The sequence below is a fragment of the Armigeres subalbatus genome, chromosome 1 (assembly GCF_024139115.2).
Source record: "Armigeres subalbatus isolate Guangzhou_Male chromosome 1, GZ_Asu_2, whole genome shotgun sequence".
Classification (NCBI taxonomy): Eukaryota; Metazoa; Arthropoda; class Insecta; order Diptera; family Culicidae; genus Armigeres; species Armigeres subalbatus.
In genome coordinates, this window is record NC_085139.1 from 155626912 (window position 1) to 155728007 (window position 101096).

A 101096-nucleotide genomic window follows, 5' to 3' on the forward strand; every position below is an offset into this window, starting at 1 on the left:
GAGGTATGGGGGGCCTGCTTGGGGCACTGCCCTGCGTATTAACTGCTACAGAACGAAGTTAGAAAGTACGTATAGGCTCATGTGCCTAAGAGTTGCGAGCGCGTACCGTACAGTGTCGCGCGATGCGTCATCACCGGTATGATGCCTATTGACATCGTTATTGGTGAAGACATAGAGTGCTTCGAAATGCGCGGCACGAGAGGCATCCGTAGGACTGTCAGGTTGGCCTCAATGGTCAAATGGCAGCGTGCGTGGGACAGTTCCACTAAGGGTAGATGGACACATCAGAGTCTATTATATAGAGTTGCGCAAAGAGGATCTTCTTACTCTTGTTCTGAATGAAGCTCTTGTTATTATGTTGAAAACTTTCATTTTTGTTCAACCCTTCAAGTGACTTCACGGGAGTGATCACTTCTAAAGCTTTTTAATTCGATAACCAAAGTCACCACAGGGTGCAAACACGTGAGATTCTTGTTGCAACTTTATTGGGGGTGTATTGAAGTTTTTTGAAGCTGTTTCTAGAATAAATCTAATACATTTCAATTCATGAGTTTTAATTCGCCATAATAATCATCAGGCGATAACAATACTTCCGCCTTACCAACAATCATTTGTTTACTTTGCTCGATAGGTAGACGGTTTGACAGTTCAATAGGTAGATTTGGCTTCACTCTTTGCGTAACTCTATATATAATAGACTCTGGGACACATAGGTTGATACCGGAGATAGGTACGTGGGTCAAGAGGCGCCATGGGGAAATCACTTTCCACCTGACCCAGGTCCTAACAGGCCATGGTTGCTTCAGACAGTACCTACACCGGTTCGGACACTCGGCCTCGCCCGACTGTCCGGTGTGCGCAGGCTTAGAGGAAATGGCGGAACACGTGTTGTTCGTGTGCCCGCGTTTTCGCACAATGCGTGACCACATGCTTGCCACATGTGGTCTGGACACTACCCCGGACAACCTAGTCCGGAGGATGTGTAAAGATGAAGTTGGCTGGAACGCCGTTTTATCGGCTATCGTCCAAATCGACTCGGAGCTAAACAGAAGGTGGCGCGTGGACTCGAGGAATGGCTAGTTCAGGCGCAAATAAGAGGTGGTCCAAGGGTTCGGAGTCGGCTTCATGGGTCATACCGGTGCCCTGTGGTCGAACTCGATCCTTTTATCGAACAAGTGGCCGCGTGAAGAACAACATGGTATCGTCGCTTTCGCTTCGTCGGTCAACCGGGCGGGTTCCGAGCCCGAGGGCGGAAAGGGATCCTCGTCAAGGCTGGGGCAGGCGTAGGCACCGCGTCGGCAAGTCCCTCTGTGTGCTGGCGAATAGGCCCTATCGCAGAAAAGTCAATTTGGGGTGCACGCGGCATCATCATTCTTGATACCAGTCGTGCAGAGGGAAGCAGGCGCGAAGTCGACCCTTCCTACATATAATATATAATATTACCTTCCGAGGACATAGAACGTGATAAGGCCACCTGGAAAGCCGGCAATGCGCTGACACGATACCATGGTCTTCTTCTAAAAAAGCAAGTCACGATGTTCGATGCTGCAAGGACACGCAGCTAACCTCGAGGGTGCGTTATGCACTGGCCCCCCTCTGAAGCATTACTTTCTGGTTGTACCGAAGGGACGATGGGCTTGGCGGCAATTGAAACGGTTTAGCGGGTCGGGGATGCAGTCCTGCCTCCCTCGTTTGCTGTTGGAGGTGGCCCCTAACCCCGCACTTCCTGGACAACCCAGGATGTCTGTTGAGCAGATTCCCCCTCCATTGCCCAGGAAGAAAAAAAAGACCATTATCGTTGGTAGCGGAATGAAGGCTCTCCGTACCAACGACAGGGCGAAAGAAACTTTATCATCCGATCTGCACATTTGCATCCGCTATGACAATCTTTACATCGTGTGTTGGACACTCTCCGTAGGCTCCTATAAACCTTGTGAGATGGTAGTTGGTAACCCTATCGTAGGTTGAAGCGGACGATAGAAACGTCACATAACTCATCCTTCACGTCATCAGGCTTATCGTTCGTTGGGGCATAAATGCTGATCAGACTATACTTGAAGAATGTGCCCTTCATTCTCAACACTCAGCAAAAATTGAACGCTCCTGAGAGGCCGCACCCACAACGTTGAATCAATCCGTTTGCTCTACTTTTGCATTTCGTGGTAACTGTAGAATCTTCGGTAGACTACCTTACCGCGTTGAAGAGGCAGCATTCTCGATGCTGACACGATGCAGCATGGTGTGCACAGTTTTGCTTAGAGTTCCTCGCTTGCACTCGGACGATGATCAGCCGCCCCTAACATGGAGAACAGACGCTGTTGTGAGCCTCTCCTAACATGGAGAACAGACCTTTGATCAGATTTGCACCTCCGGAGAGGAGCAAATCCTCCCTTCCTTGTCAGCATACGACCATAGTTCCCACCGGGGTTGGTTACCCGATCTTCGAGGAGGTAGGGATAGGAGTTGCTGGTTAAGAGGCTAAGGACCGCAAAATGGGGTCTATTTTATTCCTTCAGGTACACGGTACCAATGGTACGCTTTACCCAGCATTTGCCATGCAAATTTCAGAGTGTACTTTGATTGATTGGTAACAAAGAGTAATGCATTACAAACCAATAGCTCTTGGGTGACAGTGATAATGAGTAAAGTTAACTCTATTGGCGAATAAACGCTGCATGAAGAAGAAGAAACAGAAAGATAATAGGGACACGGCAGGTATTTCCGTTTATCGTCGTAGGGGCTAAAACCAACAAAAGCAACGTACATTTGCTAGAGCTCCATTATAGCAGAACGTTTGTCCTGAGCTTACCAATTGGTACGGATGAGTTTGTGAAAAAGTGTATCTTATATTGGTTTTCGAGACTATGACGAACAGACGAAAATACCTGCCGCGTCCCTACCCGAAAAAATGTTCCGGGAAGAATACGAAAAAAAATTCCAGAAGCAATTTTATTAAAAATAGTTTGCAGTTCGGGGTCGGCAATTTCTATTAAGTGCAATATCACTGAATGAAATTTTAAATCGAAATGGTGTAGTTGTTATACAATATAGGAAATTTCCGACCCCGTACTTCTAACCGTTTTTAATTAAGTTTTTGTCTGAATTTTTGAAATAAGTTCCACAATTTTTTACTTATGCTTTCCCGTGCATTTTTTTTGAATATCATCCTTTCTGTTTCTTCTTCACCATACAACATTAAACTGCCAAATGCTTGTAATTTTCAATAGGGGAAGTGCACCGGTTTTGGCCAACTTAGGGCCTAATTTGGCCAACCCTGGAAAATACATATTTTTCCAAAATAATCGATCAGTTAAAAGCAGCGTTGAACCGTGAGGGATATATCTTATGATGGAACTAATAAAACCCTCGTGAATTGCTTTATTTTTGGAGTTATTCACAAAATTGGCCAAATTAGGAACATGGTCAAAACCGGTACAGTTCCCCTATGTTAACAATAAAACATTACATTTCATCGCCACAAATTCAACGAAAAAGTCGTAGGGGAACGGTTCGCCACTTCATCTCATAGCTCCTATTTCCATCCCATCAAAAACAAAGCAATGGAAAGGAATTGTGTTTGTTTATTATTGCGCTTTTTGCACTTTATAAGAGTTTTGCGAGATTTTTTTCTCACAGTCATCTTTTTCTCACACTCAATACACTCAAAAAAGTTTGATTTTCCGTGTATAATATTTGTGTGTGATTGCTCAATCTGAAAACAAATAGATGTCAAATCATGGCGGGAATCGATTTAGTGTACACGCTTACATGTGACTAACCAGTAATGGGTTATAATTGGGTAAATTTCAGTAACAAAAATCGATCAACCCGAAATGAGAGTGAGTGTGAGAAAAAGAAGCGGGCAAATCACAATCTACACATAACTCTTCAAATTGGTGAAATCGGCAATATTTTTGTGATTTTTTTCAGCAGTGAGCACGCATGTTGACAAAAAGAAGCGACGAATTTGGTGCCGTATTTCTTTGTTTAGCGATGAGATGGATATATGTACAGTGAGATGGAGATCGGAACAGTTCCCCTACATGCTCTGTGATTTTCCCTTCTATTAAATTCGCGATGCATCTCATTGTTCACTAATTAATCTACTCTACCATGCTGCCGGCATCCCGAAGCGTGCGTTAACGTTGTCGACGGAGAAAAAATCCATCCTATGACCCTGGGTACTGCGGATAGAGCCGCTTTTCTACGCTCAAGCGAGCAGAGGGATATTTTGAAATCACTCCCATAAACAAAATTATTTTGCAGTTACTTGGCTGTCAAACATTTCCCGCTCTTCGAATTTCTCTTTCCACGCTGCATGAGAGCGCACAAATGCGCTAGACTCTACATGACTTCACTATTATTTACATACATTCATGCTCCAATCAGCTACTGAATCTCGTGAAATTTCGTAACGAGTGCTTTTTAGTTGCATTCCCACTATGTTTCCACTCGAAATATTTATAATGTGAGAATATTTGTTACAAAGAATACAAAACTCAAACAAAGTTAATTTTTATTTTTTCCCAAAATAATAACAATACTTCTCAATATTACATCAGAAACGAACATAACCACAATCTTCAATGTTTGGCTCCGGCACAATAGAAAATTTTGGCTTCAGTTTGACAACTAAATCGATTCTATCCGCACCACCCAGCTATGACCTACCACCGCACATAGAGGGAATTGGAAACATTTTTTTAGCGAAAAGCAATTTTCAATTGCTGTTTGATGAACCAATAGCACGTCGGAGCCGGTGAGTATCTTAATTGAATTCAAAAACATTCAGTCCCGTCAATATTGACTTTGTAAACGACGATGATGGCGGTAAGAGAAAAATTCAGTACAGACAGAGAGGTTCAGCTACAAGTCAATCGATACAGAATTACCACTAACTTGAAGCTCTTTTATGGCTGAAATTTGTAGGGCATGAAGGATTAACTTAATACTTTAGGCTAAAGTGACCATCAGAAATCATTTCTTTTATTTTCAATTAATTTCCCACAGAATATAAAATCTATGAAGAAAAAACTCTTGGGGTTGTATACAAGACATGACCGCTCGACGTAAACTACGTAAAACCAAATATATAGTAGGGGTAACTGGGGTAAAATGCACCCCCGAGGCAAAACGACCTTTTGACATTTTTAGCGATATTCCAGGCATATTTTGAAGAGTGTTTGCTACTGGATTGGTAGTTTGAGATTTGAACTACATGCGCTATATTAAATAGTCTAGAAAAACGGCCGAAAATGTTATCAAAAATGCCAAAAGGTCGCTTTGCCTCGGAGGTGCATATTACCCCATTTTCCCCATATTGAACCACCCGGATAAAAATTTACAGTACCTTGTATGGCTTAACCCATTAAAATACCATAGGTTGTATGTCAAACAATACAATCTATGGTGCCTTTAATGTAGAATTCCCACGGTTGTAGAGAACCTTTATTGTACTTACTTAAAAATCACAATAATTTTAAACGTTAACAATACATTTTATAATATATTTATTGTTTCTTGTGTTTTGTTTTGCGCATCAAAAAACGAAACAAACGATGCATTTTTCCTGACTTGTTAATGATATAATCTTGCCTTGAGTTCAAAAAAATACAATTTAAGAATATTCTATTGATTTATTATAATGATAAAATAACAATTGAAAACAATAAAACAACAATAGTTGAATTTTTTTTTTATAAATTGGTTTTAAATATTACAAGTTTTGAAATGATCACCCACTTCTACAGCACATTGCCACCCTTCAACACATTTCAACATTTCGTTCAAATTAATTCAAATTATTCTGGCAACACTATCGTTTGGAACGGTGTTTTTATTTTTCTTTCTTGTTTATATTTATTTCTTGATTAAATGTTTTTTACAAAATATTTAAAATCCACTAAATATTAAGATCTAAAATCAATAAAATAGAGGTGTATTGTCGCATGTGATTGTCCCGTTATGATAAAAACCCCGTTTTGTTCACTTTTGTTAGATAGGTAAGAAAGAAAAGTTGTGCTTGATGTTTAGACATTTAGCTGTGCGTCTATCTGGTGTCCGACAAGTACATATGAGCAGCTATGTTTGGAAGGAGGCAGACATTACTGCTGTACAAGAAACTGGTAAGTTTTGCGCGAAGAACTAGTTTAACCCTTGTAAAGGCTCCTCCAAACCTATAGACGATTTCATCGCTGCGACGTTTCATTTAAGCTTCCATACCAACGGCGATACAATTGCAGTCGCCAAGTGAAGAACTGTTGCGTCGCGTGCGTTTGGGGGAACCTTAATAACAATCGCAATACGGGATGGCGTATGCCGTAGACGGCGTGCGCTGGTCGCAAATCATAGGAATTTTCAAGCTCTAATTTTTAACTTAATTCATTTTCAGTTGCCAACATAGCAAGTCACTGTTCAAAGCTCGATCACCTTGCTGTTTGAAAACAACAACAAATCATCTTCCGGGGCAGCAAAGTTGGCTGGATTTGGCCAACCAGTGGCTCAGGCTTCGCTGTTCGGCCAGTCAAGTCCGGTGGTGGAATCGACACACCTAGAAGGTCCGAGCAACAACAGAAGTGGATTGGTTACCAGTCTGCCACAAGGAATGACCAGCAAAAGCCAATTTCGCTGCTGTTAAATAGTAGGACTATCTTCAGAAGCAGCGGTAATCTACATTCGAATGGATTCTGGCGGATTGATCCTCAGTAAGTCTTTTATTTACAATGGTTTACGAATCAAATTATTTCGCAATTTAATTCGCTATAAACATTTTTTTTTAAATCAGTTTGTTATATATGCAATTTACTTAATAAATTCTTCTTGGCGTTTCAGAGATGCTCAGATGCTCAGAGCCGGAGGACGGTCTATCGATTGGCAAAGTATCATGACAAGATACTTCAGACACACTAGCGTATACAACCGATCGGGCCAATTCCCTGTAGTTCACTTGCAGATAACCGAAATCAAGTCTTCGGGATTCGGATGGTTCGGATCGCTCCGCCAAAAAAATTTCTCCCTTAAGGCTCGATCCAACATCTTGAGAGCTGGGTGTTGATTCCAGCGACCCTCATTTCAAATTGCCCAAAGGTTCCAAACCGGAGGATGAAATCTTCGCACAGAATTGAGTTTAGTTATGACGGCTGAACTGGATGCCCAGAACTAAATTTAACATCAGAGAACCAGTCTAGCACCGATATTTGATGCCCCAAGCCCACCTGCGTTCGGTGCATCCGTTGCCGGCGCGATATCTACGGCTAGTGCCTTCGGAGCATAATCAATTTTGGTGCCGATCCTGGATCCGATCGTTGCCGCTATTTCAAGGTAAATTTTCCATATTGACACATTATTTTATTAAACACAAGCAGTGGCTGGTCTGCCATTGCCAGCGACCAGGCGCTAACGTTTATGCATAAACCGCAGCATGAAGTTACCCAATGGAATGAATGGATTCATTAATACGTTATACCATTCATTTAGATTTGCTTTCCACATGTTCATACGTTTTAATTTTTAAATTTTTCTTCTCTATTCCAGCGCGCTATTTATTAGATCTTCCAGCCTTTTCGGTGGAGTCAATTTAACACCGGCAGCATAAGTACATGAGATTCAAAGACGCATCATAGCAGGAAATCGCACACACTTTGGACCGCTCCGATTAAATATAATTTGCGCCATAACAAACAACTATCTACAAAACGCTGATTAGATTATTAAATTTATTTTAAATTTATATTTAATTTACAATATATTTTGTTTCGCAATATATTTCATTAACAAGAAAAAATCTACATTTCTTGTGAGATACAAAAAAAGATTTTTATCATTACAAAATATCATCACACTTTGTAATATCAATTCAATATTACAAATTATAATGGTGTTTTGTAAAGAAGAAAACTTTTTTTTTGCATCCCACAAGAAATGTGATTTTTTTCTATGTTAATGAAATAAATTGTAAAACACTAAATTTTATTGTGTTTGTATAGTATTTTTGGAGTGAAAGTTATTCTAAACCCTATTGGAATTGAATGGTGAAACAATAAAAAAAATAAGGAAAAACATTTAAAACACAATGTTTTCTATTGTTTCGGCCCTAGAAATCGTCCCATTGAAGAACCGTAAAATCAATTGTTTTGCTCTAAATTTTGTATGAAAAATTTTCAAATTTTTTATTGTAAAGATACATAACAACCCCTATTTTTTATTGTAAAAGTCCCATTTACCATTCGTTTTATCGTGCAAAACCATAAATTCTTATGCAATTGTATTGTCACATTTCCATTACGTTCAATGGTAACTAATATGTACTAAATGGTGATGTAACAGTAAAATTTATGATTTTTCAATGATATTTTTTATCCGGGCAATAACTACCCAGTTTTGGTAGGCTTTCCCATTCTGTGAGGGAGTAGGAATCCCACTGTCTAGCAGCAAGACCACCCCATTCATACACCTCAGTTCCAGTTCAATAATTGATAAAACCCAAAAAGTAGGCAATTACCAATAATGATTGGAACACGCTGTATAGGAGATGCATGATGCATGAAAGAACTAAAATAAATGTTCAATAGTTTAGCGTTGGTTGTCATAAGTTTCAATACTACTGGCAAATTGCTGGCGAGTTTGTGAATCGATTGATATATAAATCTTCAAAATTCATTGAAAGATAAAGGACCTATTAATGTAACAAATCTAACATGATTTCGTGACGGTCCCCAAGTTGCATTCGACGCAGAATCATATCCCATTGTTTCCTATTGAAAATTAGCCAGCTAGGGTTTAGTAGTTACTGCCAAAATACAATTTTTACACCAAAAAATCGTTTAAAAAACCTAATTATTTTTTGAGCACTTGTCTTTAACCGATATTCTCGCAAAAAGTTGCATCTGAAGCGAAATTCTGTCTCATTGAACGAGAAAGGCATCATCACCGCTAGGTGGATTAATCTGAGTTTTTTATACGTGTTTTAAGTCCTTCTAAATCAACCCGGAGTAGCAAACCACAGTTAAAAATGTAGTCACGATCGAGGTTGCTGCGGCTTTGGACCGTTGCAAAGTTAGTAACCGATATATATATTTTTTTAATTTCGCCTATCGCTAAATCCTTGGGACAAGACGTTTCGACATTATAGTTGAACAAAGAGTCTGTCAGAAAATCAAGAAAAGAAATTCGTGTACAAAAACAAATCAAACTGAAAGCCACATTCAAGCCCCAAGCAAACCTAACAGTTCACTGGGTTAAGAAAATTATTTTGAGCTTTTTAGTGGAATGTCTTCACTTGTCATAAGACGAGTTTGTACAATCCCATTGAATTCCACCACTTGTAAGGTGGCCTTTAAAATGCACAGGGATCAAAATCCAGCAGAAAATTTTCCCGAGGTGTAAGGTAGCTTTTAAGGATTTAAGGTATGTCTTCCCCATGTATTTTTACATATGCGATGTTTTCGGGATTAGGGCACGGAAAATCAAAATCCCGGCCCCATTTAAAATGCACGGGGATCAAAATCCGGCGGAAAATTTTCCCGAGGTGTAAGGTAGCCTTTAAAGGATCAAATTCCCGAGGTGTGAGGCTACCTCACACCTCGGGAATTTGGTCCGCGGGTTTTTTCCCCATGTGTTTTTACATATGCGATGTTTTCGGGATTTGGGCACGGAAAATCAAAATCCCGGCCCTATTTAAAGGCTACCTTACACCTCAGGAAAATTTTCCGCCGGATTTTGGTCCCCGTGCATTTTAAATGGGGCCGGGATTTTGATTTTCCGTGCCCAAATCCCGAAAACATCGCATATGCTAAAATACATGGGGAAAAAATCCGCGGATCAAATTCCCGAAGTGTGAGGCTACCTTAAAATGCACGGGGACCAAAATCCGGCGGAAAATTTTCCCGAGGTGTAAGGTAGCCTTTAAGGCGCTGAAGAAGTCTGAACGTTTGGCCATAACTGTCTCTGGTAAAAGCATTCGAAAATTATTAGCTGTTCCGCCAATCCAAAATTCAAAAGGGATAGAACAAGCCACAGTGGTTTTTTTACACGGTTTTGGTGACTCCTTCCAGTTTTATAGTAGCCGGGCAACCAGTGGAGAATGTTGAAAGCTTCAAATATCTTGGTAGCCAAATGGCGTCAGACGGCGTTACCAAGATCGACATAGGCGCACGGATCAGGAAATCAAGGGCTGCCTTTGCGAATTTAAGAAATATCTGGAAAAACAGGCAGATAAGTTAACGCACCAAAATACGAATTTTCAACTCTAACGTAAAATCTATGCTGTTATACGCTAGCGAAACATGGTGTGTATCAGTGGAGAACACTCAACGGCTGCAGGTGTTCATCAGCAGATGCCTGCGGTATATAATTCGGGCCTGGTGGCCTCACAACTGGATCTCAAACAACGAGCTTCATCATCGTTGTCACCAGAGCCGGATAGTAACAGAAATTCGGGATCGGAAGCGGAGCTGGGTCGGCCACACTCTACGTAGGGGCGGAAATGAAATCTGTAAACAAGCATTAGACTGGAACCCAGCGGGACATCGCAGCAGAGGCAGACCCAGAGGCTCATGGCGGCGAAGCATCAATTAAGAAATAAAAGAAGTCGACCAAAATCTAACCTGGCAACAGGTTAAAGTGATAGCCGGACAGCTCTCAGGATGGAGCTTGAAAGATCTTGAAAGAGCTTTTTGCACCACCGGAGGTGTACAGGAGGTGTAGGCAATTTATCGGTGAAACGTTGGGCGGAACAACACATGCAGGTAGCAGGACTAATTTCTATGGCGTATTTCCAGTGAGACTTTGATTTTGGGCGTAGTGCATGTAGTTTCCATTTCTGAAGCCAATATACACTTAGTTGCATATTTTGGTACAGCAAATCGAAAAGAAAATTGGTTGTCATCTATAATATGAAAAAAATAAATTTTTACTAAATATCAACTAAATAGGAATTGATTTACAAGCTTAAAACTTGACAAGCAAATTTATCGGTTTTCTTCTTCTTATTGGCATTACATCCCCACACTGGGACAGAGCCACCTCGCAGCTTATTGTTCATTAAGCACTTCCACAGTTATTAACTGCGAGGTTTCTAAGCCAAGTTACCATTTTTGCATTCGTATATCATGAGGCTAACACGATGATACTTTTATGCCCTGGGAAGTCGAGACAATTTCCAATCCGAAAATTGCCTAGACCGGCACCGGGAATCGAACCCAGCCACCCTCAGCATGGTCTTGCTTTGTAGCCGCGCGTCTTACCGCACGGCTAAGGAGGGCCCCTTTATCGGTTTAATGTTAATGGAATTCCGCCCTTTTCGAATAAAAAATAAAAATTTTAAAAAAATGAAATAAAAATCAGTGCACAAAGGCTTTTTAACCCATTTACAGTACATATTTGGATAACACCCTCATCGGACTATACATTTTTGATGAGAACTTAGATCCAGAGTACAAACAAAAAGTAATTCAAGCCATTCGTTCACCATGAAAATATTTTGAACTTAAATATATTCAAACTAGGGGAAAATACCTATTCTTGGCAGTCTAAGACATTCGCCAAATTGAATTATAAAAATAATGAATAATTACACTAAAACACAGGTACAGTTTAACTGGTATACATTTGTATGCTGTTTCTTTTATGATTGGTATTCACTAAATATAGCAGCTTTTACCACAAACTCAGTATATTTAATATAAAGTAACAGGTCAACGTTTCTTCTATTGGCATAGCAATTTCTATTATCAGCAATGAGTTTGCTCCCTTTAGCAACTAGACATGGAAGTAGAAAACTGGTAATGTATTGGTGCCAAATGCTGGTTGTTTATATCCTCCAGTAGTAAAATTCATTCATATTAATCGGCCGCACGCTCATCTCGCTTCACTCAATTTTAGAACAAACTTTATTATTTATTAAAACTGGCTTAAAACAAAACATGAATTTTTAGCCTTGGCATCAATTTTATGTCATGTAGATAGATAGGCAAAAGCATTTAAACACATTGTAAAACAAATTTAACCCTTATGCGGCCAACAAAAAACAGACGTGAATGGCAGATAGGGTACTAGTGTATTCAGATATTGACATTTTCATAACTTTTACCATTTTCCACTTATTTGAATAATGTTGGCCATTTTGGAGAAGGGATGTTATATGCTTTTTGTCCGCTGCCAAGATTTACATCTTTTGTCTTTTGTAATGCCTTAGAGTCGTAAGCAAAAGTCTATCAACCAGTTTCAAATATACAACTTGCTCTTTGCGGTCCTTACGTGATATGTTTGTTTCATAAAAAAAAAATCATGGTGGTTGTGTACAAGACACGACCGCTCGACGTAAACTACGTAAAACCAAATCTATACACATAAGAATTAATTTTTGTCTGTCTGCCCTTATCGAAAATTAATCTAAAAAATGGAATCTCAATTTGCAAATTTCGAATACTTCTTTTAAATAATGTAAAAAATATATAATTAATCAATTTTAGGTGAAACGAAGCTCGTCGGTTCTGGTAGTATAGTATATTAACAATATATTCCACCTCGTAAGTCTTCATATGTTGAATAATGGGAAGCACTGTCCTATCCAGCCGCTGGAGCCACCCCATTCTTACACTACGCTTCACATTTGAATAATAGATAATACCCTAAAAGTAGGCAATTATTTATGGTTGAAATGCGCTATGTAGGAACGGGAATGGTTATGATTTTTTTGTTGAGCTTGGAATGTATTGTAGTTGCAAAAGGAAAACGGTCCTGTCAGCCACATAAGGGTTAAAATACCACGGTGTTACTATCACTTTTGATATAACGCGTGGTCTGCGTAAAAATATGAAGCATTTGTATTTTAACACTTTTTCTTTAAATAAATGCCATCGCCGAATATTTTGTTCGTATTTTTGCTAAAATCAACTCACATAGAATTGTGCGTGGTCTCCTTAGCGTGTGTTTGATATGCTCACAAACACATTCTCTCGCTCTATTCCGAAGTGTGCTGCTGTCAAAGAAAACGAACAGTCCCGATTTTATTTAGTGAAACATAGAGCAAATATTGCTTTTATAGCCTATTCAGATTGGGCTATTTATGACTTTGTTAAGTGAGAGGGTATCCAATTATTACGAAGTGTTCAGACTGCAGCAAGATAATATATCTTGACGTTTCCATGTTTGCTCATTTGCACGCTAATACAGGGTTGAATTCAAGGAGAGTTTTTAAATTTAATTTGCGAAATCAAGCATTTGTGTGGCGACAATCGAACATTTTTTTCTGAACAAAGTTTCTACGAAAAAAAAATATAAAAAAAATATGAAAAGGGATTTTCGAAGAATATTTGAAGCTCTCATTAAGGATAATGATAATTCATTAGTTGGGTGCGCCGTTCTTCGGGGAATCAGACTATTCCTCAATTTATTTTTAAGTTTAAAAAGTATTTTGATTCTGTACTATGATCGAACGGAGATTTGATAGAAAAATTTAGATACTTTTGGGAATTCTCACAAATAAATAAAAAAAAGGACGATTGGACCAATTTTCAAGAAATATTATCGAACTAAAATGTATTTCCACCAGTATCTCCATGTATAAAGGGCAACTCAGCAATTTAATTTTTTTTCAAAAATGGAAACTGAACCATTGCGTTCTACTCGACAATCTATGATACAGCTTCTAACAAAATCGAATCGTGTGAATGTGATATAATTTAAACTGGATTTTGGATGAATTAATGCATTACCAATCCATGTTTTATTTAAGGTTATTCTACTTCATATATACATCCCATTCAAATCGTACAGTTGTCCCACATGTAAAATGTTGAAATCCAAAGTATATTAAGCCATTCAAGGAGCAGAATTGATACAATTTATGAAATCATGTTTATTCATCAAATATATTCGTTTTACAACCATTCCTACGTTTTAAATTGTCTTCCGCATTAGCCCTTGAACTTTGAAAATTTATTCGATTTGTTCTATTAAATCTAGGTTTAAGTTAAAATCTTCATGTTAATTCTAGAGAGCATCTGTTTTTTAAACAATTCATGTTGAATAAGTGGAGAATAAATAATTATCATCATTATTTTTCATCATATAAAATGCTTTCCTCAAAACCATCACAATCCGAGTTATTCTTCAGCGCTCAGAAGATTTCCATCTAACATGCATTCGACCCTGCTGCGACAGAAAGAGCATGACTGTCAACTACGAAACGAAATGAAAACAGAGAGAATTTTCTCTCTGGCAAAGAGAGCGTGACGCTTGTCAGTTTTGTTTTGTTGAATTTCTCCCTGCACCCCAGTTAGAACGAAAGCTCTCTCGTAATAATTGTTCGTAATAAATTCTTCATGACTCTTTTTAGCGGTTATCTTTTGACAGCGCAAAATGTATGGAATATTACGTAAATAATGACATCATAAAGCGTATTTACCCTGAAACGCCAATTATTATGTCATTAATGGCGTAATCTGAACAGGCTATTAAATTTGCTCTTTGTGGTGATAATCAAGTAGTGATAAAGTGTAAAAAGTAGTTTACGTACTTAATTTGTCGTGTCATACGCAATTAAGAGGAGAAACAGGCGATCCAAAAAAGTAAGTAACAGTTTGCTTCTCGTGCGCTGCTTTCTTTGGCAATGCAATAATGGCAAGGATTTCGTAGGTGCAAATTTGTTTCGGTGATTAACACATCAAATCTTGCTACTTTTACACAAACAACTTATTCAAATGAAAGCTTAGACTTGAAATTGTGTGATTGAATCAAAATTATGTTCATAAATAGTGTATGTTTGCTGGAAAACGCAAATATTGTTGAGGGTGCCAACAACTGTCGCACCCTGCCAATGCCGTATTCTACCCTATGAGTTTCTAATTATCTTATCATTTACAGAGGCATAGGAAATTGATTCTGCAAAATCTATTGTTGAGGGAGGCGCATGAAATTTCAACGATCGAGTTGCACTACAAATATGTTTGTGGCTCGCGCTAACGTAGGAACGACTCGACACTCCTAAGAAACGCGACGCGAGACAAGAAGTGCATCGTCCGGTGTTAAAATTTGATGAAAACAATTTTCATCTGTAAAAAATTTTCATCATCTGAAACAATTTTTCATCATCTGAAAAAAATTCTAAGTCTCAAAAATGTTCTAAGAGAAACAAACGATTCCTTTCAATTTTTTTTGCCTTTCTCGTACAACAAAGTTGGACCGGAAGGCTAGCATTTCACTCCGAAAACGAACTTTTTGTAGATGCTTCGGAGACCCATAGTGTTATACACCAATCGACTCAGCTCGTCGAGCTGAGCAAATGTCTGTCTGTCCGTGTGTATGTGTGTGTGTGTGTGTGCACACGAAAACCGAAAAACATTAGCCAACTTTTCGTATAGTAATTTTTAACCGATTTCCTTGCAACAAGTTGCATTCGACAGGCAACAAACTCTAGTTGATCACTATTGAATTTCATAACGATCGACCGTTGCGCTTAAAAGTTATAAAGAAAATGGTACATGGACCCATATTAGCACCATATAAGGTTGGTGTCTTGGCTAAATGCGAGAAAGGCAGTATCACTACTCGGTGAATTAAGTTGGGTTTTTAAATAACATCAGATCTCGACGTTTCATGCATTTTTAAGTCATTCCTTTGGTCCCCCCTTGGACAAATGTTCATGGGTAAAAATTTCAAACAATCCATTTCCAATTGTAGCAATGCTTGCGCTGCCTCGCAGTGGTTGCCTCACTAATGAATCTAATTTCGCGACCCTTCAATGATCAGCCCCCTGAAGTGGGAACCTATGGCCTATTATAGTAATGCATGCGAAATTACGAAGAAACCTCAGCTTGTCAAGTGTAAATTTCATGGAAATGTATTTCTTTTTTCAACGAATTAAGCATAGAAACATAGTTTTGTTTGACTCTTTATTGCTAAATCTTTACCATTTAGATTCTATAGATCAATAATAGTTTCACACGATTGAGTAAAAAATATTAGAATTCATTCTCAAAGGACCAGTCTAAAATTTTACCGCGCGCTCGATCAGACCAACGAAGATGAGGTCAATACATCTTGCGTGTGCAATTTAGTAGCGAAAGGTTGTTCCGCATTTTATCCATGGGCTTGGTTCTTCTATCAACCATCAATTGTTACAATTGGGGAAAGGTTAGGAGAGGTAAACACACTCTGGCTGGTTGGTTTTTCAGTTGCTATAAAAGTAGAAACCGCGATAGTGTTCCTACATTCCGCGGCCACAATGGGTTTATTTTTGGAACGTTGTTTAAGCTGACGATTACAATTTATCTTATTCGATTGTTATTTTAGCTCGGGCTCAGTGAAACAAAAAAAAATGCATTAGATTGTACAGTTTTGTGGCATTCTTCGACTTGGTTGTCTTTCCTTCATCTTCGTGTGAAGTTGTGTGTAATACAATTCCGAATAATGTGAGAATGTTAAACAATTAGGGAACAGAAATAAGAAGCTAATTGAGTTAATTTTAAAGGAAAAAAACGAAAGAATAATGTATTATGACTTTATGAAGGTAAAAATTTACAGTTGACCACAGTTGGCAACGACGATTTGCTTCGAGGTCTTGCCGGACTGGTTGCCGAAGGATTCGACCTTCCGGATGACATCCATGCCTTCGACGACGCTGCCGAAGACCACGTGGCGGTCATCGAGCCAGGACGTCTTCACGGTGGTGATGAAGAACTGGGATCCGTTGGTATTGGGTCCGGCGTTGGCCATGGACATGATACCGGGACCGGTGTGCCGCAGGATGAAGTTCTCATCCTCGAACTTGTTGCCGTAGATGGACTTGCCTCCGGTGCCGTTGTGGTTCTGGAAATCGCCACCCTGGCACATGAAGTTCGGAATCACACGGTGGAAGGTGGAATTCTTGTAGCCGAAGCCCTTCTCTCCGGTGCAGAGAGCACGGAAGTTTTCGCATGTCTTTGGAGTTACATCTGTGCGCAGCTGAAACGGTAATGGGAAAAATGTTATTTCAAGCATAATTTTTCATAACGACGTATGTAACAAATATGAGGATTCGAGAAATCCTTTGCTGAAAGTTGGCAAAACTTTTTCTAAAACTGTTTTAAAACTAAATCTTTTTTCAATACTTTTTTCCGCTGGCATGCATCATTACAAGACACGTAATAAGCGTGCTTCACAGTAAAGCTCAGTTCATTCAAATTCATTGTGATAAACGATAAAATTATACATACACCGGTATGCTACACGTACGTCGGTGTACATTGGTCGGTTTTCCATAGTGCACGATTGACGCAACTGCAGTTTTGTTTTGTTTTGATTTTTTTGTTACATAGGTCGCTCTTAGTTCCCATATGTTAAAGCGACGTATGTAACAGTGAGACTTCAAAAATAGAAATTTTTACATACGTCGATTCGCAAAAAGATTGAATTAAAGAATTTTAAGATCTGAAATCAGTAAAATCGATGCGTATTATATAAAGCCGCATGTGATTGTCACGTTGTATTAAAAACCCCGTTTTGTTTACTTTTGTTACATACGTCGTTATGAAAAATTATGCTTGATTTGAATAAAATGCTGGTTTGAACATATGTTCTATTCTATTCTATACGAGTTCTATTCTTCGAAAATCTTAAGAATGTAAAGTATGATAGGTGATCTATTAAACCGCAAATAATTTTCTTTATCCTTCTTTGAAAATCTTTATCTAGAATGCTATCAGAAATCATGAATCTTATTCCGTAACATTTCCAAATGATTTTTTTTTCTTCGCCAAAGAAGTCTACTTGAATTCCCAATCATTTGAACGACTGGAAGGGATGAATGTGATTAATTGAACCACTTCAAAAATACTAAATTATTGTGAGCTCTCATTAAATTTTAAATATAATTCAAATACATTTTATAGATTTCTATGATCTCTGTTCTTAAAGGTGGAGGCGGCAGCCAGAGTAAATACGGCCAAGTTCCAAGTTGAAAAACACTAGCCATGTCACTATTTTTTCTGGAAAGTAATTGCCAGCAACAGTCGTAATTAACACCATTTCGAACCACCAAGAGATTGGAATTTTTAGTACTGTTAAATATTCCTAAGACTTTGCTACCAACATTGTTTTAAAAATCTACATTTTAAATCAGTTGCCGACAAGCGAATGGAAATATGCATTAGCTAGGTCGAATGATTATTACAGAGGTATCTATAGACATATATTTTTCCATTCAACACAATCATAACCACAGAAGACTTCTAGTTCAGCAAAAATCTCTCCCAATCCAATATTGTGTTAGTTATACATTCCAAATGCACCACGCGCAAATACGCTCAAATTATAAAATTCTCTATTGTATGAGTAGAAGCAGGGGAGACTGCATTTTGTCATATGATGTTGGATGCCTGCAACATCACCACCATGGCAAACAAAATAGAGTTCGAAGCCGTGAACTCACATCCCTTAATAGGAACATGAAGGTCAGCATTGATTAACCACTTCCACAGTTATTATCTGTGGGCGTTGTTATAGACCTCAGTGCCTCCTAACAAAAGTTTATTTCAGGTCTTTACTTACGCTTTAATGTGAATGTAATTCAGTCATAAAATTTGAAAACTGTATATTGAGAAACGGAAATGAACGTTTATTAGTCAAATATTTTTTGGGGCCCTCCTTAGCCGTGCGGTAAGACGCGCGGCTACAAAGCAAGACCATGCTGAGGGTAGCTGGGTTCGATTCCCGGTGCCGGTCTAGGCAAATTTTCGGATTGGAAATTGTCTCGACTACCCTGGGCATAAAAGTATCATCGTGCTAGCCTCATGATATACGAATGCAAAAATGGTAACCCGGCTTAGAAACCTCGCAGTTAATAACTGTGGAAGTGCTTAATGAACACTAAACTGCGAGGCGGCTCTGTCCCAGTGTAGGGATGTAATGCCAATAAGAAGAAGAAGAAGAAGATTTTTTTCAAATATGAGAAAGTATTCAAGTACTAGCAGACCCGACGAACTTTGTTTCGCCTAAAATTGATTTATTCTCTGTTTAGTTCTCGGGTTAAGCAGAAATGTGTGTTCCATTTGTATGGGAGCCCCCCTTTCCAAAAGGGGGAGGGGTCTCAAACCATCTTAAGAACCTTCCCCGAGCCCTAAAACCTCTGCATGTAAATTTTCACGCCGATCGGTTCAGTAGTTTCCGAGTCTATAAGGGTCAGACAGACAGAAATTCATTTTTATGTATATAGATTCAGTTTTTCAGCCAGGTAAGCCAGCCCAGAGCTGCAAGCCTCTCTAATAAAGACAAAACAAAAGTTATCCTGCCGTACAAGCCATTTAGCGTTCTCAGTAGATTAGTTCTCCAGCCATTAGGACACTGTTAAACTGGCTCAAAAGACATAATACAGTAATATCCCGATTTCATCACCCTCCTGATGAATTCTGGGGGGATAAAATAGAAAATTTGTCAAAATCGGAGATTTATTTAAAAACAAAAATTGGGGTGGCAAAATCGGATCGAAAACGTTATATAATAGGGAGTGACAAAATAGGGTGAATTAAAGTTTGATAGATATACTCTCCCATTATCATTCTTCCATTATCTTATTCTTAATCATTGATCTGTATGATGACACTTTTGTCTTTATCTTCAGAAAATATGAAGTATGTGTTCATTAAATTACTTTGTTTGCCTAAGTTATTGGTTCTTTTTTGCTTTGTTCTGTAATTCTCCAACTCAATGTAAGTTATGTCTAGTAAAAAGTAGAAACTGTTAAGAGCCCCGCACATAGGATACGTTTGCGTTGCGTTTGACACATTTTCCATGGGAAAACTGTCACACGCAACGCAAACGTATGCTATGTGCGGGGCTTTTAAGAGCAACACCGATCAGCAGCACAAACACTGTCAAAAAATACGTGGTTATTGGTTGCCAATTTTATTTCCTCCTTAAGGTTCAAGAAAAATTGGACGAAGGAAAGAGGTATGATTTACCACCAACGGTATGCCGTCTATCTCTTTTTGTCCTTCGGAAAAAAGTAATTTTGGTAGTGCAACACCGAGCAATACCACAAACACTCTTTCAGAAAATATGGATTTATGTAGGGTAGCTGTACCAGTTTTGGCCGTGTTCCTAATTTGACCAGTTTCTCGCATAACTTCGACAATAAAGCAATTTTTAAGGGTTTTATTAGCTCTAATAGCAGATATATTTCTTATACTTCTTCGCTGTTGGAACTGATAGATTTTTATTTTCGTAAAATATGTATTTTAGGCCAAATTAGGGACATATAAATATATCGGTTCAGAAGTCTGTTATAAAAATATACTATAGAAAATTACCGGTCCCAACGAACACACACATGCATGATTCTCTGCACGCACATCTACATCTCAATAAAAAAAAATATCTACAATGTACGAACCGGCTCGAATGATGATGAAACGGAATTCAACAAACTAACACAATCGAATGCAGCAGAATACGTGTAAAAAATGATTCAACTGCATGACCGGCGACCTGCTTGAGTGCCTACTTAGCGTTTTCGTGTATTCCGCGGGGAGCAATTCCGGTCATCTGATATGTAAATCAATAAGCAATTCAACGGTAAAAACTGTATCCTCGGTAATTGCATCGCAGCAAACACTGCATTATTTAGAGGAAATTCAAGCAGGCGGTCCACCAACATCAAAATAGACCGGCACTACGACAACGATTACTAGATTGCCACCCCGATTACTAGATCGTCTGTGGAACGCGTTGCCTAGAGGGCCTTCCTATCTAATCACGCGAGCCGTACCCCTATGAGAACCACAGGAGAAAAAAAAAACCAACAGCATATGAATTGTTGTTGCCTTTTTACAGCAGACACAAAGTGCCACGATTGATGATTTCATCGTACCGGGGGATCAGCCCACATATGCAAGAATAAAAAATCTGATGTCTCATGTACATATCGATTTTTCTTTGCACCCGAATAAGGCCACTTCTCCAGTACGATAGAAATGACCTTCAAAAATGTCCAACGGTAACTGTAATCAGAACGATGACATTGCTATTTCTGGCGGGGAAGCCGACCAGAACGTCCGATTTTCGGCAACCAAACGGAACCACTTGCAGCTGCAGCCTACTGCTGCTTGAGGCAATCAAATTGTTCCGACACTGACGAACATAGAAATTTTCCATGGAGGAAGAAGCACAAAATTTTCCACTCACCTCGATAACGACCCGTCCCAGCGGGGCATTGTCGGCAGTTAGGTCGAAAAAGCAACGCGGCAAACCCATGGCTTTTTTGGCGTAATTACACACTTGCTGCACTAGCAGAGAACCTCCAGAAACACCAGCAGAAAACGACGATTTACTACGTCCAAGTCCCACAAACGCTCCGGTCCGAGTGATGAAGGCGACTGCCATGGCGACGGCGGAAGTGGCTTGCCGTTGACTCGAAAACGCAAACTCTGCCAAATGAAAACGGAGAAACGGATGAATTCACGTATACGGGTGAACTAGAAAGAGGAGAATGGGGTGAAATGAAGATCGGCGTGAAAAAATGTCCAAATGAAATGGGATTCTGGCGCGATACATTATTAATTATTTGAATTCAAGTCCAAAATAAACCTTTTACGGTATAATGTCCAATGTCCAATGATTTTTTTTTACAATTTTGAAACTAAATAAACACAAGAGTGTCCATTATAAGAATATTTTGAGGGGTCCACATTAGGAAAGAAGAACATCCCGAAATGGAACATGAAAATAAAATGAAGTGTCGGCTATTGGCGAATTAAAGTTATGCATGATAGGGGAACTGCTCCTGGAATTCATCTCATGGCTCCGATATTCATCCCATTAAAAGCAAAGCAATGCAAAGCCTCGTGGAAAGCAATTTGATTTGTTTCTTATTTTTGTGATATGTTCAGCAGTGAGCACGCATGTTTACAAAAAAGAAGCGACAAAATTAGTGCGATGAGATGAATATATGTTCAATGAGATGGGGATCGGGACAGTTCCTATAAGCAAAGAAAAACAAAAGAAAGAATGGAAACTCTACCAGATTCTGGGTAAATTGAAGTTCAATAGAATTACAATATAAATTATTGTAGCAATATGAAATTTAATTGTAATTACAACCATGCTAAAAATAACTATATATAGTGTATGTGTCGCGATTATACATTTTTGCAATAGCGTCTCCCTAATATAATCGATACACACTTAAAATAAATCGCCGAATTCGGTAAAATTTTACCGAACTCTCAACAGCAGAACTGTTCGGTAAATAATTTTACTGATTTTCGGTGATTTTGACTGTTGAGCAATGGAAAAAATTACAAAAAATCTGTAAAAAAATTACCGAACAGTTCTGCTGTTGAGCTTTCGGTAAAATTTACCGAATACTATAAAATGAGTTAAGTGTGTACATCCCCTGCTGAGCCAACTTGTGGTTTATTTCAGGCAGTCCTTCAGTGGGAAGGTTGCCACTGTCGAGGCTAATATTCCGTGACCGGACAGATACTTCCTGAATTGTTTTTGATGATTCTTGTTCGAGGTAGATTTGATTTCTGTGTCGGTTTGATGAGAAGATTTTGCCAAGGAATGGTATGCAACTCCGATTATTTATCCAAAATAGGTGAGTGGAGAAATTTGGACATATTATGTATCTTAAAGGCATGGTCAAGTCAAGTCCTACGTCCACTTAGCGGTTATGTCACAGACATTACCCACTGTTCGTTTTTCTTAATGTTTAATGTCTTAACTCGTTTTGTTCACAATTGTTTTAACATGTATGTGAATCGTGGCATATAGATTTCCTACACGTAAAAAAAAGTAATTATTGCCCGTTGCATCAATTTTTAGACTCTGGCGCAACTTCGCTTTGCTTTGAATTTTCAGCGTGCACACCAATACATTCAAGCTATCTTTGTAATTGTTTTTAAGTGGTTGTATTCATCGGACACACTTGTTTTTGTTTACTCAAACAAACAGCAAACAGTGTTAATTCATTTGTGTGTCTGACACGGGGAAAATATTCACGCAAATAATTTCCGCGCAGGAGTCTAATAAGGCGGAATATTTTATTTATTTTATTTGAGCGTGTGTTTAGCGTGTTCATATATTATATTTCGCTTCGCTAATAGAAAGTATAAGTTTTGCCTAATAGCAAAAATGTATTAGGCTAAACTTATACCTTTGATTAGAATCGTAGATAAAAAAGCAGCATGGCGCTGGAGCAACTTATGGGGTTTTCGATAGGGTTTTATTTTGCCATTAAACGTTATTGAAGTAATTCAGCGGAGTGAAAAGTTTTATTTTCCATCTTTAGTGACTGGTTGCTTACCACGGAGCCGATCTAGAATGTTTTCTCGTTCTGACAATTAGCTGTTAACAGTTATCGTAACAAGGATATTGGTTTGAAGTTTGATTAGCGAAACATAGTTGTCCATTATGGAATCATCGCAAACAAAAACAAACAGCGCGAGCGAAAAGCAGGTACGTAACATAATAATTATCGCGGATAAAGGATTCATTAATGTTTATGCAAAAACAATGTTCATGTTCCAGTGATTTGAAGACACCGAGCCAATCCGTGTATAATAAAGGAAGCACAATAAACGGCATAATGCTCAATGTAAACGCCGGATCTACCACTTGAACGATGGGATGGGAGCTGCGTCTGCCTGCAGGTTGTTCTGAACGAAGAAGGAAGAAATAAGTGTATATAAAAACTTTCTATAGTTGAAGTTATTATAATAAAGGGGATATATTTATACCATGCATTTAAAAAAATGCCTTAAAAATTCGAAGCCTCAAATGAAAGAAAACAACGAGACATTTATCTGATATGAAATCAATTAATGGACCAAATAAGTTTGTTATTGTTTTCCAAATGACGATCATTACTTTATCTTATACAGGTTATTTGTCATCCTTTATCATGCATATGCACATTTGACATGAAATGTATAAGTTTCATGTTATGAATATCTTATGCAGTGTCGCATAGTCTTTATTTCAATCGGGTATATGTTTTATTACAAAATCGCAATGGCAAAAATGTATGTGTTTTGCAGAATACATTCATTATGAAAATTTCTTTTCGTGTAGAGTATATAAACTTAACGTTTTAATTTGTTTACAATTTCTTTTAGTTTACTTTTAACACACTAACCAGATAATATTATTCTTCACATTAATTGCTAACATTTGATTTTAACAAATTTATGCCAACTTGATCCTGAATTTAAAGAGAAAACACAAAATTATAAAAATTATCACCATCATGAGGTTAAACTTTCACAACCTCGAATTGCTAATATTAGGCCCGCGCACACTTTTAGGTCTTTCGAGGATTTTGTGACCAAAGAGTTCCTTGATTGGCCGGAACCCCGTTTTTATAGAAAATCGCTGTCCCATCATAGTGATGACAGATATGTTTTTATTTTTCCGTTTGGACACCCTGATATCTACAATCTACTCCAAACTAACGACATCTGTGGACTAGCGTTGATTAGTCAGGGCTGTGTACATATGTTTGCCTATCGTTCTAACTGCTTGATTTTGGTCTGTTATTCATGTGCCCAGTTCATGTGAAAGTGGAACGGCTCACACACTTGCAAGACAACAGTGAGTACAACTGTTAACATATTTTCAGGGGTGCATTCGGTATGGGAATGTAAATGGAACTTGTGGAGCCAACAACAGTTACCATTTTTGCATTTGTATATCATGAGGCTAACACGATGATACTGTTGTACCCAGGGAAGTCGAGATAATTTCCTATATCGAAAATTTCCTACATCGGATCGGGAATCGAATACAGCCACTCTCAGCATGGCCTTGCTTTGTAGCCGCGCATCTTACCGCACGGCCAAGAAGGGCCAACAAATTGTGCAATCCAGGAGCCTCATTGCGCATTTCCTTTCGACAGCTCTTTCGTATGACGGTTTGCATGGTTTGCTCGTGTTGAGTCGAGGTGCGCAATTCCACCCCAGTTTTCCGCGAGTGGTAACGGCCGCTAGCTTGCATGAGGGTCAGTTTCTGATTTGACGTTTGTGGAGGTCAGCTGCACCCACCATTCCGAGCATTTTGATCAGTGTGGTAAATAAGAAGGTGCTTGGGAAGCGCTTTTACGCCTTTTTATTTACCACATTGATCAAAATGCTCGGAACGGTGGGTGGAGTTGACTCCATAAACATCAAATAAGAGACTGACCCTCATGCAAACTGGACGGCCATTACTGCTTGCGGAAAACTGGATACAATTACAATATTAATTTGAATGTTTCCTATAAATTATATTGATTTTATCCAGTTTTTCTTGAGCGGCAATGGCCGCCAGCTTGCCTGTGGGTTCTTCTCTGATTTGACGTTTCTGGAGGTCAATTGCACCCATCATTCGAGCATTTCGATCAATGTGGTATATAAGAAGGCTTGAATTCACTGAATCAGCACCTTCTTATATGCCATATTGGTCAGAATGCTCGGAGCGGTGGGTGCAGTTGACCTCCACAAACGCCAAATCAGAGAATAACCCGCAGGCAAGCTGATGGCCATTACCGCACGCGGAAAACTGGATACAGTTCACACTGTAATAAATTTTTCTTAAGACCGAGTCTTAAGTCGAGTCAAGTACGAGGCACTGAAGGCGACCACACAGTTGCGGACGAAATACGTATCTGCAAAGATAACAAAACGTAGTGGAATTAAATGGAGAGTACTAAACTCGTCTTAGACGGTTGAATACATTCCACTAAAAAGAGCTTAAAATATTTTTTCGTTTTCTTAAGGTTTTTTTCTTTTCGGGAAGGCTTCCCGAATGGAAAATACAATAGAATTACAATAAAATATCATAAAATTAAAATACATTTCATTGATGAACATTCAATTCTATTGTTCTTCTTTTGTACCAATTAAGTTACCTTATATGGGGCACACACTTGTGGTATTCGTACAATGGTACAAGGCGCCAAGAAAATAATTTCAAGGCTATCTTTAATGAAGACAATAATTGGTATGGCACTCATTTCAAGATTTTTGTACCATGGTACGAATACCACAAGTGTGTCCCCCATATTATTGTTGTTCCAATAAACGTACAATAAAATCTATTGACAGAAAACGGTTGACAATAGAATTACTAAAGACACTATAAACAAAGACGGGAAATGTTCCAATTGGAATTCCAAATTTACCGTCAGTGTCATTCCAATCGAGCGAGAGACCTGTCATTCCAAAATATCGCGCGCAACATTTGGCTAGTGTTCACCTGCACGAATAAATATGTTTGTATTATTATTTGAATATTTTTTTATGGATTTAGGTAAAAACGTGTTCGTATGTGGTTGAAAATCAATTAAACATGTTTATAGTGAATTGTGGCTTTTTATTGGGGTGTTGAACACGATACAAATCAAATATTTTTGAATTATGAAATTCGTATAGACCAATGTGGAAAGTATCCAGCATCAGCAGTGTTGCGCACGCAGAGTTGCCTGGTGATTTATTTGTTCAGGGGTCAGACTTCCAGTCTTTGTATATAGTGTCTTTAAGAATTGAAATGGTAAAAATTTAAGAATATATATAGAAATACTTTAAGAATATGTAATGGTAAAAATTTGTTCGATATTTTTTTTATTGTTACTATAACTAACCCATATTTTCTATTGTAAGACTGCCATTACCAACAGCATTTATGGTGGAAAACATTCCTAATTATTATTCTGTTGTGAGCAACAATGAAGTTTATTCACTACCAACAATCCACACATTTTTATTAGCAAAAATCCATAGATTTAAGTTATGATGTGTCTAAGCGCACACATAACCATTCATCACGCAAATCACGTATAAAAAATATATAGACATAAACTTTATGTGTGATCACGAATAAGCAATAATTGGATTTATGGGTGGATCCATATCTACACACTTAACTCATTTTATAGTATTCAGTAAATTTTACCGAAAGCTCAACAGCAGAACTGTTCGGTAATTTTTTTTACAGATTTTTTGTAATTTTTTCCATTGCTCAACAGTCAAAATCACCGAAAATCAGTAAAATTATTTACCGAACAGTTCTGCTGTTGAGAGTTCGGTAAAATTTTACCGAACTCGGCGATTTATTTTAAGTGTGTAGGGCCTTCTAATCCGTGCGATAGCGACTGAAGGAGAACATTATTTTTAACTCTTAGAGCCTTGAAAAAAGCTGTTTGCTTCGGCCAAGTCCAAAAAGTAAGAAATCGATCTTTTCAAATAACCGCGAATTTCTAGTGGTGGTATAGAAAAGACTGAATGCTCTGCGAGCGAATGCACTTTTCTTTTATACCTTATTTTGAATCTTCTCTGCTTCCCAATTGGTGGGCCAATTAGCCAGTGTCTTGTATCCCGCTTCTTTGTCAGCCAAAGCGTCGTCATCATCAACGCGTTCGAGAAGGGCTTCTTCTGTTTTTACGCTTGTTGCTCGCTGCTGGCGTCTAGTTCCTAACGGGACTTTTCGCTTGATACAGGCCAATAAGCCGGGCAAGCGAGCTTAGAATTGCAGTTCAGGTGAGAAGTACGCGTTCTTTTCTGAGACAACATTGTTAGTAGTAGATGGAAGGAAACACCCGGACATGGGATTTCGGGTGATAAGATTTAGAATTGGTAACATGGGACGATCATTCAGTCACGTTCGCTTTGTGTGCGGTCAGTATCAAGCAATGTTTATCTAGATATTTCTTGATCAATGCCAAAAAATCCAACATTTAATGAAAAATCGATTGATAGTTTATTAATGTTTGAGCTATTATCGGTGTTTTTTTAATCCAAATATCCAAATATTATTTTAGAGATTTGGACATCTTATGTTTTTTTAGGCATGGTCAAGCGAAGTCCTCCGTCCACTTCGCGGTTAAATCAGAAAAATTATCCACTGTTAGTTGTGGCGCTATTTATGAAAATCACGCATAAAATTTTATCACTAGAATATTGGATTTGGCACCCAAGTACAATTTCTATCCCGAAGGGTATTGAAAGCTTTGATATTGATCTCTGGCTCTCTGAAGAACCGTTTGTTTTTTGGACATACATGTTGCATCATGTGGCTTTTCTTCAGCCTGTCTCGGCTCATCACCGATGCCGGCCGGTCTCGGCTCGACTCTGCTGCTGCTGCCGGTATCTGCTCAGCATTGCTGCTTTGTCAGGTCTGTAGGGTGGACTGCTGCTGTACTGGCTAGGTTTCGGCTGATGATGGTGGCTTCGATGGTGTCGAGCCGAAAAAGCGGTCGGTGCAGACTTCATTCCCTGCTAAAAGGTGTGAGTGTTGTTCAATCGATGATGCGGTTGCTTCGCTTGTCCCGGTTAGAATGAAAGGAAAAAAATCGCGTTGCGCTATTTTATGGCTTCTCGGCAGACCCAGCGGCTACTCATTCGCTGGTGTCTGCACCAATCAGAACGTGGTAATGGAATGATGCAAGAATTATGCGGTACCCATATTTATAGGTTCCCTTGATCTCAATGTTTTTCATTGAAAACAGTTTCATGCCTATTGAAACAAGTTTTTCGGGTCTTATCAAGCATGGACATGAAAGGCATACTTGAAATCTGTCGATTGAGGGGCTTACTGCAGAAATTCGTCCATTGGTGGTGCGCCGACCAACAATTGATGTTTGGTAGTAGCAGAACTTAGGGGTAACTAGTTCCTTCTCAGTGTGGAAGGCTTTTTTACCCTGTGGTAGCAACTACTTTCCAAAGCGTGAGTTCGGATGAAGGTAACGAGACCAACGCAAGTTGAATAGTGGCATAATGTATTTGGTCTTAGAGGGTATATATACAAAACATCTTACAACTAACATAAATCATTATCCTGAAACGACCTATTTCGGTTCCTACCAACACCAACACAAAACATTTCTTATCGCAACGACATCTCCTGGGTAGCAATAAACAAATCAACGATCAGCAACGGATAGCAACCAAAATCCTGTTGCAGGCAGCAATGATCGGCTTCACTTGCCGCCAGTGGTAAACATCGTCCTAATCTGTATTCGTCCTTGTTTACTTTGCCCAAATATTCGTAACGGCGTAGTGGACGAGGAACAAAACGAAAACTGATAATAAACCATGATGGTCGTGCCGATAAAACGAATGCAGTTGCACGCAATGATGTCCGTATGGGTTTGTTACTCCTTTCCTGCTTCTCGCATCGTTGCGACGGGTAAATCTCGCTTAACTTTTCAAAAGGTCCTAAGTAACATTTTTTTCATGAATTAATTTGAATAGCGCAATCAACAGAAAAACATGAAAGCTTTTGATTGCAGTACTCAAATTAAATCATGAACAAATGTTACTTAGGTCCTTTTGAAAAGTTAAGCGAGAAATATTATGCTAATGATTGCATTCGTTCTTGAGTCTAGTTTTGGCAAATTACTCTATATTTATTGACGGAACCATATCTTGCCCGCCGTCGATGTTATTGTCTAATGGATTTGGGTTTTCGAACCAAATCGTAAGATTTATTGCCCTAACATAATTTTGAGCCGCACCATCCATTGAGACGAACGCTATTAACGTTTAAAATCTTTCAACACAGCGTAACGCGGTCGATTTGAATATTTTGGAATGACACCCGGTATAGTAAAGAGAGACGTAAGTCCTACGTCAAAAGGTAAATATAAAGTGATTAAAGGGGAAGAGGAAGTGAGATTAGGTTTGAGACGTCACTGGTACTAATTCCTGGTGAATAGGTCCAAGGACCTTTTTCTTTTGTATTGTTTATCTAAGTGCAACAGGTTAGGCCGGAAAAGTGAACGTGTGTGAGTGTCGTTTGAGGGACAATCCAGCGAGTTGATGGCCGAGAATCGTGCCACCAGGGCTCCGTTGTTATAAAGCCTCGCATCCTGCCTTGGAGTACAGTAGCCGTTCGATAACTGCAAAATGTTTACTTTTCAGTTAACGAATGCCGTTCGATAACTGCAACACATTCTAGACGTCAAACGGTTGTCAATCGACGTCAGATGCAATAAAAGTGCATCTAAATGTGCAGCGCAATGCAGCTGTCATTGAGTTTGACACCAGTTTGAAGTTTAGCGGTCCGATAATTGCAAAACTGTTGCAATTATCGAATTGCAGTTAAAAAGCAGTTACAGCATCCATTCGCTAACTGGGCTAAAACATCAGTCCAGTTAACGAGCACCGCTTTTTAACTGGGCTGACGAGGGGATTTCCGATGCATTGTTATGATCAATGCTTTACATGGAACGACAACAATATACCATTTAGACTCCCCTCACAGCCTAGTGTTTGTTTTTGGTTTTTGACGGATAACTGCTTTTTAACTGGGCTTTGGCCCAGTTAGCAAACGCCCAGTTAAAAAGCGCCCAGTTAGCGAACTGTTGCTGTATCGGATGTCTACTGTAGTCGCCATCTTGGAATGTCGAGAGATTTGATTGATTGTACGCCCGTAGTCCGTGATCAGTCGTTTCTTCCTGGAAATCGCAGACACCACGAAACCACACTACGATCTGTCTGTCTTGGTACAGTGATCACCACGTCACTATCCAAGCCGTTTCTGGGTGAACGTTAAGGCTACCTTACACCTCGGGAAAATTTTCCGCCGGATTTTGGGTCCCGTGTATTTTAAGGTAGCCTCACACCGCGGGGATTTGATCCGCGGATTTTTTCCTCATGTATTTTTGCATATGCGATGTTTTCGGGATTTGAGCACGGAAAATCAAAATCCCGGCCTCATTTAAAATGCACGGGGACCAAAATCCAGCGGAAAATTTTCCCGAAGTGTAAAGGCCACCTTACACCTCGGGAAAATTTTCCTCCGGATTTTGGTCCCCGTGCATTTTAAATGGGGTCGGGATTTTGATTTTCCGTGCCCAAATCCCGAAAACATCGCATATGCAAAAATGCATGGGGAAAAAATCCGCGGACCAAATTCCCGAGGTGTGAGGCTGCCTTAAGGTAGCCTTTAAATGGGGCCGGGATTTTGGTTTTCCGTGTCCATATCCCGAAAACATCGCATATGCAAAAATACATGGGGAAAAATCCGTGGATCAAATTCCCGAGGTGTGAGGCTACCTTTAATATTAAGGACACACCTGTGATACTTGTACCATGGTACAAGAGAACAAGAAAATTATTCCAAGACTATCTTTAATAAAGACAATAATTGGTATGGTATTCATTCCAAGATTCTTGTACCATGGTACTTGTACCACCAGTGTGTCATTAGTATAAGGCTACCTTACACCTCGGGAAAATTTTCCGCCGGAAGATCTTATATTTATTGAGAAGTATTGTTATTATTTGGGGAAAAAAATAAAATAAACTTAGTTAGTTTTGTATTCTTTGTAACAAATATTTTCACATCACATTTCGAGTGGAAAATCAGTATAGGAATGCAACTAAAAGCACTCGTTACGAAATTTCACGAGATTCAGCAACTGATTAGAGCAGGAATGTATGTAAACCATGGTAAAGCCATGTAGAGTCTCGCGCATTTGTGCTCCTCTTACAGCAAGGAAAGAGAAATTCGAAGAGCGGGAAATGTTTGACAGCCAAGTAACTGCAAACTAATTTTGCTTATGGGAGTGATTTCAAAATATTTCTCTACTGGCTCGAGAGCAGAAAAGCGGCTCTATCCGCAGCACCCAGATACATACAACCCCTATGTTGATACAAACAAAAGATATTTTAGTTACCAGATAAAGAGTGTCGCTTCGGTTCCCTTTGTTCTGCTGTCAACTGTCAAATCGTATGTATTTTTGCTTCATTGACATTTAGATCCCCTATACTCGCCAGCAAAAGATGTTCCGGACAGCGACAATTTTTATCTGGTAACTAAAATATCTTTTATACAAACCGATACAATTAATTTGTGATTGGATTTTATTGTAGAGGTACAAAATTTGACATTTACCCTATAGTTATCACGATCAATCATCACGTTAGATTATTTTTGTGAACACTTGGATCTGTGTCATTATGTCCGATAAGCAATCGTCCTAATAATAAAGAAAATTGTATTCTATAGGCTCACCTGATGTTTCCTATAATGCTTCTCCAGATAGTTGTGCTACTTTACAATTCCTTTTCCACACAGTAAAAAGCTTATAAACTCACAGAATCAACATCTAACCGGCTTGTGTTCCGAACAGCTCCTCAACCACAACACAGCACTGATTACGTAACCGTCGTTGAAAGGGTTTGCGTTTCGCGGTACCTCGTGTCGATGATGCAATGATGACAGTTCGCCGTTTGTGAGTTCGTTTCTCGAATGAACATACTAACGAATAAAACGCAAAGTTTGGCATCATTTTGAGCCCGGATGAGGTGTTCGTTCTTCCAACACAAAATGAATTTGGTTGATTTTCATGGCTCACAGATTCTCCGCGACTTATCGTATTACAGATAATATTAGATTAGCACGAATTATACAGGACTTCAAACGCAAATTATATTATAATAAATTATCGCATAAAACTTATGAAATTCAAGTATGCTGATTTGTTTACATACCTACTTCACATATGTTTTGCATTTGCCGGCTTCACCCTACTGTCATCGCCTATCTCTCCAATGGGAAAAAATGGTGGCTAACATCTCTGGGGTTAGCGCGTGGTGGGCCCCACTGACAATTCAAAATGAGTACACAAAAACATCATTTCAGGACTAGTTTTCTATGATGGAGTAATTGTTGTTGAGTGATTTGAATGAATTTATTACTATTATCGTTATGTACCACGTATTCCGTGCCGTGAAAATTGTGTTCGATTTTCAATTTAATTGTAATAAGACCGTCATTCAACACAACACGGTTAGTACGGTGCAAAACAAATTTGAATATTTGATAACAATATTGTATCAGAAAATAACGTCCACAGCAAAATAATAACGTGAATTTTATGTTGAGTCAGAAGCATTGTTGTGTGTCATCCGGCTGGCTGGCTTGCGTTCCAATTTCCAAATGTTCCTTGAATCATTAACGAAAGTTCATTCTGCTGCTGTCAAAATGGAAAAAAAAAATCATTCTCCAAGCCGTGTCTTGTCGCGTTAGGAGAGCCGCCTCGTAATAAAGATTAAATTGTAATTTTCTAATTGTTGAACATTCTAATTAAGTAAAATATTCAGTTTCCATAAGTTAACACCCTAGTTAAAGTGCCAGTTTGTCAGAAAAGTGTATTTGTTAGGAATTTCCGGCTAAAGCGTAAATTTCTTTTTCGCCACTCGGCCGAAAATCCAAGATGGCCTTCAATCAGAAAAATCCCCCATGGCAGCGCAATGCCGGCCAAAGTATTGCCGGGATGCAAACGATTGTGAGCTTTCCTCAAGCGCAGCCCGTATTCAATCAGGGCATGGGTGAGTATTGATTTTCATGTGATTTTTGTACTAAAACACGTTAAAAGGACCAGACAAAAAAAATCAAGAGCATTTTGCCATAATGTCGAATGAAACAATTTGTGATCGCAATCATTCATATACCAAGAGATTTTCTAATGTTTTTTTTCTCTGCTACAGGGCTTCAACAGCAACAAAATCTGTCGCTGATTCCACAAATGGGTCTGCAGCAGCAGCAGATCTACTCGCAAGCCGTTCAATATCCGACGTCCCGTCCGATCAACACGCTTGCCTTTCAGAACCAGCAACAGGCGCAACAATCGGCCCAGATCAACCAGGGCTCATCGAAGTTTAATCCGAATCAACGCGTCTTCAGCGGCACTGGTCACGTCACAAAGGTCCAGAACGATTTCGGCTTCATCGACGAGGAAGTGTTTTTCCACAAGAACGTTTGCAAGGGACTATTTCCGAAGGTTGGCGACCGCGTGCTGGTTGAGGCGGCGTACAACCAAAATATGCCCTTCAAGTGGAACGCCACTCGGGTGCAAGTTTTGCAGTCGGCTTCCTCGAGCTCGGCCAACAGTGGCAGCTCCTCCAGGCATGCTTCAAATTATGGAACAACTCAAACATCCAGCGCCGATCGTTCCGGACGGAGCCGTTATTCTCCGCGGAAATCATCACCGGACCGCCATGGGCATCGTTCTTCGAATCGGGATTCCCGTGATGTAAAATATTATTCCTATTTTTTAAACTAACTTGCAATACTCCCAATTTTTCATTCTTATTCAGGATGACGATCGTCGTCGTCGCCGCGAGGATCGCGATGCTGATCGGCATCGCGACAAACGGGATCGTAGCTCTGAACGAGACCGACGCGATCGCGAGAGAAGTCCCGTTCGGAAGCTATCTCCGAAGCGCAGGAAAGTACGTCCGATTCCCCGCTATATGGTCCAAATGCCAAAGCAACTGTTAACTCTGTAAGTGTGCATTGAATTTTGAAAAGTTTCAATTAATTGAATGAATCGTCAAATTTGCAGCAAATCTGTTGATATACTAGAGCTTCGTCGTCGTTATCATACTTTGTACATCCCGTCGGATTTCTTCTCATCCGAGATTCGCTGGGTGGATGCATTCCCGCCGAACGCACCGTATTATATTCGCAAGCCGTGTGCATTCCACGTGATGCACAAAGACGTGGAGCCACTGACAGCCAACGATGCCAATTTGGAACCAGCCGATGCCGACTATCTCTACAGCGCAAAGGTGATGCTGATGGGCACACCCCCGTTGGCGGATTTCTATCAAAAGTGCTTCACCACCACGGAAGATCGCGAACGCCACGATGAGGATCCCGATCACGTCCATCCGACGCGGCTGATCAATTTCCTTGTGGGCATTCGCGGCAAAAACGAAACGATGGCTATCGGAGGGCCGTGGTCGCCGTCGTTGGACGGAGAGAATCCCCACTCGAATCCGAACGTGCTCATCAAGACGGCGATCCGCACGTGCAAAGGGTTGACCGGGATCGATCTCTCCAACTGCACTCGCTGGTAAGTGTCTGTTTCGAGTGTTGGCACACTCTGGCTAAGTTTAAGGTTTTCTTCTATTCGTTTTTCTTTGTCATGGGGTGTGCTTCCGGATGAATATTGGGTGTAAGGACGGTCTCCGGAGTCAATGGTTCAAATTTGTTTCTTACTATTACCACAGTCATATCTGTGATATTCACTAATAAAGTTTTGATTTATGAGATTTATACATTTTTATGGTAGGATGTATCTATGTGAATTAAGACCTTCGTTGGTATGATATCTATTTTTTTTTATAATGTTCTGAAAACTCAGATGTGAATATGTACATTATGTGGAATATTTTGATTTAAAAAATGTATTGGAGGTAACCTTTTCAGGTTCCATTCAGCAAGATGTTGATTGGCAACTACTTCAAAGTTTGCTTTCGTGTATTTCTCTTTCCTGACGCAAAACGTGCCTTAAGCTGGGTAACCAACTTGATTTGGACCCCTACACATTTTGGACCATCCTGGCGACATTTTTGCCGCTGCTAATTCCCCCATTGGCTTCAGGAAATTAACCTTGCTCAGCATATATTTCACTGGTTTCCCGTGCGAAAAAGCAATATTTGGATGAAATTTCGAGGAAATTAGTTTGTTCAAGAAGGCGAGCGTTACAATGCGTTACGCTTAAAAGTATACATCACTGAAAATCTCAGAACGTACACAATAAGTTTATTTCAAAATTGTAAATTTAAAACGCAGTAATCTTCTCATTGATGCATGCCAACCGAAAGATAAGTCTTGACTTGAACTCTGACCAGGGTAAATTAGAAATTCGACTTTGAAGATTTTAAATTGGGGGTGTCCAAAATGTGTACATTTGGGGGTCCAAAATATGTTGCACTGTCCAAAACGAAGAATATTTTCATTTCAGAAAATGGCAAATTTCACTGATTTATCAATAACTGAAGCTCATTTCGAATTTCTATTTCATAAATAAGACTTTCATCTTTGAAATGGTGTCATTTCCGCCCATATCGAACCTGTATTTCAATAGATATAAGCATATATTGGGATGCACTTCCTCTAGGGGTCCAAAATAGGACAGTTACCCTATCCTGCTATTGTTCACCCAGACGTTGTACATCACTTTTCCAACTTTCTCGAGTACAGTACCGACAGCCCAAGACCAATTGTTTTTATCGTAGATTTTTACGTACACAGCATCCTGTGCTGCAAACGTCCTCGGATGGCTTGAGTTAGCTTGACTTATGGCTGGCTTCAGTACCTGTGGAGCTCGCGGGAGATCCATAGATGGCCGTAGTGGTAAATTGTACATAATTTCACTTGGCGATTTGTTATTTGGAACATTCGGATTGGGTGTAGTCCGATAACTTAACAGGAAAACATCCAGTCCTTGGTTGATATTGCCTTCTCCCTCCTGAATTTTTCGTACTGCACGCTTGAAGGTGTCGACAAACCTTTTGGCTTGGCAATTAGATTGCGGATGGAAAGGAGGGTGACATGTTGCAAACCATTTTCACTACAAAACTGCTCGAACTCTGCACTCTTGAACTGGGTGTCAAACGGCCTTTTGCCAAATGGCATTAACCTTATAGGGGTAATAGCCTAAATTTTGCTGCCGAATGTAGCAAAGGCAATGCATCCTCCAGTTGCTGCTTAGTTCGTAGATTTTCCGGGTTTTAGGGTAAATGATATATTTTGGACAAGTACATATTTTGGACAAGCCTGAGCTTCTTCGATCAATTTTAGATAATGTGTAGGATTTTTTTTTATCGAAAGTATGATCATTGCATACTTTTACCTCAACTCTAGCGGCTCCTGATGAGAATTCACTAATCAACTATTATTTATCGTTAAAATTATCTAAAATGTAAAGCTTTCTACCAAAGTGCCTGCTGGACGCCAGTATGCAGGAGAACATGCATTATAGGACTCTTCGTAACATGCACCTGAAACACGTTTAAATTGGTTCAAACGGCAATCTTGAGGTCCTGCGGCCAAAGTTTGATTGTAATTGAGATACTAACATATTCCAATCGCTTAACATGAACTTGAGACGGATGAAAAAGGAGTGACCAAAATGAAGTTATGTTTTTATGCATCAGACATTTATTGGTCACCCCATGTACAGTACATGGATGAACCATTAATTGCCAACTTTCAGGTTGCATTGCAAATGCATTTAAATTAATGTGGATACGTGTAGGTAAGTCATACCATTGAGATCTGTAGGTGACCATTTTTAAATAAGGAGAAAATGACTCTGTCCAAAATATATTCATTTTCCATGTCGAAATTATATATTTGATGTCCAAAAAGAAAATATTTCAGTTCGCAGTATATCACAGTTTACACCTAGTAAACGTAATTTACTCAAAAATTGTGTAATGGAGACACAAGACTAATCATAGGTTATGTATTTGGATGAACCTAGTGGTTTTCAATTGGTTTATACTATTCAATCTCGACATATTTTCTAATGAATGTCCTGCGCTTGTCCAAGATACATCTTCTTCTTCTTCTTCAATGGCTCTACATTCCAACTGGAACTTGGCCTAGCTTTTCAACTTAGTATTCTATTAGCATTTCCTCAGTTATTAATTGAAAGCTTTTCTATGCCCGCCATTGCATGAGTATGTATCTTGTGTGGCAAGTACAATGGATACACTATGCCCAGGGTGTCGAGAATGTTTCCAACCCGAAAACATCCTAGACCGGACGAGAATCGAACTCGCCATCTCCGGATTGGCAATCCTACGCCTTTGCTCGCAAGGCTACTGGAGACCCCCAAGATACATCATTTACCCTAATGTCCGACAATATCATTCGCTGAAGCACACCTTCGCCGTATTTTGTTTTGTGTTACTTTGAAAATAATAACAAGAGTAAGTATGCCAACGATAGAGAATACCCGCAGAAATGAAAAAAAAAACTCGAAATGGTTACAGTTGTTTGTTTGCATAAACGGGCCATATTCGTAACTTAATTTGTTGATCACTCTAAGAAGTTCAGACAGCTGTTGCCGTACGCGATTTTGGCAAAGCGTCTTCAGTAGAAATCATTCGCGCGATTGTGTGGCCAGTTCTTTCTTATGTTATTGCTCTAACTCAAACTCGTACAACGTCCCTCGTACCACAATATCTAACAAAATATCTTATCGAATTAGCTGTAGTTTACGTTTTTTGTTACCTACCCTTTTCTGTTATTACTTTACTTTCTCTTACACCAGACTTTGCTAGAGATCACAGTGATGAAGCGATTGATAGACATAAACATTAATTAACAATAATTACCTTTGAAATTTTCACCCAACCCCATGATTACCGTTGAAGTTTAATCTGAAATCAACTACTACTATATACCAACACAGGTACCGGTTCGTGGAGCTCTATTATCGTCGTTCAGAAACCTACCACAAGGGTCGTTTGATTCCAGCGCGTATCGAAATGGTGGTTATCTTTCTGCCCGATGTACGTTCCTGTCAGCCAACGAATCCAGAGTGGGATGAGCTGCATCTTAGTTACAAGTCGCACTTGGAGCGTATTATTAATAGTCAGAATTCCGATAGTCCAGTTCCGGCCGAGGGTTCGTCAACAGATGGCGCTAGCGGTGATGCACCGCCTACTCAGCAGACTTCTCCCGATGGCGATAAAGTCGCTTCCTCTGAAACCAAGACTTCGGCAGATGCTGCTACTGCTCCTGCCGCTGCTGCACCTTCTACTGACAACAGCGAGGCCGCCAAGGGTTCGACCAACGAGAAAGCTGATTCAACCGTTGAAGCCGCCCCCATTAAGGAGGAAGCAGAAGAAGCAGCAGAAGACAATGAAAAGGCACATTCATTATTTTCCTTAAGTCCATACACTAGGTTTCTTAGTTTTAAGCGGTACTAGTAGAGTGATTATCTTAATCCTGTATAACCCAGAGTCAGAGTGACTTCATACAAAAGAACAATAATCGATCGATACCGTGCGAATGTGTCCTTCGCGCTGTGAGTGCATGTGCGAATGAATGAGTGTGTGGAAAGAAAATGGTTGCGAACATATCGCTGATTCGCAATCGTTCATTGCTTTGCAGAAATCGGGTAGTGCCTAATAACCTGTTTTACTTCCTAACATGCGTTTACAGGACGATGCCGAAGCAGATAAAGCGAGCGCTCCCGCTGAGTTGGATTTGAAGAAAATGAAGGTCGCTGACTTGAAGGCTGAACTACTGGCTCGTAATTTGCCGACAGACGGTGAGTTTTTCACATATATAAATTCCTTTTATATTAGACGGGAATCTTCTGTCACCATCCCCCTCAAAAATTCGTGGCCAAATTTATTTATTTGAGAAGGGAATTTCAAAATTTTACCGGAAAAATAATAAAATTTTGAACTTCCATAAAAAATCTTTAAGAAAACTGGTGAGTTTTTTTATTTTATTAACTTAAGATTTTTTTTATTTCCTACCGCCTTCATTATCGGAAGGCCAGTGGGACAAATAAGAAATTAATATTTGTTCCGTCCTTATTTAGCACCGAAAAGTACAGGAAAGCGAGAAATGGGAGAAAAATTTGGCTGAAGAAATAAAATAGACCCCATCTCGCGGTTCTTAGCCTCTTACCCAGCAACTCCTATCCCTACCTCCTCGTGGTGCAGGCCGGGATACGAGCAACCTTAGGGAAGATCGGGTAACCAATTCCGGTGGGAACTATGGTCGTATGCTGACAGGGAAGAAGAGGGAGGGGGCTGGGGGTTTGCTCCTCTCCGGAGGTGCAAATCTTACTAAGCGTCTGCTCTCCATGTCAGGAGCGGCTCACAACAGCGTCTGTTCTCTATGTTAGGGGCGGCTGATCATCCTCCGATTGCCAGCGAGGGACTCTCAGTGAAACTGTGCAACATGGTACACCGAGAATAAAAAGGAATGGCTTTCCGGAGATTTAGGTGGTTTGGTATCAGGCCCTGCAAGCCAGCCTTAAAAATCATAGGTAACGAATAATCAACAAGAGAGTACGGACGGACCGCAACTATCGGCGAAGACCACTGCGACGAAAAGGGACGAAAATAGGAGGTTTGTTGGTAGGGATCAATGGTGCGAACGTTTAGAGGTAATCATACCATCTACCAGAGCTGCGGCAACACACGAGCTGGGAACAGCTTTCATAATGATGGGCGATATGAAAAGGTTCGTGAATGGGTGGTGGCCGATCAATGAAAGAATGTGCAGGTTGAGGATCAAAGGCCGGTTCTTCAAATTCAGCATAATCAACGTCCATAGCCCACACTCCGGAATCACTGATTATCTTTATCTATATCTTTATTGTTGTTGCATCAACAGGCTACGTTTGGCCCCAATGATGTAGAGTATGTATTTGAGAAAAAAAGTGAACATTAAAAGATGGTGTCAAGGGATAATACAAAATAGGTATAAAACATTTAAACAAGTATAGTCATTGTCTTCCTCTGTTTATGTCTGCGAAGAACGATGAAAATCTTCGGCGTAACATGCTCCGTTTGGCGTGAAAATCGAAGAGTGATACGACTCTGTTGAAGACACGCTGTAGGCCACATATAGCTCCATGTATGCCATAATTTGTACGACGAAAGGGCAGCCTCAACATATGACTGTTACGGAGCATGCGTGGCTACGAATGATGATGATAAGAACGCGTTCTACGCTCAACGTAAGTACGACAGCCAAGAGGAGGAGTTTAGACCGACTATTGGAAAGTCCATCGCTCATCGGCTGTCGAACGATAACGGCCTACGACTAATTCTAGCATGATTTTTGAAAACGTCGTATGTCCAACTGAGAGACTCTCTTTCATTACGCTCTCTTTCACTAATATCGAAGCTAACATTTGTTGCGATATTTCCACCTCAGCACGCTAAACAAAGCTATTTTCTCCAGATCTCTGTGAAAAAATCCGATGTAAATGTTAGTATGGCTTCGTAATAATTGAAAGAGAAAGTAAACAAAGTGAGTCTCTCTTTTGGACTCACGACGTTTTCAAAAATCACGCGAGAACTGATTTCGCCGCCTCCAAGAATATGGCCATTCGCAGCACCTACTTCCAACACAGCCTTCCGCTTCCGTATCGGTACACCTGAACATCACCACTGCAGGCCGATGCACAAATGGACCACGTTCTGATTGATGGACGGCACTTCTCCGATATTATCGACGTCAGGACATATCGTTTATTGTATGATTTCATCAACAGACTACAATTGGCCAATTGTATGTAAATATTAATTAATACTAATGACATAAACGCACATAGTCAGGAAAATATAACATAGTAGCATTGTCAAGATAAAAAATTAAAACAAATAAAATGCAGCCTTATCACATACAATCAACGAAAAAATTCAGAAAATCTACGACGAAGAACATTCCGCGTCAAGTTGAAGTCGAACATGGAAGAAACTCTATTAAACGTTATCTGGAGGCCGTAGATTGCGTTTTCTGCACCGTAGTTAGTGCGACGAAGGGGGAGCCTCAGCATCGAACTGTTCCATAGCGGTCTTGGTTGAACGTTCATGTTGACTTGTAGTAAGATTTTTTTGCAATCTATTCTTCCTTGAAGTACATCAGCTACACATAGGGCTCTGCCCACATCTCGGCGGATATGCAGTGGCTCTAAGGCAATCAAGCGACAACGTTCCTCGTAACTAGGAAGATGCAGCGGGTCTCTCCAGTTTAGTCTTCGAAGTGCAAATGGTAATTGAAGATAATCGGCTCTTTTTTGCGTAAAAATGTGATAACGGTACATTTTGTCGGATTAACAATCATCCGGTTCGTAGTGCACCAATCAGCGAAAGCATTGATTTGACCTTGGAGAGTATGGCAATCAGTAACCGAGCAGATACGTAGGAATATCTTGAAATCATCAGCAAATGATAATTGTGGACCCTTAACAGCATGATGGACATCATTGAAGTACATGATAAAAATCAGCGGTCCTAAATGGCTGCCTTGTGGTATACCCGACGTTGCACGAAAGTATGTTGATGGGTTGTCGCCTAATGCGACCGTTAGTTGGCGGTCAGTAAGATACGAGCGAAACCATTTCAAAAGATCCCCACCGATACTTAATCGGTCCAGTTTTGCGGTCTGTGGTCTGTGTAGAGGTCTGTGTAGATCACATCCGTTTGGGCCCGAGTGTTCATACTGTCCGTGATATACGAGCTTAGACACAGTAGATTCGTAGTTGTGGAGCGCCCAGTTACAAAGCCATGCTGGTCTGTGTTGATGTGTTGCTTGCAGTGTGCACTGACGTAATCAATGATAACAAGTTCAAATAGCCTCGATACGGCGCATAACAATGTAATTCGCGCTTGTTACTCTTTTTATACACAGGAAACATTTCGGATATTTCCAACAGGAAGGGAATACTCCGCTGGAGATTGAAAGCTGGAAAATCTTTTGAACTGGAGCCAGTAGCCATTCGATACTTCTTTTAATAAAAGAGGATGGCACCCCATCAGGACCGAGCTTACATGAACCCTTGAGTTGAGATCAGGGATTGAATTTATCATTTAGTATTCAGCCAATAACTCATTCCAGAAGCGGAATTTCGAAAAGTGTTGTATGGCGGACTTCTAGCGCTGATTCCCCTCCAAATCTTTGATCAAGAGTACATTGCTCTATGTCTAATATTAACAGCGTGAAACGCTAGAAACCCTCAATATACTAAACGATAATAAGTGTTATTATCATTTAGTATATAAAATGATACTAGCGTTTCCCGCGGTGAATATTGGACATAAAGCAATATACCCTTGGACAAAGTTGTAGAGGGGAATCAGCGCTCCGTCATACAACACTTTTCGGAATTCCGCCTCTGGAATGAGTTATTGGCTGAATACTAAATGATAATGAAATGATAAGTTCAATCCCTGGTTGAGATGCGGCTTTAGTAATAAGTTCAGCACTCACGTCAATGCTAACCAGCTGTTGGTTAGCCAAGCGGACGTTCTCGGCTGCGGAGGTGATGGAGTCGGCGGACAGTAGCTCTTCTTCGAACACACTGGAAAATTTAGCCGAAAAAAGGTTGCAAATGTCCTGTTGCGTGTCAGCAGTTTCGTCATTGAGAAACATGGATGAAGGCAATTCGCTTTCCTTGCGTTGTTCATTTATGTAATTCCAGAAAGATTTCGGGTGAGTTTTTAGGCGTTGTTGGATCCTTCTTTGATAGCGTCGGAAAAGGAACCGACTTAAGCGCTTGTACTGATAATTGATACTGACGTAGTATCGTCTCAAAGAAAGTGAGTGGAATTTAGTGAACCTTTTCAGAGCAGCCTCTTTATTCTTTTTGTTGTGATAAATGGGCACACCTTTTAACGAGCGAAGTTAGTTAGTCATCCACGGAGTGCGACTGTCAGACTGGACAATTCTTTTCGGGACATGCCTATCGATGATGTATGCCAACACATGAGAGAAAGTTTGTGCAGCTGTGTTGACATCGATCGGATTCAAATGTGATCCCAATCCAGTTCTGAAAGAACTTCGACGACACTGCGATAGTCGGCCCTTCGAAAATCGTAGGTCACTGCGGCCACAGTGCTAGAAAGTTAACGGTCATATCGTGGTGCTAACATTCACTCTGATCACTATCTGGTGATGGTTAAACTGCATTCAAAACTATTTGTCATCATCAATGTTCGGTACTGACTGCATACGCGCAGCATCTCGAGGCAGCGTTGCCGGAAGAGGGTGAGCTCGATGGGGCCCCTCTTGAGGACTGCTGGAATACAGTCAAAGCAGCCATTAACGACGCAGCAGAGAACAATGTCGGTTATATAGGACGAAGACGACGGAACGATTGGTTCGACGAAGAGTCAAATTCTGGAGGAGAAAGTTGCAGCGCGGGCTGTCGCGCTGCAGCAAGGTACCCGGCAGAACGTGGAACGTTATAGATGGAAGCGGAGATAGCAGCCCCACCTTTTTCAGGAGAAGAAACGTCGCCTGGCAGAAGCGGAGTTCGAGAAGATGGAACAGCTGTGCCGTTCTCAAGAAACACGCAAGTTCAATCAGAAGCTCAACGCATCCCGCAAAGGCTTCGTGCCGCGAGCCGAAATATGCAGGGATAAGGATGGGAGCATCTTGACGGACGAACGTGTGGTGATCGAAAGGTGGAAACAACACTTCGAGGAACATTTAAATGGCGCTGAGAGTACAGGCAGCGGAGGAGATGACTACAGCGGACGATGCAAGCCAACCAGCCCCCACCTTGAGGGAAGTTAAGAATCCCATCCAACAGCTAAAAACCAAAAAAGCAGCTGGTAAGGATGGTATCGGAGCTGAGCACATCAAGATGGGCTTGGAAAAGCTGGCCATTTGCCTGTACAAACTGATAGTCAGAATCTGGGAAACTGAACAGCTACCGGAGGAGTGGAAGGAAAGGGGTTATATGCCCCATCTACAAAAAAGGCGACAAGCTGGAGTGTGAGAACTTTTGAGCGATCAACTTCCTTAATGCCGCCTACAAAGTGATATCCCAGATCATCTTCCGACATCTGTCACCATTAGTGAATGTGTTCGTGGAAAGTTATCAAGCCGGCTTCATTGACGGCAGCTCGACAACGGACCAGATCTTCACTGTACGGCAAATCCTTAAACAATGCCGTGAATAGCATGTCCCAACCCACCATCTGTTCATTGATTTCAATGTGGCATACGACAGTATAGACCACGTAGAGCTATGGAAAATTATGGACGAGAACAGCTTCCCTGGGAAGCTTACCAGACTGATCGAAGCAACGGTGGATGGTGTGCAAAACTGCGAGAAGATTTCGGGCGAACACTCCAGTTCGTTCGAATCGCGCCGGGACAAGGTGATGGACTTTCGTGCCTGCTGTTCAACATTGCGCTAGTAAGTGTCATGCAGAGAGCCGGGTGTAACAGACGGGGAACGATTTTCAACAGATCCAGATTATTAAATAATTAAACAAATTTTGTTTCGCGGATGCAGCGCCGTAGCGTGCGGTTGGCCAGGTTGGCCCCCGCCAAGGGCGCCAGCCCTTAGGGGGCGCCGAAATCAAGAATTATGGTATGAGAAACAGAACAATTTTATAAGTTACATGGTCAAATAATAACGACTGAAAAGTCCAAAGGTCTACGGTGATGCTATTTTTAGTAATCTAATCTTTCTTCTATCTCAAATAAACATGTCGAATGGTTTTGTCTTAGTTTTGGCCACCATTTCGGTTTCTCTGAGCCTTCCGGACCCGGCTACGAAAAGTCTAAAAGTCTTATATTCAAAAGGTTATTTAAATATTGTGGATCGGATTGTTTCTATGTTTGAACAGTATTACTGTTACAGGTCCGTTACAAATTCTGAAAGACCTTTTGCTCCAATTACCTACATCGGGGTAGGGGTAAAAGTAAGATGAATAAACAATTGAATTTCAAATTCACCACATTTTTTTCTATTCCCATTCCCAAAAGACCAAATGTAACGCAATAATTTTCGTACAATACTGAAATTAAAGTCGTTTGTTCAGTATAAGTAAGCAAATGATCTACCATTGTTTTACCCCATGTATGTGTTAAGGTTTTTTCAACTTATGCTCCTGAAAAAAATACTAGAAAAAGCACGTGGTTTTCAAGATGGCCGATTTGTGACTTTGTTGTATAATAACCTTAATATAAGTTTGCTCGTCTGATTCAGAAGAACTTCATTTAGTCCGAAAAATGATCACCATGTGCGCATTTTACCTGGCGGCCTGTTTGATTCCACCGAATTAAAAACTTATAGGTACGAGTCCAATGGGAAAAAGATAAAACTGATGAATATCCTACTATAGGCAGTGATAATGTTCCTTGCAAAAATTACTTCTTCGGTTATCATTTCTCAAGGCTCTCGTAGATTAGCAAAATTCATCCGCAATATTTACGAACAACATGTGCTATCAAAGCATTCATATCCTCACTTCACTACGAAACCCCCTCCTGCTTTCGATGACGATTCCAATCAACTCAAAGTTGGATTTTATTGACCCAACGAAGAACAACAGCACTTACAAACCCATGACAGACCCATTCCAAAGTGGGATTTTTCTTGATCTGAAATCAGTTAGCGATTTCGATCATCGACCGATCCACTTTAGTCTTGGATTTTCTTGTACCCACCATCTGAAATTTGTATATAATGTGTCACGATTTTTAAATCCATTTTCTCCATGATGTATTTGCAAGTACGTTAGTTCCTTCAATCGAGAGCAACAGCCGTTATGGACAGTATGAGCTGAAAGGAATCATAAGTAAATAACTTTCAGCATTTTAATGATCTTCCAGCCCGTTCTGAGTGTTTCTACAGATTCCATACGAAAATCCAGTACCTAACATTTTCTACCACATTCAGCAAATAATGAAAGAATATCACAACATTTTTAAAACCATACCGCCAAATACTGCTTGTTATTTTGCTAATGAAGATAAAAAACTTTAGGGTGAGAATCAAAATGTTATTGGAATGTAAAATATTGAACATTTTTCCTTAGAAAAAGAGGGGCGCCCAAAAACATTTTCGCCAAGGGCGCCCGAAATTCACGCTACGGCTCTGCGCGGATGACATGGACATTGTCGGCCGAACATTTGCAAAGGTGGCAGAACTGTACACCCGCCTGAAACGTGAAGCAACAAAAGTTGGACTGGTGGTGAATGCGTCAAAGACATCATGCTTGTGGGCGGAACCGAGCGCGACAGGGCACGCCTGGGAAGCAGTGTTACGATAGACGGGGATACCTTCGAGGTGGTCGAGAAATTCGTCTACCGCGGATCCATGCTAACGGCTGATAACAATGTTAGTCGTGAAATACGAAGGCGCATCATCTGTGGAAGTCGGGCCTACTACGGGGTCCAGAAGAAACTGCGGTCAAAAAAGATTCATCACCGCACCAAATGTGTCATGTACAAGACGCTGATAAGACCGGTAGTCCTCTACGGCCTTCGGTAGAAAAGCGTACTAATTTTGTTCCGGATAGACAATATTAAATCAGATTTGGGTTTTTGGATATGGGAGTAGAAAAACATGTGGCGAATTAAATATTCACCACGGGTTTAATTGTATAATCATCTTAATCTGGTCAGGAAATAAGAGTTTTTAACTGCTGAAAGAAGGTGTAGCTACGCGGTAGTCTCTAACAATAATATCCATTTTACTTTTTGAAAATGTCGCAAATCTTCACACTATTTTAAATTCTGTCATTGGTCCTTCTTACCTACATATACCTATAATAATTGTCTACACAGGGATCGGGATTAAATCGAATGTTTTATAAGTGCTTCACAGTTAAAATCAAGAACGAGACATTTAAGACAGCGTAATTGTTAAGTTCGGAACATATGCTTTACCACAGGTACCACAGGTACTAATAAATACATGCGGATCCTCTTTTTACAGGTGTAAAGAATACACTAATGGCGAGGTTGGCCAAGGCCCTGAAGCAGGAAACAAATTCGAATAGTAAGGACGACGAAGACAAAACCACAGGTGACAAAAAGGATGACGAGAAGCAAACTAACGAGAAGGAAGCCACTCAAGAATCGGAGAAACCCGCTGAAAAGGACGATGAAGAATTTGAAACGATGGACAATGTCGATATGTCTGAAGTGACCGTAATCGATGAGTACGATTCTAAATCCGACGACAAGACCAATGACGAGGCTAGCAAAAAGGCGGAACCAACCAAACTCACGGAAAAAGAGCGCCAGGTGTTGGAGAAACGATATTCGTTGCCGGAGCAGCCTCACATCATTGTGCATCCTTCAAAAACGGCCAAATCTGGCAAATTTGATTGTGCCGTTATGTCGCTGTCGGTTTTGTTGGACTATCGTCCGGAGGACTCCAAGGAGCATTCGTTCGAGGTATCCTTGTTCGCAGAACTGTTTAACGAAATGCTGACCCGTGATTTCGGGTTCAACATTTACAAGGCTCTTCATATGCTTCCCTCCAAGAAGGAGGAAGAACCCAAAAAAGAGTCCACTGCCGAGGAAGTGAAAGAAGACGATGACAAGAAAGTTAACGGCGACGGATCCAAAGAAAAAGCAAAAAGCTCCGAAGAAAGCACCAAATCAAAGGACGATAAAGATGATAAGGAGAAAGATCGCGCCCGCGATCGTGACCGCGATTCGCGTAAAAGATCTCGCTTTGACGACTCGGCCGAGGAAGAAAGGCGTCGCAAGGAGAAGGAAAAGGAGAAAGAACGGGAGAGGCTAAAGTACTACACGGCCGACCGGGACCTTTTGTTATCATTCACTTACTTTGATATAAGTCATTGCGGTTACATATTCGACAAAGATGTTGAAGATCTCTTCTATACCATTGGCTTGAATCTTTCTCGTTCTCAAATACGTAGACTGGTAAGCAAGGCCGTTACCAGAGATTCTCTTTACTATCGGAAGCTGACGGACAAGGTTAAAGAGTTGACCGAAGAAGAGAAGGAGTCCGATGGTAAAGAAAAGGAAGGTGAACAGAAGGAAACAGTTGCTGAAGCTACCGATGATGCTGTTGTTCCTGTTGTCAAACCGGAGAAAATTGAAACCGTAGAACTTACGGAAGCCGATCTGGAGGTACTGGCCACTGGCAATTGCAATCTAGTGGAACAAATGAAGATTAATCTCCAAGCGGTTCTGGAGAGTGAGATTGCAGAGGCTGGAAATGATCCACCAACCAAGAAGATTAAACTCGAGCCATTGCAAGACGACAGCGATATCCCGGAGACCAACAACGGTAATTATGGGTGGTATTGGAAACAAGTATTCATTAAACAATGTTTGTTAAATCCTCAGGTCTGGTGTTGCACAATGGTGGCGTTCTGGACATTCCGAAACTATTGGAACAAATGCGGCGCACCGAGAAGGCACGTGAAGATGCGGACCAGTTGTTGATAGATTTGCGTAAGCAGAACTTGGACCTTACGAAAAGTCAAACTCGTTCCAATGATAAGATCAAGGATCAAGCGGGGGACATCAAGAGTCTAACCCGAAAGCTCGTCGACGCCGAACAGAATCTTCGTGACGTCACCGTAAGTTGCTATTTTTTTGCGCTTATCTGTCATAAATATTTATAATCTTTATTTTTTTTAGAAAAAATCGAATGAATATTTCTCAACCTTGTCCAGCGTGTATGACCGTGTCAGCGTTGTGATGCATCGTGCAGATCCGAAGCGCTCTTCGTCGATCTCTTCGTCTCGACGTGGCAGGTAAATCTGTGAAATTGATCAAATCTCTTTTTATAAACGGCACCTATTAGGACTGCGCCCTTGTTTCCGTTCATGTTGTTTACTGCCCTTCAAATGCATAACAGTCTCATTTAGATAGAAAATGCAGCAATTCTTGGACTGTTCAACTATCTAAGACGGGTTTAGTACTTTCCATTTAATTCCATTACGTTTTGTTATCTTTACATATACGTATTTCGACCTCAACTGTAAGGCCGCCTTCAGTGTCTCGTACTTGACTCGACTGGACTCATTGACAGTTTTTGCCTTTCCCGTTTTATACTGCCTTGATTTAATGGTGGGACTATTATGCATTAATGGACAGTGTACTAAGTAGGGGAAGTTGGGCATGATCGCCCACAACGAGTGTAGCATTAGTAGGGGAGGATCCAGTTTCGTACTAACGTTATTGTATTTTTTGTAGCTCTCGCGATCGTTCCGGACGCAAAGATGATAAATCAAAGGACAAAGAATCGGAAACGACGAAGGATTCTTTGGACAAAGCGAAGCCAGAGGAACCCAAAAAGTCTAATGATTCTCCTACGGCTGGTAGTGAATCGAAAGCTTCTGAAGGTGAGACAAAGGGAAATGATGAGAGTAACAACAAGAATGCGGAAAAAGTAGCCGAAGAGACCAAACAAGCGGAGCAGAAAGTCGAAGAAGAGAAAAAGGAGTAATGAATGACCAGTAATAAAAATTAAAACAGTGGCGTTTCGTATTCACATTTTTATTATCATTTTCCAGCATTCATGAGGAAAATATACGATAAAACTAAATAAATTTACATTCAATCCAATTCAGTGTAGTTAAGGAAATAAATGATTTGCTTGAAGCAAAAACTATTATATTGGTGCATTCATTTGAAATTCAGCATATTCGTGAAGTAATCAAAAATTCTTTGGTAAAAAGCGTCCCCTTCGCCAAAGATAAAGCAATCGTATTCCGTGTTCAGCAATTCAAAAGTGTACAGCTTCTTCCCCGTTATCGATACCAAATCACTGTTTTCGCGCTTCATTTCAAATTTCAGACCCAATGACTTGGGAATCGACGTGCATTTATCCTCCACATCTAGCAGTTCATCTATGAACACTCTTCGAGCGGAGTGAATTTTTTCTGGTTCCATCTCTTCGAAGAACCGATGACGATCCGTTATCTTGACGCCAAGTTTTTTCTTGATGTCTGAATTGACGAGCTCCCTGTATGTTCGGATGATATGCTCGTCCTCCTCCATATCCATCTTGGCAGCCTGGTCGAGGGATTGGATCTGCATTCCGCTGTCCTCTACTGGCATCTGGAAGAAAATTAGTTAGCAGCTGGCTATTCATTTCTTGAGATCTTATTATCTCATTACTTACGGCTTGTAGCGTTTTCAGCATTTCGTTGCATGCCGCCTGCTTCGCTCCTTTCTTCGTTTTGTGGATTCCCCGTCTAACGATTGTTCCGATACGGCATTCGAACTCAAACTCCGGGGCATGCGATGGCCCGGAACTGCGAACGCACTCAAACGACGGCATGTCAAAGTTGCGCTGAACGCATATGTCGCGCACCTCGGTTACTTTATCGGAGGAGAGCACCGACAAATAGTGTTCCTCGTCATCCACGTTTACGTTACTAAGCCCACTCTGGAACAGAATCTTCAACAGCTTATAGGCCGCGTCATGTTTAGAGTCCTTCTTGGAGCGCCCGATGCCGCTGGCGTTGAAGCCAAGGGCGGTGACCGATGTCATGAAAACTTTTGCACTAGGATTCGTACCATCCGTTTCTTCGCCGGTAAATGTGTACACCGGATGAGGCGATTTTTGGGCGACGCATAGTTCCTGCAACTGGGTTATTGGAGTGTTGGTGTTGAGAACGGCTTTTGTAGCCATTACGTACTGGAACTCAGAAATTTTTATCACTTCACACTTTTTTCTTCGGAAAAATCGTTATATCGCTGTTTTCCCTGTTTTCATGCTTTTTTTGTTATTATTTGGGAAGTGTTGCCAATTATTGCACAACACTCAAAGAAAAATTATTCCCTTCGTTTTTTTGTGTTGTCTTGACCGTCTTGACGGCTAAGAGCATCATTATCGGTCGCGAACATTCGCGAAGTCGAAGCAAAATTCTTCACACAAACAATGACAGTTCTTTATGGGTTTTTACAGTAGAGTAACAGAGATGAGGAGACGGCGGCCATGTTTCACTCAAACTCTGACAGATAGCAATGGAGTTTCCCATAGGAGGGAAGAGCAGAATTTGCTTCGACTTGGCGAATTTTAATCATCCACGCAGCGCTTTCATTTTAGTTTCGTCACTCGTTTTCGTATCGGTCACTATTTTCGGCTCTCAATTTGGTTGCTGTATTCCGTACCGGTGACGTTTGACAGTTCACAGTTCATCAAATAGCAGCGCTCTTATCGCGCTACCAAATTTGGTCACCTGTCAGTCGCGCTACTCTGTTATAGCAGCGCGTTTAGTAGCGACTAGCCACCCTATAACCAGAGACCGGCGGAGTGAAAAACTGTCGAAATGGCAACGTATGAAAATGCATGAAAATCGTGAAAATAATAACGGCATCACTTGAACTTTTTGCTTGCTTCTTATGGATGCAAATTAAACAAGTCTAATTGGAACCGCTTTTGACGGTTCGATTGGAAACAAGGTGGCGTCTTCGCCGATCTCTTATTGTAGTATTTCTAGTAGCGACCGGTAAAGTGTTCAGAATATGATACTACGCTGCCAAACGGCCTAAACTTACCACCGGTGTTCTTGCTCTAAGAGTAAAATCAGCAGTGAAATGAGTGAAATCGTTCGGGGCTGTCAGTTTGATTATAAATCTGAAACTGAGTGCTGCGGATAGAGCCGCTTTTCTGCTCTCAAGCGAGTAGCGGGATATTTTGAAATCAATCCTATAGGCAGAATTATTTTGCAGTTCTCCGGCTGTCAAACATTTCCCGCTCTACGAATTTATCTTTCCATGAAGCCGCATGAATGCGCGAGACTCTGCATGACTTTACGATGGTTTACATACATTCCTGCTCCACCCGGATAAAAGTGTACCATAGGCTCAACAGTGTAAACAATTGAATTACCATACTCTCTACGGTATACAATAGGATATATTGTTTCTTGATGGTTGTCCATATTGTATCAACACCGTGGATATAATACGTCAATATAGTTCTCTAATGTAACAATACTTCCAATTGTTTTTAGAACATTTAGTGCATAAATTTTAATCATTGATAACTTCTGAAAATTTTGTTCAAATTGCATATAAGCAATATAACAATATTTATTCCATTGCCGCAAATATGCATTATTTTTCTTCAAATTTCATTGTTGAACGGTAAAGCCGTCATAATTAAGAAATCCAATTATTGTATTGTTTTACTATAAAAATACAATTCAATCTAATGTAATTTGAACGGTTTTCTTTGGATATTTCAACAATATATTTACGATACACTCTATTGTTTGACAAAAAAAAAGTGTATGAAAAAATCTCAGATTTTGTATAGTTACGATACTTAACAACCCGTACGTTCTAATGCGAAAACTTCATTTACAATTTAATGAATGGTTCATAACCAAGGAATGTAATTGTCGCTGAAAAATGCAAAAAACAAGCGACAAAAGAGAATAGCGATAACTCTTTGTCCCCATCTGCAGAGGATAAAGTCATTGTTGCGTTCCATTTTATTTGCAACAAACATGGAGAGGTAATTGTTGTGAACTTTTCAAACTGCGATAACTTGTTTATTTCAGAAGTAAAACGCAAATCATATTAACAGATGGTTAAGTTTATGTCTAAACAATGATAACTGATACTAATTTAACCAAAAACATCATCGGAAACCGACTACTTCTCAAAATGCGTGGCAGGCGATAATTGTCCTATTCTGTTGCAGTTTGGGACAAACGCTTATTGCGAGTTGAGTTTGTCCCAACATTTACAAGAGAGGATAATGTCGTTGTCATTGGCAATGTTGTTATTTTACATTCCTTGTTCATAACAATACATTCTAATGTATTTCTATTAATTCATCTACAATAAAATCTATTGTAAATTTATTGTGTTGTATAGTGATGTTACAATAAATTGTATTGTTTTTCTATACTATTTTTTATTCGGGCAATCAGCTGGTGAATCTCGTGAAATCTCGTAACGAGTGCTTTTTAGTTGCATTCCTACTAATTATCCATGGATAATTATCCAAATATATAATCCATAGTGCACTCGAAATTTAATGTGAAAATATTTGTTACAAAGAATGCACAACTCAAACTAAGTTGATTTTTATTTTTCCCATATGGCGCACGACGACGGCATAGATGCGCACTACTCGCGATGCAGTTGCGACATCCGGATATGGGAGAAAATGCGATTGTCGCGAGACCTCAGTTCGGTTTTCAACTGGATCTACAATATTAGATATCAAGCAGAATTAATATGTTAAAAATTTCTACTCCTTATGACAGGAAGAGCAAAATTCCGCTACTAGGGGGTTCACTATTGGGCATTTTACCCTAAACGAATTTTCTCTATTCTACAGACGATTTGATGAATAGTGAATTTCTATTCGGGTTGCTGTTCAGGCTTCCGTGTAAAGGCCTTTTCATGTGACAGCTAGCCTTATTATTTCCAAAACGTCAAGAGATTGCAAATATTTTTTACCGTGTATATAATTTGGAGGCGATAAAAATAATTTGGCTCGATGGTTCTCGGACTTAATTTGTATTTTCCCATTTTTTTCAACGTTGTATCGGATTATCCTACGGGAAATTGTGTAAAAAACTGTGTCACGAATCTCTTAACTGGTTTTTGTTGAAAATAGTGCAAAATTATATACATTGTACATTTGAACTAAGGATTTATCTAACGCACACAGCAGCAATCGTCAACATGTCTCGAGGGCCGGGTCTGATTCCCAATCGGTGGTTGTACTGTCCTCGAAAATCCGAATCGCTGATTGCAGACAAGTTTTTGGCATTCAAGACCCCTCTCAAGGACGACTTCGAGTCGCAGATGCCGATAGAGTGCTGTTTCACCCCGGATATGCTGTTCCAGGTGATGAAAACCTACAAGGTAAGAAATTGAATTCGTTTTACGTATACGCAGAATACTTGCTTACGAATTAAAAAGACGCGATATGTGGACGCAATGATGCATATTATGCTGGTCAGATATTTCAGATAAAACTAGCATATTTGAGATGCACGGTTCCGGATAAAATCGAAAGATTGCATTTGAAACATTCAGGATATTAATGAGAAATTGATTTCAGTATAGAACTATTATTTACAACTTTTTGCTTTACGCAACTATTGTTATTTTTGGAACACTATAAGTGCCAAGTCCGTAAAAAAATACGGATTTTTGCGTACAGAAAGTTTAAACTTTCCTACTGTGGTCCGACACAATTAGATGCGTCTTTCAACATTTTTACTCAAGTAGTATCCCTCGGACTGTTACATTATTTGGGGTCTAGTGTCAATTCCCATGCCCGGCTGACAAGAAGCGTCGAAAACACTCGCTTGTGGGCAAAACCTTGAGAATCGCCGTTTGCAGTAACTTTTGAGCGCTTCTTGGAACTCCGACAACTCTCGTGATCACGAGACCAATGGTAACGAGAGACGACTCGTTAGATTCTGACAAAGACGACGGATTCGATTGCGAGGGAGACGAATTGAGAATTATCCGACGGAACTGGATTTGAGCAAGTCGAGAGAAGTGATAGGCTTGTTTGTCGATAGGCGATCATTGGCGAATTGGTGAGGCATAGTATGGTGCTTCTAATTACAGACTCTCCAAGAACTAGATTGACAACTGCGTACTATATGCGAGAACGAGAAACAGTTTATGCAGAGATTTCTCTTAACAATATCGAGGGAATGAACTTATAAATTTATTTGAAAAAATCACGATAATAAAGCAAAAAAAACTTAATATCAAAACGTTGAACAGCTGACACAAGTTGAAAGGCTTCGCATTGAAATGGAGAGTGTGGTGATTTTGACTTTTGAGCGGGTAATGAGAAGAACTTTCTGAATGATTTACCACCGCCCACCGGTGATGTGTCGTCTGTCACTTCCCGTTATTCGAAGATTTGTGATTGTGGTAGTGCAACACCGAGAAATACCACAAACCATTCACAAACACTGATAGTCTGAGCAGGGATGCGCTGCTGGCTGTCCTATAACGCGACGCCACCATGCCGAGGAAAGCCCTGCCGAGAAATTTATTTATTAATTGTACATCGTCTTCAACTTATAAATTGCACAGACTGATTGTTTGATTTAATCCTATTTTTAAAAACTAGTTTTCTAACATTAAAGTCGAAAAAACAGCACACTTCGTTGAATAATCTGCAGCATAAGTCTAATGGATTATTTTGACCGTAATGTGTGCGGTGGCCACGGATCCATAACAGTTGACGATTCTTGAGTTGACGAGACGGTGCATATAATCGAACATTCTCCAGGATGTAACGGCAGTCGATGTTGCACGTTTTGACGTCGAAAGCGAGAAATTGCGGACGCCCGGTTTATTGGTGGAGTGCCGAGATTGCAGCTCTTCGATCAGCCTGCCTTAAGGCTAGACAAAGGATGCAACCCATGTATCCAAAAGTCCCTTCAAACGTTCGTTTTCCGCTTAATCTGCCCGCTCAAGCTTGCACCGAAGAGGCAAGAACGGATCGCCAAGATTCGTGGAGCTACAATAAAAACACTTTATGCGACGTTTGTGAGACCTTTTCTTGAATATTGTAGTGTTGTTTGGGCCCCATATCAAGATACACATATTAATCGTATAGTCAGTTCAAAAACAGTTTTTTATTGTTTGTTTTAAGAAAATTAGGCTGGACATACCTTCCGTTACCATCTTATGAGTCACGTTGCATGTAAATTAATTTAGATGGGCTCAAATAGCGAAGAGAGTTTGCTATGGTTGCTTTTAAAAATGATGCTACATCAAATAGAGTATGCCCTTCGGAAATTTTTGAAAATTTAAACTTCTCTGCTCCCATTCGCTCATTAAGAAATAGAAACTTGTTTTGTATAAGTAATCATAGAACAAACTATGCCAAACATGCGCATCTGAACAGAATAATGTCTTGTTATAACTCACATAGCGACAAAATTGATGTGACAATGAACAGAAAAACACCTAAAAAACATTTTTTGATATAAGTTAAACCGGCCAAGGATAGTTAAAATAAACTAATGTACTATAGCAGCGGTTCTCAACCTTTTTCTTGAGAGGTACCCCTTGGAACTTTTGCATTAATTGAGGTACCCCCTCGCGAAATTAGGCTTCCAATCCTTTTGAAAGAATAATACCGAGCCCTTTGAAGGGAAGCTCGTTTAAGCTTTTGAATCCCTTTGAAATGGACTTCCCCTCTTCATTAGAGGCTTCTGAGCCTCTTGTAGAGAGGCTTCCGAGTCTCTTGAAGGCGGGTTTTGAGCCACTAAAAAGGAGGCTTCCTTTGCAGCTTAACACGACGCTTCCAAGCCTCTTGAAAGTAGACTTCTGAGCCTCTTGAAAGAAGGATTCTGAGCCTCTTGAATGGAGGCTTCCGAGCCTTTTGAAAGAAGGCTTCCGAGCTTCTCAAAAGGAGCCTTCCGAGCCTCTTGAAAGGAGGAGGCTTCTGAGCCTCTTGAAAGGACGCTTCCAAGCTCGAAAGGAGGCTTTTGAGCCTCATGAAAGGATGCTTTTAGGTCTCATGAAATGTGGCTTCCTACCCTCTTGAAAAAAGCCTTTCAAGCATCTTGGAAGGAGGCTTTTGAGCCTTTTGAAAGGAGGCTTCTGAGCTTGGAAGGAGGTTTTTGAGTCTCTTGAAAGGATCTTGAAAGGAGACTTCCGACCCTCTTGAAAGAAGGCTTCTGAGCCTTTTGGAAGAAGACTTCCGAGCCTTTTGGAAGAAGGCTTCCGAGCCTTTTGGAAGAAGGCTTCCCAGCCTCTTAAAAGGATGTTGAAAGGAATCTTCCGAGCCTCTTGATAAGAGCTCAAAAGAGGAGGCTTTTGAGTCTCTTGAAAGAAGGCTTATAAGCATTAAAGGAAGCTCTTGAGCCTTTTGAAAGGAGACTTCTGAGCCTCTTAAAAGGAGGCTTCTTAACCTCTTGAAAGGAGGTTTCCGAGCCTCTTGTAAGGCTTCCGAACCTCTTGAAAGAAGGCTTCCGAGCCTCTTGAAAGGAGTCTTCCGAGCCTCTTGAAAAGACGCTTCCGAGCCTCTTAGAAGGAGGCTTTTGAGCCTGGAAGGAGGTTTTTGAGCCTCTTGAAAGAAGACTTCTGAGCCTCTTGAAAGTAGGCTTCTGAGCCTCTTCAAAAGAGGCTTCCGAGCCTCTTGAAAAGATATTGAAAGGAGGCTTCCGAGCCTCTTGAAAGGAGGCTTTTGAGCCTCTAGAAAAGGAGGCTTTTGAGCCTCTAGAAAAGAAGTCTTTCGAGTTTCTTGGAAGGGATGCTTCCGATCCTCTTGAAAGGAGGCTTCCGATCCTCTTGAAAATAGGCTTCCGAACTTCTTGGAAATAGGGTTTTCAGCCACTTGAAAGGAGGTTTCCATGCCTCTTTAAAGGAGGCTTCGGAGCCTCTTAAAAGAAGGCTTACGAGCCTCTTGAAAGGAGGCAACCTAATCACTTGAAAGGAGGCTTCTGAAGTGCCCTGGAGGTTTCCGAGTCTCTTGTAAGAAGGCCTTCAAGCTGCTTGGAAGAAGGCTTCCGAGATGCGTAGAAGGATGCTTCTAATCCTCTTGCAACGAAGCAACCGAGCATTAGTGAAAAAAAAACATTTTGGTCATTCGACGTTTTGCTCGTTCGATCTTTTGTTCCGCAGCCCTTTATATATTGTGCTGGTTATGGAAGGCAGAATTCAATTGGGATTTATTGATCGCATTGCATCACGGAGAAAAAAATATGGTAAAAACAACCATATCTTGATTTGTTTCAACCAATATTCTAGGTTGATTTGGGCCTAAACAAAAATTCAGTTTGACTTAACTGTACAGCATGGTTGAAACAAACTAAAACCATACATTGTTTTGTTTTTGCAAGTTTAGGCAAATTCAACTAAAATTTTGTTGAAACAACCAAAATGTTGGTTGTTCCGGTCTGACAGATGTTCAAGCAAACAAAATTGTTGGTTATTTTGAACTAAAATATTAGCTTGAGCCAAACAAATATTGGCTTGAAACAACAAGCATAATTTGTTTGAATTAAACAATTTGTTTGTTTGTTGTTACCCATGAAAAAGTTCCTCTGGTTCCTTTTTTACCCCCTGTTTCTGGTATTTTTTCTCTGAAATAATACACTGAATTTAGCATTTAGCTGTGTTTGTTTATTAAGTATGAAGTATTGAGTTATTTGGTTACAACGATGATATAAATATAAAATATATGGCGCGTTGTCTCCGCTGCTGCAGCATGCTGGTCAATCTGTATCTCGACCGTTACCTGAAGTGGTTGAAAAAAATGGTAAAAAGAATATGCATCAGAACCTAAAAAGTTCTTCGTGGTTAACTCAAATACAAACCTCATCAGATGAAAATCGAAATCGAATACCCGACAGTCTATATGAAAGCATAAAGGTTTTGTTTCGGCTCCGTCTCGGAAGTCCCGCAGCTCCATTGGGAATTTAATTCCCGTGATTCGTGTGATTCCGAATCCTGGGGAATGTCAAGCATATTAAATATTGACCAAGCAACACAATAAAATTATACCTTGAATTATACTTACTTTTTTCATACATTTTCCTATCGACGAGCTTTGAAATTCTGCAGATCAAAGCTCAATTAATTTAGCACGGTTTTGAAACGAATCAATGAAACACTGCAGCGCAGAATGAGGCCCGGAACTTAAAACTGAATACTACCTGACAGACTACCAAACTATTTGTTTGGTTTATTTTGAGCTAGTTTTAAGGTTGATATACGCACAAACAAACAAATAGTTTATTTTTACCAAACATATGAGTTGATTCAAACCGAAATCACAATTTGAATACGCTATGACAAAACTGCTGATAGGAAACTGAGTTTTGTTTGAATCAAACATGTGCATGTTTGAAAATAATAGATTTTTTAGTTTGAATCAAACAATATTTATGTCGAAACAAGGTGATTACGATGGTTGAAACTAAGTCAAAAAAATATTTATTTCAACCATATATGCAGGCTTGGATTAAACAGATACTGACTTTAGAACAACCAAAATTGTAGGTTGAATGTCAAACAAATGTTTGGTTGTTTTAAACTTGCTTGATTTTTGTCCGTGATATTATATACAATATAAATTTTTGAAATAAAAATACACAATTATCAAAACTATATCAATGAGTTTTGATTGGAATTGTAATACTTCCGCCATTACGCATTTTTGTCCGAGGTATCCCCTAGGGCCAGTGAAGGTACCCCCAGGGGTACATGTACCCCAGGTTGAGAACCGCTGTACTATAGTATAGCCACATATATGTATGTAACGGTCTACGAAATGATTGACGACAAAAAAAAATAAATAAATTCCAAGGCTCAAGCGTTGAAGTCCCCCGCTATCACCACCTGCCTATGCCCCATCAAGTTAGCCGTCAAACAATCCAGCATACGATCGAACTGCTCGATCGACCATCGAGGAGGCGCATAGCAGCTGCAGAAAAAGACCCCGTTGACTTTGGCAATGACGAAGCCCTCGTGTGTCGAAGACACCAACTCTTGGACAGGGTATTTCCCCGTTGTCCATATCGCCGCCATTTTACAAAACCCTTAGCTGGCGGTCGATTGTCATCGGAAGACCCGTGGAAGCGTGAGATTGGAACTTGTGAGGACCAGAACTGTGTAGGTCGCTCCTTCCCAGACGTCAAGTAACCATTTCGCAGCCCTACTTACATAAAGTCTAGTTTTTTTTTTTTTCCTAAACAATGGAGGGGGAATCTGCTCGAGGTTAGCTGCGTGTCCTTGCAGCACCGAACATCGTAACTCGCTTTTTTAGAAGAACACCATGGTATCGTGCCAGCGCGTTGCCGGCTTTCCAGGTGGCCTTACCACGCCCTATGTCCTCGGAAGGTGGGAAGGGTCGACTTCGCGCCTGCTTCCCTCTGCACGACTGGTATCAAGAATGATGATGCCGCGTGCACTCCAAATTGACCTTTCTGCGATAGGGCCTATTCGCCAGCACACAGAGAGACTTGCCGACGCGAGGCCTACGCCTGCCCCAGCCTTGACGAGGACCCCTTTCCGTCCTCGGGCTCGGAACCCGCCCGGTTGACCGACGCCACGAAAGCGACAATACCATGTTGTTCTTCGCGCGGCCACTTGTTCGATAAAAGGATCGAGTTCGACCACAGGACATGACCACCGGTATGACCCATGAAGCCGACTCCGATCCCTTGGACAACCTCTTATTTGCGCCTGAACTAGCCATCCTTGAGTCCACGCGCCACCTTCTGTGTAGCTCCGAGACGATTTGGGCGATAGCCGATAAAACGGCGTTCCAGCCAACTTCATCTTTACACATCCTCCGAACTAGGTTGTCCGGGGTAGTGTCCAGACCACATGTGGCAAGCATGTGGTCACGCATTGCGCGAAAACGTGAGCACACGAACAACACGTGTTCCGCCGTTTCCTCTAAACCTGCGCACACCAAACACTCGGGCGAGGCCGAGCAAGCCAGCTGCGATACCTGCACTGTGATTTTGCAGCACGCTTGAACGCTTGCTGTTCACAGCTTTGCTGGAACAAATCAAACAATTGGGAGGGTTCGTGCAGCATTGTGCCTTATGTCCCTCCAATCCGCAGCGTCGGCAGAGATTGCTTCTGTCAGGGCCTTTGCAGTCCCATTGCTTGTGCCCCGGTTCCAGGCACTTGAAGCAAACTTCGGGTTGCTCGTATATGCGCACAGGGCATACCGATCATCCCACCTTGACGCTCCCTAACTTGACTACCTTGGAGGCGTCCGCTGCAGATAGCCGAACCAATGCTACCTGTGTCCCTGCCGGATCTTTTCGTAGCCGAACGGCTGCGGTGGGCGTCTCCACTTCACACTGTCGTGACGAGCTCTTCGACTTCAGTGATCTCGTCCAGGTCTCTAACCCTTAGAATCACCTCCGTCGTGAGTGTCCTCACCTTGACCGTCTCGCCTAGAACCTCCTCCGCCAACTTCTTGTAGGCGGCGCCCTTTTGCGAGACGCCCCGCTTCAGCTCGAGTATCATCTCGCCCATCCGGGTACGTCTTATTCGACGTACGTCGGCGCCGAGTTCACCGAGCTTGACGTCACTCCTCAACGCCTTCAAAACATCCGAGTACTTAGCCTCGTCCGCCGTGATGACTAGGGCATCGCCCCTGGAGCTATTGGCGCCTACCCTAGACTTCTTGCTACCCTCATTCGCCTGGGCCTTCTTTTCGGCCCTTGACGTCTTCGGTTTCCTCTTGTTCTTGACCAGGGTCCAGGAGGCGTCATCCCCCTCTATTTCCCTGATCTGGTGCGGCTGAGAACTTTCAGCTTGCCGTAACCCCTTACCACCGTCTTTCCTGAGTGGACGGACCATTCCAGGGCCTTCCTCCCCCGGTTTTGGAGGTACCTGGCCGGGGTTCAGCTTCCCAGCCCCACTACCCTTGTTCGGAGTAGTAATCCTCCGCGTTTTGGAGCGGCCCCCAGGGAGCTCATCCCCTGGAGACTGTCTCCCCCGTTTTTGTGTCTGCTCCGTTGGAGCAGTCACCCCCGATGTGCCCGCGAATACTTCAGCCTCAGTCTGGGTAGACTTTGACACCACCGTCTTCGCTGGCACGCCCTCGGTCGATTCGACCTTGCCCGAGCTCGCGAATCCTTGGGCCTCAGTCTGGGTAAACCTCGACACCACGGATTTCCGTCCCGACCGCCCTCTCCAGCTTGGCGTTCAACATCGACCTCGAAGGCCGAAAGCCCATCGCGTTTGCGGTTCATCGCCCTCACAAGCCATGGGCCGTCTATAACCTCTACCGGCGTAGCCGGGGAGAAGGTTAAGTGGTCCATTCTGGCGCTGCGCACTGAGCTGTCGACTATTGCCTCCGGCCTCCTAGGCGGAGACCTGGACAACCCACCTCTTGCGAAAGATTTATTTAGTTTACATCTAAACAGATAACACTGAATCAACAATTTGACGACAATACACGGTTCGAGGCCGCATCTCTCCATCCTCGGATACGCCCCACGCTCGCCAAGTCGTTTTGCACCTGGTCTGCCCATCTCGCTCGCTGCGCTCCACGCCGTCTCGTACCTGTCGGATCGGAAGCGACCATCATCTTTGCAGGGTTGCTGTCCGGCATTCTTGCAACATGTCCTGCCCATCGTACCCTTCCGGCTTTAGCTACCTTCTGGATACTGGGTTCGCCGTAGAGTTGGGCGAGCTCATGGTTCATTCTTCGCCGCCACACACCGTCTTCTTGCGCAATGTTGAACAACAGGCACGAAAGTCCATCACCTTGTCTTAGTCCCCGGCGCGATTCGAACGAACTGGAGTGTTCGCCCGAAATCTTCACACAGTTTTGCAAACCATCCACCGTTGCTTTGATCAGTCTGGTAAGCTTCCCAGGAAAGCTGTTCTCGTCCATAATTTTCCATAGCTCTACGCGGTCTATACTGTCGTATGCCGCCTTGAAATCAACGAACAGATGGTGCGTTGGGACCTGGTATTCACGGCATTTTTGAAGGATTTGCCGTACAGTAAAGATCTGGTCCGTTGTCGAGCGGCCGTCAACGAAGCCGGCTTGATAACTTCCCACGAACTTGTTCACTAATGGTGACAGACGACGGAAGATGATCTGGGATATCACTTTGTAGGCGGCATTAAGGATGGTGATCGCTCGAAAGTTCTCACACTCCAGTTTGTCGCCTTTCTTGTAGATGGGGCATATAACCCCTTCCTTCCACTCCTCCGGTAGCTGTTCGGTTTCCCAGATTCTGACTATTAGTTTGTGAAGGCAAGTGGCCAGCTTTTCCGGGGCCATCTTGATGAGCTCAGCTCCGATACCACACTACTACCACTAATTAAAGAATTGACTTGGTTTTCCATTTCGATCTCACGAGTTGCTCGAGAAAAGAGGTCCACCACGCCAGAGCTCAGCATGACGCGGTTAGGGACAATGACTGTGGAGGGCGCCCAGGCACCCTACAGGCTCCGTTAAAGGCCTAGCTTATTATTTCACCCCCTGGCCATGAATCCCCTCGGCACGGGTCGCTTAACACCTTGGTATTAGGGGTTAGGGACGATGGTCCCTTTGGTCACCCCCTCACTCTAGCTGATGTCAGAAGGACAACAGTCCCAGGCTGCACTACCAGCTAGCGTGAGATTGGAACTTGTGAGGACCAGAGCTGTGTAGGTCGCTCCTTCCCAGACGTCAAGTAACCATTTCGCAGCCCTACTTACTTAAAGTCTAGTGTGTCATATTGAATGTACAGTAATGTAATGTAATGTAATCTAATGATGAGTGGAAACTAGTTAGTTGCGTATAGCACAGTGACACTGGATGTGAAGAATGCATTCAACAGCGCAAGCTGAGATATCATCGAGCTTTCGTTACACCGGTTTAGACTGTACCGGATTTTGAAAAGCTATTTCCAAAGCCGTGTACTTTTATACGATACCGATGCCGGTCAGAGAAGCGTTGCTATTACCGCAGGAGTTACGAAAGGTTCAATACTGGGCCCGGTATTATGGAACATTATGTACGATGGAGTTCTGAAACTAAAGTTCCCTTCTGGTGTCAAGGTCGTCGGCTTCGCCGATGACGTAATCTTGGAGGTCTTGCGGTAGAACTGATCGCACCACTCGCGATCAGCACGGTGTAGGATTGGATGAGCGCTAGATGCTCGCTCAACATAAGACGAAGGTGATTATCGTCAACAACCGCAAGTCAGCACAACATGCGGTGATCCACGTGGGTGAAGTCGCGATCACATAAAAGCGGAGATTGAAGCTCCTTGGGGTCATAATAGACGCCAAGCTGATCTTCGGCAGCCATGTCGACTATGAGTGCAAGAGTTAACTGCGTAAGCCGGGGAGCACGTACCGCTTGATGTGTCTCAGAGTGATATCTGCCTACCGCATAATATTACACGATGCAGCCTGCGTGAAGTTAACTTCCAATTGCCATCTGTCAGGCCATGGCTTTTGGCAGTACATCTACAGGTTTGGGCACGCGGAGGGCCCCGTCTGCCTTGACTGCCCAGGTGTTGACGAAACTGCAGAGACGAAACTCCCGTGTACTAAGGACGTGTGCTGGGTTGTGCGTAAATGCATTCTCTCTTGTAAAAAAAAAACTGCCGAGTACGTACTATTCGTATGTCGTCTTTTCGTCGTGTAGCGTAGCGGAATATCGTTTGCGGGAGGAACACTACCCCTATCTTATTCAGAGGATGTATCAAAAAAGTGGAATGCGGTCTCTGCCCCTATCACTTAGACTGCCTGCATCTTGCAGCGCGATTGGCGCGCCTAATATTAAGCGTTAACTAATGGTTAGTAATGCCGTCACTAAAACTGTGGCGGGAAGATCCAGGGTCTATGAACAGGGTGGTTTTAGCGGGTTGATAATAGCCAGCCCTAGCATAGTCCAGCAAAATCTTCTTTATCACGGTCCATTTTGTGATTCACAGCAATTTCCTTATGTTATCTTTAGTTGCACTAGCCCATCATATGTAAATTTGTTTCCTATCATGTTTAGGTTAAAATCGGCCTCTGGATTGATCTAACGAACACAAATCGTTTTTATGATCGCCGTGAAATCGAAGACAACGGCTGCCAGTATGTGAAGTTACAATGCCGAGGCCATGGAGAAACGCCCACGGTGGAACAAACAAGAGCGTTCATAGAAATCGTCGAAGAGTTCAATCGGGACCATCCGATGGAAGTGGTAGGCGTACACTGCACCCATGGGTTCAACCGGACCGGTTTTCTGATAGCTTCCTACATGGTGGAGAAACAGGATTGTGCCGTTGAAGCGGCAATCGCTGCATTCGCGAGAGCTCGTCCTCCCGGTATCTATAAGGAAGACTATATCCGAGAATTGTTTCGACGCTATGAGGATGAGGACGATGCCATACCGGCACCGCCACTACCAGACTGGTGCTTCGGTAAGTAACATATCGATACGAAATATCTTTTGATTTCCAAGGCGGTTGGATTGTCTTAAACATTCTTTAATAATTCTTACGAGTCGATGATTTTTGCTTGTCTTATTTCCACAGAACAAGGAGAAGGCTCCAGCAATGGATACGCGGCACCTGCTGATGAGTGGGACGACTCAAACAATCAAGATCAGGATCAGGATGACAACGAACATGGCAAAGAAAGTACCGGTGGTCAGAAACGTAGTCTTGATGGTGAAAACAGTAGCGCGGAGAATTCAGCCGGCGGTAGCAAACGCAAAAAGATGAGGAAAGAATTCTTCAAAAAAGACGCAAGATTCATGGAGGGAGTTAACGGAGTGTCACTCGTTAGTGATCAACCGCGGCTTCAAAATGTACAGCAAATGGTGCAACGCATGTGCGGGTGGGAATCTACCGGATTTCCCGGTTTGCAACCAGTATCCATGGATATAAAGAACATAAATTTTCTGCATTTAAAACCGTATATGGTATCGTGGAAAGCAGACGGTACCCGGTACATGATGCTAATCGTAAAGAAAGATGAAATATACTTCATCGATCGAGACAATTCGTGCTTTGCGGTTTCGGGTATTAGTTTTCCTAAGCACACGGACTTGCGTGGCCATCTGACCAACACTCTGCTTGATGGGGTATGATACGTTTTAATGAAAAATGTTATTATATCTAATACCGGCATTTTTTCAGGAAATGGTGATAGACAACGTGAATGGGCACAAACGGCCACGATATCTGGTGTATGACATTATCCGATATGATAACGAAGATCTGTCAAAGAAGCATTTTTATCCAGATCGTTACATGCATATTGAGCGGCGAATAATCGGTAAACATCGTAATTTCCTATAATCTGATCTTGTAATTGAACATTATATGTTGTTAATTAAGATTTCATTGCCTTTTTCTACTTGCAGGACCTCGCACAGAAGCCATGAAGCAGGGTATCATCGACCAAGCTCGACAGCCGTTTAGCATAAGGCAAAAAGCATTCTGGGACGTAACGAAAGCGCAGGCGTTATTGGGTCCAAAGTTTGCCAAGACCCTTTCACACGACCCCGACGGTTTGATATTCCAACCTTCAGAGGAGGGATATGTTGCAGGAGCCTGCCCGGAAGTACTTAAATGGAAACCGTCTACCTTGAATTCCGTAGATTTTAGATTAAAGATTGCAGAGGAGAGTGGCATAGGGTGAGTGCTTAGTGAAGCTAACGAAATGTGTTGGATTTCATTTTTTTCTGTTTTCTAGCGTGCTACCGAAGAAAATTGGCCTGTTGTATGTAGGTGGTCTCGATAAACCCTTTAGCCAAATGAAACTTACGAGGCAACTGAGGGAGCTAGATAATAAGATTATCGAATGCAAATATGAACCCAATGTGGGGTGGGTTTTCATGCGTGAAAGGACGGACAAATCTTTCCCAAATAGCTTCAACACAGCGGAAAGTAAGTTGATTGTTGCTTGATATTATTAGAATGTTTACGATAGTTTCCTATTCATCACTTTTAGATGTATGCTACAGTATTAAACATCCCGTTACGACTGACATTTTGCTGAACTTTATCGAAACAAGGAGGTTTAAAAGGGACCCACCTGTACCGGCTTTTCGCCAATAGTGGTTTATGAAATTTAGTTGAATCTGTTCATTGTGTTCAACACAATCTCTATTATTTTATATGAATAAAAAAGTCTTAGATTGAGATTAAAAATATTGAAGAATGAAACACTGACGGATTACTTTAAAATGTAGAAAATAATGATAATCCTGGGAAGTTGGGTATTAGCTTTACGAAAACAAAGTACATGGTTACAGGTAGATTAAGTGGATGTGTTTAAAGTTGTTGAAGAATTTGTTTACCTTGGAACGCTTGCAATGACCTTTACCGTGAAGTTAAAAGATGTATACTGCTGCAATTCTTTTTATTCAGACTAAGCCTGGAGTTGCCGCCGCCTGCCGATGAATAGTTACCCCAACAGTTTATGCCATTCCTGGTTAATTCGCCTGCTCCCTGTACCGTTTTCCATCTTATAACAGAGTCAAATGGTATTCGATTTATATCGATTATTTCGGTTACATTGTTGTAACGACTGACCGTGTCACGAGTCATTTCACCGAACCGGTATTATACCGACTGGTGCGCAGTACGCTACAAACAGAACACATACAAATCTATCTAGGGTAGATAGAATGGTATGATTTCCATCTTCTGTCTAAGATACAGGAACTCGCAAACGGCATATAATCTATTTCTGCAGCTGATGCCCTCCCATATTCTGCTGCTGTATCTGAGACATCGGGTTTCCAGTTTCCTTGCGAACAGAGGCGAAGGATTGTCAAACCAGAGATGTTGAGTTCGATTTTCCGGTTGATCAAGGATGTTTAACCGATTCAATACGGATGGGTCATATATGACCCAAGACGAAAACCAGCTGTCAAAAATCAGTTTTAAGAGATAGAGCCTTGCTTTCTTCAGCAAAAATGTTCAAAATTAACTGTTCCATCCAGGAAAAATATTGCCCAGGTCAGGTTATGGTCACTAGGATGATCTAGAGCATCCAAACTATCCTTGAGTTCTAATTTTGATGCTCTAAGGAATCAACACCATTTTTTACCACATTCTGGTGAAATAATCGAAATTGAATTGTTTTATGATAATATCCCGCGCCTATCCAGCGGTATAACAGATCTTTTCCAATATCTACGATACTCCAAACAGTTCTTGAACTCAGATCTTAATACAGTAATATCCCGATTTTATCACCCCCCTGGTGAATTTTGGGGTGATAATACAGGGTATGTGACATAATTTAAAACAAAAAAATATCTCCAATTTTTAAATTCATTCCACAAATATGAATCATTTTATGCCTTAGAAGTGCCAAATGCTTGAACGGTACCCGTTATTACTTGTCGAAATCGCTTACAGAATAATTACCAGGTACTCAAAAGTCGTTCGTAATAAACTGTAGGCGGTGAAAGTTATTTCATGAAAATCAATGTTGTTTGTGGTATTATTTACAAAAATAAAAAGAATTACCAAATTTTTTGGGGTGATAAAATCGGGACGTGATAAAATCGGGTCAAAACGTGATAAAATCGGGGAGTGACAAAATCGGGTCAACACTGTATTCAAAACGATCAACATGAAGATCTCCGATGTCTGAACTATTTTTACGAGATGGAATAGCTCCACGGTTCCTAATTACACCATTACAGACACACCACAGAATTCCTTCGGCATCTACGGCACTCCAAACTATCCTTGAGTACAGATCCTAATATTCAAATCGATCAACATGCATGTGGTGATAGCGATTAAGTTAAAAAAAAATTTAAAAAAAATTAAAGTCGAACAAGTATTTAAATGTACTAAAAAAGTTAAAAAAAAGAAGTACAAGGGTACAAGGCACTTATTATAAATCTTCGCCTTTTACATGTGATGTAAGCAAGCTTTGAAAGCTCAGTGCATATTGCTGGCAATTCGCCAAAAAGTAGGCAATTATATTGCACCTAATGAACGTGAAGGCATTCATGGTAAAATATGGCAACAAGGTATGAATGCAGGGCCGTATTTAGGGGGAGGCCGGGGGCCGTGGCCCGGGTCCCCACAAATCTTATGTACCAAAACAACAGACCCGCCATTTTCAGGAGAAGAAGCGGAGTGCGAGGAGATGGAACAGCTGTGCCGTTCTCAAGAAACACGCAAGTTCTATCAGAAGCTGAACGCATCCCGCAAAGGCTTCGTGCCGCGAGCCGAAATGTGCAGGGATAAGGATGAGAGCATCTTGCCGGACGAACGTGTGGTGATCGAAAGGTGGAAGCAGCACTATGAGGAAAAGCCCAGAAAAGCTAGCCACCTGCCTGCACAAACTGATAGTTAGAATCTGGGAAACTGAACAGGAGGAGTGGAAGGAAGGGGTTATACGCCCCATCTACAAGAAAGGCGATAAGCTGGAGTGTGAGAACTTTCGAGCAATCACCATCCTTAATGCCGCCTACAAAGTGATATCCCAGATCATTTTCCGTCGTCTGTCACCATTCGTGGGAAGTTATCAAGCCGGCTTCGTTGACGGCCGCTCGCTTCAAAAATGCCGTGAATACCAGGTCCCAACGCACCATCTGTTCGTTGATTTCAAGGCGGCATACGACAGTATAGACAGCGTAGAGCTATGGAAAATTATGGACGAGAACAGCTTCCCTGGGAAGCTTACCAGACTGATCAAAGCAACGGTGGATGGTGTGCAAAACTGAAAGATTTCTGGCGAACACTCCAGTTCGTTCGAATCGCGCCGGGAACTAAGACAAGGTGATGGACTTTCATGCCTGTTCAACATTGCGCTAGAAGGTGTCATGCGGAGAGCCGGGTGTAACAACCGGGGTACGATTTTCAACAGATCCAGTCAATTTATTTGTTACGCGGATGACATGGATGACATCTGCAAAGGTGGCAGAACTGTACACCCGCCTGAAACGTGAAGCAACAAAAGTTGGACTGGTGGTGAATGCGTCAAATACAAAGTACATGCTTGTGGGCGGAACCGAGCGCGACAGGGCACGCCTGGGTAGCAGTGTTACGATAGACGGGGATACCTTCGAGGTGGTCGAGAAATTCGTCTACCGCGGATCCATGCTAACGGCTGATAACAATGTTAGTCGTGAAATACGAAGGCGCATCATCTGTGGAAGTCGGGCCTACTACGGGCTCCAGAAGAAACTGCGGTCAAAAAAGATTCGCCACCGCACCAACTGTGTCATCTACAAGACGCTAATAAGACCGGTTGTCCTCTACGGACATGAAACATGCTCGAAGAGGACTTGCAAGCACTCGGAGTATTCGAGAGACGGGTGCTTAGGACCATCTTTGGCGGTGTGCGGCGAAGAATGAACCACGAGCTCGCCCAGCTCTACAGCGAACCCAGCATCCAGAAGGTAGCTAAAGCCGGAAGGGTACGTTGGGCAGGACATGTTGCAAGAATGCCGGACAGCAACCCTGCAAAGATGGTGTTCGATTCCCATCCGGCAGGTACGAGACGGCGTGGAGCGCAGCGAGCGAGATGGGCAGACCAGGTGCAAAATGACTTGGCGAGCGTGGGCGTATTCGAGGATGGAGAGATGCGACCTCGAACCGTGTATTGTGGCGTCAAATTGTTGATTCAGTGTTATCTGTTTAGATGTAGACTAAATAAATGAATGAATAAATGAAAACGTCAAACAAGCTCAGATCCTTATTTTCAAATCGATCAACATGAAGATCTTCGATGTCCCCACTATTTTTATGAATAACGCCATGAGACTTCATTACACCATTATAAATACATAACAGAATTCGTTGAACATCTATTATACTCCAAACTATTCATGAGTACAGATCAGAATATTCAAAACGATCAACATGGAGATCTTTGATGTCTCAACTATTTTTATGAGTTGTAATAGCTCCACTGGATTTGGTTACACTATTATAGACACGCCACAGAATTCGTTCGACATATACGACACTCCAAACTGTCTTTGAGCTCAGATCCCAATATTCAAATCGATCAACACGAAGATCTTTGAGGTCCCCACTATTTCTATGAGTGGAAATAGCTCCACGGGACTTCGATACACCATTATAGACACATTACAGAACTCGTTGAACATTCACGACACTCCAAACTGTCCATGAGTACATTTATTTAGTCTACATCTATACAGATAACACTGAATCAACAATTTGACGCCACAATACACGGTTCGAGGCCGCATCTCTCCATCCTCGAATACGCCCCACGCTCGCCAAGTCGTTCTGCACCTGGTCTGCCCATCTCGCTCGCTGCGCTCCACGTCGTCTCGTACCTGCCGGATCGGAAGCGAACACCATCTTTGCAGGGTTGCTGTTCGGCATTCTTGCAACATGCCCTGCCCATCGTACCCTTCCGGCTTTAGCTACCTTCTGGATACTGGGTTCGCCGTAGAGCTGGGCGAGCTCATGGTTCATTCTTCGCCGCCACACACCGTCTTCTTGTACACCGCCAAAGATGGTCCTAAGCACCCGTCTCTCGAATACTCCGAGTGCTTGCAAGTCCTCCTCGAGCATTGTCCATGTTTCATGTCCGTAGAGGACTACCGGTCTTATTAACGTCTTGTACATGACACATTTGGTGCGGTGGCAAATCGTTTTGACCGCAGTTTCTTATGGAGCCCGTAGTAGGCCCGACATTCACAGATGATGCGCCTTCGTATAGCACGACTAACATTGTTATCAGCCGTTAGCAAGGATCCGAGGTAGACGAATTCCTCGACCACCTCGAAGGTATCCCCGTCTATCGTAACACTGCTTCCCAGGCGGACCCTGTCGCGCTCGGTTCCACCCACAAGCATGTACTTTGTCTTTGACGCATTCACCACCAGTCCAACTTTTGTTGCTTCACGTTTCAGGCGGGTGTACAGTTCTGCCACCTTTGCAAATGTTCGGCCGACAATGTCCATGTCATCCGCGAAGCAAATAAATTGACTGGATCTGTTGAAAATCGTACCCCGGCTGTTACACCCGGCTCTCCGCATGACACCTTCTAGCGCAATGTTGAACAACAGGCACGAAAGTCCATCACCTTGTCTTAGTCCCCGGCGCGATTCGAACGAACTGGAGTGTTCGCCCGAAATCTTCACACAGTTTTGCACACCATCCACCGTTGCTTTGATCAGTCTGGTAAGCTTCCCAGGGAAGCTGTTCTCGTCCATAATTTTCCATAGCTCTACGCGGTCTATACTGTCGTATGCCGCCTTGAAATCAACGAACAGATGGTGCGTTGGGACCTGGTATTCACGGCATTTTTGAAGGATTTGCCGTACAGTAAAGATCTGGTCCGTTGTCGAGCGGCCGTCAACGAAGCCGGCTTGATAACTTCCCACGAACTCGTTCACTAATGGTGACAGACGACGGAAGATGATCTGGGATATCACTTTGTAGGCGGCATTAAGGATGGTGATCGCTCGAAAGTTCTCACACTCCAGTTTGTCGCCTTTCTTGTAGATGGGGCATATAACCCCTTCCTTCCACTCCTCCGGTAGCTGTTCGTTTTCCCAGATTCTGACTATCAGTTTGTGCAGGCAAGTGGCCAGCTTTTTCGGGCCCATCTTGATGAGCTCAGCTCCGATACCATCCTTACCAGCTGCTTTATTGGTCTTTAGCTGTTGAATGGCATCCTTAACTTCCCTCAAGGTGGGAGCTGGTTGGCTTCCATCGTCCGCTGAACTGACGTAGTCATCTCCTCCGCTGCCTTGACTTTCATTGCCTGTACTCTCAGCGCCATTCAGATGTTCCTCGTAGTGCTGCTTCCACCTTTCGATCACCACACGTTCGTCCGTCAAGATGCTCCCATCCTTATCCCGGCACATTTCGGCTCGCGGCACGAAGCCTTTGCGGGATGCGTTGAGCTTCTGATAGAACTTGCGTCCCGAGCAGCACATGTCAGGCAAATCTGGTTGCAGCAACTTGAATGGGACTAAATCTGGTCACATATGAGTTGCAGCAACCTATGTGGAATATGTGTGCTGCTAGGGGTGTATCTTGAGAACGGCACAGCTGTTCCATCTCCTCGCACTCCGCTTCTTCCAGGCGGCGTTTCTTCTCCTGAAAAAGGCGGGTCTGCTGTTTCCGCTTCCGTCTATAACGTTCCACGTTCTGCCGGGTACCTTGCTGCAGCACGACCGCCCGCGCTGCGTCCTTCCCCTCCAGAATCTGTCTGCATTCTTCGTCGAACCAATCGTTCCGTCGACTTCGACCCATATACCCGACGTTGTTCTCCGCTGCGTCGTTAATGGCTGCTTTGACTGTATTCCAGCAGTCCTCAAGAGGGGCCCCATCGAGCTCACCCTCTTCCGGCAACGCTGCCTCGAGATGCTGCGCGTATGCAGTGACGACATCAGGTTGCTTCAGTCGCTCTAGATCGTACCGCGGCGGTCGTCGGTACCGAACATTGTTGATGACGGATAGTTTTGGGCGCAGTTTAACCATCACCAGATAGTGGTCAGAGTCGATGTTAGCGCCACGATATGTCCTGACGTCGATAATGTCGGAGAAGTGCCGTCCATCAATCAGAACGTGGTCGATTTGTGATTCTGTCTGCAGTGGCGATCTCCAGGTGTACCGATACGGGAGGCTGTGTTGGAAGTAGGTGCTGCGAATGGCCATATTCTTGGAGGCGGCGAAATCAATTAGTCGTAGCCCTTTTTTGTTCGTCAGCCGGTGAGCGCTGAACTTTCCAATAGTCGGTCTAAACTCCTCTTGGCCAACCTGAGCGTTCAAATCTCCTATGATGATTTTAACGTCGTGGCTTGGGCAGCTGTCGTACTCACGTTCCAGCTGCGCGTAGAATGCGTCCTTATCATCATCAGTGCTTCCGGAGTGTGGGCTATGGACGTTGATTATGCTGAAGTTGAAGAACCGGCCTTTGATCCTCAACCTGCACATTCTCTCGTTGATCGGCCACCACCCGATCACGCGCCTTTGCATGTCGCCCATCACTATGAAAGCTGTTCCCAGCTCGTGTGTGCTGCCGCAGCTCTGGTAGATGGTATGATTACCTCTAAACGTTCGCACCATTGATCCCTTCCAACAAACCTCCTGCAGCGCTACGATGCCGAATCCACGGTCCTTGAGCACATCGGCGAGTATGCGTGTGCTCCCGATGAAGTTGAGAGATTTGCAGTTCCACGAACCGAGTTTCCAATCGCTAGTCCCTTTTCGTCGCAGTGGTCTTCGCCGATGGTTCCGGTCCGTACTCTCTTGTTGATTGTTCGTTGCTTATGATTTTTAAAGGCTGGCTTGCAGGGCCTGACACCAAACCCCCTAAATTTCCGGAGGACCATTCCTCCTTATTTCCGGTGGACCATGGTGCACAGTTTCACTTAGAATCCCTCGCTAGCACTCGGACGATGATCAGCCGCCCCTAACATGGGAAACAGACGCTGTTGTGAGCCGATCCTGACATGGAGAACAGACGCTCAATAAGATTTGCACCTCCGGAGAGGAGCAAACCCCCCCTTCCCTGTCAGCATACGACCATAGTTCCCACCGGGGTTGGTTACCCGATCTTCCCTAAGGTTGCTCGTATCCCGGCCAGCAACGCTGGGAGGTAGGGATAGGAGTTGCTGGGTAAGAGGCTAAGGACCGCGAGATGGGGTCTATTTTATTCCTTCAGGTACGCGAAGTACCAATGGTACGCTTTACCCAGCATTTGCCGTGCCGAGTTAGTACTATCCCATTGAATTCCTCCACTTAATTGTATCTTGACAGATACGTATTTCGACCTCAAAAGTAAGGCCGTCTTCAGTGTCTCGTACTTGACTCGACTAAGTCGAGTTAGTCGACTAAGTCGAGTTAGTCGACTAAGTCGAGTCAAGTACGAGACACTGAAGACGGCCTTACTTTTGAGGTCGAAATACGTATCTGTCAAGATACAATTAAGTGGAGGAATTCAATGGGATTGTATTAACTCGTCTTATGACAAGTGACGTCCCATGGTGTTTTTACAATTAACACACAAGCTCAGGGACCTATCAATCATTATGTTGGTCTTGTAGGCCTCCGAGATCTGAACTCAAGAATTGTTTGGAGCACCGTAGATGTTCTGGGAATGTTGTATTTTGTATATTTTGCTGTAAGAATGTTCCATGGGGCTCCTCCAACTAACACACAAGCTCGAGAACCTATGAATTGCTCTGTTGATCTTGTAGACCTCCAAGATCTGAACTCAAGAATAGTTTGGAGTACTGTTTATGTTTTGGTAACACTGCGATTTGGTAAAAATAGTTTGATTATGTCTCAAGTAGCATTGCCAACTGCAAATTAGGATTGAGGCCCCATAAAACGCTTTGTTGTTTATGTAGATCATCAAGATCTGAATTCAAGGATGGTTTGGAAGCCCTAGAAGATTTAAAAAAAAAAATTAACCAATATTTCTACTGTTTCATGGTTTGCATACATTTTTGAAGCAGAATGTCCAAAATTTATGTTGAAACACGACGAAAAACAAAATCCGTATTGAATCGGTTAAATCTCCATATATTGCGTGATCCTCGTTCCGAAGTCCGACGCAACTAGTTGCAAGATATGGAAGGCTTTTGACCTTCTCTACTGCTTACCCGGCTACCGTACAGTTGGAGGGGTTATTCGTGTTGACATTTAACGATTTGGTCTTGTTGGCGTTGATTGTGAGACCCGTCGTATAGAGACCGTTGCGATCGTAGCGATAGTCAGCCAAATCGAAGTCGTGTAGCCAATCCATAGTAATATGCGGCCAGAGTAGCCCACGGTTTGGTAAACGATCAATCGCTTTTCGTTACTCGTTACTGATGGTCATTCGCTCTGGCAGCAGCGAAATTTACTAGTCGTAGGCCGCTGTCGTTGGTAGCGATGTGATTGCTCTCCCTACCGATAATGGAACGGAAATAGTCCTCTCCTGTGCCGTATTATGTTTTGAAAAAGTTTTGCCCACGCTAATTACTTTAAAAAAATATTGATAAAATGTACAGATGCAGTCGATTCTGATATTAGTGGGACAGTTATGCGAAGAAAGGCAGTGAAGGTGAGGCAATATAGAAAAACAGTGAAATTCCATTTAAAATACCTAATGGTAGGTATTCAGGATGAACTGTGTTGCAGGATATTTCTTTTCTAAGGAAAATGGCATCACAAAGCGGTCTAGTGTATCACGAAAAATAATTGTTTTAATTTGCTCCAGAAATACAATACTATAAAAATCTAACTTAAATTCGTTTCTTAAGAACCGATAGTAAAATAAGTTTTACAATGGATAAAAAATGTTTTGATGTTTACACTGCATTTACAGCCTTTCGCTAAATCTATTCTATAGGTCCTAAATTTAATTAAACGCTCAAACGCAACGTACACAACAAGGGGACAGTACGTCATGTGGGTTAATCAACTGTGAAATACTTCGTTTCAATGCTCTCGAATTCTGATTTTGGGCTAGTTATATAAGGGTAAATGCATTTTTTTCGCTATCATTGGAAATTGAATCCACCCGCCCGATTAAATTTACCCAGGGCAGGAAATGCAACTAGCTAGTGATCTGACTTCATGCAGTAGAATTAAAGCCAACTGGCCAACACAAGTCGATCGGTAGTTTAGTGAGAGAGTAAAAGGAAGCGTTATCTTAGTGTAGGGGGATTTTTTGGCCTAGTTACTAGTTCGTGCGCTGAGCTTCTTCAATACGTTTAAACCCTGTTCTTGGTACTCGGCTTTGGACATCCAGAAGGCATCCCGATCCTTGGTTACTTCAGCTAACACGGCACCTCCTGTGGATAGATGTAATTAGATTACCTGTATTGGACAACCGTTGGTCTCTCAGAACTCACCAATGAAGACCATATCTTTCCGTCTGGGAGGATCCTCGATGCGTATTTTAAACTTGGATAGCTTCTCGCTATCGTTCTTTAGCACGCGCTCCAAATAGAGCTGTTTGATTTCACGCTCCAGCCGACTGGGCAGTCCCGGGTACATGGTGGATCCGCCGGACAGTACAATGTGCTTGTAGAGTTCCGACCGCATGTCGATGTCCGCCGCCTGGATGGTGGAAAACACTAACTCGGCAATCCCCTGGCCTTCGACGTTAATCAGATGGGGTTGGAAAAGAGCCTCCGGCGCTTCGAATCTTTCGCCGCCGACCTTGATCACTCTACCATCCGGTAGCTGTAGGAAAAGGAAAAAAAAGTTTGTGGAATGTGCTTTCACGATTTGTGTTGATTTTCTACGCAAGTCAGTGCTCTTTAGGCTGGATGCGAGATTACGAGCTTGACGAAGAGTAGGTATCTAATACTACAATACGCATGACCATATATGGTGTTTATGTTTATGTTTATGTTTATTGTATTGATTCATCTGACATTTGGTAGTCTTAATGAATATAGTAAATTTAAACAAATATACATTAAACGATTACAATCTTCTTAAAAAAGTGGTCAATGGTAAGTTAAAATCAAATAGCCTATAAATGTTGTTAAAAGCAGCCGCAGCAGCACGGAAAGGTTCATTCATGCCATACATTCGATTACGCGGAGAAAGGTGCAGGAAATCTCGTTGACGCATTGTTCGTTCCGGAGCATAAAGATTTAACCTCATGAGAAGTTCCGGAGAGTCAATTTCACCAGTCACGATTTTGGCCATGAAGGCCTTGCGATCTATTCCTTCTCATTTGAAGAGTGTCAATACCAAGTAGTCTACATCGATCCTCATATGCGGGAAGATGAACGGGATCCCTCCATGGAAGGTGCCGAAGTGCATAACGCACGAATCTACGCTGCACGGTTTCTAGCCTTGAGATCCAGACGCTATGATAAGGGCTCCAAACTACAGCACAAAATTCAAGGATAGAACGAACTAAAGAGCAGTACAGAGATTTAAGGCAATGAGGGTCCCGGAAGTCTTCAGATAGTTTGAAAATGAATCCGAGTTGCCGATTAGCTTTTGCGATGATGTCGTTATAGTGCGGCTTGAATGTCATGTCTTGATCCAGTGTGACTCCTAAATCCCTAATCATATTCATTCTTTCAAGGGTAGTACCAGAGATATAATAGTCAAAAACTATCGGCTTGTTTCCGATAAAAGGAAATAGCATTACATTTTGAATACCGAGCGTCAGGAGATTAGCAGAACACCAGTTCGCCATTCTATCCACATGCGATTGCAGTTCTTCACAATCCTCGATGCTGTTGATAATCTTAAACATTTTAACATCATCCGCATAAAACAAACGACAACCAGGAGGTAGAAGTCAGGAGAGTTCGTTGATAAACAGCGTGAACAAGAGAGGCCCCAGATTACTTCCTTGTGGTACACCAGAAGTATTGAGAAGTATTCAGACTGTGAAGAACCGATTTTCACAGAAAGCAATCGGTTCGACAGATATGATTTGAACCAGCACACTAGATGGCGACTAACTCCAAGTTGTTCTAACTTTGCAAGCAATATTCCATGGTCGACGCGGTCGAACGCTGCTTTCAAATCCGTATAAACTGCATCAACTTGACCACCGGAGTCCATGGTGCGAACACACAGCGAAACAAACTCTATTAAATTCGTTTCTACAGATCGCTTTGGATAGAAGCCGTGCTGTGCAGTAGAGATGTACGCTTTACTGGCACTGAATAAAACGTCATTCATGATTATCTCGAATACTTTGGAGCAAGAACATAAGGATGTGATGCCTCGGTAATTTTGTAAATTCCTTTTGTCGCCTTTTTTGTAAACGGGAAACATGTGCGACATCTTCCATTCATCAGGAAACTTTCGCTCCTGGAGCGACAGTGTGAAAATCCTAGCTAAGTGTTGAATAGCAACTTATCACTCGTAATACTGATTAAAATGGCAAACGCCTTGATCCGCAAATGAATGGGGTGAGAATTCTGAAGAGTACATAGGCATAGGGTAAATGAAGACTTTTTTGAACTTACCGTATAGGATTCCACAAGAACGGTCGTTTCCAGGGCCAGACGTTGTTCCATCTCAATATCATACCCGATATAGCAAAGCTTTTCTTTCATCATGCGAACAGTTTCAAAGTCAGCGGAATGATTGAATGCATATCCGCGCAACAGCAACAGTTTGATTAGGTACCGCGTGATGTCCCGACCGGCAATGTCGAGACGTCGCGTCAGATGAGGGAGGGCAAATTCTTCGTAAACCGGACAGATGTGTGTCACGCCATCACCGGAATCGATCACGACGCCACTGATTAGGCCCTGGGCGTACAAGGTTAGCACGGCCTGGATCGCAATGTACGCAGAATCGAAGCCATACTTTTCGAACATCACTTCGATCATCTTTTCCCGATTCTTGGTGGGATTCATCGGGGGTTCGGTAAGCAGGATCTTCGTGTTGGTTGGGTCTATGTTCATCTTTCTCGGCCCGAACGTGTAGTCCCACACGTGACACATATCCTCCCAGTTCCGAACCACACCATTTTCCATCGGGTACGACACTTCGAGGAGGGAGCGCAACTGCGAAGCTTCATCGCCCACCATAAGATCCTACGAGGGAATTCAAGAAAATGTTAGTAACTAAGATCGCTCAAACTTTACGGACAGGAGCGTTTTGTAAGTAAGTAGGAATAAAACCAAGCGCAAACTCAAAACAGGGCATTTATTTGAACATATGCAAGTAGGATCCATATATCGGATGATCACAAAAATATTTGTTGATGGTGGTAAAAAGAAAAAAAACACAGAACAAATTACTTATCTACAATGTGGCTGAGGAATGGTACTGAACAATTATAAAACGATGTTCTCTCTTTTTTGAACTTTGGATGGAGTTTGTAATACACTTAACTACTATAAATAGAATCGATAGACCTTAGTGTGAACGTATTACACATCGGGCAGAGCAAAACGCACTTTGTACTGTACAAAATATACTAAATGGAAACTTGTCTTAGAAACCTCGCGGTTAATAACTGTGGAAGTGCTGAATGAACATTAAACATCTAGGCGGCAATGTCCCAATGGGGGTTCTAATGCCAGTAAAAAGCAGAAGAAGAAAAAGACCGGAGTGGCCTGTGCAGTACTAAAAAGTCTTCTTCATTCAACTCGGTCCATGGCTGCACGTCGCCAGCCACGCAGTCTGAGGAGGGTCCGTAAATTGTCTTCAACCTGATCGCTCGCTGCGCACCTCGTCTTCTTGTGCGTGCGAATCGCTGTCGAGAACCATTTTCACCGGGTTATTGTCCGACATTCTAGCTACGTGCCCGGCCCACCGCAATCTTCCGATTTTCGTGGTGTAAACTATGGATGGTTCTCCCAACAGCTGTTGCAATTCATCCCGAGCAGAATACAATACTTCGATATATAACTTATTATTACTTATAATAATATAACTCAATAATACTTCGTTTTGTTATTGATACCTTACACTGGTATGAACTAGGTGTGCATGAGAGGTAAAATACCAAAGAAGTGATACCAAAAATGAATATGCAAAATACTTCAGGCACAAAATACGTTATTACAATACCTAACACATAATATATTATTATTCGTGTAGTAATAAAATACCTTAGCATGTTATGCTTAAACTATTTTGCATATGAATTTTTGATATTATTGTTTGGTATTTTACCTCTTATGCACACCTAGTTCATACCAACTTCTGTTATCGAGGTCGCCGCTCCTGCTCGGGGTGGTTCATTCGCCTTTTCCATGCATCGTACCCAACACTTTCCTTAGCTTAGCTTGCTTAGCTTAGTTTGATTGACTGTACACATCGTAGTTGCTAGTCGTGATTGGCCGAGAAACAACAAATAATGCACAGCTCACCAATTGAATAGTTTTCTCGGGACTAGAAAGCTATTCACACTGTACATGCTTCGGAGTTTCTTTTAATTCAAGACCAATAACGATGCCGGCCACGTTCTCATAGTCAATTTGTATACAAAAACGGAAAAGCAACGCGTGTCTTACGTATTTTCCCCAAGACTGATTTGATATCTCAACTAGGGGTAATGACGGCTTTGGCAGGTTTTGTTCTATTATTGGCAGGGGGGTTTTTTATGACTGATTATGCTCAAATTTGGCCCAAACATTCTTTGCATATCAAAGAATATTGTGGCCAAATTTCATAAAATTCGGTCGACAAAAACCCCCTTGCCAATAATAGAACAAAACCTGCCAAAGCCGTCTGTTCCCCTACTTTGCGACGACTAAAACACGCACTGCACAACGCTTGCTCGATGGCTACTCCGGAAAAACACGCACTGAACTGATTATCTTTATTACTGGCCGCGCAATGCAGAGCACAATTTTTCAGCAGATCGCGCGATCCTTTTGCTATCCGAAACAAGAGAAAACACGCACTCCATAGATAGTACGCAACACTTTCCTTTCGAAAACTCCAAGTGCGCGCACTGTCCACGTCTCGTATCCGTAGAGTACTACCGGGTTAATGAGCGTTTTGCAGAGTGCAAAGTACGTACGATTTCCTGTTATGATTTGAATTTGTCTGCTGGTGTCGTTATCGGTAATCACCAGTGGGCCCAAGTACACGAGTACAATGAATCCCCATATATTAGACAAGAGACAGCACATTCACACCATCTTGCGTTACAAAAGATAACTAGCGTCTGTAAACGATAGCAAAGGGGTGTGATAATTGCGACTATTACATACACTAATTTTACAATTTTTGAAAATTTGAATTACATTTTTCAAAATTTTATTACATTCAAAGTTAATTGCCTATATGCCGGGTATTAAGCCACCCGGAGTGGAAATTAATTACTATATCTGAAACTCGATTATGCATATGCACAACATGTGATAGATTTAGTTCGGAAAAGGTATTGGAGGGTAACCGCCCCTTCGGTGGGCTTTGATTCCACGACCCCAGTACGCTAGACAGGTGCTTACCCTACTAAGCTACGAAGGACCTCCGTCGTCCTCCGCAGCTTAGCGGGTACTGATGAAACCAAATTCCCAGCACCGGGCCACCAGCCGAACTCTCGCAATACATTTTCAGAACTAACTCTCTCATATGTATTTACGTACGCATGCCAACCAAGTAGGATGAGTAGTATTGTCCGGCTCCTACACACTTGCTTCAGGACGACGGAGGTCCTTCGTAGCTTAGTAGAGAAAGCACCTGTCTAGCGTACTGGGGTCGTGGAATCAAGGCCCACCGAAGGGGCGGTTACCATCCAATACCTTTTCCGAACTAAATCTATCACATGTTGTGCATATGCATAATCGAGTTTCAGACATAGTAAAATTTTATTTTCAAAGGGACTCGAGAATGCTCCTGAAACTCGAACTACGCATATCACCCGATTCATCGTTGCCTTGACATGAATTGCCATAGCTGACCTTGATCGATTGTATCATATGCAGTTTTGAAGTCGATGAATAGATGATGTTGTATTCGCGACATTTCTGTAATATTTGGCGTACGGCGAACACCTAGTCTGTAGTAAAGCGTTCGCTCATGTACTGCCCCGCGAACTCTCTTGCTACAATCCAGCTAATCGCTCTTTTTGTAGATGGGACACACGACACCTTCCATCCACTCCTGCGGCAGAACATAATCCTACCAAACCTTGGTAATTTCCCAGCGCAGCGCTCTAGCCAGTGCCTCACCATCGTGTTTCAATAACTCTCCTGCTAGTTGGTTAACTCTAGGGGCTTTGTTGTTTTCAGCCGGCCAAATTTTTCCTCAATTTCTTGAAGTGTGCTCCCAGGTGCGTCATCATACCGCCCACGTTTTTTGCCACATCGCCATTCAAGTGCTCTTCGTAGTGCTGCCACCACCTTTGGACCTTGTGACGACGAACGAGAGGGAGGCACTTCTTCCACCGGGTTCTTAGCAGCACTGATTTTGGGTATAGTGCAGCTTGAAACTGCAAGATTTTTTATTAGCAACTATTTTAGGTTAAGAACAACAGGTACGTAAGCGGTCGACTGTTCACGATGCCTTCTGCTTCAACGACCAAAGTCTCCAGACCTTCGTCGTCCAGTTTCCGATCATTGTTGTACGCGGCTTGCATGGCTGTCTTGATCGACCGCACCATTCTTTCCCACGCACCGCCCATGTGAGGTGCTCCTGGCGGTATGAAGATCCACTTAGTATCTGTGTTTGTAAACGTTGCCGCTATTTCTTCGTGTATTTCTGTAATCTGCTTTTTCAACACGTTCTCTGCACCCTGGAAATTGGTGCCATTATCGGTATAAATCTCCGCCGGAGAGCCACGACGGCTGACGAAACGACGAATGCACTTCACACAGGATGTCGTTGATAAACTGTAAGCAACCTCTACATGGACGGCGCGAGTAGTCAAGCATGTGAACAAGCATATCCAACGTTTTGCAGTGCTTCGTCCTACTTTCACGGACAACGGTCCAAACAGGTCTATCCCGATGTACGTAAACGGCCGAGTAAATGACGAAAGTCGAGCTACAGGAAGCGCCGACATCCTCGGCACCTTTGGTGTTGCCTTCGCCACCTTGCACCATTGGCACCCTGCTGCTATTTGCTTCACCACCGTCCTCAACCGAGCGATGTAGTAGAATTGACGAATTTCATTTACAACTGTTTCCGAATTTCCATGGCGAAAGGTGCGGTGAAAATCTTCCACGATTGGATGTTATTGGATGTTTTCTCGGGAGGATTACTGGAAACCTAGCGTCGAACGTACTATGAGGCGCTGCTTCTGTTCTTCCACCGACTCGCAAAAATCCATTCTCATCTGCTATTGGTGTTAGCTGATACAAGTCACTCCGTTTGTGTAATTCATTCTGGCCTTCTGTTCCCGTCCTCGATAACAAGTTCATCTCATTAGGATATTTCTCCCACTGCACCGCATTTTCAAAAGTGTGTTCTTAGCTTTCTTCAATTCCTCTTGTCTCAAATACGATAACTTCAAATCTTCTCCTTGACATTTACGCCTGCAATTGTCTACGAATCGGTGAGCATAGGCAACTGCTCCCAACAACCGGCGCCACTTCGAAAAACGAGAGAAATCCACTAGTGTAGCTGGGGCTGTTGTTCTTTGGATTACGAAACAAGTTCTTAATTCCTCTTCGGGCTGAATACGTTCATTGGTTTGTTTCGGCCATTCTTCTTCTGGTAGACGGAGGAAGTCCGGGCCTCTGAACCACTCGTCGGTTGCTTCGGGACAGGGATTCTTTCTCCATTTTGTCGCTGCATCCGCTGGGTTGAGTTTACTGGGCACCCATTGCCATTCTGCTACGTCCGTTGTTGACAGTAGTTCTCCTACGCGACACGCAACATATTGTTTGTACCGGCGATGGTCGGCTCGCAACCAGGCCAACACGGTTGCTGAATCACTCCACAGAAATCTTCTTCTCACTTCGATATTGTGACCCTCCCCGATCAAGAATGCATAACAAAATTATAACAAGGGGAGTTATATATTTCAGAAAAATAATGTAACAAAATGTGTTATAAAATTGGCTGGTTAGTTGTTAAAATAACAAAAATTATATCAAAATTCCCTCTAGCCGTAACATAATTATATCAGAGGTTGTTACCTTCATTTCAACATTATAACAACCGTTGATATGATTATGAGGTACAAAAATCTACTTTCATGGTAATTGCCTACATCACGTATAAAAATGTGGTACGCTACAACGCCGGATTTCCATCCATAATGTAGGCAATTAACTTTGTACTAGCTATTAACATCGAACATTGATTCAAGTTATACTGGAGGTGATTACCTCCGCTTTTTTCCAATATTAAAAAATGTAGGCAATTATTTTGTGTAAATATACATAACTAATGTTGTTATAATTTTGATATGAAATAAAACTGGTCGAAGACACATTTTTATCGAATTATCTAATTATAACACACGTTGTTTTAAATAACAACCATTGATAGAATTGAGTTATAATTTTGTTATGGGTTCCTGATCGGGTCCTGTACAAAGGACAATAGGCGACTTCCCAGAACTGCCGCTTGTAGCTCTAAGCGAGGGATTGAGAGTGGCTTGAGTGGCGCAACCTTCGTTTTAGCAGCGACTATAGTACATTCAGCTCTACCGTCAGTGTTGACTATCCTAAAATAAGCCACAGCAGAAAATGCAGCTTCACTCGCGTCTACGAAGATGTGAAGTTGTAGTTGTTAATATGTGTCCTTGATTGCTCGCGGGAAGTAACAACGAGGGATTCGTATGTCACTAATCTTGTTGAATAGCCCAGTCCATATGATCCATCGGTTGAATATACATTCCGGCACCTTTTCGTCCCACTGCAGTCCTGCTCGCCACGCATCCTGAAGAAGTATTTTGCCGTGCACAAGAAACACACTGAGGAGTCCCAACGGATCGAATATGCCCATCAGGCATTTCAGCATCTGCCGCTTAGTTGGCCGATCACCGCTGTAACCTCCTGCACTTCGGTTTTCATATTTATAGAAAAACAAAGTTCGTCTTCAACCATTAACCACAGCAATCCCAGCACACGGTCGCTCCCTTCCGTCGTACTTAAGCAAAGATTCTTGCTTTCCACCGTCTCTTCCTCTTTCATTTCACTCAACACTTTACCGCTATTCGAAAGCCAGTTTCTTAGATGGAAACCTCCATGTTGGTGAATGGTTCTCACTTGTTGAGACACAAGTACCGCCTCTTCTTCGCTTTCAAAACTGTCGAGGAAGTCATCTACATAATGATTTTCGAGAATACCTTCTACCGCTCGTGGAAACTCATAGGCAAAATCAGCAGCGTTGATGTTCTTTACATATTGCGCTGACGCTGGCGAACATGTGGCTCCGAAGGTTGCTACATCCATGACGTAAATTTCCATCTGCTCTGCCGGATCATTACGGAATACGAAGCGCTGAGCATGGCGATCTCTATCTCGTATCAGCAACTGATGAAACATCTCTTTTATGTCTGCAGAGACTCCCACCCAATACTGCCGAAAACGAAATAACACTGTCGGAAGCGACGTGAGCTGGTCTGGTCCTTTTAGCAGCATAGAATTTAGTGAAATGCCATCAACTTTGGCGGCTGCATCCCATACTAGACGAACTTTACCGGGCTTTCGTGGATTTACGACTACACTCAGCGGCAAATACCAGACGCGTTTGGGGTCCACCTGGTCTAGCTCGTCTTTCGTTGCCCGATGCGCATAGCCTTTATGCAAGTACTCCGCAATCTGATTCTTCAGGTTCGCTGCTAACAAATGGTCTCGACTCATCTTGCGCTCCAGACACTCGAAACATTTGGTTGCCATGTTGTAGCTATTCGGAAATTCTATGTCTTCTTGCTTCCACAACAGGCCTGTCTCGAACCTTCCTCCGACGCGTATAGTCGTCTGTTCCATAATACTCTTGGCACGTTTAACCTCCTCGGGCTCTGGCACTGGCGCTGGCTTCACACCTGCATCCTCCATGGTGAAGTAGTCTCGCACGACGTTGTATAGTTCTTGGTCGCAGTCGCATGCTTGGAAGTTTAGGTTGTGGGCGGTTTGCTTACCGAAGATGCTCCATCCGAGCCTGGTTTTTACGGCGATGGGCTCACCTTTCCTTCCTTCTTTTACTTGTAGCGGCACCGTGAGGTTTACATTACTGATTCCGATCAACAGTCGTGGAGCGGCTTTCTCATAGCTGGCGATCGGCAGACCTCGTAGATACCGGTAACGTTGTGCTAGATCTTCGTAGTTCGTACTCAAGACTTTGCTCTGGTGGCGTAAGTTCTTTCACGGTGCGAACGTCATTGAGAGAAAATTGTTTCGTATACTGTTCGACCCTCTGATCAAAACTTGAATTTGTTTTGACTCCGACTCGACTCTTGTCACGTTCCCCGTCCATTTGAGGCACAACGGTTTTGTCCATCCATCAATTCCTAGCTGCTCCATCAGACTACTCTCTATCAGCGATAGATCTGAACCATCGTCCAAGAATGCCAAGGTTTTGATTGCACCTCGAGGCCCTGAGACGATGACGGGAAGAATACGAAAAAGTAGGCCTTGTTTATATTCCCGATGAGTATGATTCTGCACCGTTGACACCCCTGATGTAGGCTGACCGCTGGAACGATTTGAATGCAGTAACGGGTGGTGGCGGAATTGACATCCTTCGAAAACGCATTGTGTTGCACTTCTACAGTTCCGTCTACCGTGCGTCTGCGCGAACTTCCACCGATCGTCCACCGTGTATGACTTGAAAATTGCACATTCTGCTACACGATGCCCAGACTTTCTGCAGCAACCACAAACACGCTCATTTCGACCTTCAACCTCATTGAAAGTGTGGCTGTTGATTACTCCCTTTTGTCGCGGTTTCGGCTGGCTACTGCTCGTTGCGCCCACGTACATCGTTACTCGGCTGACCGCTGTAACCACTCCATGCATGAAGTCACTGAAGGTTTTCAGATTAACGACAGGATGCTGCTGCATGTGATCCGCCCATTGCATCTTGGTGTGTGCTGGTAGTTTGTCTACCAGCTCCATCAGTAAAGTTGGGTTGGACAGATGTTCCCGTGCATCAGCAGCTTCCAAGTGATCACACAGGCTTCGTACTACCATTCCGAAGTCGATGATGGTTTCTAGTTTGTCCGATTTTGGTGCTGGAACACTTCTCACTTTTTGTAGCAAAACACTGATCAACAATTCTGGCCGCCCGTATAACAAACGTAAGGTATCTATGACTTGGGGAACTGATTCGGGAAGCAGTAATCTGCTTTTGACAGATTCGTATGCGTGACCTTTTAAGCAGCGCTGAAGACGAGCTAGGTTCTCAGCGCCATTGTATCCACAAGCCAGCGTAGTGTTGGTAAAGCTGCTTATGAAAATTGGCCAATCCGCGGGGTCACCGGAAAATATTGGTAAATCACGTGCCATGACTTGACGGGCGGCTAACTGCGAGGGGGAAGGGCTAAATGCGGGCATTTGTGGAGTTGGATTAGCTGCGGATATATTTGGCTGAACTGTATTGGCTGTATTGCATAGATTCGCTTGAAGAGCATTTTGAATTTCGTTCCTCCCCAAAGGTGTGGAAAGAGGAACCGTAGGGGCGGGATGACCTGGGAGAGCAGGTTCAGTCCCAACAGGTCGTGCCGAACTTGTATCGTCTAGTATCGGGCTTATCGACCCTAACTTCGCTATTAGCAGGTCCAGATAAGAACTATTTGGTTGAGACGGACCTCTTGGTGGTATAACAGGATTATTAAATGACTTACCTGATGGCCGTGGGGGAGATGCAGGGCGGATACGATTACCTGCTGTAACTCGGCCACGCTCGATGGCATGTTGTTTCGGAAACACTTTGGGAATCGCGCCGGTATTTCGCTGCTGATTCCCTTGATTTTGTAGTTGATCTGTTCCCTTGAACTGCATCCCTTGTGATGAACTAAGAGGCATTGTAGGCTGCTTGACGTTGTCTTTCGACGAATGGGCTGCTTCTTGACACCTTGTTGTAGAGTTGTAACGATTGACCAGTTCCCCTTGCTCCAAGGCTCCTCCGGCGGCTTCATCTCCCAGCGCATTATCCGGCGATTGTTGATCCACCCATAGAGTCACTTGTTGTTCCTTTGCCCTTTGACTTACTCGACTCCGGTTGCTGATGCTGTCCCTGTCGTCTTCTAGTTGCTCCTCCAATAGGGTGTACTTTTCTGTACTTTCTCGTAAAAGTTTCTTCTCCAGCTCGATGGCTCTTTTCTCGGCCTCAGCTGCGCGTTGCTGAATTGCACGTTTTTCCTCCAACTTTTGTAGCCTTAGCGCAATCCTGGCAGACTTATTGGTGGATCTTGTGTTGATACTCGTTGGAAGACAATTACGACACGTCCAGGGTCTCTCTGACACCGACTCCGTTACACCTGCGCAGCGCATGTGCCACCAGCTATCGCATTGGTCGCACTGCACAAAATTATCGAATGTGACGGGGCGTGAACAGTTCACACAACCTCCCGTCTTATCCGGATCCATTGTGCGTGTAGATTCATTCACGCCGGCACTCATCACGATAGTTTTAAAGTTGTGTGACGACGAACGAGAGGGAGGGCACTTCTTCCACCGGGTTCTTAGCAGCACTGATTTTGGGTATAGTGCAGCTTTAAACTGCAAGATTATTTATTAGCAACTATTTTAGGTTAAGAACAAAGTTACTCACACTATCGGTGTACAAGCGTGCATGGAATACCTCCACTCAAGGTTTCAGTTGCACTCGTATTATTTCTAGGAACTATAAATTTAATAAGAATTCAATTTAGTTCACCTTTTAGTAGCATAGAAATTACTCACATATGGTAGAATTCACTAGAATAAGTAGCAACAAACTTCAATAGATTTTAGAACGAATTTAGTTTAGGTAGGTTTAGAAATCGGTATACACTCTCGATGACTCGGCTTTATTATTCGCTGTCATTCTCCGATGTCAGTCATCCGTTGACAGCTGTCTCTGGAGTTCAGCTCGGGAAACACCTCGGATGACCCGCCTGAGTCAGTGCGCCCAGCGGCAACAGACCTCCATATGACGCGCCTAGTCTAGTTTAATAGCCGTAGCCGTTTAAGTCGATGTTGCCGACTCGGTGATAGTTTCGCCGGGGTAGCTGGCGCCGACTGATTGAAGTCCCCACTTCATCCACCGGGTAGTGGTCCGAGCTGAGATCTTGATAAACGACCGGCTGGGAGATGTGATCGTCCATGGTGGTGATGCAGATATCGAGCGTTGCGTGAGTCCCAGACCGTGTTAACCGGGTGGGATAGTTGTTGGCACCACTGTGCCAGAGGCGGATGCATCGAAAAGCGGGAACAAGTAGATGCTGTGTACATTGACTTTTCGAAGGCATTGGATAAAGTTCCGCACGATCTTGTTATTTTGAAACTGAACCGTCTTGGTCTACCGTCGTGGATCGTCAACTGGATTATTTTTGTATTTGACTTCAAGAAAAGCCTTAAGATTCGTGAAGCCACTTCCGATGAATTCGAGATTCCGTCTGGCGTTCCACAAAAGAGTCATCTAGGACCTTTAATTTTTGCGCTATTTATCAACGTCGTTTGTGTACACTCGTGCTAGCTTCATTTTTTTCGGATGACCTGAAAATTTGCCGAGTCGTAAAGTCAGCTTTAGATTGCTATGCACTTCAAGCCAACATTGTGCGCTTTTCATCGTGGTGTCAGATAAACGGAATGCAAGCCAACGCCACCAAATGCAGAATCATTACTTTTTCCGCTTATTATGTTACCGCTTATGAGAGTTAAATCCATAAAGGATCTTGGCCTTACCTTGGACCTTCGGTTCAACGAGCACATATCCATGACAATCTCTAAAGCCAACACTATGCTTGGCTTCCTGCAGCACTGCATAATTCGATGACACTATACTGCTCATTGGTCCGAGGCATTCTTGCGTACGGAGTTCAAATCATGCATCACCATAGAAAGCATCCAGAAACGTTTCGTCAGATTCGCATTACGACAGCTGCCATGGACCAATCCCGATAACCTGCCTCCGTATGAGGACAGATGTGCGCACATTGGTTTGCAAACACTCTCCAAGCGCCGAATGTATTTACGACTTTTTATTTTTGACATAATCCGTGACAACATTAACTGCAGTAGCGTGCTCCGGGAAATCAACTTCCACGCACCTAGCCGACTATTACGCAATCCCCAATTGCTTTTTTGATTTTTAATACTGCATCTTTGCTGCGTCGCGTCGGGGTAATAAAAATTACAGCTGTTCGTGGCTTCCGTTTTGAATGTGGTGCTCTTGAAAACGCGAGTGCATTTGGTTTTGGATTCCGGAAGGCTTGTCCTTTGTCCTTAAGCCATTTTATTCACTGGACAACACGTTCCTATTGGAGTGAACTTTTCAAAATTCTAATAACATTACTAACATAGATTCAAATTTTAAAATTGAATGTTTTTTCAAATATGTGGCATATTTGACTTATACGGCCAAATATTGAGGCGAACTGAATTTCGGGCTGGCGGAACTTTGGGGCAAAACCAAGCCATATTAATTTGCACAGTCAAATTAGTAAAGGGCTAGCTAATTGATGTGTTATTACCATCATTAGGACATAAGTAGTCTGTTGATTTATTATTTATTTATTCAGACTAAGGCCGAAGTGGCCTGTGCGGTATATAAGAGTCTTCTCCATTCGGCTCGGTCCATGGCTACACGTCGCCAACCACGCAGTCTACGGAGGGTCCGCAAGTCATCTTCCACTTCCACCAACAGAGAAGTAGTCTGTTGATGTAGACCTTAAATAAATAAATAAACTCGTGTGCTGAATGTCACTTGTTTGGGTGCTGTTGAAGTGACTCTTTTATCAAGTACGAAATTCGATCAATACAACGTTTTAAAGGAACTATAACAAGCGTTGACAGAGTTAAAGCATGTTATGCTTTGATATAAGACTGTTTTTTTTTCTAAGTCGCAATACCTTTAGTATAAGAATTAAAATAAATCCTAATTTTCCAGCCAACGCTATTAGTCTAGAAGCAACAAACCTTAATCGTGGAAAAGCAAAACTCTTTCGTTGCTAGTACAAATACTTATGTCGTTTTCGGTTTTAGACCTGGGTCAGGTCCGACCCCGACTCTGAATAACCGAACGAAAAACGAATCGGGATCGAGTCAGTATGATGGTGTTAGTGAGATCTCAAGCCCTATCATCTGTTTTGTTTTCAATTCGCACTGCCAGCTGATAGGCAGAAATATAAATATTTTATCAGATTCTATACAGACTTTATCTTTTGAATTTTGTTATTAGTGTTATTTTGTTTCTTATTATATAAATTGAATGGGGAAGTCAGATTTTTCTTCTGTTAATTGGTTATTTTAACAATGACAGTTAATCCATCAATAAATTTATGTGATTAGAAGCTTGTGATGAATGGCGACGGCAATGTAGATTGCCGTGAAGGAATTTTGGCGCTCTGGAACATTTCCGGTAATTATGCCAATCCGTGTTTCCCGATAAACTGTTATACTGGTTCTAAGTGGCGTTCTGGATAACAGTGATTGTGTTACATTTGAATTATCAATTATGTCATTCAAATGTAATAGAACAAGAAAATATGGAAACGCTTTGTAAAAAAATCCAATAGACAATTTAGTGAGATTTGGGGCCTTTTATTTTAAAACAAAGAATCAAATCGCACAAGAGTTGACTAACATTTTTGTATTTTCCTCCCAAGAGGGGATCCTTTGGGATAAACCGCGATTTCGCCAAAACTGCAAAAACCAAATATACAAGAAAGGCAAATAATTTTTCTCTACATAATTTTCCACTACATAACAGGAGATTCAACATAATAAATATCAACGGGGTAAAATATGTTTTTGTCGGTTTTTTAACGAATTACAACTAAAAATTCTTCTTCCACTCTAAAATTATGCTCAATTCGTATAAAACTGTTCCTAAATTTACATTTGAATTTATTTTCTGGCCAAGTATCATCTGGAGTGTTACTAGGTAGCAAATATACCCTCTGCAAGGTGAATAATTAACAAAACTATTGTAAATAATCAGAAAAACGTATCATTTGTTGATGGCAATATAGTTATCACTGCCATATAAAGGGTTAATACATTATGTTTATATTCATCAAATCCTTAACCTTAAACAAATTATTCACAGAACTGCAATAACGAATAAAATAATGGTATGAACATTTTGGTATAAATAATAATCCGATACTCCGGTACGCTATTTTCCCATTGAGAGAACAATTATACCTAAAGCATATAATCGAATACACAACGTAATAGTGAATAAAAATTATCAAAATTTTTAACCATCATTTTGTTTATAACGGAGCTACCGTCTGAAGTAATCTGCAAAAAATATGTCGGTATCTGAACCCATTTCACCATCAGAGAAACTTGAAGACAACACACAATTAAAATAATCCATTTTTACGTGCAAGACAGCAACAAAATTGATAAATTCAACAAATGAAACAAAAACGATTAAAAGTCAAATACCCATCCGCACCCTTCCGTGTCTTTCATGTTTTCATTTTCCTTTAGCGTAAACATAAACACCTGTTTGACAGTTTGTGTTCGAATGTATTGGTGAACCTAGGTTCGATCTCGATAAATCGGCAGAGCGAACCTCGTTCGTTTTGGGTCGGATCTGGTGCGGATCGCGATCCAACCTGAACGAATAACCGAACGTTTTGACAGCTGTTAGAGCGGATCCGGGGCAGAACTAGGTTCGACCCAGCAATAACCGAAAACGACATTACAGGCTGCAAGGGTAGTGGCTTCAACATCCTTAATGCAAATCAAATCAACAAGGTGACATTTATAAAACGTTCACGTAGTTAGTTAATCGTAAAAGTTGGTGACAAGTGATTTGGAGGATATCCAATTGGGTTTAATAAAAAGTGTTTTATGCAATTGGCCAACCAGCATTCATTGGAATGGATTAGTTAGATTGTTAGGTGGTAGTGGCATATGACAAAAAGAAGGAAAGGTAAACCAGAAAAATACAAAGAATGAGTCAAAATAGATGAAGATGGTTATATGCTTCTTAATAGCTAAAAGTACATTCTCAGTTCATATTAATGTCGTTAAAAAAATTATAGTTATCAATGTTTTATTTTCCAGTTGTGGTTTCAGAAGTAATCTGACTTACACATCATTAGCTTCGCCCCCAACTGTAGTCTCACAAACAAAAAATAAATAACGTAGTATATACGCTACTATTATATCTAATCCCGAAGGCTCGAAGGCAAGAATTGTCGAAGCATAAACAATCTACTGAATAGGATGTACTTATAGCTAGTTTTCCATCTAGATATGTAAATCGAAATTCAACAGCTGTGCAATTATTCAATGATGATTCTGGTGGGGAATGTAAGATAAATGTTCAAGTACAAATATGAGTTAGTATAAACAATCTTTTAATCGCAAAAACGTATAAAAAAACAAATTCAACAGAGGAAAACAAACAGAAACATTTCAGCGCATAAAAACCTGCTCCTGTTTGAGTCCGTTACAAACAAAGGTAACCAACGTGACTTACATCAACATGTAAATCCTGTAAAAGTTAAATTGTTCTGTATAAGTAAGAAATTCCCATTCATGGACGCTCCTCCTCACTTGAGGAGGAGCGTTTGTGTGGTGACACCAAATGGATGGGTTAAAAGAGATATTGTTTTATCTTATCGATAGTTAGGAAGAAGATGCTGATGCTGTTTCCATGTTGAGTCGGCAATGTGAGACATTGTGCCGAGGTATCATCATATTGCTACCCTCCAAACCGGATCTGCTTACCTTCACTTCGATATCACCGATCTTGTTGACCGCTCGGATGATGGGCCTTCCAACCATTGAGGGAAAAATGTGCGCCGGGAAGTTGCTGCCGGCGTAGCCGCATTTTACGAACTGAAAAATAAGGAATACAAAAGTTTAGACCTTTAAATATGTATGCTAACAAAACTAACGTGAATTTGTTCTCATTCCATGCTAGGGTATGATTCACATTGCGCACTGTTTTGTCTCTACGGTTTTTACACATGAGACCTCCCACGAGATACATGAAAGAAGGTCCTCAAAACAACTCAAAAAGTTAATATTTGAACTAAATCCAACACACATTGGTAGCAGGGAGTGGTTCCCTCTTATCACTTATGAAAGATAAACTCACCCCGGTTCCATTATCGCAAACGATTACATTCCTGCCTTTGCTATCCATTGCTCTTTATGGTTGTCCACCTTCTTTTTTCTTTCGCTGTCTTGTCGTACCCCACCCGAATGCTCACACGAAAACACCTCCTCCAGTAGGAAGTTTGGAAAATAATCCGATGAAACGCACCACACTTATGTTCCCAGCTCCCCTTTACTTCCGAAATAGGCTAAAAGAACAATTTCTACACTATTTTCAACAATTTTTTTCTATAATTTTAAAAATCTATCACTACAAGTTTGATGGAATGACTAATTTGACAGATTTTGATAAAACGACTGCGGCGATCACCGAAAAGGGCCAAACCGTTACTTGTGGACAAGAGTTGCCAGATCTTTGGAATAAACATATCTAATGACGGATGACAATCAGATGGCGTTGCAAGCAAAGCAAATCATCACGGATAAAAATTAAAATGCCTAAAAAAAGTAGTACAGTATCCCCCCGCTTATCCGGACCTCGCTAGTCCGACGACTCGTTAGTCCGGATCTCGCTAGTTCGGAATTTTCCGGATTAAAAAGTATCAACATCCATTTAAACACATTATGCTGTCAATTTTCAAATTTGTGCTGTGATTTTGTTTTGGTTCATTTGTATGGATTTGACAGTCGGATTAACGAGAGAAACCCCGATAGTCCGGCCATACATTTGTCGGATTAGCGGGGGTATACTGTACCAGTAAATAGTACCAGATAAAGATTTTATCTGGTACTACTGGTACTACTTTAGTACCAGATAAAGATTGTCGCTGTCGTCGCTGTCCGGAACATCTTTTGCTGGCGAGGATAGGGGAGCTAAATGTCAAAGAAGGAAAATCCATAAGATTTGACAGCTTGGTACCCAACATGTTCCGGACAGCAGAACAAAGGGAACCGAAGCACAGAGAACAGATGTTGAAGCTGCACTCGCTACACGTAAAAAAATTTAATGTTGTTTATTATTAATATTTCTAATACTTTTTTGCCAAAGCAGGAGCTTAATGACATGTATAAGAAAAAACTTATACATCGCATTAGTCACATACATTCGGAAACTTATACTTTTCATTCACTTTAGCTTTATTAGCTTTTTGATATGGGATCATTTATTAGGTGGCATAATGAAGAGTATAAGCACGTATAAGCACAGAGAACAGACATGGAGGCTCAAACAAAATTTCTTGCAAAATATGTGTAAACAAACAAACCGAACCGCAACGCCAACGACGTCGACATTGCAACTCACAATCTCATTTTGACAAAACGATGGCGCTGCTATACTCTTGCATGCATAACGACACTAGCGCACAGTGGCATTTTTTGATAACGCTAGCGCTGATTATGCACGGGATAACGGCGACATTCCAAAGTTATTTCAAAATGAACAGTAAAAAGTTATCACAACATAGTGAGTGCAGCTTCAACGTCTGTTCTCTGTGGTATAAGTATTTTCGAATGGTTTTTTGCCATAACATATAATAGTACGTTCAGATTATGAGCTATATCACTTGATATAGCGAATCTTGACATGAGATGCCATATGCATTACACAGACAAACAGACGTAACACTAGAGAAATTACCATCGACCATGACTTTAACCACAGACAAACAGACGTAACAGCTTGAACATTTTTCTGAAAAATCCATCGCTCAACTACTCTACCACCATCTTGCGAGCATGTTACACGAAACGATGTTTCGTATGACATCGTCACCAGAAGGCGCTGGAGTGAAATGTCAAACCCGAAGGATTACGACACTAGCGCCTCTAGTTGTGAATTGCGCACTCAATCAAATTCAAATGGATCGTTGAAGTCATGGTCGATGGTAATTTTTCTAGTGTTACGTCTGTTTGTCTGTGCTTTAACGATCAATTTGAATTTGATTGATTGTGCGTTTCACAACTAGAGGCGCTAGCGTCGTAATCCTTCGGGTTTGACATTTCACTCTAGCGCCTTCTGGTGACAGTGTCATACGAAACATTGTTTCGTGGAACATGCTCGCAAGATGGTGGTAGAGGAGTTGAACGATGGATTTTTCAGAAAAATGTTCAAGCTGTTACGTCTGTTTGTCTGTGTGCATTATTTACAGTGAAAACTAGATCTACAAACACTGATGTCAAGATGCTCTATATCAAGTGATATAGCTCATAATCTGAACGTACTATAATAGTACGTTCAGATTATGAGCTATATCACTTGATATAGCGAATCTTGACATGAGATGCCATATGCATTATTTCCAGTGAAAACTAGATGTACAAACACTGATGTCAAGATGCTCTATATCAAGTAATATAGCTCATAATCTGAACGTAGTCTAAGGTTATTTTTTTACGTGTATGTTATAACAATTGTGATAACTTTTTACTGTTCATCTAGAAATAACTTTGGAATGTCGCCGTTATCCCGTGCAGAATCAGCGCTAGCGTCATAAAAAAATGCCACTGTGCGCTAGTGTCGTTATGCATGCAAGAGCATACCAGCGCCATCGGGATGTCAAAATGAGATTGTGAGTTGCAACACAGAGAACAGACGTTCATCTTCATTCGCATGCTTGTGTAAAAGTTTGTACTGGTCATTTTGAAGTATTATCAATTCAGTGCAAATCCGAATTATAGCCGCTAATGAAGTTGGATTGTGAGAAAAATCCAATTTTGTTAGCGGCTATAATTCGGTTTTCTACTGAATTTATAATATGTCGTTATGCCCCCGTTGCGCGGTGCTAGTGTGCTGATAAATATGGTTAAAATTTGCCGTATTTTACTTTTTGGCGCTAGTGTTCATTCCGAATCGCTCCTAGGCTCGCTCCTAGGTGGCAGCACTACATTGTTTATGTAGTGTATGCCAACGCTATCACTTAGTGAGATTGAGTTTTTATGTCGGGCAGCCTGCGTTGGCGGCGCTGAGGTGCGATTTAAATCTTTACACAGGTTTTTAACGAAATTTTGTTCGAGCATCCATGTCTGTTCTCTGTGATATTAGCTTGTTTGAAATAAGGGTCTGTCTCATTTGGAGAATTAAACTTAAAAGTGACAGTTCGAAAATTAAAAAATCACCCCGTCATAAGAATAACTGGTGCTACCCAGCAATTCCAATAGGACATCGATGGAAAATGATTCGATATCTGTCAAAAGTAATCTTGCTCTGCGAGCAGGGTTATTTGATAATTATTGAAATGTCACTTTTAAGTTTAATTTCAGTTTAATTATCCAATTGAGACAGACCCTAAGAGTAAAAATAACAAGCGAAAATAAGAAAAAAATGCCCAGAAATATCATAAAAATATCAAGTTTTGCCATTAACAAGAACTTATCAATATCTTGAGATATTAGTTTGTCCTTGTTAATAGCAAAACCTGATATTTTTATGATATTTTGGTGCAAATTTTTGTTATTTTCGTTTGTTATTTTTACTCTTATTTCAAGCAAGTTAATATCATGCTTTGTTATCAATATTACGGCTTCTACCCGGGATGCTGCATGGTCGGTAGAAATGGAGTCTCCGTTTTTCCATTTCACACAATTTGTGCACCTGAGCGCAGCTGATTCACATAGCTTCACTGGATGTGGACCAGCACAACGTGGGCACGTCTCAACACTTTCTTTGCAATTTGACCCTTTGTGATTAAAACCGCAGCATTTATAGCACCTCAACACATCAAGACCATCAAAAACGCGACAGCTTTCCATCCCTACCAACTTTACAGTGGGCTTAGCAGATTGAGCAAGATCAACTTCATATTGGTCGCCCAAATTTTTCAACAGCCTCTGCTTCATTTCATTTGCAGAATCTTCATTCAGTATCTCAAACCTTTGTAGGGGTATGTGGCGGGACCATCATCATCATAATGGATCCGGTATGTTGGATTTTTTGGTATTTCGCTTGACCATATCTGCAAACGATCCTACCACACTCGACTTTGGTGTTTCTTTAGGGGTTTCATCAACATCGACTGCATTATCAACTGTGTTGAACCACAAAGAACAGACATGGATGCTCGAACAAAATTTCGTTAAAACCCTGTGTAAAGATTCAAATCGCACCTCAGCGCCGCCAACGCAGGCTGCCCGACATAAAAACTCAATCTCACTAAGTGATGGCGTTGGCATACACTACATAAAAAATGTAGTGCTGCCACCTAGGAGCGAGCCTAGGAGCGATTCGGAATGAACACTAGCGCCAAAAAGTAAAATACGGCAAATTTTAACCACACGCTCGTCCGGCTGAACTCAATTTTGGGTCAGTTTAACTCAAAATCGTAAAAACTGGCTCAAGACAAAATTGAGTTAAGGCCATAAAACTCAATTTTGAGGAACGGAGGAATATTTTATTTTGAGTTGATTCAACTCAAATTCAAAAAATCTGATATATCTAGATTGCTTTGAGAATAGGTCGTATGTGCAAAAGAGAGGCTCTCTTCGTTCACGCTCTCTTTCGCTTGTACATAAGCTAGTTTTGCATATTTTGCCACATTTTTACTTCAGAATGCTAGACAAAGCTATAATCTTTAGATATCTGCCAAGAAATCTGAAGTAAACTTTATTATAGATCTGTAATAATCGAAAGAGAATGGAGGCAAAGAGAGACTTACTTTTGCACATACGACCTATTCTCAAAGCACTCTAGATATAGGATTTTGAGTTTGTCAAATCGAGAAAACCAATCTTGTTCAGTTAAAAGATAATTAATTCGGAAACAGAGTACATTTATTATCAAATATAAATTGAAATAAAATAAGTTTCTAAATACAATAAATTCTTTCTAAATATAATAAAATAATTCAACGATTCTAAAATGGTTGTTGAGCGGTCGTTGGTAATGACGAGGGTAATGACGCGGCAAGAAGAAAAGAGCATTGGCACAAGAAGCATAAATTAGTAAGGGATCTAATCGTGGACCTCTGCCCAAACCTCCTTCATATCTGCTGTTATAGCTGGATGTCGTAATAGCGGTCACTGATGCTGCCATTTGACGAAGTGTACAAAGGCGACGACAAAATCCCGGAAATGTTTCATCCATTTTTCGAGTGATCTGAGAATGTCCTGAAAATATGAAAAAAAATTCTTCTTATTGACATTTTACATATCCCACTGGGATATTCTTACCTTGCTGCTTAGTATTTATTAAGCACTTCCACAGTTATAAACAGCGACGTTTCTAAGCCAAGCTACCATTTTTGCATTCGTATGAGGCTAACACGATGGTACTTTTATGCCCAGGGAAGTCAAGAAAATCTCTAACCCGAAAATTTCCTAGACCGAACCGAGAATCGGGCCCGGTCACCTTCAGCATGGTCTTGCTCTGTAGACCTCGTTATAGGCGAGCATCTTAGCGAACGGCTAGTGAAGGTCCCATTGTATAGATCCACAATCTTCAAAATAGTTGATAAAATAGATAATATATGTTCCTTGTCTAAATAGTTGTGCTTCAGTTGCCTAGGCTTTGGTCGTTGTTTCAAGATGTTAATGCTGCAATGAGAAAGAGTTAAATATTCAAATTTATTGAGACTTTAGGTTATTAAATCAGAAAGCTTACGTGAAATTCTATCAGTTGAACTTCTTGAAATTTTCACTGTGAACTCATTTACTAGTTCTGCTTCGATTTATTCAGAATGAGTCAAACCAACTCAAAATAATGATTCTCAGTTACTCAGAGTTTGACGTCTCTGAAGAAGTTATTATTTTGAGTTAAGGCGACTCAAAATTGAGTTCAGCCGGACGAGCGTGCATATTTATCAGCACACTAGCACCGCGAGCACCGCGCAACGGGGGCATAACGACATACAGTCAAATTTCACTCGTTGGGCTATCTTTAGATGGGCTTCGATTTAGTTGGGCGCCCGTTAGTTGGGCTGTAGCCCACTTAAAACGAAGGTGGACGTCAAATTATGACATCAATGGCAGTTTTTTTTTCTTTTTCGCAGTTGGCAGCTCTGAATTTCTATTGTATTCGCTGATTTGACAGATGAAATCTCAGCCCAACTAACGAAAGTCTTTCACTAGATGAGCTACGAGTTTAGCCCAACGAGCGAAAATTGACTGTACTTCAAAATGACCAGTACAAACTTTTACACAAGCATGCGAATGAAGATGAACGTCTGTTCTTTGTGTTATACAGTAGAAGAAAAGTCCAATCCCGTTCTGCTTACCTGTGACCGTCTAGGTCAGAAAAAGCGTAATAAATGTTATTAGTTCAAAATTGTCGGTTTTTCAATAGAAATTATTACCTCACTATAGCTTGACATTTTAAAAATTTCAAAGTGAGGTAAATAGATGAATGAATGAATGAATAAATGAATGACATAAATTTTTAAAATTTTTGAACAATAATTAAAATAAAAATAATAATATTAACAATTATTTTTTAATATATGTAGCTATGTAGCATTAAAGAACTGAAGAGCTGATCTAAGGAGCTGACTCTCTTCAATGAGCTGAACGGATCAGATCCGCTCACTCCAATGAGCTGTTTTGTCCATAGAGCATAGATTTATAGATGTAACGTTTGTCAGCCCCGGTCTGGTTTCTGACCTGGACTGGAGGGTAGACGAGGCCTACACCCATAGTGATCACTTAGCAATTCGCTTCAAGATCAACTATGGTGTGCAGCATCCGAGGGCGGGTGATCCCTGTCAGGTCCGTGGGTGGAAGTCCAATCACTTCGACAGCGAAGCTTTCACCGCGGTCCTGGGACAGGAGGCCAACACCGACAGTCTAAGCGGGGATGCTCTGGTAGCTGTCCTATCACGCGCGTTCGACGCTACTATGCCGATGAAAGCCTTGTTCGTGCAGCAGGAAGCACGTCATAGAACGAACACAGACAAACAGACGTAACAGCTTGAACATT

The 101096-nt window shown here is 41.8% G+C and overlaps 5 protein-coding genes and 1 long non-coding RNA gene across 7 annotated transcripts; 3 read left to right on the forward strand and 3 right to left on the reverse strand.

Annotated features, from left to right (window-relative positions):
* The first annotated feature begins 5815 nt into the window (after window positions 1–5815).
* LOC134207711 (uncharacterized) lies at window positions 5816–7971 on the forward strand. Its single transcript, XR_009978412.1, has 4 exons — window positions 5816–6125; window positions 6392–6704; window positions 6832–7320; window positions 7534–7971. It is a non-coding gene; the product is annotated as an uncharacterized LOC134207711 (long non-coding RNA).
* A 7905-nt stretch (window positions 7972–15876) lies between these two features.
* On the reverse strand, window positions 15877–32114 carry LOC134205346 (peptidyl-prolyl cis-trans isomerase-like). The gene is made up of 3 exons (XM_062680523.1): window positions 31969–32114; window positions 21160–21401; window positions 15877–16944 (listed from the first exon to the last, which is right to left on the reverse strand). Exons 2-3 carry the CDS (start codon window positions 21355–21357, stop codon window positions 16519–16521), a joined length of 624 nt encoding a protein of 207 aa, XP_062536507.1. The 5' UTR covers window positions 21358–21401; window positions 31969–32114; the 3' UTR covers window positions 15877–16518.
* An 832-nt stretch (window positions 32115–32946) lies between these two features.
* LOC134205347 (cell division cycle and apoptosis regulator protein 1-like) lies at window positions 32947–49849 on the forward strand. The gene is made up of 10 exons (XM_062680524.1): window positions 32947–33287; window positions 33447–33991; window positions 34056–34243; window positions 34304–34816; window positions 38171–38630; window positions 38926–39034; window positions 47189–48517; window positions 48577–48812; window positions 48874–48989; window positions 49432–49849. Exons 1-10 carry the CDS (start codon window positions 33173–33175, stop codon window positions 49682–49684), a joined length of 3864 nt encoding a protein of 1287 aa, XP_062536508.1. The 5' UTR covers window positions 32947–33172; the 3' UTR covers window positions 49685–49849.
* On the reverse strand, window positions 49719–50998 carry LOC134205349 (uncharacterized). The gene is made up of 2 exons (XM_062680527.1): window positions 50363–50998; window positions 49719–50298 (listed from the first exon to the last, which is right to left on the reverse strand). The coding sequence occupies exons 1-2, from the start codon at window positions 50873–50875 to the stop codon at window positions 49864–49866; spliced, it is 948 nt and encodes a 315-aa protein (XP_062536511.1). The 5' UTR covers window positions 50876–50998; the 3' UTR covers window positions 49719–49863.
* Window positions 50999–53656: 2658 nt separating this feature from the next.
* Window positions 53657–66830, forward strand: LOC134205348 (mRNA-capping enzyme). The gene is made up of 7 exons (XM_062680525.1): window positions 53657–54075; window positions 64670–65078; window positions 65193–65743; window positions 65799–65937; window positions 66026–66299; window positions 66358–66551; window positions 66616–66830. The coding sequence occupies exons 1-7, from the start codon at window positions 53893–53895 to the stop codon at window positions 66720–66722; spliced, it is 1857 nt and encodes a 618-aa protein (XP_062536509.1). The 5' UTR covers window positions 53657–53892; the 3' UTR covers window positions 66723–66830.
* An 8965-nt stretch (window positions 66831–75795) lies between these two features.
* LOC134205350 (actin-related protein 2) lies at window positions 75796–94559 on the reverse strand. 2 transcript variants are annotated; one of them, XM_062680528.1, is made up of 6 exons: window positions 94230–94559; window positions 93857–93967; window positions 93606–93620; window positions 78566–79141; window positions 76472–76805; window positions 75796–76411 (listed from the first exon to the last, which is right to left on the reverse strand). In XM_062680528.1, exons 1-6 carry the CDS (start codon window positions 94275–94277, stop codon window positions 76293–76295), a joined length of 1203 nt encoding a protein of 400 aa, XP_062536512.1. In that variant the 5' UTR covers window positions 94278–94559; the 3' UTR covers window positions 75796–76292. The 2 variants fall into 2 exon arrangements, with proteins under 2 accessions (XP_062536512.1, XP_062536513.1); XM_062680529.1 differs by lacking the exon at window positions 93606–93620 and having other exon boundaries at window positions 94230–94557.
* Between the last annotated feature and the right edge of the window lie 6537 nt (window positions 94560–101096).

Bases quoted from the DNA above. Each gene is read 5' to 3' on its own strand.
- LOC134205350 (XM_062680528.1), bottom strand. From the start codon at position 94,277: ATGGATAGCAAAGGCAGGAATGTAATCGTTTGCGATAATGGAACCGGG. The intron at 93,968-94,229 runs GTGAGTTTATCT...CTTATTTTTCAG, and splicing joins TTTGCGATAATGGAACCGGG to TTCGTAAAATGCGGCTACGC. The intron at 76,412-76,471 runs GTGAGTTCTGAG...ATCTATCCACAG, and splicing joins GAAAGATATGGTCTTCATTG to GAGGTGCCGTGTTAGCTGAA.
- LOC134205346 (XM_062680523.1), bottom strand. From the start codon at position 21,357: ATGGCAGTCGCCTTCATCACTCGGACCGGAGCGTTTGTGGGACTTGGA. The intron at 16,945-21,159 runs GTGAGTGGAAAA...TTACCGTTTCAG, and splicing joins TGGGACGGGTCGTTATCGAG to CTGCGCACAGATGTAACTCC.
- LOC134205348 (XM_062680525.1), top strand. From the start codon at position 53,893: ATGTCTCGAGGGCCGGGTCTGATTCCCAATCGGTGGTTGTACTGTCCT. The intron at 54,076-64,669 runs GTAAGAAATTGA...TATCATGTTTAG, and splicing joins AGGTGATGAAAACCTACAAG to GTTAAAATCGGCCTCTGGAT. The intron at 65,079-65,192 runs GTAAGTAACATA...TTATTTCCACAG, and splicing joins ACTACCAGACTGGTGCTTCG to AACAAGGAGAAGGCTCCAGC.
- LOC134205347 (XM_062680524.1), top strand. From the start codon at position 33,173: ATGGCCTTCAATCAGAAAAATCCCCCATGGCAGCGCAATGCCGGCCAA. The intron at 48,813-48,873 runs GTAAGTTGCTAT...TATTTTTTTTAG, and splicing joins AGAATCTTCGTGACGTCACC to AAAAAATCGAATGAATATTT. The intron at 48,990-49,431 runs GTAAATCTGTGA...TATTTTTTGTAG, and splicing joins TCTTCGTCTCGACGTGGCAG to CTCTCGCGATCGTTCCGGAC.
- LOC134205349 (XM_062680527.1), bottom strand. From the start codon at position 50,875: ATGGCTACAAAAGCCGTTCTCAACACCAACACTCCAATAACCCAGTTG. The intron at 50,299-50,362 runs GTAAGTAATGAG...ATTTTCTTCCAG, and splicing joins TGCTGAAAACGCTACAAGCC to ATGCCAGTAGAGGACAGCGG.